The sequence below is a fragment of the Chiloscyllium plagiosum genome, unplaced genomic scaffold (genome assembly GCF_037043375.1).
Source record: "Chiloscyllium plagiosum isolate Xiang-an unplaced genomic scaffold, Cpla_swu_hap1 HiC_scaffold_17, whole genome shotgun sequence".
Lineage (NCBI taxonomy): Eukaryota > Metazoa > Chordata > Chondrichthyes > Orectolobiformes > Hemiscylliidae > Chiloscyllium > Chiloscyllium plagiosum.
The window spans coordinates 73,207,808-73,351,986 of record NW_028270155.1 but is presented as its reverse complement, the minus strand read 5'-3'; the positions used below and the strand labels follow the sequence as shown (position 1 = coordinate 73,351,986).

Genomic DNA, 144,179 nt, shown 5'->3' with positions numbered 1-144,179 from the left:
TTAACATCTCAGCCATACTCCTATCACGATCCTCTTGGTCCCTAAATGGGTACATGCTTCCTGTTATTTTTAATATTTATGTGTCAATAGAAGGCTTTCAGATTTCCTTTTATGCTGGCTGTTTTCACACTCCCTTTTTGCGAATCTGAGTTTTTTTTTGTAATTCCCCTCTGAATCTTCTGCATTGTGGATTCTCCATTTTATTGACGAATGCATCTGTCATAGGCATCTTTTACTGCTTCAGTTTAATCTTTCTCTTTATCAATCAGAGGCATTTAGACTTCTCTTCTCTATCTACCTTCCTGATAGGAACATACCTTAAATATTCACTTTAAAAGCAGCCCACCAATCAGTTACCAAAAATCAAAAGAACTCCAGAAGCTGTAAATCAAAAACAAAAACAGAAGTTGCGGGAAAGGCTCAGCAGGTCTGGCAGCACTGTGCAGAGAAATCAGAGTTAAGGTTTTGAGTCTGGTGATCCTTCCTCAGAGCTCAGAAGAGGTCCTTCAATCCATCAAGTCTGTACCACCTAAGTAAACTACTACATATACTAGTAGAAAATGAGGACTGCAGATGCTGGAGATCAGAGTTGAGAGTGTGGTGCTGGAAAAGCACAGCCGGTCAGGCAGCATCCGAGGAGCAGGAGAATTGACATTTTGGGTATAAGTCCTTCATCAGGATTCCTAATGAAGTGCATATGCCCGAAATATCGATTCTCCTGCTCCTCCATGCTGACTGACCTGCTGTACTTTTCCAGCACCACATACTGTGTACACTCGTCCCACATTCCCTCACTCGGCCCATAGCCTTGAATGTTGACACTTCAAGTGCTTATCTAAATACTTTTTAAAGGTTGTGACATTTCCCGCCTCAATTACCCTCCCAGAGTACATTCCAGTTCACCACCATCCTCTGCATGAAAGAAGTTTTCTTCAAATCCCTTCTAAACTTCCCAATTTTCACTTTAAAATTATGTCCCTTTGTTATTGACCCTTTGACTAATGGGAACAGCTGCTTTATATTTACCTTGTCCATGCCCCTCATAATCTCATGTACCTCAATCAAATCCCCCATCAACTTCTCTGCTCCAAAGAAAATAACCCAGGCATCTCTTCACAGCTCCATCCCAGACAACATCCTTGCTTATGAAATACGCTCTTCAAGAAAAATCTATATACTACAAATACAGTCTACATATGGAGATTGATTAAGCTACATGGAGAGAGATTATAAAAGGAGATTGTGCGGGAGAGAGATCATGGGGAGAGGTCACAGAGTGGAATCACATTATAAGATCATTGAGGAGAAATTGTGAAGGGAGAGATCATGGGAAGATCTCGTGTTTGAGAGATCATGAGGAGTGAATGCAGGAAAAGCATGGAGAAGCATTGTAGGGAGAGATCATAAGGAAGATCGCAGAGAAAATCTAAAAAAATGCCCCCTAATTATAAACACATCTATCAAATGTCTCCTTAACCTTCTCTGCAATAGCTATCCAGTCTCTCCACATTAAGTGAAGTCCCTCACCCGTGGTACCATCTCCTCTGCACTAGTTGACATCCTTTCTAAAATATGGTGGCCAGAATAGGACACAATACATCAGATAAAGCTAAAACTGCATTTCAAAATGATTAAACATAACTTGCTAGCTTTTGTAATCTTTGGAATAGTGAAGACTGAGGGAGTTCTTGATGAACAATGCACGGATTTGATATGGGATAGACACAAATTGAATGCTACCACTATTAGAGTGCCACAACTAAAGGCCAGCAAATTATGGTAGTCACAAATAAATCTAATACAGAGTTCAGGAAAATTGTATTTATCCAGAGAGTGGGGAGAATCTGGAATCCTCTATCATAGGAAAGATTAGAGGCAAGTACTATGATGCATTTAAGAGGAAACTTGATGAACACAAGATAAAAATGAGAGTATTCTGATAAGGCAGGAGACGTCATGTGTTGAAAATAAATATTGACAAAGAGCTGATTGGTCTGTTTCATGCTGGAAATTTTATGGGTATATAAATGATGTGGGTAATGAAGAGAAATTTGGGGAAAAAATGTGACAACGAAAAGATATGAAATTCACAATGTTGAGAAAAAAAGTCTGATTTCCCCTTAAGGTTTCAAAAGCAAGATCAGGATCCAATTTCCATACATCTGCATTTCATTACGAGCTAATCTCGCTTAATTTCTATGAAAGTTGTTATTCCCAGGTAGCAGAGAGAAACTAGATCATACCATTCCTGACTGTAAGTCAGAGCAGATACTTAGCGGTTGCAGCTCGCTGGCATCTACTTTGGGCCTCTGTATCATTCCCCAACATCTCATGGCACACCCGCTGGGCAACAAACAACTTTACCCTTCATCCGTGAAGGATGGCATTGGCAAAGCACCACATCAACATGGGACATCTTGAAGGACCTGATAATACACTTCAGCATGTCAATACTGCATTTTGGAGCTCATTATACTATAATGCTCCTGTCATGTTGCTCTTCCTAGGCTACACACATCCATTCAGCTCAAGGTCTGCATTCTTAGCACTTACTCAGTTTGCATTTACTTGAATGCTCACAGCATTTTTGCCATACCTTTAAGAGCATGTCTGCTTCATTGGAACTTCTAGTCTAGGGAGATTGGGCCATGATCTATCCTGTAGGTCAAGTCCAATCCGTCTGGGGATAACAAACAAGTTAGCCAGGAAGCTGGGCAGGAATCAATCAGGAGGTTGTGTCATCCTGAGTTGGGGTTGTTGTCCAAAGTCTGTCCGGTAGGTATGCCATGGTCAATTCTGGGGTTTGGGTGGTAGACATCAAGGGGGTGTTTGCAGGGTACAGTGCATGCTATGCTGGAGAAAGTGGGAAACCCAACTATGGGGATTGGAACCAATACACAGAAACACACAGGGGACAATGACTTTGAAAGTTATGGGGCAACTCCAGGTATAAGGGTGGGAGCCATTATAGCTTGGGAGGTATTACAGGATGGTATTGTATTGGAAAACATCCTGGTTTTGATTGGGGAACAGTGGATAACCATGTTGAGCATGGATATTAAGTAGGCCTGGACCAGGGGAAAATTGCAGATATTAATAGGTAAAATAAAAGGTTGGTTGGAAACATGGGGTGACTCAAAGCTGTTGGGGTTGATAGCGATGATTATAACAGAATGGAAAATGAAGGTTTCACGGGACACTGAGAATAACAGACAGAGCAAGAAAATTACTCTCAAGTGCATAGTCTGGAAATTTTGATTGTGCAATATAGCTGGCTGTGTGGGTGAGTGGAGAAAGTTTGTTTTGAATTGTCTATGGAGCATGGTCCACATGAGTGCTATGAGCCCCTTCAAGGGTATTCGCATTAATCAGGCAGTCAGATTCAAAATGACACTCATCTGCCACTACATCAATCAGCATGTGCAGTTCATGCATTGTCCAACAATTTATGACAGAATACATAGAGAGTAGATCTGCTGTCACAGCAACAGACAGTCAGCGTATAGAAATCGAGTAGGCACAAAGATGTCAGCAAGCCCAGAACCACTATCATCTAATGGATGCCTCCACATGAAGACGTCACAGCAGAAAGTCCCCTCATCATGTGGAGGAGGTTCAGTTCATCATTCTCAGTGCTAATTTCTGTAGATGATCTGACCTAGTTTTTGCCCCAAACTGAGGATGTCACTGGATTTTGTTACAGAATTGTAGCATCTGCTTGATTAGGATATGTACTGTCAAAGGCCTTCCCAACCCAGTGTCTGTCAAGATGAAAGCAGCACACACTTTTTATGTGACAATTTCCAAGGATCCACTGTGGACAGGTGTGGAATCTCCCAATCCTTAGCCCACAAATGTATCAAGGCTGTTACTGATGCAACTTATGCAAGATCTCACTGCTTCATCTAATTTCCCTATGAGTCAATACCATAATCCAGGCTTCCCTCAAGCACAGGAGCATTGTAGACTGCACATGCATCTCTTGACAGCATCATATCATTACATGCTTCATTTATCCAAGTCATCTGTGATCATTACTGCCACATGTTAGAAGTCTGCATCACTTGAAGTTGTCATGATACCCATGTGCTAGATAACGCTCAGGTTCCTGCTTCATTCCAAGGGCTGGATGCCATATAAAGATGGTTGTTTGGAGACAAGGGCTAACCCCTTCATGATTATTCTGTTACGTAACCCATGACTGAAGCGCACGCTGAGCCCAATCTTACACTATGGCATCATGGAGCTGATGATAGGGCTCCTGAAGAGGCAGTTCAGATCCTTGGATTGATCTAGGGGCGGCCTTGTAGCACCAAGTCTGTCACCTAATCCTTCCATGTTATATTTTTCACAAGTGGAATAGGCAAACAAGGGATGTGATGGGCACTGAATAACTGGGGGAGTGGCAGTGGTCTTCTGAGGAGAACGATAAGGACACTGAGCAGAAGGCATATCATCTTACCCATGATAGTCGTGCAGCATCAGATGTAACAGGATTTCTGAATCCCACCTCCAAGAGATCTTGGGTGAATTTCATTAACTGTAAATTTGCAGCTTGTCTAAAGACAAACAGATCCAGTTTATTTCCAAAAGAAAATGCAGTCTTTTTTTCAAAATTTGTCCTTTCCTTAGTTTTCTGTCATTTAATAAAAGTTAATGTTACCAACTGCTTGAAGGGTGCAAACATATGATGCTTTCACATTCAAGACTGACATAATATTATGTTCAGATAGATGTTAGGGAAAGAGTAGTATTATTTCAGTCTAGATTAGAGTGGTGCTGGAAAATCACAGCTGGTCAGGCAACATCCGAGGAGCAAGGAAAATCAACGTTTCGGGCAAAAGCCCTTCATCAGGACTCCTGATGAAGGGCTTTTGCCCGAAACGTTGATTTTCCCTGCTCCTCGGATGCTGCCTGACTGGCTGTGCTTTTCCAGCACCACTCTAATCTAGACTTTGATTTCCAGCATCTGCAGTCCTCACTTTTGCCTAGTAGTATTATTTCAGACAGGGTTCTAACATCATATGGTACAAAGGAAGGATAGCTTCTGTCACTTAATTCTTGGTCTATAGCTAAAATGACAGTCGATACAATAGGTGATGATTAGAGAATGAGGTGATGATTGAGAGGGTTTTAAACTAGAGGAGGTGGGTGGGTTCAAAGACAGCTGATATTTAGGCTTACAAAGCAAAAGTATATGGCAGGGCAGCTATTTGGATAATGGATCCCACAGTGGGACAGAGCACAGAAACATAAAAAAATCCAGAAAATAGTGTCAAAGGGAAAAAAAGGATAAAAAGCCCACATTAATGATTCTTAAATACAGGCAGTATTAAGACCAAAACAAATGAATTAATAATATGTATATAAGTTAGAACAAAGAAAATTGTAGCACAGGAATAGACCCTTCAGCCCTCCAAGCCTGTGCCGATGCAGATCCTCTATCTAAATCTGCCGCCTATTTTCTAAAGATTTGTAACCCTCTGCTCCCTGCACATTCATGTATCTGTCTAGATACATCTTAAATGACGCTATCATTCCCGCCCCACAACCTCCGCTGGCAACGCGTTCCAGGTGCCCACCACCCTCTGCTATAGAACTTACAATGTATATCTCCCCTAAACCTTTCATCTCTCACTGTGAACTCATGACCCCTAGTAATTGAGTTCCGCACTCTGGGAAAAAGCTTCTTGCTATCCATCCTATCTATACCTCTCATGATTTTGTAGACTTCAATCAGGTGCCCCCTCAACCTCCATCTCTCTTCATAGCTAGTGCCCTCCATACCAGGCAACATCCTGGTGAACCTCCTCTGCACCCTCTCCAAAGCATCCACATCCTTTTGATAATATGGTGACCAGAACTGTACGCAGTATTCCAAACGTGGCCAAACCAAAGTCCTATACAACCGTAACATGACTGGCAAGCTCTTGTACTCAACACCCCGTTAAATGAAAGAAAGCATGCCATATGTTTTCTTGACCAATTAACTGATCTGCATTGCCACCTTCAGGGAACAATGGACCTGAACATCCAGATCTCTCTGTATGTCGATTTTCCCCAGGACTTGTCCACTTACTGTACAGTTTGCTGTAGAATTGGATCTTCCAAAATGCATCACCTCACATTTGTCTGGATTGAACTCCATCTGCCATTTCTCTGCCCATCCCTCCAAGCTATCTATATTCTGCTGTATTTTCTGACAGTCCCCTTCACTATCTGCTACTCCACCAATCTTGGTGTCATCTGCAAACTTGCTAATCAGGCAACCGACATCTTCCTCCAAATCATTTTATATATATCACAGACCAATGGTGGTTCCAGTACGGATCCCTGTGGAACACCATCGGTCACAGGTCTCTATTTTGAGAAACTCACTTCCTCTACTACTCTCTGTTTCCTGTTGCCCAGCCAGTTCTCTATTATTCTAGCTAGAACACCCTGGATGCCATGCGACTTCATCTTCTTTATCAGTTTACTATGGGGAACTTTATTAAACGCCTTACTAAAGTCCATGTATATGACATCTACAGCTCTTGCCCCCCCCATCAATCAAGTTTGTCACCTCCTCAAATAATTCTATTAGTTTTGTAAGACATAACCTTCTCTGCACAAAACCATGCTGCCCATTACTGATAAGACCATTTTCTTCCAAATGGGAATAGATCTTATCCCTCAGTATCTTCTCCAGCAGCTTCCCTACCACTGATGTCAGGCTCACTGGCCTATAATTTCTTGGTGCATCCCTGCTACCCTTCTTAAACAAAGGGACAACATTAGCAATTCTCCAGTCCTCCAGGATCTTACCCGTGTTCAAGGATGCTGCAACGATATCTGTTAAAGCCCCAGCTATTACCTCCCTTGCTTCCCTCCGTAACCAGAGGTAGATCCCATCCAGACCAGAGGACCTGTCTATCTTAATGCCTTTTAGAATACCCAAAACCTTCTCCCTCCTTATGCGACTTGATCTAGGATATTCAAAGATCTATCCCTAACCTCAACTTCTGTCATGTCCCTTTCCTCGGTGAATACCGATGCAAAGTACTCGTTAAAAATCTCACCCATCTTCTCTGACTACATGCATAACTTTCCTCCTTTCTCCTTGAGAGGACCAACCTTTTCTCTAGTTACCCTCTTGCTCTTTATGTATGAAAAAAAGAGTTTGGGATTTTCCTTAACCATGTCTGCTAAAGATATCACATGACCCCTTTTAGCCCTTTTAATTCCTCCTTTCAGATTGGTCCTACATTCCCAATATTCTTCCAAAGCTTTGTCTGTCTTCAGTTGCCTAGGCCTTATGTGCGCATCCTTTTTCCTCTTAGCTAGTCTCATAATTTCACCTGTCATCCATGGTCCCCTAGCCTTGTCATTTCGATCCCTCATTTTCACAGGAACATACCTCTCCTGCACTCTAATCAATCTCTCTTTAAAAGCCTTCCACATATCGAATGTGGATTTATCTTCGAACAGCTGCTCCCAATCTATATTCCCCAGCTCCTGCTGAATTTTGCTATAGATGGCCTTCCCCCAATTTAGCACTCTTCCTTTAGGACCACTCTCGTCTTTGTCCATGAGTATTCTGAAACTTATGGAATTGTGATCACTATTCCCAAAGTAAACCCCTGCTGAAACATCAACCACCTGGCCGGGCTCATTTCCCAACACCAGGTCCAATATGGCCCTTCCGAGTTGGACTATTTACTACTGCTCTAGAAAACCCTCTTGGATGCTCCTTACAAATTCTGCTCTATCTAGGCCTCTAACACTAAGTGAATCCCTGTCAATGTTGGGAAAATTAAAATCCCCTGCCACCACCACCTACATCTTTCCATATATTTACATATTTGTACCTCTATCTCATGCTCTCTGTTGGGAAGCCTGTAGTACAGGCCCAATATTATTGCTACCCTTCCTACTTCTGAGCTCTGCCCATATTGCCTCACTGCTCTAGTCATCCATAGTGCCCTCCTTCAGCACAGCTGTGATATTTTCTTTGACCAGTAATGCAACCCCTTTTACCTCCCTCTTTATCCCGCCTGATGCATCAATATCCTGGGATGTTTAGCTGCCAATCATGCCCTTCCCTCAACTTAGTCTCAGTAATAGCAATAACATCATACTCTCAGGTACTAATCCAAGCTCTAAGTTCATCTGCTTTACCTACTACACTTCTTGCATTTAAACAAATGCACCTCAGACCACCAGACCCTTTGCGTTCATCATCTGTTCCCTGCCTACTCTTCCCTTTAGTTATGCTGACTTCATTATCTAGTTCCCTATAGGGTTTAGTTACTGCTTCCTTACTGTCCTCTAACCTCATTTGGTTCCCAACTCCCTGCCACATTAGTTTAAATCCTCCCCAACAGCATGAGCAAAAGCGTCCCTAAGGACGTTAGTTCCAGCCCGGCCCAGATGGAAACCGTCCAATTTGTAATAGTTCCATCTCCCCAGAACCGGTCCCAATGTCCCAAAAATCTGAACCCCTCCTTCCTGCACCATCTCTCAAGCCATGCATTCACCCTACTTATTCTAACATTCCTACACTGACTAGTGCGTGGCACTGGTAGCAATCCTGAGATTACTACCTCGGAGGTCCTACTTTTTAACTTGGCTCCTAACTCCCTCAATTCTGCTTGTAGGATCTCATCCCAGTTAATCAGTATGATCTTGTAACCATTACAGAAATGTAGTTACAAGGAGATCAAAGTTGGGGACTAAATATTCGGGGATATGTGCCTTTTCAAAAAGACAGGCAGGAAAGAAAGGATGATGGTGGGGTAGCTTTGTTAATGCCAAATAGAATAAATACTGTAGCAGGAAATGACCTTGCTTCAGAAAATGTAAAATCCATATAGATGGAGGTAAGAAATAAGAAAGGGAAAACTGAATTGCCTACTTCTGCTTCTATGCCTTATGGTATTATTAAAATAGCATATGCATTTACAGATGTGATGTTTTAGTCCAGTGAAGTGACACTATGCCACAATGGTTCATTTAGATGTCTTTTTTTCCCCAATGCCCTCCCACCACATTTAGGTTTAGTCCTGGAATCCAAAGGCAGAGTGGAAGGAGCCAGCCCTCTGGTGGACCTGTTGAACTTTAGGGTGGATAACTCTGAATGTCCTGAGAGGAGACCTCTGGTGGTGGGGGGGGGGGGAGGGGGGGTGCGGGATGGGGGCAGTGTCTGATAACATATAGGTTCCCACTTGTCCCTCCATTTACATCAAAGTTGAGGTAAAACAGATTACATATTGATTGCACTAGCCTGACTGGATCAACAAGATTTTTTTAAACCTCTTTAAAAAATGACTCAATTTAAGTGGAATTTCCTTCTGCTTCTTTTCATTGGTATGTTTAGACATCCCTGGCACATGACCACCCAAATTCATCTGAAAAACTTTAATTATTTAGTAACTCCTTAAGCTCCTCTGGAAAAGGATTAATAATTAAACTCAAAGCTGTGGGAATCAGGGCAAAAGAATCAACAGGTACTCAGGCATAACAACAAGAGGAAACAATTCAGCTTTCAACTCTACCCTATCTTTCAATTAGCTGTCAGTTGATCTGTATCTTAACTCCGCCTTTTAATCTTGGTTTCATGACTTTTTATATGCATGCTGAAGAAAAATCTGAGTTACAAAAGCTTCAGTTGAATTCTTGCTTCAACAGATTTTTGGGGTCAGAGTTACAGATCTTCACAACACTTTGTGTTGAGAAACATTTTCTGACTTAATGACTCAGTTCGAACTTTTGTGTTATGTCCTTCTGGCCTCCACCAGAGGAAATATTTTATCTCCATTGATTTGAATAAGAAACTGGATAAAGATAGAATTTTTTGTACTGACTGGTAGGCTGCTGTTAATATGAGGTGTAGGGTGGCAAGGGGTACTTAGTCTAAAGTCCAAGTCTCATTTGGAGTTGGAGAAATTTATCAATTTTGAATCCAATATTCATGCTGCTCTCACCATCACTTGGTCCTTCTCAGACTCCCCTATCCCTTTGTCTACATCTCGTTTTCCATTTCTGGAGATAGGGTGGCCACTGATATCCACTGAAACCCACCGACTCCCAGTTACCTGGACTATACATCCTCACACCCTGTTTCCTGTAGGGACTCCATTACATTCTCCCTGTTCCTCTGTGTCAATTGCATTTGTTCATTCCTTTCGTTTATGGAACTTTGATCCTCTAAGAGTCAACATTGAGTTCAATAACTTTAAAGTCTGACTACACCATTCCATGTTTATGGAACAGAGCATTGAGTATAGGAGTTGGGAGGTCATGTTGCAGCTGTACAGGACACTGGTTAGGCCACTTTTGCAATATCGCGTGCAATTCTGGTCTCCTTCCTATCGAAAGGATGTTGTGAAACTTGAAAGGGTTCAGAAAAGATTTACAAGGATGTGGCCAGGGTTGGAGGTTTTGAGCTACAGGGAGATGCTGAATAGGCTGGGGCTATTTTCCCTGGAGCATAAGAGACTGAGGGGTGACCTTATAGAGGTTTATAAAATCATGAGGGGCATGGATAGGGTAAATAGACAAGATCTTTTCTCTGGGGTGGGGGAGTCCAGAACTATAGAGGGCATAGGTTTAGGGTGAGGGGGGGGAAGATATTAAAGGGACCTAAAGGGCAACATTTTCACATAAAGGGTGGTGCGTGTATGTAATGAGCTGTCAGAGGAAGTGATGGAGGTTGGTACAATTACAATATTTAAAAGGCATCTGGATAGGTATATGAATAGGAAGAGTTTAGAGGGATAAGGACCAAGTGCTGGCAAATGGGACTAGATTAGGTTAGGATATCTGGTCAGCATAGACGAGTTGGACTGAACGGTCTGTTTCCGTGCTATACATCTCTATGACTCTAGCTCACCACCACACCCATAACATGGGCTGTTTTCAGCACAGCCTACCCATTCTCTCCTAATTTCAGCTCTAATTATCAATTATTCAGCTTCTCTTCTGTCCTGGTTTGCTATCAATGATCCTTTTGTCTGCCTATCCTTTCATATCTCTCGCTCAGGGCTCCATCTCCTCCCATCACCCCAATCATGTCTTCAGCACAAATACCACTTTTTCTGCACACAAGTGCTGTGTGAATCTCTGGTCCCTGTTAATTAAGGGAAACATTGGGCTGAGTACAGATACAGCCAAGAGCACTGCTTACCTGTGACAGATTTCTGACTGTTCTGAGATAAAGCACAGTAGATATGAACTTTCTACTACCTTGGAGAGGAAATTCTCCTTGCTTAGTTGAACACTGGTGCTGCCAACTTTCTCTTAATGGGTATCCATTGGTAAATTTCCCTCTGCAGTCTCACAAGTCCAGACTCAAGATCCAAGTTGATCATGGCTATCGGGCACAAGGCATTACTGGTAAAATCCAGTTATTTTGCCAGTCCTGAATGTAGTGGTTTTTCTGGCATTTCAGTCATGCCACATCATTGAATTCTCCTTTAGTGTCAACTCTTTGGCAGACGGCAATGGTTGAAGGTCTTGCATGATCTGGAAGGAGAGATCAATTCCAGAGTGAGACACAATCTGAGTGAGTATATATTTCTGGGATTTTGAAGCAGCATGGGAATTCAGAACATAGAACATTACAGCACAGTACAGGCCCTTCAGCCCTCGATGTTGTGCCGACCTGTGAAACCAATCTGAAGTCCATCTAACCTACACTATTCCATTATCATCCATATGTTTATCCAATAACCATTTAAATGCTCTTAAGGTTGGCGAGTTTACTACTGTTGCAGGCAGGGAATTCCACACCCTTACTACCTCTGACATTTGTCCTATACCTATCACCCCTCAATTTAAAATCATGTCCCCTCATGCTAGCCATCACCATCTGAGGAAAAAAGCTCTCACTGTCCACCCTATCCAATCCTCTGATTATCTTGTATGTCTCTATTAAGTCACCTCTCAACCTTCTTTTCTTTAATGAAAACAGCCTCAAGTCCATCAGCCTTTCCTCGTAAGTCCTTCTCTTCATGCCAGGCAACATCCTAGTAAATCTCCTCCGAACCCTTTCGAAAGCTTCCACATCCTTCTTGTAATGCAGCGACTAGAACTGTACACAATACTCCAAATGTGGCCACACCAGAGTTTTGTATAGCTGCAACATGACCTCATGGCTCCAAAACTCAATTCCTCTACCAATAAAAGCTAACACACCATAGGGCACTTAACAGCCCTATCAACCTGGGTGGCAACTTTCAGGGATCTATGTACATGGACACTGAAATATCTCTGCTTATCCACACTACCAGAGCCAGGAGTGTTCCTGTTACTCCTTCCAAAATGAATCACCTCACACTTTTCCACATTAAACTCAATTTGCCACCTCACAGCTTATCTACATCCAATCTGTAACCCGCAACATCCATGGCACTGTCCACAATTCCACCAACCTTAGTGTCATCTGCAAAATTACTAACCCATCCTTCTACGTCCTCATGCAGGTCATTTGTAAAAATGACAAACAGCAGTGGTCCCAAAATACATTCTTGTGATACACCACTAGTAACTGAACTCCAGGATGAATATTCCCCATCAACCACCACCCTCTGTCTTCTTTCAGCTAGCCAATTACTGATCCAAACCATTAAGTCACCCTCAACCCCATGCATCCGTATTTTGTGCAATAGCCTACCATGGGGAACCTTATCAAATGCCTTACTGAAATCTTTATACACCACATTGACTGCTTTGCCCTCATCCACCTGTTTGGTCTGTTACGACACAGGGTAAACCCTCCTGCTTAATTTAAACCAGCAACACAGAAAAGATTTATCCTATGGAGTAATCTGTGAAAATTTGAGAGACCAAGAATTATCCCAAAGGTCACTATTTAAAGTAAAAATTAACAACTTTATTTCTTAAAGTATAACAGAGAATAATTAACTAACAATTATTTACAACTCCTTTCTCTAACCTGTTTTTTACCTTCCCCTTATACAATACTAGTCCGATAAAATCCCTGATTAAGATTTACCAAAAATTCAAATTTCAAAACCAGCTGGTCGTCGAATCTTCTTTTTATATCTTCCTCTGTAGAGATCCTCTCCAGGTCAGTATTGATGTTTTTCTCTGTGCAAACTCCTTCTCTAGACAGGTACCGCTCAGTGAGTTCTGACCAGTAACCTACATTTGTTGGTCTTTTGGCAGTTCTCTCCCAACAGTTCAATTTTTCACGATCTTCTACCCCCAAAGCATTGGATTGTGTCATTGGCTTTTAATATTGCCAATATACTAAAGTTAAACTTGATTGGAGTTTGGTATTTTTTGGGGGTATCATTTAAACTGATTGGCCTAATTCATATTTGTTTTTGTTTCCAGGCAAACAGCCTGGAACAGCTGTTGGACCACATGTTACATTGTACCTTATTCAGAACACTTGGTACTGTCAGGTGGTTCTACTAGCTTTTAACTCTCTTAAAGGTACAGTACATCGACATCTTCATAACACCTTCCCACTAAGAAAAAATGAACCATCATAAGGAAGAGATGGCTTCATTTTCTTTTTCTATTCTTTAAATACATTACCCTAATATACTGATAACTTTAATCTAAGGTCACCTTTACTTCTTCCCATATAACTGTATAAAACATTAAATAAATACAAATCTCATCTAAATCAGCGATTTAGTTAAATCAGCGATAACGAATCTGCGATTACATTCTTATGACCCGCAACATGTACGATTTTTAAATTACAAGTATATAACATAAAACTCCAATGAAATAATCTCGTATTCTTGTCTTTAAAGATCTCTAAGAGTGTAAGAGGATTGTGATCTCTGTACACAACTGTCTTCGACTCATTGTTTGTGACATTCACATTAAACTGTTGTAAGGCCAGTACCAATCTCTTTTACGATCGTGGAGTATTTCCTCTGGTGGATGTTGAGCTTCTTTGAAAAGTAACCAACTGGCAGTTTAATCCTATCCTCATCTTCCTGTAGGAGTACAGCTCCAACACCTATGTCACTAGCATCGATGGTGACTTTAAAATGTTTTGAAAAGTTTGATGTAGCGAAAGCCGTTTTGGTAGTTAATATTGATTTCAAATGGTCAAATGCCTCCTGGTGTTTTTCTCTCCACCGAAACTTTGTTCTCTTCTTCAGCAAATCAGTTAACAGTGCCACTACGCCGCTGAAGTTTGGAACAAACTTCCGATAGAATATGCTGAGTCCTAAGAATCGAAGTACCTCTTTCTTTGAGGTTGGTCGTGAAAATTCCTCGATGGCCTTCGTCTTTGCATTCCATGGGGTCAACCTTCTATGACTGATGTTATGTCCCAAGAACGTCATCTCTGCTTTCACGAATTCCGATTTATTTAAGTTTATCACAGTTTTGCTTCTCATAGTCATTCAAAGAGCTCTGCCAACTGTACTATGGAATCTTGCCAGGACTTACTAAAGATCACTACATCGTCCAAATAGACTGCACAGTTTGTTAACCCAACCACAACTCTGTTCATGAGTTTTTGGAATGTGGCGGTTGTGTTCTTCATTCCAAAGGGCATCACTTTAAACTGATATAGCCCATTTGGGGTAACAAATGCAGAAATTTTTTTCGCTGTCTCTGATAAAGGTATCTGTCAGTAACCACGCACTCAGTCTAACTAGGTCATGCAACTGGCTTGTCTGACCTTCTCGATACAGTTCTCCAGTCTAGGAATTGGATATGAGTCCAACTTTTTAACAGCATTGACCTTCCGATAATCCACGCAGAATCGTTGAGTCCTGTCCGGTTTGGGAACTAAAACAATCGGCAAACTCCACTCGCTCTGGCTTGGTTCAATGATGTCCTCGTCGATTAAGCCAATAGGGGTGTTGTTTTATTGGAGCAGTATTCCCTACGTCTACTTCATGTACAATAGCATTAGTCTTCCCCATCTGATTCTTACATATGTCCTTGTACTGCAGTAACAAATCTTTCAGCTGCGTTCTATGCTCCTCAGACAGATCGCTTACTAACCTGTCCCACTCCTCAAGGACTTCTTCATTTTTTAATCTATTTTGAGGCACATCAAACTCCACATCATCTGGATTTGATTCGTCACTCTGCGGGGCAATAACTAACATCTGTTTCTCCAGTTATTTCTCTCTAGTGATTTCAATATGTTCACATGACATACCTGATACCTTTTTTTTTCTATCTGATATCTTTACGAGATCTGACATCTTTACGATAGTTCACCTGACTCAACTTTTTCTGAATTTGATAGGAACCACTAAACCTGGCTTTGAAGGGATCTCCTATCACTGGTAACAGTATTAATCCATCATCCCCTCAGGAAAACGTTTGAGCCTCAGAATTTTTATCTGCCACCTGCTTCATTCTATACTGTGCCCTCCTTAGGTGCTGTTTAGCTCTCACCTACTCAATTTAATCTCTCCCACCCCTCCGTTACATAATCTAAGTGTTACTGCCAATTTTTCTTTAATTAATTTCAAAGGGCCTCTCACTTGATGCCTGAATATTAACTCGAAGGGAGTGAACTGAGTAGATTAGTTTGGAGCATCTCTGATGGTAAACAATATGAATAGGTTATCTTTATCCCAATCATTTGGATAATCCAACAGTATGCTCAATACATGGTCTTCAAGGTCTGATGCCACCTTGAAGGAACAGGATACTGATTAGGAATGATCAGCCATGATTATATTGAATGGCGGTGCAGGCTCGAAGGGCTGAATGGACTACTCCTGCACCTATTGTCTATTGTCTATTGTCTATTGTCGTCTCAAGCCTTCTGGGATTCAGGATGATAAGCACTGGATTTAGCTGTATACTTAAGCTACCCATAACCTCCTTAAACAGCCTAGCAGTAAAATTTGACCCTAGGCCCGACTGAATTTCTCTGGGTAAAAAAGCTTCTAACACCTCTACCATCTTTTTGCCTTGATACTCTGTAATGGAATTGCCTCAGGAAATCTGGTTATGCACACTCGTTAACAAGTTCTGGTTCCCACTTTGAGACCTCTACAATCAATTATAACACGTGTGAAAGATTCTTCACATGTGGGAATTGGCAACAAAAGTGCTGGTTTTATTACCGCTTGTGGCTCACCTACCATTTGGCATGTATGACATACTCAACAAAAATTAACCATATCCGTGCGCATTCCAGTCCAATTAAAATGTTTTTGTACCTTAGCCTGAGTCCTTTGTACCCCTAGGTGACCTCCTGCATGTAGTTCATGTGCTACCCATAACACCTCCTGTCTGTATGCTACCGGCAACACTATCTGATGCACTTTGGCCCATTTCTTCTCTGCACTAACCTGCCATGGTCTCCATTTCCATTTTAGGATTTTGTCTTTCATATATTCACCTTCAGGAATTCAGGAATATTCACCTTCCTGAATATTCTCTGCCTTCTTTTCAGAGTACGAATTCACATATATATCTTTCATCATCTTATCTTGATATGGCAAGTCCCTTAGCCTTTCAGAACTAAACATTTCTGTCTGACTCTCTGCCAGTTCAGGTTTTTCCTGCACCATTACATCAAACAGGGTATCCGCTAACCGAACTCCAACTCCTTCATTTTTCTCTTTACTTTTTGCTTCGTGCTGCGACTTATGATAGTGGAATATTGTTACCACATGGTCTGGGAAAATACCAGGATATTTCTGTTTTAACTCTTCAGTTTCTTGGTCTTTCTTGGGCTTCTCCACAACAAAGGATGTCAATCCGACCTTAAATCCTGCCAAATCACTCCAAAGAACAAACTGAATATCTGGAACTGATACTCCATCAGTCACTCCCACTGTAACATCCCCAGTCTTGAGTTGGCACTCCAACCTGATCTTACATAGGGGAACACTAAATTTCTGTCCATCTATCTCACAAATTACCACAGTCTTGGGTAATAGATCAGAAGGAGTGCATATTCGCTTATCCCTTATTATCAGCGCCTATATCTCTCAAAATTATGACTTCTCGTCCTTCTCCTCCATTCTTGCTGAATAAACTTTATCCACAGAAGCGAATTCTTTGTAGAGATCAAGTACGAACTCCATACCCAGCCCCTCCCTAGGCTGTGCACTCTCCAGCAGCTCTTCTTGGGGTCTCCTTACCTACCTTCACTAATACCACTGGCTTAGCTTCTTTTACCACATCTTTTCCCACAGTGCCTTTCTTTAACGACCAGCACTGTGACTTTACATGTCCCACTTTACCACAGTGGAAACACGTGAGGCCTTTCACTTCTTTTCCACCCTCTTGGGCTTCCTTTTTATTTTGGGTTTTGTGGTAAATTATTGCCAGTGCTCCCTACTCTTGGTTTCATAGTGTAGGATCTCCCCTTCTCCCAACTTCTATCCCTCACAGAATGAAATTCTGGCCAGAAGATTGTTTTTTGCACCAACATGTATTCATCTGCTAATTCTGCTGCCCTTATCATTTCCTGAGCTTTCTGTTCTTCCAAGTCAATTCTTATCATCTCTCCAAGTGAGATTTTTTTAAAACTCCTCCAGCAGAGTAATTTCTTGTAGAGCCTCAAAGGTCCAATCTATTTTCAAAGCACACACCCATCTATCAAAATGACTAAGTTTAATTCTTTTGAGCTCAACATAAGTCTGACCTGGTGCCTTTTTTGTGTTTCTAAACCTCTGTCTATATGCTTCTGGTACCAATTCATAACCACTTAAAATAGCCTGTTTAACCTCTTCATAATCTCTTGACCCCTCATCTGACAGCACGGCGTATAACTCACCAGCTCTCCCTACTGGTTTACTAGTATTACCATAAATCCTCGGACCACTCCATCTGCCTAGCCAATTTTTCAAATGAAATAAAAAAGGTTTCAACATCTTTCTCATCAAAATGTGGCAGAGCTTTGATATGTTTGTATATATCATTACTTTCTCTTTTTAATCTTCATCCGGTTAACTTGACTTTGCTGACTAAGTCGCAACTTCTCAAGTTCAAATTCTCTCTATCTTTCTCTCTCCCTTTGTTTATCTTCTGACTCCATTTTCCTCAATTGTTTTTCTACCTCTACTGCATTTGTTTGTTTCTCTGACACACCTAAGTGTTTGAGTAATTCCCTTACAATTTCAGCTTTACTTTTTTCCCTGGTTAAACACAAATCTAATTTATTTGCTAAATCTAAAAATACGGCCTTTTTCTTTCCTTCTAAATTTTCTTGGCACATTTGAAAATCATCTTCAAATTCCAGAACCTCTTTAGCAATTTTAACAGCCATTTCTCTCACTTTTAGTTTAATCAACCACAAGTCACCAAAGGTCAACATATTGCCTCACTTAGGTCTTATTTAAAAATCTAGGACACTAATCTGCAGGTATTTACATCTGCTAGTATGTTTCATACCCCCATTTCTACACAAATCTGTCTAAACCAATTCAAATCACAAATCCAAAACCCAAACTGTTCACATCGTGGACAAAACCCTAAACTGTTCAAATCCCAGCAAAGAGCCCCCAAACTGTTACAACACGATTTAAACCCTCCTGGTTAATTTAAACTAGCAACACAGAAAAGATTTATCCTGTGCAGTAATCTGTGAAAATTCGAGAGGCCAAGAACTATCCCAAAGGTCACTATTTAAAGTAAAAATTAACAACTTTATTTCTTAAAGCATAGCAGAGAATAATTAAACTAACAGCTATTTACAACTCCTTTCACTAACCTATCTTTTACCTTCCCCTTATATAATAATAGTACAATAAAATCCCTAAATATGATTTACCAAAAATTCAAATTTCAAAACCAGCCGGTTGTCAAATCTTTTTTTATATATCTTCCTCTGTAGAGATGCTCTCCAGGTCGATGCTGATGCTTTTCTCTGTGCAAACGCCTTCTCTAGACAAGTACCTCTCAGACAGTTCTGACTAGCAATCTACATCTGTAGGTCTTGTGGCAGTTCTCCTCCAAATTGTTCAATATTCCCCAGTCTTATACCCCCAAAGCATTGGATTATGTCATTGGCTTTTAACATTGTCAATCTACTCAATTCAAACTTGATTGGAGTTTGGTATTTTTGGGGGTATAATTTAAACTGATTGGCCTAATTCAAATTTGTTTTTGTCTTCAGGCAACCAGCTACCCTAGCTGCTGGACCACATGTTACATTGTATCTTATTCAGAACACTTGATGCTATGAGGTGGTTCTGCTAGCTTTTAACTCTCTTAAAGGTACAGTACACCCACATGTTCATAACAGGTCACCTTCTCAAAGTAGTCAATAAAGTTTGTGAGACACCCTTCACAAAACCATGTTGACTACCCCTACTCAAATTCTTCCTTTCAAAATGATTATAGATCCTATCTCTTATAATCCTTTCCAACACTTTACCAACAACCGAAGTAAGGCTCACTGGCCTACAGTTACTAGGGTTGTCTCTACTCCGCTTCGTGAGCAAGGGGTCAACACTTACTATCCTCCAGTCTTCAGGCACTATTCCTGTAGACAATGATGACATAAAGATCAAAGCCAAAGGTTTTGCAATCTCCTTCCTAGCTTCCCAGATAATCCTAGGATAAATCCCATCCAGCCCTGGGGACTTATCTATTTTCATACTTTTCAGAATTGTTAACACCTCATCTGTATGAACCTCAGTGTAGAGGGGAAGTGTACTTTTTGCTTTTTTCAGTCTATAGTTTTTGTATGATCTTTTAAACAGGATAAATAGAAGCTAAGATTTGGGGCCTGAGCATAAAACATCCAGAGTTACCACAAGAATACTGCAAATTCATTAATTGATAATAAACTGCTAATTTGACTATTATAAGTTACTTTCAGATTAATAAATAGGAGAAATATTTTACAGATTAAAAACTAAAAGTGCTTTTGGAAATGTAATAAAAAGCTTAAGATCTAAGAAAATAAAATAGAGATGCAGGGTCAGACAATGTATTGTACCTGCATAATATGGAAGCTGATGGACCCCACTGTGGTTCGTAATGACCACATCTGTAGCAAGCATTGATTGCTTGGGACTCCTGCTCTGATGTGATGAGCTGGTGTCTTAGCTTTGTACACTGTGACACATTAGGAAGGGGAAGAGTTACCTGGACACTGTTTCAGGAGGCGGTCACACCCCTTAGATTAACCTAAGTTGAGTCAGTGGTTGGAGACAGGAGAGTGCAACTATGCGTGAAGTCAGTAAAGGGATCCAGGAGGTAGTGCTGAAGTAGCCTTAGCTCTTGAGCATGTCTAACGGGTTCGAGATTCTTCCTTTTTGTGTGGACAAGAGCAGGGGTTTTAGGGAGGATAAGTAAACTGACGGTATTACAGGGAGCCATTCAAAAGTGGTGAAAAAAGAGAAATTTAGTTGTAATTGGGGATCGTAAAGTCAGGGGAATAGATAGTGTTCTTTTGCCTGAAACGTTGATTTTACTGCTCCTCGGATGCTGCCTGAACTGCTGTGCTCTTCCAACACCACTAATCCAGAATCCCGTTTCCAGCATCTGCAGTCATTGTTTTTACCCAGTGTTCTTTGTAACCAGGATCAAGAGTTCTGAAAGCTGTGTTATCTGTAGGTCAGAGAGGATGTGGCAAGCACTGATGTCAACGTTGCATGTAACTAATATCTCACAGTATGAATAAATAAGCTGTACCTTATTGGGAAAGGTTAGAGTGTCCCAGAGATCCCTCCCACCCTGTGTGGTAAGGAACTCAGAATAAAGATTGATTTGTGCTACTAAACATGGGACTCAGACTCTGCTTTAAAATCCCTCTCCGACATATTTCAAGACTGAGAAACCTGAGCCGGGAACAACAGTGTTTAACATAAATAAAGGGAATTACAATAAAATGAGGATAGAGCTAGCTAAAGTAAACTGGGTAGATAATTAGCAGGAATGGCAGTAAGCAAGCAGTGCCAGATGTTTAAGGAAGTAATTCCTAAGTGTTAACAAAAATTCATCCAGTAAGGAGTTATCGTTCTCAGAGAGGGATGAACCAATCATAGCTACACAAGAAAGTTAAGAAGGGCATTAATTTGAGAGAAAAAGCAAAAAATGAGGCAATTGGCAATGAAATCCAGGAAGATTTGGGATGGGTGGAGGGGATAAATTCAGAACCCAGCAAAGGAGAAATAAGAAGATAATAAAGAGAGAGAAAATAAACGATGAATGATTCCACATGGATCACTGCTGGGACTGCAACTCTTTACAATATGTATGGATAACTTGGAGAAAGGAAGTGGAAGTGAATGTATTGCAGCCAAATTTGCAGACACAAAAATAGGTGCAAAGGCAGGTTGCGAAAGGGAGAAAAACAGTTTACTGAGAAATTTTATAGATTAAATAAGTGGGCAATAAGTTGGTAAATAGATTATGGAGTAATGTGGAAAAATGTGAAGTTGTTCATTTTGGAAGGGAGAGCAAAATATTATTTAAACTGAGAAAAATTTCAGAAAGCTGCAACACAAAGGGACTTGGGGTACATGTACACAAAACACAGAGGGCTAGCACACAGGAACAACAGATAATCTGGAATGTTAATGGAATGTTGGTCCTTATTTCAAGTTGGTTGGAGTATTAGAGTGGGGAAGTCTTCCTGCAACTGTAGAAGGTGCTGGTGAGATCACATTTGGAGTACTGTGATCGGTTTTGGTCCCTTTATTTGACAAAACATACGATTTCATTGGATGCAGTTCAGAGGAGCTTCACTCTGGTTTGTTTGTTCACTCATGGGACTTGGGCATAGCTGGGTAGGTCAGCATTTATTTCCTGTACCTAGCTGCCCTTGAGAAGGTGGTGATGAGCTGCCTTCTTGAACTGCTTCAGTCCATGTGCTGTAGGTAGCTCCACAATGCTGTTAGGGAGGGAATCCCAGGATTTTGACTCAACAACACTGAAGTAATAACGATATATTTCCAAGTTACGATGGTGAGTGGCTTGGAAGGGAACTTGCAGACTTCGGTATTCCTGTGTATCTGCTGCTCTTAGCCTTCCAAATGGAAGTGGTAATGAGTTTAAAAGGTGCTGTCTAAGGTTCTTCGGTGAATTTTTGCAGTACATCTTGTAGATAGTACACACCTGCTGAACATCAGTGGTGGAGGGAGCAGCTGCTTGTGGATATGGCACCAATCAAGTAGTTTACTTTGTCCTGAATGGTATCAAGCTTCTTGAGTGTTGTTGGAGCTGCACCCATCTAGGCAAGTAGGTAGCATTCCACCACTCTCTTGACTTGTGCCTTGTAGATCATGGATAGGCTTTGGAGAGTCAGGAGGTGAGTTACTCACAGTAACATTCCCAGCCTCTGACCTGCTCTTGTAGTCACTATTGATATAGTAAGTCCAACTGTGTTTCTGGTCAACCTCTCCAGGATGTTGATAGTGGGAAAACTCAGTGAAGGTAACATCATTAAATGTTAGGGGTGGTAGTTACATTGCCTCATATTGAAGATGGTCATTGCCTGACTGGGATTATCTTATGAGGAAAGGTTAAACAGGTTAGGACTCTACTTATTGTAATTTAGAAGAATGAGAGTGATCTCATTGAAACAAACAGGATTCTTAAAGGGTTTGTCAGGGTAAATGCTAAGAGGATGTTTCCTTCATGGGAGAGTCTAGAACCAGTGGGCATAGTCTCAGAACTAAGTGGTATCAATTTAAGACTGAGACAAGGAGGAATTTCTTTTCTCAGAGATTTGAGAGCCTTTGGAACTCCTTACCACAGAGAGCTATGGGGGCAGATCATGTGTATAGTTAAGGTTGAGATAGATTCTTGATCATAGGGGAAATCAAGGGTTGGGGGAAAGAGCTGAAGTGTGGATGTGAGGAGTGTTGGATCAACCAAGATCCTACTGAGTGGCGGAACAGGCCCAAGAGGTCAAATGGCCTACTTCTTTTTCAATTTCTTAAGTCTTATGGATCCCATCAGGACATGGAAATCTGGCTTATTTGTTGGAGCATTAGACCAACTATTCAGATCTATTGTGGCTCTCCACGTACTACCCATCCCCAAGATCAGGCAACTCAGTACAGACTGGGGACTTTACAAGTGACATTTTTCCCTGGCACATACTAGGCAGAAAATTATCCTATTGGACCATTAAAGAGAACAGACAACTGTAAATCAAATCATTTTAACAGCTACTTGGTTGTTATTAGTTACCTACTGTTGGAACAAGTGGATGTTTATAGTGAAAGGCAAAGGAAAATTACCCAGTGCATTGAGAAATGCAGTCTGTGACCGAATCTGATGATTCATAATAAGTTTAAACATAGTGTTTAATTTCTTGGAACTGAAAAGCCTGCAGGTGTTTAAAGCCTCAGATTATAGGTGAATAATGTGACAGTGTTTTCTAAAGTTGCATTGCCCATGAAGTAATATTAACTCTCAAAGGATTTATGATCAAAATTGCCTCCAGGGCTGTGACAGAGCAGATAAATTGAGGCATTGTGGTGATAGATGATGTTACAGAGCTTGAGGTTAAGTGGTATGGTAAATATCTGGACAGAATTAGCTCAAATTGGTCATGTTGCATGCCAAAATTACAACTGGCCTGGATGAGCCTCAAGCACTGATCAGAAAGCCAAACTTATTTTTAACTTCTTCATGGAATGTGAGCATTGTTGGCAAGACCAGCACTTACGGCACAGCCCTTTGAAAAAGTGATACTTTCTTGAGCTGCCACAGTCCATGTGATGTTGGTAAACCCATAGTGCTTTTAGGGGATAGTTCCAGGACTTTGCATAGTTCCAAGTCAGAATGGTGCCTGTTTTGGAACGGAACTTGCAGGTAATGGTGCTCCTATGTGTCTAATCTCATCACTAATTGTCCTTGAGAAGGTAATGGTGGGTGGCACAGTGGCTAGCACTGCTGCCTCACAGCACCAGGGACCCAGGTTCAACTCCCACCTTGGGAGACTGTCTCTGTGGAGTTCGAATATTGTCCGTGTGGGCTTTCTTTGGGTGCTCCAGTTTCCTCCCACAATCCAAAGATGTGCAGGTCAGGTACGTTGGCCATGCTAAATTTCCCATAGGGATAAGTGCATTAGTCAGGGGTAAAATGTTGGGGAATGGGATTGGGTGGGTTACTTTTTGGAGGGTTGATGTGGACTTGTTGGGCTGAAGGGCCTGTTTCCATACTGTAGGGAAACTCCTTGTCCTTTTAGGTGGTAAAGGTCCCAAGTTTAAAGAGTGTTACTGAAGCAACTTTCGCGAGTCACTGCAGTGCATCTTGTAGATGGTACACACTGTAAGTCGATGGTACAGAGAGTGCTAGGGTGGGTGCCAAGCTAAATGAAGTTTGAACTACTTGAGTGTAGTTGGAGTTGCATCCAGTATTCCAGCACATTCAATTGTGAATTGGAACTATTCCTTCACTAACGCTATGTTAAAATCCTGGACATTGCTTCTCAACACAACTGTGGGTGCACCTGAATCATCACTATTACCTTCTCAATGACAATTAGCAATGAGAAAACAAAACTGGCCTTGCCAGTGGAGTCCACATTCCAAGAAGGAATAAAGTAAACTCCATTAATCACAGCTTGCCAGCTTGGAAATGCCCCTTTTATTTCTACTCTCTGTTTATCTGTTAACCAATCCTAATACATGCCAAAAACTAACCCCAATTCAGTGAGCCCTAATCATGTATAACAATCTTTTATATCACACCTTATAAAATGCCTTTTAGAAATCTGAATATACCACATCTTTTAGCTCCCCTTTTATCTATCATGTTAGTTACATCGTCAAAAACTTCAAATAAATTTGTGAAAGATGTTTTCTCTTCAATAAAACCAAGTCAATGTTTTGTGTTCATACCTTGCTTTTCCACAAACCTTGTTAACAGCTTCTTAGTAATAGATTCTAGCATATTCCCAATGACTGATGTCAGTCTGCCTAGCATCTGATTCTCTATTTCCTCTCATCTTTGTTGAGTACAGATGTCATATTTGCGAATCTATAATGACCCTTCTGAAATTTAGAAAATTGTTGGTAACTCACAATTAATACATTTACTACCTCTGTGGCTATCTCTTTTTGAATCCTAACCTATAAGCCATCGTGTCGTGGAGATATTTTAGTTTTTAGTTTCTCAAGGACATTCCCTTTTACTGATACAAACTATTTGAGATTCCTCACTCTTAGTAGCCCCTTGGGTTTCCACTAATCATTTTCTGAGAGCGGGGGAGTCCAAAATTACAGGGCTTAGGTTTAAGGTGAGTGGGGAAAGATTTAAAAAGGACCTGAGGAGTGACTTTTTCACATAGATGGTGCTGCATGGAGCATGTATGGAGCCAGTTTTTGGAAGAGGTGGTGGAGGCTGGTACAATTACAACATTTAAAAGACATCTGGATGGGTATATGAATAGGAAGGGCTCAGAAGGGTATGGGAAAAATGCTGAAAAACAGGACTAGGTTAGATTGGGATGTCTGATCGGCATGTATGTGTTGGACTGAAGGGTCTGTTTCCGTGTTATGTGACTCCTTTTCTGGTGTCTCCTAGTTTATTTATTATGCCATGTCCTTATCCATGATTATAATTTTCTTCATCCGTGCCTCCAAGGGATCATCATTTGCTTTTGCCATTCTTTGTACATACTTGTAGAAATTCATAATGACTTTTAATTGCTTTTTCATACTCAGGAACAGGAGCAGACCATTTAGCCCATTGAGCCTGCTTTACCATTTAATACTATATGGCTGATTAAACACTACAATGCCTTTTACCCTCACTCTCCCCATAAACCTTTATGCCATTCATTTCAAAGGTCAAAACCTAAAATACCATAATCACAGCCTGGTGTTTGTAATCAGGTCTGCCAGGTGGACCTCAAAGAATATGAGTTCCCTGACTGGGGCTGTTGATCTGGTCTAATCAGTGAACCCTGGCTGACAGCTAGAAACAGGAGTGTCAGAGGTTCTGTTCACTCTGAGAGCCGGCTCTGAGGAAGCTGGATCAGTGTTAAGGACTCACCAGGTGTAAATAAAGAGTGACTTGGTGACAAGATACCAGGATCTGTGGAGTGATTTCAGTGACAACAAGAGAAAAGCACATTCTTGAAGAAATTCACTCACAATTGTCATCTTTGAGTTGGGGGCAAGCACTTCTGGCATCATGTCCTTATTTGGGGAGTTTGACTCAATCAATCTTGCCATTGAAGACTGGGCCCAGTATGTGGAAGGAATGCATTGTTTTTTTTCTGGGCAAATGACACTGAGGCAGATGAAAAGCAACGAGTAATTCTCCTGACAGCTTGTGAATCCACAGATTTATCAGTTATTAGGAGCTTAACTTTCCCTAAGGCATCAGATACGAAACCTTTCCAAATGTTGATGAATTTAGTTAAGGAATACTATGATAGCAAGCCTCCTTTAATTCTGAGATGCAATCAGCAACTTGAGAACTGAGGAATCCATGTACAGACATTTGACTAGGTTAAGATGACTGGCAGAAGGATGTTACTTTGGCAAGTTGGCGGTGGAGTTTGCCTTCTGAGCTAGAGTTCATCTGCTCCATTTGTTTCTTTTTATTTCCTCACCCTTTTTGTGTTTTTCTTTTTACCTTCTGTCTTTGGGCAGCATCGGCAATGTCCAGAGTGTAAGAAAGTGTGAAATCCCGTCCGCAGTGTGGACTTGACTCCTGGCACATCCGGTCTGGAGCAATTGTTATTCTGAACTCTTATTTCTCTAGTTTTATAATTTATTGCTAGACTTATTATTTCTTTATTTTTCTATTTTTTTTCCCTTAAGACTTTGTACTTAAGAATCTGTACCAAGGTATGTTGGTACCTAAGATGGCACCATTAGTGGCAACTTGGAAACTTTTCACTGTACCCAGCTGGACTTCACACAGGCATAACAAATGGCTTTATCATTGGAAAATGTGGCAAATGGAACATATGAGTTGTAGGGTGTTCTGATGTAAGTGGACACCCTCGCCAGTCCAAATGAGCTTGAGAAACAACACTTGAGTAAAGGCAATTGCATAGCCTCACTCAGGATATATCTTGAAAAAAGGGACTCTAGTCAGCCTACAGCAAAATAACCAAAACAAAGCCAAGCCTCAACCTGGATCCAGACCAGAAAGACAATGTAGTTGCTGCTAGCAGACCTGAGACAGCAAAGGAGTCCTACTAGACCTAAACTGAGTAAGAGAACTCATAAGCCCTCATTCAGCAGAGTGCACACCCTGGAAGCTGGTTTGGAACAGTTATATTGCTTAGCAACATCCTGATCAGAATCTTTACAGATTAAGGGTACAACTTTGGTTCCAGCCAGAAGCAGCTGGTTCAGTTACCACTGATTGTAGTAAAAGACTCAGGCCCAAGTTTGATGTGGCCAAATTGGTCCAGAAAGATTCGCCTACATTGACTCAACATTTTCTCGATTAGAAAATGGCTGCCTGAGTGAAGTCCTAATTAAATACCCGAAAGGTTTTCAGGAAGGTCTAGGGACTGCCAAAGGAGTCAGGGCCAACTTGCATACTGACCAGGAAGTAATTTCACCATTCTGCAAGGCCCACCCTGTGCCATTTACCTTGCAGGTAGTGGTAGAAGCAGAAATCAGAAGGCTGGGAAGCAAAGGAATCATCAAACAAATCCAGGTAACAGAATGGGCAGTACAGTCATACAGATTGTGAAGATTGACAGTTTGGTTTGCCTTTGTGTGGATTTTAAACAAACGTAAACTGTTTTTCGGAGGGGGATAAATACCCAATCTCTCACTTAGAGATTATACACTAAACTGGCGAGGTGGGGGGGCTGTCCTTCACAAAGCTGGACATGAGCTATGATACTCGCAATTGCAGAGGATTCTCAGAAATATGCTTCAATCAATACCCATATGTATTTGTACCAATATATGAGACTGCCATTCGAGGTCTGGCCAACCTGTGCAATTTTTCAGTGGACAATGGAAAATATTTTACAAGGTCTTCCGCAGGTCACCACTTATCAAGATGACATGCTAACAACAGGGAAGACCAATAAGGAACACTTAGAGAACTTGGACACAGTCCTTAGATGTTTCTCCCAGGTGGACATACACCTAAGAAGGGGAAACCGTGTCCTAGGCACTCCAAGTGATTGACTTGGTTTACAGAGTCGACAAGACTGGGGTTACACATGTTGAAAGATAAAGTGAGGGTGATCAAAGGTGCCCCAGCTTCCAGGTCTGTATTGGAGCTTAAGTGTTTCCTTGGGCAGGTAAAGTTTTACAGAAATTCATACATCACCAGGAGTCCATTCTAGCACCGTTGCATTAACTTTTAAAAAAAGGTCAGCGTTGGGGAGGGCCATGAAGCCAAACCATCCCTTTCATGGAAGTGAAGAAACAGCTATCATCCTCTATGGTGTTGGCACATCTGATCCCAGGCGAGATCTGGTATTGACATGCAATGCCTCCCCATACAGCATCAGGATGCTATTAGTTTATAGGTGGCCCAATGCAGAGGAACGCCTAATAGTGTATGCATCCAGGACTTTGGCTAAGGCAGACTGTAAATGTTCCCAGATAGAGAAGAAAGGTTTGGTGGTCACATTTGAAGTCAGGAAGTTCCATCAAAACTTTTGCAGATGTAAATTTGTAATAATAACGGACCACAAATCCTTGCTGGATCGACTTAAAGTGGACAAGGCAGTGCCGCCCATAGCTTTGGGCCAAATTCTGGGTTCTAATATTGTGTTTAACTACAAGTTGGAACACTGTTTGAGAGGCCAATTAGCAAATGCATTGAGCTGCCTCCGACTGGCAGATACACCACCAGTGACACCACCACTGGAAGAGTCCCTAAAGGTTTTAAATTTTCTGGACACACTTCCAGTCACTGCTGACAATATCAGACTTTGGATGCAAAATGGTCTGGTTCTGGCAAAACTGAAACAGCTGGTAGCGAGGGATATCAAAGGGCTGTTATAACCAGAATTAGATCAGGAGAGGCCTGATCACAGTAGAAGATTGCATATTAATACGGGGAGAAAGAGTGATTGTCCCGAGCAAAGGTCACTGCCAGATACTAGGTGAACTCCAACAGGGTCATCTAGGTGTTTCCAAAATGACAATATTGGTGAGAAGTTAAGTCTGGTGGTAGAACTGGATGCAGACATAGGTGCGTGGGTGGGACAGTGCTCAGAGTGTCAAGAAGGACAAAAATTACCATCAGGCGCTCCCCTACACTCACGGGAATAGCTGGGTAAACCCTGGACTCCGTTACACATCAAAAATGCAGGTCCTTTCATGGGCTTAATGTTTAGTCATTATTGAAGCCCACTCAAAGTGGTTGGACATACGTAGAGTTCATTCATCAAACACGGGGATGATAATGGAAAAACTGTGCACATCTTTTGCAATGCACAGACACCTGGAAGTGTTGGTCACAGATAACAGGTCATCATTTACCAGCAGGGAATTTGAGTGTTTCCTAAAGCCGAATGGTATTTATCAGAAAAGGGTAGCTCCAAACCATCCATCACCCAACGGTCTGGCAGAAAGACCAGTCCAAACTTTGAAGGTAGGTTTAAATAAACAACCTACAGCTTCACGAGATACCTCCCCTAGTTCCTATTGGATTCTAGGACCATTCCCCATGCAACAAAAATAAAATCTCCAACAGTGTTGCTAATGGGTAGAAGACTCCACACCAGGTTAAATCTGATTCCCTGGACCTAGAGGGTGAAACTGCATTAGGAATGCCAATTCTGGACAAAAGACTCCCCTAAGCGAGAAAGACAGTTTACTCCAGGGGACGAGGTTTGGCATAGGAACAACAGGAATGGCCCTTCATTGGTAAGAGGCATGGTCAATACAAGGACAGGTCCAATGATGTAAAAGGTTGGGTAGGTGCAACGGTCCTAAACAAGCACATAGACTATATGAAAGCTGCAAACTCGCAAACAGTGCGGAAGCAAAATGTGACCGGCTCTTTGACTGCCTTTCTGACTGCTCTGGAATCCATGGGTTCTTCCTCTCCATAAAGCATTCAAGATACCTCAGACTCTGAGATGGTCACGGTGGATGTTGCCACCTCTGACACCTGAAGAGGAGAATGAATTTCTTCCAAGATGCTTCAAGTGCAAGAGGCAAGCTGCTGTGCATTATTTAGGCAAAAGTGAGGCCTGCAGATGCTGGAAACCAGAATTTAGATCAGAGTGGTGCTGAAAAAACACAGCAGGTCAGGCAGCATCCGAGGAACAGGAAAATCGACATTTCGGGCAAAAGCCCTTCATCAGGAATGAAGCCCTTCCTGATGAAGGGCTTTTGCCCGAAATGTCGATTTTCCTGCTCCTCAGATGCTGCCTGACCTGCTGTGTTTTTCCAGCACCACTCTGATCTAAACTGTTGTGCATTACTTGCCGCCCGTATTAGAGGCAGAGTTGGAGGAACCTGACCCAGTGCGAAAACATTTCAGGAGGAGTTACGACAAAACACCGGGCTATGTCTTTGGATTCAGCGATGTGGGGGGGATGTCATGATTGTAACGAGGTCAGCCAGGTGGACCTCATAGAATATGAGTTCTCTGATTGGGGCTGTTAATCTGGTCCAATCAGGGAAGCTGGATCAAAGTCAAGGACTCTACACCTGTCAATAAAAGGTGACTTGGTAATGCAATACTGGCCTCTGTGCAGTTATTTCGCACTGGTTGATTCCACATCATATTGTTCCAGAAAGTTGCATTTCATAAACCCATTCTCCAAAGTACGCTTGCCAATTCGATTTGTCAAATCTGTATAAGGATTGAAGTCTCACTCATCGTATTTGTAATATTTTTGTTATAAGACCATCTATTTCTTCATTAGTTCTCTGTGCAACCACATAGCCAATGTTTTAAGGGAGCTTTAAACTATTCACAGTAGTATTTTCAGCCCTTTGTACCTTATTAGCACCCGTACTCAGTCAATTTTCTAATTTTCTGAGTTACCAACAATGGTGCTTTCAACTGTCAAGGTCCTAAGTTTGGAATTTCCTATCCAAATCTCTTTGCCTTTCTTTCCTCTTTTTAAGCTCATTAAAATTGTTTGACTAAGCTTGGTCATCTGCCCTGTAATCATATAAAGATTCTTGGGTGCTTTAAACAGACAAGGACGGAAACCATACTGCGTTAAACTAATAAACATTTATTAATAATCTGAGCAGCACATTCCATCTATTGAGCAGAGGTCATACTGTAAACTTTTTCACTGTTTTGTATCTTAATTATTAGAAGTGAGTATTTATATTATTTTAGTTTCAGGCATTCTAGTGACTTAAAACAACTCTTTCATAGTGTTAACTATTAAAAGTGTGCGTTTTCAGTGCTTTGTTTTAACTGGCACCTTATAAACCAGCGTACTCGACAAACCGACAAAATGTATCTACCTTAAATACTAGATGTTTACTGTATTTTCACAATTATTGTGATGTCCGAGTAGTCAGTTGAAGTTGTGAGTGAGAAGGCTCTCTGCCATTAAATTTTATTTAAGGCTATATTGTGTTATTATTTAAGTGATTTATACTGTAAATATTGTACATCAGTGATATATACATCCCCTACATTATCTCTGTTACTTAGTGTGCGTTTTTACATTGATAGTGTGTACCTTTGGATCAACCAGAATATTTGATCAACTGGCACACTCCTGGTTCCATAAGTGCCAGTTCATAAAATGTTTTCTGTATATTATGCAGAATACAGGTATTCTACCTACTAAAATAAATAAAATTGTTTTCTTGGCTTAGAAGTCTGGGAACCTGTTTAGTAGTGACACCATATACACCACCTATAGCATGTGACCTAGAGAGATTTAGTCATTCATTTGTTGTCAGCTTTTCATGCTTGTCTTTTTTGCTGCAACAAAAACAGAAATTGCTGGAGAAACTCAGCAGGTTTGGCAGCCTGTTGAAGGGCTTTGCCTGAAACATTGATTCTCTTTCTCCTCGGATGCTACCTGACCTGCTGTGCTTTTCCAACACCACACAGTCGACTCTAATCTCTAGCATTTGCAGTCCTCACTTTCGCCTAGCAGATAAAATTTGTATATTATACTTTATTACTGCATCTAGATTGATATTTTGTCCAGATGAAATGTATGACTAAATTTGCATCAAGTTGTCCAAGTGATCTATTTTGAATCTGTTTCCCAACTTGCATTTAATCAAGTTCATGAAGCTAAATCCACAGTCACAGTCAGTTTTTGATGCCTGAAACATTACACAAATTTCGAGAGTGGATATTTTTTGATACTGGTCATCCTTTAAGATATAGTCCATCAAATCACTGAGTACCTGCATGGAAGTAGTTTTGACTATTTCCAAAACCATAAATTTGAAGTCAGAGTATTGTTCACATAACCTTGTGGCTATACTCTCATCATAGTTTGGTATAAGAGAGGAATATTTTGACAACAGCCACATAACATTCTCTTTTCCGAATTCAGTTGTCTTGGCGATTTCGGCCTGATCCAATGCAGGGCAGTCCATTAATTCCTCTTCTGGAAATCTGTTTTCGACATGGTCTTGTCAACGAATAATGTTCACAACCACGAGGCCAGTCTGATTTCTCTGCTGTACTTGAAAGCTGAGATCAATGAAGGGGCCCCTATTGTTGCCCATTATGGGATTAACTATCCTGGTGGAGGTTAAACTACAGAGGCCACTGGTCTTCAAGAGTCATTGACGTATTAAGGTAAACATTTGTCAGCACAGCATTCCCTGACTGAAATATCATTTGGGAGATCAGATAGGCAGCTTTCCTCTGTAGATACTGGGGAGACAACTTGCATGGCAACACAATGGATGCAAACAGCCAACATGAATGTATCATCAACATCTTAAATTCTCATCCTTAAATTCTTTCCATGGCCTTATCTCTGCCTATCTGTATAATCTCCTCCAGCCCCACAACCCTCTGAGATTTGCACACATCTAATGCTGCCATCTTCTGCATCCCTAACTGCTCCACCATTGTTTGCTCTCTCTTCAGTTGCTTCATCTTAAAGCTCTGGAATTCCTAATTCTCCACTTTGCTTTCCTTCTTGCAGACAATCCCTAAAATCTACCTCTTTGACCAAACGTTTGGTCAAGTGATTTAATGACCCATATCTTCCACAGTGCAATCATTATCGGATTATTAGAATGCCATTTTACTTGAATAGTTGATAGTTATTACTGATGGTAACGAGAGGAATTAGCTAAACTGATGTGGTTCCATTGCTGTAAAATTACAGTACATGGTCACTGTGGACAGCATGAGTTCTACATTCTAACTTGACTCTGATCAATCCCACATATTGACGCGGTGAATAATATTGTTCAACCCAGCCACACTGACTGAAGTAAGTTGCAAAATCTCAAACTTCAATCGATTTGCTGTTAGCAGCAATGGTAAAAATTTAACAAAGAGGCATTGCCAGAATGAAAGCTCATTCCCATTTTGCTAACCAAATGGAATGTAAAATGTTGGCACAAAGTTTGACCCAATTGTTTACAAGTAACATTGCAGTATCTTCTTTTGAGCACTGTGCCAGACTGGAAACTCCCTTTCCAATTCATGAATGTTGCGTGTCTACTTCTATTTTATATAGTTCACATTTCACATTAATTTGTTTCTCAGTCGGTTTGGTTTGAAAGGGAGTAATCGCTACTTGTTTTATACTGATTCTTGCTTCAGGAAGTCATTATGAAATGAAGAATTCTAAATGTTATTTCTTTTTAAGGCAAACGCCTTGGGTCCAGTTCAAAAGGAAAGTTTGTAGCCTTCTAAAATCTCACCAAAATAGCTATTATTTATCCCTGAGTCTAGGATCACAGTCCAAACCAATCTACAAGAAGCATTAATGTAACAATCTATAGTTCTATTCTATGATTCCCTAAAGGCATATCAATTGAGATGTAGGAATTCCTGGCTGTTTTTCTCCTCTCAATCTCACAGACTCCAACAGACTTCCCTACCTGAGATCAGCTAATTTAAAGCATTGCAAAAATCACCCTTTTCTTTTTTTCACTTTTGTTTATTTTGGATAGTGGACTGAAGTGGGAAAAGGATGCTGCTTTAAACCAAGGAAATTGTGGAAGAAAATACTACTTGAACTCATCGTGTGTTGTATTTACACGGTTGTCTTGTTCAACCAGTGGGAGAGAAACACTGGACTCAGTGGCACCATGGATGTGTATTCAGAACTGTTTTGCCCAGAGACAAATTATTAATTGGTTTCTCAATCAGGACCCATTGTGTGGGTCTGGAGTGCCTAGCATGACAAGTGGTCAGTCGTGTGTGAAAAATAAAGTGGCAGAAAGTCTCCAGACTCTTCAGATGCCAACATCTTCTCCTTGCAGGGAAATAATAAATCATAGAATTATAGACTATAATGGGGGTCCTTTAGCTCATTAAAGCTGAAATGAAGGTACAGTAAATCTTCACCAATGCCATCTTTCAACACTAGGCCCATAGCCTTGATTGTTATGACATTTCAAGTGCTCTTTCAAGTACTATTTAAAGGTTTGAGCTTTCCTAGCTTAACTATCCTCACAGGCAGTGCATTCCAGACCCCTCCCACCCCACACAACCTGGTAAAAAGCATTCCCTCAAATTCTGTCTAAACCTCCTGAATTTCATCTTAAAATCCTTATTATTGACCCTTCATCTAAAGTGTACTTTCTATTCATCTTATTCATGTCACTCAATCTTATTTGCCTCTATTGGGTCCCTCATCAATCTTCTCTGCTCCAAAGAAAACAACCTAAGCTCCTTCAGCCTCTCTTCGTTGCTAAAGTGCTCCAGCCCAGGCAAAATCCTGGTGAATCTCTTCTGCATCCCTCTAGTATAATCACATCCTTCCTATAGTAAGGAGACCAGAACTGCACACAGTACTCTAGTTGTGGCTAAGTTTTGCATAGATCTAACATGGCCTCCCTGCTCTTACAATGTCACAGCTGATGAAGTTAAAAATCACACAACACCAGGTTATAGTCTTATAGGTTTATTTGGAGGTACTAGCTTTCAGAGCACTGCTCCTTCATCAGGTAGCTAGTGGGGCAGGATCATAAGACATAGAATTTATAGCACAAGATCATAGAGTTATGCATTGCACAAACCTAAATTGTTGTTAAGTCTTTCATCTTTTAGAATCTTTAGAATACTTTAATGCATTGTCTGAGCTGAGACGTCACTTTTTAAAAATAAAACCTTAAGTTATCTCGGGAATGTGACTTGAAAGAAGTTCTGAGATTTACATATTAATGAATTGAAATCTGCAACTCATTCTAAAAGATGAAAGACTTAACAACAATCTAGGTTTGTTCAATATATTGTGTCAGTTGCATGACACTGTGATCTTGTGCTATAGATTCTGTGTCTTATGATCCTGCCCCACTAGCTACCTGAAGAAGGAGCAGTGTTCTGAAAGCCAGTACTTCAAAATAAACCTATTGGACTATAACCTGGTGTTGTATGATTCTTAACTTTGTCCACCCCAATCCAATACCGGTGCCTCCTCATCACAACTGATTAAGACAATTGTCTTGAATGTCTTCCTAATTACCATATTAAAAACTGTTCTGCCACCTTCAGGGATTCATGGTCAAGCACCCACAAGATCCCTCTGAGCTTATTAGTGTCTTGCCATTTGCTGTGTACCTCCTTGTCTTGTTATTTCTTCCAAAGTGTACAGTGCAACTGGAGTTCATTGAAAAAATATGGTGAAAGTCTTTTTTTGTTCTAGATACTATAATAAAGAAAAAAAAGTATTTCGAGTAATTTATATTTTTACCCCAAATTTATAGCATGCATAATGGGCGGCACGGTGGCACAGTGGTTAGCACTGCTGCCTCACAGCGCCAGAGACCCGGGTTCAGTTCCTGCCTCAGGCGACTGACTGTGTGGAGTTTGCACATTCTCCCCGTGTCTGCGTGGGTTTCCTCCGGGTGCTCCGGTTTCCTCCCACAATCCAAAAATGTGCAGGTTAGGTGAATTGGCCATGCTAAATTGCCCGTAGTGTTAGATGCAGGGGTAAATGTAGGGGTATGGGTATGGGTGGGTGCGCTTCGGCGGGTCGGTGTGGACTGGTTGGGCCGAAGGGCCTGTTTCCACACTGTAAGTAATCTAATCTAATAATGTTTTGCTTTCAGTGTTAACATGCAGGTACAGCAAGCAATTAAAAAGGGAAAGAGCATGTTGACCTTTATTGCAAGGTTAGTGGGGTACAAGAATAGAGGTTTTGCTACAATTACACAGGACTTTGATGACAACTTATCTAGGATACTGTGTTCAATTTTGTCTCTATATTTAAAGCAGGATATGCTGCATTGGAAACACATCAGTAACAGTTCATTAGATTGGCCCACAGATGAGAAGGCTGTTCTATGATGAGAAGTTCAGTAAATTTGGTCTGCATTCTTGGGAATTGGAAAATGAGAGGTGATATGTTTGAAACACACAAGATGATCATTGTGGCTTGACAGAGTAGACACCGAGAGGTTGTTTCCCTAGCTGGGACTATGACAACGCAGGATGCAGTCTCAGGAGAAGGGATTGATAATTTAGAATTGAAATGAGACATTTCTTCAAATGTTGTGAATCTTTGGAATTCTCTATCCCAGAGGGTTGTGGATGTTCATCACTGAATGGACAGAGTCAAAGTTTTGGTCTCTCAGGGAATCAAGGGATGTGGGAAATGGCCGGAAAGTGAAGCTGAGGTAGAAGATCTGCCACCATCTTATGAAAGGGTATATAGTTTTCTCCTGTTTCACATGTTATAATGACATGAGTTCCCTTGAAAATACTAGAGTACAGCCCTCCCCATAAATGGACACAGTCCTGAAAAAACATTCCACCTTCTTGCTAAATGATGAATTGCTAATTGAACAAGGGACTGGAACGTGATTGGTTCCTATGGAAGAATGCAAGTAATATTCCCATTTCCATTCTCTTGCACAGATCATGGAACAGTGGTGATGGAGAGTGCAGCACCCTTTGCGTACAAGTGGATGGAGAGTCATTGTTTGGATTGTGCATATACTGGAAAATTCTCCATTTTTCACTTGGATTTGTATTGCTCTCCACTTGGATCAAAAAAGAGAAAAAAAAGACTTGCATTTATGTGGCACCTTTCACTACAACAAGCTGCTTTACAACTTTACAAACTGCTTTGAAAATTAACCTCTTTGCAAACATTTGAGGAGGTGGATGAATAAAGAAAAGGAGCCATTCAGCCTTTCTCACCTGGGAGTTTGCCAATGTGGCGTAGTCCATCTGCAATCAAAATAAATTGGGGAACCTTGCCTGGGGTTTAGTGAGCAACAATGTCCTTTTTTTAACTACACATATTTCTTTTTCAAAATTCCTTGACAGCTTTGCCAGTCTTGATGACTTCGAACACTTTTTAAGCGTAAGCATGTCTTTTCACTGAAGTTGTTTTATCTCGTGAAAAGAGTGCCTTGCATCCTCCAAAGGTTTCCCGGAACCATTGAGTTATACAGAACGGAAACAAGTCCTTCGGTCCAACCAGTCCAAGCCGAATATAATCCCAAACTAATCTAGCCCCTCCTGTGTGCTCCTGGCTCATTTTCCTCCGACCCTTTCCTATTCATGAATTTACCCAAATGCCTTTTAAATGTTCTAATTGTACCCACATCCACTAGTTCCTCAGGAAGTTCATTCCACACGTGAAGCACCCTCTGTGTAAACAATTTGTCTCCCCATGTGTTTTTAAATGTCTCTCCTCTCACCTTAACAATATGCCTTCTAGTCTTGAAATCCCCCATCCGAGGGAAAAGACAACCATCATTAACTTTATCTATACCCCTTATTATTTTATAAACTTCTAGAAGGTGGCTTCTCAACCTCCCATGCTCCAGTGAAAAATGTCCCAGCCTATCTAGCCTTTCTTTATAACTCAAACCTTCTGCACATGACAGCCTAACTCCCCCAAAGAATACCTTACTTCTACCAAAAGTACCTCAGAACCAGATCCAAAGGGGTACTTTACCTCTCCTGAGAAAAATAAATCCATCTCTAAGCGCTCATACCTTCACCAACTCCACACATTCCCCCTGCCTCAGCCCATGCTAATCCAGGCAAAATAATCATTTCTACCCATCACCCATAGGCCTTCATAGCCCCATTCCACTCATGTCCCTTTGCCCATCCCCTTGGCACCTCATACCTTTATGTCAACTTAGTGCCTATCTCCTACATTTTACCCATTCACCTACATTGCAAACTCATTGAGTATCCATAAGTACTCATGCACATTGGAGAAAACAATTGCAAGTTCATTCTATCAAGGAAGGACTCTCATTTATAAAAAGACATTCTGAGGCTTCCTGATTGTTCGTGACAATTAGACATTTCCAAGATGTTTTGCACCTTTTCCATATAATCGTTCTCCCTAGTTAACAGTTCCAAAACGCATTTAACCCTCCCCAAAGTATCTCTGACCCCTACCACCAAAGGATACCTGATCCCTGTTACCAAGATGTCCTGGGACTGTATCTACAGGGCTACCTAAGCTCTGGAAAGGTGTAATCTGGCTAATCAAAATAAATTTACTAAGAAAAGTCCTTCTTTGGGATGTCCTGAGGTGTATTATAAATGTACATGCTTCCCTTCATTCCAACTGATTGCTTGTGTGACGCTCAGGGACAAAGATTTCCTCCAACTTTTGATCTTGGCTATCTTGTAGTTAGCTGTAGAAGAGAGGTTGGTAAATATTGCAGGGATTATTTCAATGCAGGATCAAACATTTTATTGCTGGAAAAGGGCATATGTTGTTCAAGCTTTACATCTTGCATGCATCAAGACATATTTGCAAGAAAGGGAAAACCAGCTAGGCATTGCCAAGGAGAATTCACCAGCTAATGGTAACTGACAGTTACCTGCCAAGCTTTCTTTAAATTTAAACCAGGTAAGTTGACTCTGAATAGTCAAGGCACTGCCCTGAGAAATAAACCAATGAATAGCTGCCATATATTTTGGTGTACACATTCTATGTGCAAAGAATACAGCTTTGTATGTCAATATATATAGCTTTGAATGCATGTATATACATCACATTGTAAGTCTGACTGATAATCCTAAATTGATTGCCAGCATGCTTCTGCATATATTCAGGATTATCAAGCAAATGTTGTCCATTTGCAGAATCACATCTAATGTCAGACACTACTTTGAGAGTTTAGCAAGCATGGGCTGGTTGGATATGGTCAGTACCTTGTTTATTGCAAATAGCTATCTCATTGCTTTCTCATATAATCCATTGGTATTTGTGATATATGGCCAACCAATTAGCACTCTCCTCTCGTTCAGTATAAATATTGCTTTCCTCTTTAAATTAGTGCTCTTGTAAATTGTCCCACTGAGTGCAAGATCAAAAGCTTTGACAAATTATATCTTTTTTAACCAATCCTCATGTTCTGTATTACTAAATGACTATTACATTTTTATTTAAACATGATCAACACTAACCATCTACAGGTTAAGACTTCACTTCTGTGATCTTCAAGGGAGCTGTCATCTTGCAGTTATGTGATCGTACATCACTTCACAAAGTTGATGTCAATCAACTTAGTTACATATCACATTAACTCTTTTAAGTACATTGGCAATACTGAAGCTGGCCACAAACAGTTACATACATGTATGCTGATTACAAACCCTTTCTTGTTGCCACATTTGCTTAAGATGAAACCTTAGTATACTGTTGAACATTGAGTCCAGCTTCCTCCCTATATTCAGTCCATCATAAGGACTGCTTCAGAAATGTTTCCATACTCAGCCTCTACCTATCCAGCTGTCAAATCCAAATCTTTGTCTTGCCTACTTTGTGTATGGATTCTTATATATCTCTCCCTGGATTACAGCTGTAACTACACTCCCCCCCACCCCACCCTTTACCTCAATGAGCTACATGGGATCCCTGTTTCACCATGAAGATTCAAGTCCTTATCCTCTTCAGGTCTCTTCACAAATTCAGTGGTGCCTGGCTACGTACTCGCCTGCAGCCCAAGTAGAATCCTGTGCACTGTTTCAACCACCCTGGTTCTTACATCCTGACTCTTCCATTTCCAAATATTAATCCACCTCCATTTGCATAAATACACCTTTACGACTCTTATGTTTGTGCCATCTCCCTCTCCTGGTCTTTTTTCTTTTCTCCTTGTTGTCCATTCACTTTTGTCTGTCCTGTAAACATAAAAAAAAAGGAGCAGATGTAAGCCATATGGCCCACTAGGTCTGTTCTGCCATTCAAGACGATTATGATTGCCCTTGGGCATCCCCAACCTGCCCCCTTCCCCCCCCTCCCACAATGATCCCTGAAACAAAGCACTGATTCAACTTTAAATATATTCAACAATGAAGCATGCACATCCTCTGGGATGGAGAATTCTACAGATTCACAATCCCTTAAGTGAAGAAATGTCCCCTCATCTCAGTTCCTTCTACTGAAACTGCCACTTTATTTTAGATGCCCTAATCAGTGAAAATAATTTCTCAGTATCTACTCTGTCTAGCACCTTCAGATGTCTAAGTTTTCAATAAAGTCCCCTCTTATTCTTCTAGAGAATGCAGGCCCAAATCACTCAGCGTCTCATTTTGGACAACCCCATCATTCCATGAATCAATATACAGAAATTTTGCTGTAACGTCACCAATGCAAGCAGTGCATTTTTTTCTTAAATACAGAGACCAAAACTGCACTCAGTATTCCAAATGCAGTCTCGCAAAACCCTGTGCAGCTTTCTTGGACTGAAAAGTCTTGTTAAAAGCTTCTGTTTTCCTCACTTTGGGAACGTTTATTTGCCACAATAGGCTGTATTTTCCACTTCAGTGCTCAAGAAGTAAACCAGGGGAGCAGTTCAGAACACCATTAAAGCTGAATGTGACAGCTAAGTAATAATGGCTGTGATCTGTAATTTCTCAAAGCTGTTCAAATAAGAAATTCCTCCTGAAATCCCAGCAGGGTTTGCCACTTGAGATAATTCTTCTTTCAATAAGCATTTATAATTGAGTTCAGTGAGACATTGGAGAACTCTGGTTTCCTCCCCAGGATGATATTAAATATTACTTTCCATTCCTCATTGCCTGTGTGAAGCTTATGTGCACACGTGGAGAGTCTTGGGTCCGACAGCTCACAGAATAAAAATAAAGTTTTGAATTTATATAGTGTCTTAAACGATTTTCGAAGAGCATTTGCAGCCAATTAAGTGTATTTGAAATGCAGTTACTATTCTAATGTAGGAAACGTGACAGCCAATTTGTATGCAACAAGTGCCCACAAATAATAATGTGACAACAACCAGATCATTGATTTTACTTGTGTTATCTGATGGAGAAATGTAGTCAAGAAACGGGAGAAAATGCCTCTATTCTGCTTTAAATAGTAAAACAGGATCTTTTATATCCACCTGAGATAGTAGAATGCAGGAGTGTGGGCTGGAATATTGACATCGGAGTATTGTGAATGTGATGTGCTCATTGACTCCAATATACAATGGTTTAAAGCTGTCTTTATATTTTTCTGTTGTTTCTCAGTTACACCAAATAGGATGTTTTCTTGCTTTTTTGTTTGATCTTGGGATATTCTCAATACTGCACAGCAATTTAATGCCCATTCCTTATTGTGCTGAGGATCATGAGAATTAATCTGGGGTAAAGAATGGCACGTTGAGTCTTTGATTCTGTGCCAGGATGAAAAGGCAAGAGATTTTCTGACTGCATTAATCTATGTTGGGAAAACCTTCCTGGAATGGAATGGGGGAGAGTGAAGAAGGAACTGGAGGGATGACTGGCCGTTGCTAGGAGGAGATGGCAGATAAGAGTGAGGTGAGTCATACTGTTGTAGTCATCCAACTGCTTGCAGACAATTCTGCAAGAGATGCCTGAGGTCTGAAGTAACCTTGGGTTAGGGAGAGAGGTGTGTGGCCTCTTTGGCACTGCCAGACCACACTCTGCTACATACGATTGCCTCCAGGCATAATTGTGGTGCCTGGATCAAGCTGTGATGTGGAGGAGCCGGTGTTGGACTGGGATGGACAGGGTTAAAAATCACACTGTACCAGGTTATAGTCCAATAGGTTTATTTGGAAGCACTATCTTTCGGAACACTGCTTCTTCATCAGGTGATTGTGACAACTACCTGATGAAGGAGTAGAGCTCTGAAAGCTAGTGCTTCCAAATAAACCTGCTGGACTATAACCTGGTGTTGTGTGATTTTTAACTCTGTTCATGCAACTCCACCTTCATAATTCTTCACATACCAACTTCTCCTTCTGCTCAGTTAATTAACAGTATCATCCCTCCCACTACCACCACATTCCAAACTTAGACTCCAAGCCTTTAGACACTGCTATGTACAATTCTTTGTCCCTGATAACCAGTTGGGCAGGCACCCAAGTAACTTCCATAACTGTCTCCTCCTATATCACCCATAGTCTTACAGTCCATTTCCTCCTCATTCCCAATTCAGATCATTTCATAGCATTACGGGCTGTCTTGTCTTGAAAATATAACATGAGGGTGAAGGAATGCCTAATTCTCTTGAATATAGTAATACATCACTGTATACATGTATGTCTAATGTATGCACCTGTAATGGCACATAGGATACTTAAGCCTTCATGCTACGGGTGAGGTACATGTCAAGTCTCCCATGACAGCCGCAGCATCCAAATTATCCATCTACCTGTGCCAAGCAGCTCACTTTGTCAGAGAGCATCAGATCATGGAACTTCTTCCTGCACTGTATCCAAGAACCTCCATGGTCCCCTCTTCTGCTTGTGATAGTGACTATCTCTTGCCAAACCCTCTTGGTCTCAGTGGGTAGGTTACACTGGCCAAGGGGGGATAAAATGGAGTGCTGTCTCCAGGTCTCCTTCAGCAAGATCCGGAGTCCTGGTGGCTGACGTATACTGTCTGATTTGTATTCTGGGCAGTCTCAGAAGGTTTGTTATGCTCACAACTGAAAACTATCCTGCTGGTCCATTCCCTCTTGGGCATATTGTTATTCCACGAGGGAGACTATAAGACATAGGAGCATGCGTATTCCAGTCGACCTGTTGAGTCTGCCAAAAAGGAAAACAATCATTCCACATGCTTCAATAAGATCTCCTCTCATTGTTCTAAATTCCAATAAGTACAAGCCCAACCTACTCAAGCTCTGCTCATAACAAAATCACTCTAATTAGAAATCAACCAAGTGAACCTTCTCTGGACTGCCTCCAATGCTAATATATCTTTCCTCAGGTAAGGGGATGAAAACTGTTCACAATATTCCAGCTGTTGTCTAACTATTTCCTTGTAAGTTTTAAAAAGACCTCCCTATTTTTATACTCCATTCCCTTTGAAATAAAGGCCAACAGTCCATTTGCCTTCCAAATACCCACTGAACAGGGATTATAGCTTTTTATGATCCATGCACCAGGACTCCCAAATTCCTGAATGCTGAATACTTGTGGAGCGTTTTTTCCATTTAAATAATATTTAGCTTTTATTCTTCCTGTCAAATTTCATTACCTCACATTTTCCCACATGACATTCCATCTGCTATTTTCTTTCCACTAATCTAACCTATCTACATCCGTTCGTAGACCCTTTGTGTCATCCTCACTACTTGCCTTCCTACTGTTTTTGTGTCATAGTACCTTCATTTCTCTCATCCAAGCCAATAAACATTGTAAATAATTGTGGCCCAGTATATTCCCTATGGCACTCAATTAGAGTCATAGAGTCATAGAGATGTACAGTACGGAAACAGACCCTTCGGTTCAACACTTCCACACCGACCAGATATCCCAACCTAATCTAGTCCCATTTGCCAGCACCCGGTCCATATCCCTCCAAACCCTTCCTATCATACACCCATCCAGATGCCTTTTAAATGCTGCACTTGTACCAACCTCTACAACTTCCTCTGGCAGCTCATTCCATACACACTCCACCCTCTTTGTGAAATATTTGCCCCTTAGGTTCCTTTTATATCTTTCCCCTCTCACCCTAAACCTATGCCGTCTAGTTCTGGACTCCCCCACTCCAGAGAAAAGACTGTCTATTTATCCTATCCAAGCCCCTCATGATTTTATAAACATCTATAAAGTCACCCCTCAATCTCCGACACTCCAGGGAAACCAGCCTCAGGCAATTCAGCCTCTCCCAAAAGTTCAAATCCTCCAACCCGGACAACATCCTTGTAAATCCTTCCTGCATGCTTTCAAGTTTCACAACATCCTTCTGATAGGAAGGAGACCCAGAGTTGCATGCAATATTCCAAAAGTGGCCTAACCAATGTCCTATACAGCCGCAACATGACCTCCCAATTCCTATACTCAGTACTCTGACCAATAAAGGAAAGTATTCTCTCTTCACTATCCTATCTACCTGTGACTCTACTTTCAAGGAACCATGAACCTGCATTCCAAGGTCTCTTTGTTCAGCAACACTCCCTTGGACATTATACATTAAGCATATAAGTCCTGTTGTAGTTTGCTTTTCCAAAATGCAGCACCTCGCATTTATCTAAATTAAACTCCATCTGCCACTCCTCAGCCCATTGGCCCATCTGATCAAGATCCCATTGCACTCTGAGGTAACTTTCTTCGCTGTCCACTACATCTCCAATTTTAGTGTCAACTGCATACATACTAACTATCCCTCCTATGTTCATATCCAAATCATTTATAAAAATGACAACAAGTAATAGACCAGCACCGGTCCTTGTGACACTCCACTGGTCACAGGCCTCCAGTCTGAAAAACAACTCTCCACCACTACCCCCTGTCTTCTACCTTCGAGGCAGTTCTGTATCCATGTGGCTAGTTCTCCCTGCATTTCATGAGATCTAACCTTGCTAACCAGTCTCCCATGGGAACCTGGATTAGTGGTGCTGGAAGAGCACAGCAGTTCAGGCAGCATCCAAGGAGCTTCGAAATCGACGTTTCGGGCAAAAGCCCTTCATCAGGAATAAAGGCAGAGAGCCTGAAGCGTGGAGAGATAAGCTCGAGGAGGGTGGGGGTGGGGAGAAAGTAGCATAGAGTACAATGGGTGAGTGGGGGAGGGGATGAAGGTGATAGGTCAGGGAGGAGAGGGTGGAGTGGATAGGTGGAAAAGGAGATAGGCAGGTAGGACAAGTCCGGACAAGTTATGGGGACAGTGATGAGCTAGAAGTTCAGAACTAGGGTGAGGTGGGGGAAGGGGAAATGAGGAAACTGTTGAAGTCCACATTGATGCCCTGGGGTTGAAGTGTTCCGAGGCGGAAGATGAGGCGTTCTTCCTCCAGGCGTCTGGTGGTGAGGGAGCGGCGGTGAAGGAGGCCCAGGACCTCCATGTCCTAGGCAGAGTGGGAGGGGGAGTTGAAATGTTGGGCCACAGGGCGGTGTGGTTGATTGGTGCGGGTGTCTCGGAGATGTTCCCTAAAGCGCTCTGCTAGGAGGCGCCCAGTCTCCCCAATGTAGAGGAGACCGCATCGGGAGCAACGGATACAATAAATGATATTAGTGGATGTGCAAGTAAAACTTTGATGGATGTGGAAGGCTCCTTTAGGGCCTTGGATAGAGGTGAGGGAGAAGGTGTGTACGCAGGTTTTACAGTTCCTGCGGTGGCAGGGGAAAGTGCCAGGATGGGAAGGTGGGTTGTAGGGGGGGCGTAGACCTGACCAGGTAGTCGCGGAGGGAACGGTCTTTGTGGAAGGCGGAAAGGGGTGGGGAGGGAAATATATCCCTGGTGGTAGGGTCTGTTTGGAGGTGGCGGAAATGTCGGCGGATGATTTGGTTTATGCAAAGGTTGGTAGGGTGGAAGGTGAGCACCAGGGGCGTTCTGTCCTTGTTACGGTTGGAGGGGTGGGGTCTGAGGGCAGAGGTGCGGGATGTAGACGACATGCATTGGAGGGCATCTTTAACTACGTGGGAAGGGAAATTGCGGTCTCTAAAGAAGGAGGCCATCTGGTGTGTTCTGTGGTGGAACTGGTCCTCCTGGGAGCAGATCCGGCGGAGGCGGAGGAATTGGGAATACGGGATGGCATTTTTGCAAGAGGTAGGGTGGGAAGAGGTGTAATCCAGGTAGCTGTGGGAGTCGGTGGGTTTGTAAAAAATGTCAGTGTCAAGTCGGTCGTCATTAATGGAGATGGAGAGGTCCAGGAAGGGGAGGGAGGTGTCAGAGATGGTCCAGGTAAATTTAAGGTCAGGGTGGAATGTGTTGGTGAAGTTGATGAATTGCTCAACCTCCTCGCGGGAGCACGAGGTGGCGCCAAAGCAGTCATCAATGTAGCGGAGGAAGAGGTGGGGAGTGGTGCCGGTGTAATTACGGAAGATCAACTGCTCTACGTAGCCAACAAAGAGACAGGCATAGCTGGGGCCAATACATGTGCCCATGGCTACCCCTTTGGTCTGGAGGAAGTGGGAGGATTTAAAGGAGAAATCGTTAAGGGTGAAGACCAGTTCGGTCAAACAAATGAGAGTGTCGGTGGAAGGGTACTGTTGGGGACGTCTGGAGAGGGAAAAACGGAGGGCTTGGAGGCCCTGGTCATGGTGGATGGAGGTGTAGAGGGATTGGATATCCATGGTGAAGATGAGGCGTTGGAGGCCGGGGAAACGGAAGTCTTGGCAGAGGTGGAGGGCGTGGGTGGTGTCTCGAACGTATGTGGGGAGTTCCTGGACTAGGGGGGATAGGACAGTGTCGAGGTAGGTAGAGATGAGTTCAGTGGGGCAGGAGCATGCTGAGACAATGGGTCGGCCAGGGTGGTCAGGCTTGTGTTTCTTGAGAAGGAGGCAGAACTGGGCAGTGCGGGGTTCCCGGACTATGAGGTTGGAAGCTGTAGGTGGGAGATCTCCTGAGGTGATGAGGTTCTGTATGGTCTGGGAGATGATGGTTTGGTGATGGGGGGTGGGGTCATGGTCGAGGGGGCAGTAGGAAGAGGTTCCTCGAGTTGATGTTTGGCTTCAGCGATGTAGAGGTCAGTGCGCCAGACTACCACTGCGCCCCCTTTATCCGCTGGCTTGATGGTGAGGTTGGGATTCCAGCATCTGCAGTCATTGTTTTTACCTCCCATGGGAACCTTGTCAAACGCCTTACTGAAGTCCATATGGATCACATCCACCACTCTGCCCTCATCAAGCCTCTTTGTTACTTGAGCATGACATTCTTAATCTCAGGATCGTAGGTTTGTGATCCACACTGGGGATGTTATTAGTGAGCCACAAAATGGTTCATTGGTGTATCATAGCGGCATGGACTTGGATCTGATTCAAGCCTTGAGTGGAGTCTGCACTTTCCAAGGATCACCAACTTGTCATCTTCTGCATCCATTGCTCTAGATGTGGTCTCTACATTGGGGAGACAAGATGCCAACTTGCGGAGCAGTTCAAGGAACATCTCTGGGACACATGCACTAAACAACTCCACTGCCCTTTGGCCAATCACTTCAGTTCCCATCACGCTTCCCCAAGGACATGCAAATCTTAGGCCTCTTCCACCGCCAAATCAAAACCACCCACCAACTGGAGGAAAAACACCTCATCTTCCACCTCAGGACCCTACAACCACATGGCATCAAAAGTGACATTACCAATTTCCTCATCTCCCTTCCACCCACCTTCTCCCAGATCCAACCCCCCAACTCGGCACCGTCCTCTTGACCTGTTCTACCTTTCCATCTTCTTTCCCACCTATCCGCTCCACCCTCCCTATTGACCTATCACAATGATCTTCCATCTGTATCCACCTATCACCATCCCACCTATCTTATCCCCCAGTCCCATCCCTACCCTCATATTTATCTCTCAATACATTCTGATGAAGAGCTTATACCCAAAACATTGACTCTCCTGCTCATCGATGCTTCTTGACCTGCTATGCTTTTCCAGCAGCACACCTTTTGACTCTGACTCTCCAGCATCTGTAGTCCTCACTTTCTCCTCTGGGGTCTTGGAATACTCAGGTTACTCAGAGAATGCGACATTGAGAGGTGTTTTCAATCACTCTCTTCCAAGATATCAGATTTCATATTGAATTTATCACAAAGGTGCTTCAGAAACAGGAGACACGAGCTTGTACATATTCAGAGCTGAATTCCACAGGTGAGATGAGTGTGGCAGCCCTTGATATCAAGGCTATATTCAACTGAGTGTGGCATCAAGGAGACCTGGCAAAACTGGAATCAATGGGAATCTAGGGCAAACTCTCCATTAGTTAAAGTCATAGCTGACACATAGGAAGATGGTCGTGGTTGTTGGAAGTCAGTCATCTCATCTCCAGGACAATTCTGCAAGAGTTAATCAGGGAAGTGTCCTGCTTCCAACCATCTTCAGCTGCTTGATCAATGACCCCTCAGAAGTGGGGACGGTTGTCAATGATTGCATAATGTTTAGCATCATTTGAGACTCTCAGATTCTGAAGCACTCCATGTCTAAATGCAACAAGATCTAGACAATATCCAGGCTTGGGCAGGCAAGTGGCAAATAACATTTGTGCCACACAAATACCAGGCAATGGCCATCGTCAATAAGAGACAATTTAACCATGGTTCCTTGACATTTAATGGTGTTAACATCACTGAATCCCGAACTGTCAACATCCTGGGGGTTATCATTGTCCAGAAACTCAACTGGTCTCACCACACAAACACAATGGTTATAAGAGCAAGTCGGAGGCTAGGAATACTACAGTGAGTAATTCACCTCATGACTCTCCAAAGCCTTCCACCGTCTATCACTTCTAGCAACTTAATGCTCCCAACCCTCTCAACCTCATCTCCGTCGATATAGATGGGGGGGCATGTTCTCCTCCCTTCTGTCTGAAGTCAATGGTCAGTTCTTTAGCTTTGCCACATTGAGGGAGAAGTTGTTATCATTGCATTATGTCACCAAGGCCTCTACCTCTGCCTCATCGTTGTTTGATATCTGTCATACCATTGTGGTGCTGTCAGCAAACTTGTAGATGGCACGCATTTGGAATTTGGTAACACAGTTGTGAGTGTACAGGAGTACAGAAGGGGACTGAGAACGCATCCTTGGGGTGCTCCAGTGTTGAGTGTTATCATGGAGGATGTGCAGTTGTCTATTCTCACTGACTGCAGTCAGTGAGTTGGAAAGCTGAGGATCCAGTTGCAGAGGGCAGAGCCCTCCAAGCCACTCACCATCCTGACTTAGAAATATATCACTGTCCTTTCACTGTTACTGGGTCAAAATCCTGGAATTCCTTCCCTGAATGCATTGTGGGTCAACCTACAGCAGGTGGACTGCAGCAGTTCAAGAAGGCAGCTCACCACTGCCTTCTCAAGGCCTACTATGGACAAGCAATAAATACTGGCCCAGGCAGCAATGCCCACATCTCACAAATGAATAAATAATAAAAAAAGGGCTTTCCCACAAATGAATCCCCCCAGTTGAAATTCTAAGCTGGAAATACTATTCAAAAAAGACAGTCATAACCGAGTTACAACACTATCAGATATTTTTGGTGAAGTCAGCTCAAATAACTAATACCAGCAATTATTACAAGTCACATGATTTCTAAGAAACTGTTTTAAAACAGTGTTACAAAGATTTTAATTTACCTTTTAAAAATCAATAATCAAGGCATCTCCACAGTTCTTCAAACGTAAGTCCTCAAATAAATATGAAGTGACTATATAACACTTTGTTAATGTCGCAATTAAGCACACTGGATGTATACACTATATGTTACCACAGTGGTAATATCATTGCAATAGCAGTTCATAGATCCAGTTTAAATACAGGCAGCATGGATTCAAATCCCACCATGATAACTGGTATACGTTAAATCCTATTTGTAAAACTGGAATTTAAAGCTGATCTCAGTAATGTGACCACGATACTATAGTTGTAAAAATCCATCTGGTTCATTAATGTCCTATCCCAGAACTTTGTGGGAAGCTAGGGAAGAGATTTCTGGGTCCTTTACTGAGTTTTTTTTATCATTGACAGTCACAGGTGAGGTGCCAGCAGACTGGAGGGTGGCTAATTATTTAAGCAAAATGGTAGGGAAAGGCCAGAGAAGTATATATGTCTGTATAGAACCTGACATCAGTGGTGGATAAGTTAGCGTCAGCATCATTCAGCACAGAAACAGACTCTTTAGTCCAACTTGTCCATGCCAACCAGACATCCCAAGACTCTAGTGAGGGAAATCTGCCATACTTACCTTGTCTGACCTAGTTGTGACTCTAGTCCTTTCAGCAATGTGGTTGACTCTTAAGGGCTCTCTGAAATTGCCCTGGTAAGCCACTCAGGTGAAGGGCAATTTGGGATGGGCAACTAATGCTGGCCTTGCTAGTGATGCCAACTTTCCATGAGATAATAAAAAAAAGCCAAGATTTGATTTATGCACTGATATTCTCAATGAGAATAAAGAATTTACCAGTGGTGCTGAAGACTACACGGTAAATTCTATTTGACACCTTCAGGAGCAAGGGTCTGTCTATATATGTGAAAGGATTTTTCCTTCTCCCGAACTTCAGATAAACTAATAGCAGACCAAGGGTTGTGGACTGAGCTGCTCCTGGCAGCATTCCTTGTCCATCAGTTATTTTTACGGGCAATCCGAGGATCAGGCTCAATGAGGGCACCAGGCATGAGTGCTATGTGCATATCTGCATGTGACAGTTACACTGACATTTAAGTGGATTTCCTATATGTTAACTGACAGGCAAGCACCAGAATAACATGGTTGTGAGGTTTCACCCTCACACTTGAAGCCTTTATCTTCGAGGAGGTATAGGCCTCAGGGCAGCCAAGGCATACATCAGCATTGCATGTTTCAGATATTACATACTGCCAATACTGGATATTAGTGTGGATGGATAATGTGAGAGCTGTACAAAAATTAGGGCTTTTACGATATGCTGATATCTTCTATACTAATTTCTGATATCAGCCCCCAAAAAAACCACACACTTTCTAAAATTCAATTTTACAATTGACCACGGTGGGAACGGAGTGCAAGACCTTTGGGTACCCTCTTGGCCAACACCAGGAGCATCAAGCACCACATCCAGTTTGGAATACCAATAGAAAATACTGGAAATACTCAGCCAGCAGAAAGTGAGGCAGGAACACGGTTAATATAAAAACATAGCAAACAGGAGCAGGAGCAGGCCATTTAGCTCTTTGAGCCTATTCTACCATTCATTATGATCACGGTTGATCATCCAACTCAATGGCTTGTTCCTACTTTTTCCCACATTTCTTTTGCTCTCTTTAAACCCAAGTGCGAGATCCACACCTATTTGAAATCAATCAATGTTTTGGCCTTGACTGCTTTCTGTGGTAACAAATTCCATGGGCTCACCAGCTCTGGTTGAACAAATGTCTTCTTATCTCAATCCTAAATGGTTTATTCAGCCTCCTTTAGATTGTGAATCCTGGTTTTGGATTCTCTCGCCATCAGAACTTGCTTTTAAACTTTACTAGTTCAGTTAAATTATTATAGATTTCTACAAATCCCCTCATTCTTCTGAACTCCAACAAACAGAATCCTAACCGAAGCAACGTTTCATACTTCAGGCTGATGACCTTGCACCAGAAAGAAAGTTTGGATTTTGTCCCACATTTGAGGTAAGCAAATGTAAAATAATGAGATGGGCCCAATCATACTAAGTAGATCTTCCTGTCTGATTTCCCTCTCGATGTACCTCCCAGAGACAAAGGTGGATACACTTTGGGAAATGTCAGAACAATTCTCCTGTTAGTATTTCTTCTTCCTGCATGGACTTCTGAGTTCTGTCCACAGTATGTGCAAACAGAAGGTGAAATCATACATTGGGAACAGCAGCATTCGTGGGATTGCCCAATGGTTGCATGTCCATGTAATTATGTGCCTAGTCAAATTCAGTTTCTGGTCAATGGTAACCTTAGGATGTTGATAATGTGATTCTTTGATGGTAACATAATTGAATATCAAGAGGTATTGGTCAGACTTGCTCTTATTTGAGATGGTCATTGCCTAGCACTTGTGCGGTATGAATGTTATTTGTCTCTTATCAGCTCAAGCATGAGGCCATCTGAGTCTTCCTGCATTTGGCCCACGCTGCTTTAGCATGATGAATCGTGAATGGTACTGAACATTGTTAAGCATTGGAAAACATCCACATTTCTGTCTTTATGTTGCAGGGAAAGTCACTGATAAAGCAGCTGAAGATGGTTGGGCGAAGGACACTATGCTGGGGAACTCCTTCAATGAAGTCCTGAGATGACTGACTTCCAACAACCCACAGACATTTTCCCTCGTGATAGATATGTTTCTAACCAATTGAGAGATTTCCAATTGTACCATGCTGTGCAATCAGAATGTACTGCAGTTGTGGCCTCAGTACCAAGCTTGGAAATGTTCAACGCAGGACTGCATAGCCTGTGCTAATCATCATCAGGATTAAATTTAAAATCAACAGAGAACTAGGTTATTCTGTCCCTAACGAAGTATAATGTGGGAAAATATGAATTTGTTCACTTTGGCAGGAAAAAGTTTTTAAAATCATCTTTTAAAAAAAAGGACAGAGATTACAGAATTGTGAGGTACAGAGGATCTGGGTATCCTGGTCATGAATTAAAAAGTTAGAATGCAGGTACAGGTGATGATTAGGAAAGCAGATGGAATATTGTTTATTGCAAGAATTTTGGAGAATAAAAGCAAAAAGTATGTTTTCTTAGAATTGTAAAAGCAATGGTGAGGTGACATCTGGAGTACAATGTACAGTTTTGGTCTTAATTAAGACAGGATGTAACTGTTCAGGTTGTAAGTTTGCTCACTGAGCTGGCAGATTTATTTTCAGACGTTTCATCACTACGCTAGGTAATGTCATCAGTGAGCCTCTGGTGAAGCGCTGGTGTTCTGTCCTGCTTTCTATTTATGTGTCTTGGTCTGTTAAGATATCATTTCCAGTTCTTTTTCTCAGAAACTGGTAAATGGGGTCCAAATCGATGTGTTTATTGATGGAGTTCCAGTTTGACTGCCAGGATGTAACTGTGTTCAAAGTAGTTCTGAGATGCTTCATTCTACCATTATCTGGAATGGGGAGGAGGGGTTATCTAATGAGGATCAGTATGTCAGCTGGTCTTGTATCATTAGAAATTAGAAGAATGAGAGATGTTGTTATTGAATCATAAGATACTGAGAAGATTTGGTAGAGTGCAATAATATATTTTCTAAGTGACCACAATTTAAGAAGAATAGGTCGACCATTTAAGATGAGATGAGAAAGGTTCTCTCAGAGGGTTGTGAGCTTTGGAACACTCTTTCCTAGCCAGCGGTGGACCCAGGATCATTAAATAAGCTTAAGGAAGAGATAGGTAGATTCTTGACAAATTAGGGTGTCAAAGCTTCTGTTGATAGCAAAGAATATGGAAGTAAGGCCACAATCAGATCAGCCATGATCTCATTGAATGGTGGAATATGCTAGAGGGGCCAAATGGCCAACTCCCCACCCTAATTCCTACATTCAAACTCATTTTTGCATTATGGTTGATAGGGTCCTCAACCCAGTCTATCTCATTGCTAGCATATCTTTTCTCACCCATTCCCTTCCCTCCGAGTGCTGAAGGGATGCAATTTTTCACTTCATTCTACAGCATCTACATGCAATGGATCATCCTCTATCATTTCTGTCAATTAAGGTATGATGTCACTACAAAACAAATCTTCCCTTCCTCTTCCTTTTAATGAGGCATGAAAGAAGATGCAAGGCCTGAGGCAGATCAGTCATTATTCCTCCATACCACAGGCCCTCACATTTGTTCTTGTACTATTTTCCCCTATTTCACTTGTGTGTAAAAGCTATGACAATTCTAACATTCCAGTTCAGGTTCTGATCGATTTGAAACTTTAACAGTTTCTCTCTCCACACTTACTGCCTCACTTGCTGAGCATTCCTGGGATTTTTTATTTGTATTGCAGATTTTCAGCATGTGCAGTTTCTTGCTTTTGTGTAAACATTAAAGGATATCTTAAATGAGATCAGTAATAGCAAGGAAATCTCAGAAGTTAGGACCTATACAACTGAAAACACAGCCATCAATAGTACAGCAATTAAAGTCAGAATATTCAGGAGGCCAGAATTAAAGCAACAAAGAGATAGATCTGGAGGAGATTACAGAGGTAGTGAAGAACAACACCATGGAGGATTTTGAAAACATGTCTATGAATTTTAAAAGTGACACTATGCTTTGGAAAACTAGGGGTTGACAATTTAACTGTTAGGTAATGAGGAGAGCAGGGAAGATTTTCCATTAGCACATGCTTGGTGCACATCTTGGGAAATTGTAAACTCCTAGTTACATTAATTCTAATGGATCAACAATCCCAGCTGGACCCTTGCTGCTAGGACCACCAATGTGGAAAATCTGTCCTCAAGTTATGCAAAAATTGTTGAAGCAAAAGGCAACCAAGATATAGAACAGGTTACTGAGAAAGGGTATGGAACTAGATGGTATAAATGGATTCATCAGTTAATTTTATGTGTTTCAGACAATGTAGGAATTTGAGAGAAAAGTAAAGGGACAGTGCTTTCACCCTGTCCAGTGGCTGTTTCCCTGTTCCAAGAGCTTCCTTATTTCCCACATGGCTTCATCTCACTTTTCTTATAATGCAATCCATCCTTTCATAGTCTGTGCAAACAACTCTCACGACACATAAGTCGTCAGTGTGTTACAGTTCATCCTATGGGTGTCTTTTCCTGGAACCCTGCCCTTTCCCACACACTAATCTCTCAAGACACTTCAGAATGCTTTCAGTCACCTTTCCCAACTCTTTTGCGACTACTGTTTAAGTTCTATTTTTCAAAATAAACAGATAAATGTTTTTCCACAAGAGTGGGGGTTATTGTTTAACAAGGCTGAAGTTTGTTATGCTTGGTTATTGTCTAAAAAGGCTCACGGTTGTTATGCTTGGCATGATTGGCTCTTAAAAATTCATTGGAGCAGATTCATTTTCTCTAATTTCTTCAAGTGCCTTTCAGTTGTTTATTTTGTAATAAACTCCACTTTGCCTTCTCGTCTAGATATTTTGTAAATTTGGGTCATGATCCATAATTGGCAGATTGTACTTTCATCTTCCACTAAAAATATTAACTGAGTGACAATCAATTTCACAATAAGCATTCTTAATCAGCTGCAATTCAGCATTCCTTCTCTTTAAGAATGAAAAGGAAAGACACGATATATTGAAAAACAGAGATTCATACCTCACAGAAACAGTGTCAGAACATAGGATATAGAAGCTGAAATAGACCATTCAGCACGGCTGTTGAAACAGATCATGGCTGATCATTTACTTCGATGCTATTTCCTGCTCTATCTCAAAACTCCTTAATGTCAATAGCATCCATGAACCTGAATGGCAAAAAATGTTAATGCCAGAAGTCTCGCCACAAGGATTTGTCTGCAGTGCTGGAAGACATTTAATGAAGTTTAGTGAATGTATATTCATGTCACGTCTGCTTAACAGTCACATGCTCTACATCACCCTTATACATCCTCCAATGATGCAAGTCTCACACCCACATCTCACTGTCACTTTTAAAAATTCACTCACAGGATATGTGCATTATTGACTCAATGGGTATTTATCGCCCATCCCTACTTGGTGGTGGTCAGCTGCCTTCTTGATCTGCTGCAGACCATATGCTATAGGTCAACCCACAGTGCCATTAGGGAGGGAGTTCCAGGATTTTTACTCAGTAACACAAAGAAAGATGACAAATTTCCAAGTCTGAATGCTGAGTAGCTTGGAAGGGAAAGTGCAGCTGGTGGTGCTACAACATAGCTGCTACCCTTGTCTTTTTTGAAGGTAGTGGTCATGGATTAGGAAGGAGCCTTATTGAATGCCTGCAGTGTATTTTGTAGATATTACATACTGTTGCTACTGAGAATCACTGGTGGAGGAAGTGAATGACTGTAGATGTGGTGCTGTTCAGGAAGGCTATTTTGTCCTGGATAGTTTGAATTTGAGTGTTGTTGGAGCTGAGATTTTGGGAGTCAAGAGGTGAGTTAATCACTGGCCACAGGAGCAGGTCACAAATTTGGAATCCTCTACGGTATATCTAATGGATAGTCCAGTTCAGTGTCTGGTCATTGGTATTCCCCAGGATGTCGAGAGTAAGGGATTCTGTGATGGGAATGTCATTGAGTGTTCAGAGGTATTTGTTAAATTGTTTCATGATAGAAATGGTTATTGGTTGGTACTTAAGGCATGAGTTATTAGCCACTTGTCAACCCAAACCTGGATATTGTCTAGGTGTTGCTGCATTTGTGGCTGGAGAGCTTTGGTACTAGAGGAGTCATGAATGATGTTGAACATTATTCACTGACGATTGCACATTCCCAGTCTGACCTTATGATGGCGGGAAGGTCATTGATGAAGCAGCTGAAGATGGTTGCGCCAAGGACATTATGCTGAGAAACTCCTACACAGATGTCTGGGGGCTGAGATAATTAACCTCCAACAACTACAACCATTTCCTTTTGCTTGAGATGTGACTCCAACCAGTATAAAGTTTTCCTTGATTTCCACTGAGTCCTGTTTTGGTAGAGCACCTTGATGCCACACTCAATCAAATGTGGCCTTGATGTCAAAGATAGGATGAACCTCACTCAAATGGCGTTCCCCAAGCTCTGTTGGACTGACAAGGGTGTCCGCTTCCATTGCAATACCCTGCAAATTATATGCTCCTTTTGCCGCAATTTCCAATGATAAAGCCAGTTGTAGTGCCTCTCTGAAGTCCAGTTGGGTTCCAGCTAGTAAGCACTTTTGAATGGTTACATCATTATTCCCACATACCAAATGGTCTCTCAGCGTCTCATGAAAGGTGAAACCAAAGTCACACGCCTCTGCCGGTCATCTTAATCTAGTCAAAAATCCCGATAACGGATTCCCCCAGTTCTTGAATTGCTGCGTAAAACTGATAGCATCTCAGAATCAGAGGAGGCTTGGAGTTGTAATATTCCTTAACTAAATCCACCAACTCTTGAAATGTTTTTGTAACTGGTGCCTCAGGGAAAATTAGGCTCCTAATAGCCAAAAACGCTGTGGTTCCACAAGTTCTCAGGAGAATTACTCATTGATTTTCATCTGCCCCAGTGTAATTTTGCCTGGAAAAAAAATGCATCCTTTCTACATAATAGGCCCAGTGTTCAATGGCAGGGCTGAGTAAGTCAACCTTTCCAAATAATGGCATTATTCCAGAAAAGATTACTCCAACACAAAGGCAACTATTGTGAGCAAATATCTTTAGGAGTGTGCTTTTCTCTCATTGCTACTGAAATAACTCAACAGAGGGCAGTATTATGTCACCTAGTCACCCTTTATTTACACACAGAGAGTCCTTGACACTGATCCAGTTCCCTTAGAGCCAGCTCTCAAAGAAAGCAGGATGTCTGACACTCTTTTTCTTATCTGTCAGCCAGGGCTCCCCAATTGGACCAGATTAACAGCCATAATCAGGGATTTCATATTCTATTATATTCATCTGGCTGAGTTTGTTACAATCTCCACAACCATCACCTTTCAGCTCCAAACCAAAAGTGATTAAAAAATAAAAATAAAATATTGAAGGTCTCAACACATATGAGTGATAGTGGCTCCTGTGACCTCAAACCTGCTTTCCTCTCCCAGAATGACAACATTCATGCTGCAATGTACCAGTGGCCCTGTCAGCCAGCTCAGCTTACTGCCATTTGTTCAAAGATGATTCAATTCGGCAGAGAGGCTTCAAGGCCAAAGCTACTTGAGGTTGACCTCTAAGTCCACCTGCAATCTCCCCAGTTTAAGACAGTTACCTTCTACCAGCAATATTGGAATTGCTGGTTATGCAAGATATAGGTTAGATAGGGAATCCCAAAAGATATTCTAAGAGATTGCACAAGGCTGAGTAGTTAATTCTCATTTATATGACTGCATCATGCCTTTAATAAAGGCGTAAATTAGGAGAGTTTAAGTGTTAGATTTCATTGTTTGATGGTAGCCAAGAGGGCATTGTAAAGGAGGCGGGTACAGATGTAACACTGGATCCAGGGGAATTCTGAGCAGTGTATTCCTGAAAACATATCTGAGAATGTGATCTCTATGATTGTTTGTGCAGTGTGTTAAGCTCCTGTTTCCTTCTCCAGAGTGGCTGCATCTTCATAATGGAGATATGTGGACAACACAGACCATGATAAGCTTTGAGACCAGTTAAGTGCATACAGTAAGGTGTCCTGAGTGTTGAAGGCAACATAAACAGCATTTCAGCAAGATGCTTGCCTACTTGCTTTCTTTTAAAATGTGGCTTTTGTTGTGCATGTGTTCTCCTCACATAGTCTGGTAACAAAGAAAGATCACCAGCAGGTTGGTGTTGGATCCATTAAATAGCACTGGTGCTGGATCTCTACTGCGGCTGAATGAAGCTCCTGCATGAATGATAATTGAATATGTCAAAGAGGCTTGTCTGTTTCAATTTCATACACAGAACATCAAATCAGCTTGTAGGATTGAGTAAGATCATGATGGTGTGAATTCAGAGACTTCGAGTGCATATAGAGGCCACCTACTGGGCACCCCTCTTAATATAGGACACTGAGGTAGGTGTACTCTTCCCAGCAGGTCCTTGCAAGCACCCTGCCAAGTGTGGAATACTTGTGTGAGCACACTGTTCAGTTAGACACATTTGTGGGCACTCTGTTCAGTGTGAGTCACATGCATGGGCACACTGCCCAGTATGGGCGGTCTCTCCAGTGTTGGCATGCTGTCTGGTGTGGTACAGCTGGGGTTAGTCCCTCCAGTTTGGTGTGCCCATGTGGGACAATTGGAAGGGCACACTTTCCAGATTTACAAAAGGGAAAGCAGTAATGGTGATGTCAGGTGGCAACAGAGACTGTGGATAAGTCAGAGATATTTGATGACATGATAATATTATTAGGTGGGGACTGAGGCTTAATTGTTTAAATAGGACAACAGTAAGTTTAGATTCCATTCTGCTGGCATTCTTCCTCAAGAAGCTGAGAAACCAATCTTCTCCCAAGACTGCTGGACCCCAACCTTCACCCTCCCCCACTTCAATTATGTTGGAGTCAGACCCATCAATCCTCTGAATTATAGAATGCAGACGTCTGAAAAAACATTCCGCTTTCACAGAATCAGCATCATTGCATTTGGTGAGAAGGATGTGGATGGGAAACATTCCAACTTGCTGGAAGTTCATTCAACTGAGGAATTCCTCAGAAGATTTGAAGATGGGCCAGAGGACTCCCCCTGGAAACCACCAACTGGAAAATGTATTTAATTCACATCCCATGCACTGGACTGGTACTTCAGCATATCATCAGTTTGCACACCATCTGTGTTTGCATTTGAGAAACACAAACTGATGACAACATAGGAACAGAAGAAGCAATTCAGCACCATAAACCAGCTCTGCAATTCAACTAAATCATGGTATCTCAATGCCACTGTAACAGCTAACACTCTCTTTCCACCATCTCCCTTTGCTTCATACTTTGCTGAACAAAAATCTTTATCAATTTTGAAAGCTCCAAATGAGCACCATATCCACAAGCCTTTTCTGGCACTGAATTCGAGAGTTCCACCATCTATTATGTAAAACACATTTCCAGATTCCACTTACATGGCATCGTCCACAAAGTCTGGACATACCAAAGCACTTAACAGTAAATCAAGCATATTTGAAGTGTACACACTTTTATAATGTAGGAAACACAACACCTAACTTGTGCCAATCAAACTGTACTAACTGAAATGTCATGGTGACTGGATGTCTTTTTGTGATGTTAATTGACAGGTAATCATTGGCATGCTCACACTTAATCCACCTACCCCCACATCCAGGGCCCAGGAGAAACAGAGAAAGAGAGAGAGAGAGAGAGACAGAGAGAGAGTGTGTGTGTATATACACACATACCACAACCGCACACACACATCAGAATTATCAAAACATTCCACATTTTCTAGGACCGCCATGTATGTGGGCTGTGTCCTATTGCCTATCTCTTCCTTAAAAGCTGTTTATTATGTAATTTTGTTTTCTAATTGTATGCGTGCGCTGGAAATCTTTGCTCTCGTGCACCTCTCCTGACATCACACTCTGACAATACTCCCTACTTCTTCACCTGATAGCAGCGTCTGTCTATTTTATTACAGAAGTATTGATCACCCTGACAAACATGTACAGCAATATCCCAGCTGCCACCACATTCACAAACCCCCATACATATTCATCCACACACTATGAAGATTATATTTTTAAAAATATAAATTGAGAAATGCAAGTTTGGAAACTATTATATTACAGAAGAATGATGTTTCTTTTACAAATCAGAAGGTCAAATGTAGAATGGTGTTCATTTATTGGTTTCACAAGGTCATGTAGGAAACCCATGAGGACACGGGGAGAATGTGCAAACTCCACACAGACGGTTGTCCAAGGCTGGAATCAAACGCAAATTCCTGGCGCTGTGAGGCAGCAGTGCTAACCACTTAGCCATCGTGCCACCCCGTCTACCAAATTGAGGATTTTCTGCAATAAACAAAAATATACCACCATCGCCAAAATAACCAAAAGAACAGTGAAAAAGTCATCGCATTCTAGCTTGTGGTTTTGCCTTTTGATCCTCAGAGACTATTCCTTTTCACCCATGTTTTCCAACTTTATATCTTTTGCAGAATTGTCTATCTTATTTGAGAATAGATATGTGTAGGGATTTAAAAAGGATATAGCTGAATTCTGCATGTTAACTATTAATAACCCATTTTGCCATTTGTTAAAAGAATATGTTTGTTTAAGAAAAATTTTGTTTTTTTGTTTATTGATTAATTCTAGCATGAGTTTCTCTTTTCTCAGACAGCAGTCAAAGTTAGGCAAATTAACCATCTTCATGATTCATTTGGTCATTTATGTATTTGTGATACATCATGGAAAAGTGGGGTTTGATTTCCAGTGCACCATTCTCATCTGGGTCATGGAAACAGACACACAAACATATGGGCATGTGCCAACCAACATCTGAGGGAAGGGATAAAAGTTGTATACTTGGGAGGACGATGATGTAAGTCACAGGCCTGTGAAATTCTAGCATCATCCTCTCTGATTGCAGATGATAATGGAGAAACGGAAAGGTTAACTATAGCTGAATTCATAATCCTTGAATTGCAAAAGGTGGAATGAACACCCATGAAAGGAGTCATTCAGGGGTTTAATGGTCAACTTGGAAGTATTGACATCCATGAAGGAGGAAGTCCTTGCCATTGAAACAATACCCATAGGACAGGCAGTTGCTGATGGTGAGACTGGTGTACAGCAGAGGATGATTTCTCTCAAGCACTCCCTCCTCCAGTGCAAGTCGATGCACCTCAGTTAGGCCTCAGGCAAGTTTAGAATGGTAGCACAGGGCGAGCATTACTGCACATTTGAGCAGGAATGGGTGATAGAGGTTTTGAAAGCTACATGAGAGGAGATGGGACTATGAGAAAGTTATCTAAAAGCACCTCCCAATTGCCTAATTAATTCCTCTAATTGCCTGCTTGCCAATGGCAAAGTTGTGACCATACCCCCATCTGCCCAAAACCTATGGCTGCTGCCCAAAGCAAAATAGCACAGAGGTGGCTAAAAATTGGGCAATTGGCCCACCATGCTGCAGCCTAAACTGCCAATTCACCCAGCCTCTAACTCACCTCTATCTCTGTGGCAAAATCCAGCCCTCAGACACAAACACATACAGGTACACACAAATGCACATATACGTATGTAGGGAAAAAGTGAGGTCTGCAGATGCTGGAGATCAGAGCTGAAAATGTTTCGGGCATAAGCCCTTCTTCAGGAAACTACATGAAGAAAGGCTTATGCCCGAAACGTCGATTCTCCTGTTCCCTGGATGCTGCCTGACCTGCTGCGCTGTTCCAGCAACACATTTTCAGCATATACGTATGTACACAAACACATGCCAACTTCTGCACATGTATACCCTTAAATAAACTGCTCTGCTGAATTTGAAATCTTCATCCACTGATTGGCTTGTGTAAAAGGAAGTCCTGTCTCTAAGAGCTGTTGGCCAATCAAATGGCCAGTTGCTCTGTGGACCCAGTGACCACTGCTGGGAACATAACGAATCCCTTGAGGAGAGGAGAAGAAGGAGGAGGAGAGGAAGAGGGAGGAAGAGAGAGAGAGAGAGAGAGAGAGAGGAGAAGGAGAGGAAAGGAGAGGAGAGGGGAGTCAGGTTGGCAGATCCTGTTCAGTGTAGGGATACTCAAAATGTTGTTAGGGATAGTTCTAGGATTTTAAAGGAATGGTGGTATATTTCCAAGTCAGGATGGAGAGTGGGTTGGAGGGGATCTTGCAGATTTTGATGCTCCCTTTCTAGATGAAGTGGCTGTGGCTTTGGAAGGTGCTGTCTGAGGAGCCTTAGTGAACTTTTATGGTGCATCTTGTATATATACACACTGCTTATAGTGAATGTTTATGGATAGTAGGGGTGTACCAGGCTCTAACTTTACTGTTCCATAATTCCATAAACTTTACTGTCTAATGCTACTTTGTCTACTCTATTTATTTCTCTGAACATGTTTCTAACATTCACGTAACTGGACTTCAAACTTGTGCCTAGCACTCTGTATTTCTCTCTTCTTTATTAATTTGACCCACACTGTTTATTTATGGCCTGTGAGAGCAACTCTATAACATTATCTCAAGATTGCTCCTCGGTCCACAATGTGGGAACAATGTGGGAAGGTGGTGGAATCCTAGGTGAGATCTCTGATTGACATAGAAATGGAGGAGGCCCTAACGCCATTTCCCCACCACCAGTGGCAGGTTAAATGTTTTGTATTGACCGTTACTGGCATGGGAAAACTCCAAGGCAAAATGAAGGCATTGTATTGGCATCAATCAGCAAAATTGCAATGAAGTGTAGAGGCACATGGATTAGCACTGGGAAGGGCACCTGGCAACAGTACCAAATTTTACAACAAACCCTCCCCATCCCCCGTTGTGGTGGGAAAGGGTATAAAATTTTGGTCAACATACATAAAATGAAATACAATTAATTAATGGATGATTTCAACTCGGATGCACATTGGCCAAGCAAACTATCAAGTGTCAGAATGATAGTGAATTTCTTTGCTTAGTTCAGAGTGCTTTCTGCAAAAACTGGTCCCACTGCCAACACAGGGATGTCACATTAAATAAGTATTTGTTGCTGGAGGATTTGAGCTAATAGGGAGAGGCTGAACAGGCTAGGGTTGTTTTCCCTGGAGTGTCGGAGGTTATAGAGATTTACAAAATTGAGGGGCATGGATAGGGTAAATAGGCAAAGTCTTTTCTCTGGGGTCAGGGAGTCCAGAACTAGAGGGCATAGGTTTAGGGTGAGAGGGGAAAGATATAAAAGAGACCTACGGTGCAACTTTTTCACACAGAGGGTGGTACGTGTATGGAATGAGCTGCCAGAGGAAGTGGTGGAGGCTGGTATAATTGCAACATTTAAGAGGCATTTGGATGGGTATATGAATAGGAAGGGTTTGGAGGGATATGGGCTGGGTGCTGGCAGGTAGGACTAGATTGGGTTGGGATATCTGGTCGGCGTAGATGGGTTGGAGCAAAGAATCTGTTTCAATGCTGAACATCTCTATGATTCTATTGGGTGATTATCCAGATTCAGTAACAGCCAAATAATGAAGGGTCATTTCTCTAATACTGACCAATATGACTGTAAAAAGAACAGCGAATGTTGGAAATCATGTTCCAAACAAGGGTCACTAGATACAAAATGTTAGCTCTGCTTTCTATCCACTGATGCTGCCAGACCTGCTGAGTTTTCCCAGCAATTTCTGTTTTTGTCACCAAAATGATTGTGTTCAAGACAGGCCCCAATTTTCATTCCAGCCCATATGCACAGAATTGGGAGAAATCTCTGCTCCGCAACTTCAACATATAAAAGTGGCCACGCTCTCATTTTTGGTCCACAGGGCAGAATGGCTTGGTAGTGGGACCAGGTGGTTCAGAATGGCTGCTGCATCCCAAGATATGCTGGGCTGAAACCTGCAAAGTACCTCTGGCACTTTATACAAATGTAAATGAGATTAAACCATAACCATTCCTATTGCTCTCACACCCTCATTTTGCATACCCCATTCATGCCAACCCATACCTCTGTACTATACCCAGGACTCCTCCTACACCCTTGCCAATTTACATTGATCTATCGTAACCATATGCTCTTAAACCCCCTTAGGCAGAATAAATTTCACAGCCCTTAATAAACTCTATGCTAGCTCAGTGCCAACTCATACCCACCAACCTTTATCCTTCCCTCTCCAAGGCAACTCATCTATTACTTCAGGAGGAAAACTAATGATGGATTGTGCCATTCCTGGAGAAACACAAAATCATTCAAGCATTACAACACTGAAATATGTTCAACTAGCTCCTGTATAAACAAACTTTTCACTTGAACATTGACAGATGTTAGAATATAGAAATTATGAGTCAATTTTCTCTCCTCTCATATACTTTCAATGCTCAAAATACACAGAGGTGCCAGACAAATTTACCTCCAAAAGTGGCCAAATTGCCCTGGAAAGTTCAATTCCTGGGTGATAACTCTGAGAAAAGTGAAGCCTTTGACTGGATCAGTTAGAATTGCAAAGAGATGCTCATCCAATCACAGTCTAGTTCCCTCCTGTGTTTACTGCAAATAGGTTCACTAAAGAGTCTATCAGCAGTAAATGCAGAGGACAGGTAACTTATGATTGGAGAAGGAGTGAATGACTAAGTGACTAAATCTGTTGAGGTCAGAACAGGGCTAAAGGTAAGAAGGCTTCAGCATGCAGGAACCGAGGAAGCAACAAGGTCAAGTGCGACCACCAAGTCTAGATGTAGTGTGGGCAAATTGCAGGATGTGAAGCTGGTGAGACTGGGAAATGAAGCTGGGATCTGGAAATGAAGTGCATGTACAAACAGAGAGGTGCTACATTGGGGATAGTGCAGTTTTAAACCTTTTAACAAAAGAATAGAGTATAGCATGACTGCTACTACTGAGGCGAAATTTCTTCAAACAGAGAATGATGAGCTTCTGGAATTCTCTGAATGGTTGAGGCCAAAACATTGACTGTTTTCAAGAAGGAGTTGAGATATAGTTCCTGGATCTAAAAGGATCAAAGCATATATGGATAAGCATATGAACTCAGCTGGATGATCAGCAGTGCTCATGTTGAATGGGTGAGAAGATGTGAAGGACCAAGTGGCCTACGCTTCTTCCTTGTTTCTTTGTCATAAAATAAGAATTGTTCCAGGAATTAGCGACTTAGAGTCATAGATATGTACAGCATGGAAACAGACCCTTCGGTCCAATCCTTCCATGCTGACCAGATATCCAAACCCAATCTAGTCCCACCTGCCAGCACCCAGCCCATATCCCTCCAAACCCTTCCTATTCATATACCCATCCAAATGCCTCTTAAATGTTGCAATTGTACCAGCCTCCACCAATTCCTCTGGCAGCTCATTCCATACATGTACCACATCTGTGTGAAAACGTTGCCCCTTAGGTCTCTTTTATATCTTTCCCCTCGCACCCTAAATCTATGCCCTCTAGTTCATGTCTCCCAAACCACAGAGAAAAGACTTTGCCTATTTACCCTATCCATGCCCCTCATAATTATGTAAACCTCTATAAGGTCATCCCTCAGTCTCTGATGCTCCAGGGAAAACAGCCCCAGCCTGTTCAGCCTCTGGCAACATCCTTGTAAATCTTTTCTGAACCCTTTCAAGTTTCACAACATCTTTCCGATAGGAAGGAGACCAGAATTGCATGCAATATTGGAGAAGTCAGGAATATTCACTTTAGAGAAAAGGAGGTTGAGAGAAAGGTTTTAATAGAGATGTTCAAAATCATGTAGGATCTTAACAGATTAAATGATAAGAAATTCTTCCCATTAGGAGAAGAGCCAAGAACCAGAGGATGCTAGTTAAAGGTGACTGGCAAACGAACCAAAATTGACATGCGGGATGTTTTTTTAAACTCAGCAAATGGTAGCATCTGTTGTGCCCTTCCTGAGTTATGATGGTTCAAATGGGATTTGGTCAGATGTCCAAAGAGGAAAGAGGAACAATTTGTGACTACAAGAAAGGGCAATGGAGTGGAACTAGTTGAATTACTGTTTCAGAGAATCAATATAAACATGACAGATTCAGTGACCCTTTGTTTGCCCTTTAGCCATTCTATGATAGTATTATACACCGGCATAGTTCTGAAGAAGTGCTATCCTACCAGAGGTATTAAATGTCTACAAATTACTTCCAAATATTGACTGGGAATACTATAGTTCAAGTTCTTCAGATGGGTCAGTTTTTGTCCAACGTGTGCAGGAGGGTTTCCTGACACGGTATGTAGACAGGCTGACAAGGGGCGAGGCCACATTAGATCTGGTACAGAGTAATGAACCAGATGTTAGATTTGGAGGTACTTTGGTGATAATGACCACAATTCAGTTATGTTTACTTTAGTGATGGAAAGGGATAGGTATATACTGCGGGGCAAAAGTTATAGTTGGGGGGGAAAGGCAATTACGATGCAATTAGGCAAGATTTAGGATGCCTAGGATGGGGAAGGAAACTGCAGGGGATGGGCACAATTGAAAGTGGAGCTTATCCGAGGAACAGATACTGTTGATCCTTGATGAGTATGTATCTGTCAGGCAGGGAGGAGGTTGTCAAGCATGGGAGCCATAAGGAAATTGAATCTCGTGTGAAGGGGAAGAAGAAGGCTTATGTTAGGATGAGATGTGATGGCTCAGGAAAGGTACTTGAGAGTTACAAGTTAGCCAGGAAAGACCTAGGAAGAGCCAGGAGGGGACATGAGAAGTAGTTGGCAGATAGGATCAAGGAAAACCTTAAGGCTTTCTATAGGTATATTAGGAATAAAATAAACTAGAGTAAGATTAAGGCCAATCAAGCATAGTAGTGGGAAGTTGTGTGTGGAGTCAGAGGAGATGGGGAAGTACTAAATGAATACTTTTTGTCAGTATTCACACTAGAAAAAGACAATGTTATGGAGAAGAATACTGAGATACAAGATACTAGACTAGATGGGATTGAGGTGCATAAGGAAAAGGTGTTAGAAATTCTGGAAAGTGTGAAAATAGATAAGTCCCTTGGGCCAGATGGGATTTATCCTAGGATACTCTGGGAAGCCAGGGAGGAGATTGCAGAGCCTTTAGCTTTGATCTTTATGTCGTCATTGTCTACAGGAATAGTGCCAGAAGACTGGAGGATAGCAAATGTTGTCCCCTTGTTCAAGAAGAGGAGCAGAGAAATTATACACGTGTTAGCCCTACTTCGGTTGTGGGGGTAAAGTGTTGGAAAGGATTATAAGAGATAGGATTTATAATCATCTAGAAATGAATAGGTTGATTAGGGATAGTCAACATGATTTTGCGTCATGAACCTTAATGAGTTCTTTGAGGAGGTGACCAATCAGGTGGATGAGGATAAAGCAGTTGCTGTGGTGTCTATGGATTTCAGTAAGGTGTTTAATAAGGTTCCTCATACTGGGCTATTGCACAAGATACGGAGGCATTTGATTGAGGGTGATTTAGCGATTTGGATCAGAAATTGGCTAGCCAAAAGAAGACAGAGGGTGGTGGTTGATGGGAAATATTCATCCTGGAATTCAGTTACTAGTGGGGTACTAATTTTAGGTCCACTGTTATTTGTCATTTTTATAAATGACCTGGATGAGGGCATAGAAGGATGGGTTAGTAAATTTGCGGATGACACTAAGTTTGGGTAGAGTTGTGGATAGTGACAAAGGATGTTGTTGGTTACAAAGAGACATAGATAAACCGCAGAGCTGGGCTGAGAGGTGGCAAATGGAGTCTAATGTGGAAAAATGTTAGGTGATTCACTTTGGAAGGAGTAACAGGAATGTAAAGTACTGGGCGAACGGTAAGATTCTTGGTAGTGTAGATGAGCAGACAGATCTCGGTGTCCAGGTACACAGATCCTTGAAAGTTGCCATCCAAGTTGATAGGGTTGTTAAGAAGGCATACAGTGTGTTAGCTTTTATTAGTTGAGGGATTGAGTTTCGGAACCATGAGATCATGCTGCAGCTGTAAAAAACTCTGGCGTGGTCACTTTTGGAGTATTGCATACAGTTTTGGTCACCATTATAGGAAGGATGTGGAAGCTTTGGAAAGGGTTCAGAGGAGATTTATTAGGATGTTGCCTGGTATGAGGGATGGTCTTACGAGGAAAGGCTGATGGACTTGAGGCTGTTTTCATTAGAGAGAAGGTTGAAAGGTGATTTAATTGAGACATATAAGATAATCAGAGAGTTAGATAAGGTGGACAGTGACAGCCCTTTTCCTCAGATGATGATGGCTAGCATGAATGGAAAAGGCTTTCAATTGATGGTTGATAGATATAGGACAGATGTCAGAGGTAGTTCCTTTATTCAGAGAGTAGTAGGGGCATGGAACACATTGCCTGCAACAGTAGTAGACTCACCGACTTTAAGGGTATTTAAATGGTCATTGGATAGGCACATGGACGAGAATGGAATAGTGCAGATTCGATGGGCTTCAGATTGGTTCCGTAGGTCAACACAACAGTGAGGAGTGAAGGGCTTGTACTGCGCTGTAATGTTCTATGTTCTATAAACTGAGGGCCCTTGAGGAAGTTAAAAGATCCCGTGGCACTATCTGAAGAAAAGCAAGGAACTTCTCCCTGATGTCCTGGTCAACTCAACCATCAGAAAAAGAATATATTATCTGTCATTACCTCATTGCTGTTGATGGGAGCTTGCTGTACACAGACTGACTCTTACAACAATGGCAAGAATTCAAAAGTACCTCATTAGTCAGCATACCACTTTGGAAGATCCTAAGGTCGTGAAAGTTTCTTTTACAGAGACACATGCTTAATTTTTGGAATGAGGGAGAAGGATAACCTGAGGAAGAAGCAGACCTGACAAGCCCGGCTCCCAAATCTTATTCCCACATGGACGACATTGGCCAGAAGGGGGACAACTCAACGCAAGGACAGTGAGCTCTCGGGGCTCTGGACTACAATTCCCGGCGTCCCGTGCGGCAGCGCATGCCCAGTAGCCCCGGGGATGGTATTAGTGGGATGCACGTGACCAGGAGAGCAGTGAGCGCTGTAACCTGCAACTCCAGCAGAGCAGACCAGATAAAAAGTGACGGCCCCAGGAGCAAGAGCGCTGTCCAGTAATCTCTGCAGCTTAAAACAGCTTGCAAAGTGATGCAGGCACGCTGTGCACCGGAGTTGCAAAACTGAAGTCTGATAAACATTCTTTTTCAAAGTCAACAAGTTATTTGAACGAAAGAATAAGGACAGCATCGTTGGATGGAGCACTTTTTTGAAATGGTTCGCAACCTGATTAGGTACAATCGCACAGTACGGCGTGATTCTTTTGTTTTTATTTATGCAGTCGGGACTTCTAAGTTGCATGTCAGAGCAATATCAAACCAGAGGGAAAACAGGGCTTTTTTTTCCCAGTGGGGCAGGATAACTTGAAAAAATGTACTTTCGTCTCCTATCCGTTTATTATGGGAGTCTGTGCAGTTTAAAAAGACACCACCTGAAAAACTTTGGAAAATATTGTTCCAAAGAGTTTTGGATTTCCATTTTATCTTTGAAACCTAATTCAACCATCCCGCGTCACTGTTCTTTCCAAATCAGAAATTTCTACTTAAGACGAAACAAAATGCGCTGTTACTTTTTTGCATCAAGTTGGTTCCAGCGAGATAATTAAAAATTCTGGAACATGGAATGACGGAATATGTGAAAGAGAGTCAGTGGTTCCTCAGCAGACTTGGAAAGTTTGATTTATTGTTTCAGGATCATTGTCACTGATTTTTCTCAGCCCTATCCGGTTCTGAGGTGCATGTTTCAAATTACATATTTGTAGTGACTTGGCATCTTAATTCAGAAAGTGATGAGACGGGTTTACCTGCATTAAACTTCCGCAGCGTGGCAGTGTCGTGCCTCAGGCGAGGACAGAGCGGAAAGTGTACAGTACTGTAGCAGCTATCCCCACCTTTAAAGAGCGGGGCAATCAGTTTACTGTACTTAGTTAGCCCTTCCCCAGATGCTGCCAAGCTAGACAAACCACTGCCATTTCACAATCTCCTTATGAATGCCAAAGCTGAGAAATGCCTTTTTTTCAATCTGACTTTGCCTATATATTTTGGATCAATACAATAAATTGACTGTTTACTGCTTGGCGTGTGGTGAGTCTATAACTATATCAAAACACAATATTGAAGACAGAAGATAATCCAAGCATGTTCTAGATTTTTGAAAAATTCCATATTTTAACTTTTATTACAGCAAGGCAACAACATGTTCAGCTTATGATGTATTGAAAATTGATGTTTGTTAAGTAACCTTTTTTCTTCCCCTAAAGCTGGTTTGCTTCATGGTAACTTTGGCTCAGGAGTGGCACTCTTGACAGCTGGGTCAGACAGTTGTGGGTTTTAACCCAACTTTTACAGACAGGAAGCTGCCCAAATTTATCCTTGAATTGAAGCAATTCAGACAGATTGTCCAGTCATTTATTTCTTTGCTGATTGTAGAGTATGGCTGTGTGCAAATTGGCTTTCATGTTTCCTAATAACAAATAGTTAGCATTTCAGTAGTGAATTGGCTAGGACAGGGGAGGCATGGTGGTTCAGTGGTTAGAACTGCTGCCTCACAGTGCCAGGGAGCCAAGTACAATTACACCCTTAGGCAATTATCTGTGTGGGGGTTGTACATTCTCCCCAATCCGGATGTGTTTCCTCTCCGTGCTCTAGTTTTCTCCAATAGTCCAAAGGTGTGCAGATTAGGTGGATTAGCCATGCTAAATTGACCATAGTGACCAGGGATGAGCAGGTTAGGTGGGTTAGCCATGGAATGTGTGGAGTTACAGTGACTGGGTAGGTCTGGGTGGAGTACTATTTGGAGGAGTGGTGTGGTCTTAATGGGCTGGATGGCTTGCTTCAATGGTGTAGGGATTCTATTCTATGCTATAACCTCTAAAAGCTGCTAGAACAGTTCTAACACATTCCATTTATTTCAACAAAAGGGATATTTTCATAATTTAATTCAACTGAGAATTCCTTAAATAGATACTTTTGTAGCAATTGCAAGAGTATTTATAAATGTGATTTGTTCATAATTTCCATGTAATATGCTTAAACAGTCAGCATTCAATAATAAATTTCATTCTTGGATATGCTTTTGAAGTTTAATCCAGAACTAAATTGCAAATGTTGCAATCTTGTTCAAAATTAGTGTGAAGATAAGCCCAGAGATCATAAGGGGTAGCAAATTTAAAACCGAGCTGAGAAGAAACTATTTCTGCCAAAGCTTTGTCAAATCTGTGGAATTTGCTAACCCAAAGTGGATGCTGGGATAGTGAGTAATTTCAAAGAGGAGTTCGACAGATTTTTAATTGGTAATGGGTTGAAGGGATATGGGGAGAAGGCAGGAAAATGAGGGTGAGGAGCATATCAGCCATGATGGAATGGCAGAGCAGACTTGATGGACCGAATGACCTAATTCTGCTCCAATATCTTAAGAACTTGTATTCAATTATAAGCCATTAATTTAACCCTGGTGGTGAGAAGGGACAAATTTAGAGAAATGTAACATGGATTTGTTCAAATTGTGTTTAACCAACTTAACTGAGGTTTTTGAAGAGATAAGGGTTGATGAGGGTCATCTGCTTGATGTGGTGTATATGGACTTCCAAAGGAGTTTGCTAAAGTGCTACATAACCAGCTTGTTTGAAAAATTAAAGTCCCTTAAGTAAATAGCAAACATGGATTATGCAGTTGTCTAAGTAACAGGAATTAGATAGCAGTGGTGACAACTTGTTTTGGGACTGGAGTAAGGTTTATAATGGGGTTCATAGTCAGTACTAAGTCCCCAGATTTAGGATTCTTTCTTGATCTACATTAATGACACAGATTTTTAGTGAATTTGGACATTTGCAAAATTTTACAAACTTGGCAGATTGTGATCAATGCAGAGGATTGACTTCAAGAGACTATCGATAAGGTGGAGGAATGGGCAGACAAATTTTTAGATTAGATTACAGTGTGGAAACAGGCCCTTCGGCCCAACAAGTCCACACTGACCCGCCGAAGTGCAACCCACCCCTACCACAACATTTACCCCTTACCTAACACTACGGGCAATTTAGTATGGCCAATTCACCTGGCCCTGCACATCTTTGGACTGTGGGAGGAAACCGGAGCACCCGGAGGAAACCCACGCAGACACGGGGAGAACGTGCAAACTCCACACAGTCAGTCGCCTGAGGCGGGAAATGAACCCGGGTCTCTGGCGCTGTGAGGCAGCAGTGCTAACCACTATGCCACCGTGCCGCCCTTAATGGCAGATGAAATCTAACACAGTAAATATGAAGTCGTATAAAGATAAGTCACAACATGAAATAACAGGTATAATTTTGAGAGGGCTGTAGAGAATCATTCCCCCCTAGTCGTCCTATGATCTTATACCCCTTACCAATGATAATGTAAAGTAGTCACATTAACCATTTACAATAGTATCTTGGGGTTATGTATGGATGGAAGGGTGCTGGCTTTTGTGATCCAGTGGTAGTGTCTATATCACTTGGCCAGGAGGCTAATATTCAAGTCCCATCCGCTCCAAAGCTGTGTAATAACATCTCTGAAGAGATTAATTATACAATAGCTACAATCTCAACAGGTGCCATCCATTTAAGTTGAACCAGCTTCTGTTTGTAAAAGCTGAATTATGCCTGTTCATAAATTGTGATGAAGTGTTTAACATTTTTTTTTCAACGGTCATCTTTTAATCAAATTAAATCTATTTAATCTAATTTAATTTCCCAATATCCTCTAACAACCTCACCTCTTTGCCAACTTCATACATTCTTAATTAGTTATGTTTGAATTTCAGACTGTAGTTTTGGATTTATATCACTCTTAAACCAAAATCCACAACATTATAATTACTCTTCCTCAGAGAATCCTTTTCTATAAGATTATTAGCAGACCTATCTCATTGCACATGTTCTAAATTGCTGCAGTTGATTCCACAATACATTGCAGCAAACAATCTAAGATGCAAACTATGAACTGGTGCTTCGAGGTTCATTTATCAATTTTTATTTTTGTCCAGACTATAAGAAGGTAAATTTTCTCCACAGTTACTTCAATTTAATACATGTCCCTCTAAATATCTGATGTTAAACTGTCTAATAGTATCAGAGGCAAAAAAAACTTATCTTGAGAGCGTTGGGACCCTCCATTTTTGTTTTAACAGCAGCAATAGTGGGAACAATGACCGGTAGCTGACAGGAAGGTGAGTCATTGCTTTAAAAACTTATCTTGTGAATAGGTGGAGCGCACGCTGAGCAGGAGCGGAGATGGGACTGCTGAGTAGGTGAAGTAATATATTTGGGTAGTTGTTACCTGAAACACTACTTAGGTAGTGTCTCCCATCCATCCTCCTGTAACCAAAAAAAGGTCCTGTGCACTGGATTAATAAGGTAACTAGTTTTTCTTTATTCTTTACTTTTCTGCAGTCTCTTTGGGAATTTATAATAGTGGGAATGGCGGCTAGAGCAGTTGAATGTTCCTCCTGCAGAATGTGGGAAGTGTCCCTGTTGACTGCATCTGTGGGAAATGCATCCAATTCTATTTCCTCAAAAACCACATTAGGGAACGGGAGCTGGAATTGGATGAACTTTGGATTATTCGGGAGGTTGAGGGAGTTATTCAGAGGAGTTACAGGGAGGTAGTCACACCTCAGGTGCAAGAAAAGATGCATTATAGTCAGGCAACGGAAAGGGAACTGGCAGGCAGTGCAGGGAGCCCTGTGGCCATTCTCCTCAATAACAACTATATTATTTTGGATACTGTTGGAGGGGACAACTTACCACGGGTAAGCCATCGGGTAGAGGTTTCTGGCACGGAGTCTGTCCCTGTTGCTCAGAAGGGAAAGGGGAGATGAGCAGAGCATTCGTCATTGGGGACTCCATAGTTAGAGGGACAGAGAGGAGGTTCTGTGGGAACAAGAGATACACTCGGTTGGTGTGTTGCCTCCCAGATGCTAGGGTTCGTCAGGTTTTGGATCGTGTTTTCAGATCCTTGAGGGAGAGGGGGAGTGCAGCTCCAAGTTGTGGTCCACATTGGCACTAACGACATAGGTAGGAAAAGGGATAGGGATTTAAGGCAGAGATTCAGGGAGCTAGGGTGGAAGTTTAGTGCAAAATAAACAGTTGTTATCTCTGGTTTGTTGCCTGTGCCACGTGCTAGTGAGGCGAGGTTTATGTGGCTACAGGGATGGTGCAAGAGGGAGGGTTTCGGATACCTGGATAATTGGGGGCTCATTCTGGATTAGGTTGGACATCTACAACAGGATGCTCTACATCTGAACCAGAGTGGCACCAATATCTTGGGGGGAGAAATTTACTAATGCTCTTTGGGAGGGTTTAAACTAATTCAGCAGGGGGGAGGGAACCTAAATTGTAATTCTAGTGTCCGGGACATTGAGAATAATGAGTTCAGAAATGAGTTTCAAGGTCACAAGATTTCATTGGCAAGCAGGAGATGGTACGAAGTATGTCTACTTCAACGCCAAGAGCATCCGGAATAAGGTGGGTGAACCTGCAGCACGGCTTGGTATCTGGGACTTTGATAATGTGGCCATTTTGGAGACATGGATAGAGCAGGGACAGAAATGTTTGTTGCAGGTTCCAGAATTTAGATGTTGCAGTAAGAACAGAGAGAGATGGTAAAAGAGGGGGAGGTGTGGTATTATTATTAGTAGTAGTAGTAGTGGTAGTAGTGGTAGTAGTGGTAGTAGTGGTAGTAGTGGTAGTAGTAGTGGTAGTAGTAGTGGTAGTAGTAGTAGTAGTATTACAGTGGCAGAAAGGACGTTTGAGGACTTGTCTACTGAGGTAACATGGGCTGAGGTTAGAAACAGGAAAGGCGAGGTCACCCTGTTGAATTTGGTACTGGGTAATGAACTTGGCCAAGTGTAAGATTTGGAAGTAGGTGAGCACTTTGGTGATAGTGACCACAATTTGATTATGTTTACTTTAGTGATGGAAAGGTATATACCTCAGGGCAAGAGTTATAGCTGGGCGAAAGGCAATTATGTGATTAGACAAGATTTAGAATGTATAGAATGCGGAAGGAAACTGCAAGGGCTGTGGAGCTTATTCAAGGAACAGCTACTGTGTCCTTGATAAGTATGTACCTGTCAGGCAGGAAGGAAGTAGTCGAGCGAGGGAGCCGTGGTTTACTAAAGTTTTTAAGGTTGGGTTGTGATATCTGGTCAGCATGGATGAGTTGGACAAGAGGGTCTGTTTCTATGCTGTACATCTCTATGGCTCTAAGTTGAAACTCTCTTCAAGAGTAAGAAGAAAGCCTATGTTAGGATGAGACACGAAGGCTCCGTTAGGACACTTCAGAGTTACAAGTTAGCCAGGAAAGACCTAAAGAGAGACCTAAGAAGAACCAGGAGGGAACATGAGAAGTTGTTGGCAGATAGAATCAAGGAAAATCCTAAATAAATAAACCCTAAAGGTATATTAAAAAAAAATGACTAGAGAAAGATTAGGGCCAATCAAGGATAGTAGTGGGAAGTTGTGTGTGGAGTCCAAGGAGAGAGGGGAAGTGCTAAATGAATATTTTCTGTCAGTAATCACACTAGAAAAAGACAATGTTGTCGAGGGAGAATACTGACATACAGGCTACTAGACGAGATGCAATCGAGGTTCACAAGGAGGAGGTGTTGGCAATTCTGGAAAATGTGAAAATAGATAAGTCCCTGGGCTGGATAGAATTTATCCTAAGATTCTCTGGGAAGCCAGATATAGGACAGCTTAGCGAGTTTTGAGAAGATTTGTAGCTCAGGTTGAGGTTCTGGATGTAGGTTTGCTTGCTGAGCTGGAAGGTTCATTTCCAGATGTTTCGTCACCCTACTAGGTAACATCTTCAGTGGGCCTCTGGGTGAAGCACTGTTGATTCCTGTGTTCTATTTATGTTTTGGGTTTCTTTGGACTGATGTCATTTCCTGTGGTGATGTCATTTCCTGTTCTTTCTCAGGGGATGGTAGATCGGGTCTAACTCGATGTGTTTGTTGATAGAGTTTCGGTTGGAATGCCATGCTTCCAGGAATTCTCGTGTGTGTCTCTGTTTGGCTTGTCCTAGGATGGATGTGCTGTCCTTCCTTATCTGTATGTAAGGATACTAATGAGAGAGGGTCATGTCGTTTTGTGGCTAGTTGATGGTCATGTATCCTGGTTGCTAGTTTTCTGCCTGTTTGTCCAATGTAATGTTTGTTACAGTTCTTGCACAGTACTTTGTAAATTACACTAGTTTTGCTTGTTGTCTGTATAGGGTCTTTCAAGTTCATTAGCTGCTGTTTTAGTGTGTTGGTGGGTTTGTGGGCTATCATGATGCCAAGGGGTCTGAGTAGCTTGGCAGTCATTTCCGAGATGTCTTTGGTGTAGGGGAGAGTGGCTACATTTTATGGATGTGTTTTGTCTGCTTGTTTGGGTTTTGTCTCAGCAACAAACCCAAACAAGCAGACAAAACACATCCATAAAACGAAGCCACTCTCCTCTACATCAAAGATGTCTCTGAAATGACTGCCAGACTACTCAGACCCCTTGGCATCATGGTAGCCCGCAAACCCACCAACACACTAAAACAGCAGCTAATGAACTTGAAAGATCCTATACAGACAACAAGCAAAACTAATGTCATTTACAAAATACCGTGCAAGACCTATAACAAACAGGACAGCTGTCAGAGGTAGTTTCTTTACTCAGTAGTTGGGGCATGGAATGCATTTCCTGTAACAGTAGCAGACTCGTCAACTTCAAGGGCATTTAAACAATCATTGGATAAACATATGGATGAAAATGGAATAGTGTAGGTTAGATGGGCTTCAGATTGGTTCCACAGGTCAGTGCAAGGGCTGAGGGCCTGTACTGCAATGTAATGTTCTATGTTCTAAATATCCCACCCTTTCCAAATTCCGACTACATTAATTCAACATCTGATCTAACATCCCATCTCACTTGAAGTTGTAACCTTCCCTTTTTAACAACAGGCTAGCATACCTTCTTTCCCATTCACTTGTGCAGCCACGAGTGGCACTTAATGCCATGCATAGAGTGTGTGCTGTGAGTTTGGCAGGCAGAGGGGAAAGAATGTGGGGATATATAATGGAGCACAAAGGCAGAGACCCCTGTTGCTTTCCTGACTACCCCTGACAGGATCAAGTATGTGGAGGACAGCAATCTCACCCAGAGGCCAATTATAGCCCTCCAGTGGGGCTATTAGGGTCTTATCCTGCCACTGCTGGTATTCAACTGACTATGGACATGGATCTACAGGTATGCCTGTGGTTTTGTTGGGGGAGTCCCTTTTCCCCTATATTGAGTCCAATAGCGACTTCCACTGGTGTGAAGGAAGCCTCTAGAAATTTCCCTGCATTTGATAATGACCCCCACAATCCCTTCCCCACAGTGGAGGGGCCTCCTTAATTGGCCCTGAGGTCCTGCTCCACTCACCTTCCAAGGGCTGTCTTCAGCCAGGTTCCACTACAGTACCAGCAGTGACTAATGCTCTCAATGCTGCCAGACTTGGGTTAGCCAGCAGCTTTCAGGGGAGTGCAATAACCAGCCTGCACCAATTAACCCAGCTGGGAATTGTCTCCTTAGGAGCCATTAACTCTGTGGGCTGCCTGATCTGTACTTATTCCTGATGGAGCCTTGTGAAAAGGTGGCTGTGAGAGACGGTCACTGGGGCTCCAACTGACAGACAGGCCACTGCCATGACCTTAATTCTACCTCTTCCACCTCCCCCCCCCCCCCCCCCCCTTCATTCTACCCACTGGATCGAATTCTTTCTACTCAATTTGGACCACTCATTCATCTATCTTGCGAGCAGGTACTTCCTGTATTCTGATTAGCACCTTTAACCGATTTAAGAATTCTTCCCTAATGTTGCCTTGATTGATAATGTCTTATAACACTATGAAGTACTCTGTCTCTTCTTGACACAACCTATTTTATTTTATTCCAATCACTATGGCTTTTTGTGTTCAGATTATAGATGTCTTTCTCTGAATTCCCCCCCCCCCTTTCTCTTCAAGTTAATTCCTCCCTGAGTTTATTCCATTTATCAGCCTAGTTTAAATAGTGTCCGTCTTAAATCAATTGCTTATCAATTAAATGCCGAAACGCAAGAGCGCTCTAACCACATGCCTTTAGCCTCTGAGCCAGATTGTTTGCAGGCTCGAGATGACTTATCCAAGAGTTGCTCAACAGCAATTAGAATTGATAGTTCTGTGAGATGCGTCCATACATTTGCAGAAGAATGTCTTGTTGTGCTTTTTGTTTTTACATTAATGCTAATTGATAATAGTTTGTTAGATAAGGGTATGAAACTTTATGGGACCAAGGAAGATAGATGGAGTTGAGATTTGGATCAACCATGACATCATTTGAATGACAGAACAGACTTGAGGGGCTGAATGGTCTACCCCTGATCCCACACTAGCTCTGACGCTTGTGATGAATGGTGTTCCATGGACAACAAATTATTTCCTGAAAGCACAAAAATGGTGGCCTGTTGTAGTGTTGGTGTAAAAAGTGATACCTTTCGACAATGCATTTACAATAATTTGGTGAATAACAGCTGCCCTTTTTGTTTGTACAATTGAGTTGAGGCCATAATCAAACCAAAGAGTCTTACTGAATGGCAGAGCAGGCTTAAGGGGCTCTGCAGCCCACTGCTCAAAGAACAAAGAAAATTACAGCTCCGGAAAAGGTCCTCTGGTCTTCCAAGTCTAAGCCAATCCAAATTATCTATCTAAACCTGTCACCTATTTTACAAGGATCCGTATCCGTCAGCTCCCTGCCCATTCACATATCTGTCTAGGTACATCTGAAGTGATGTTATTGTGCCTGCCTCTATCACCTCCACTGGCAACGTGTTCCAGGCACCCACTACCCTCTGTAAAAGAACTTTCCATGCAAATTTACCTTAAACTTTCCCCTCTCACCTTGAACTCATGAACCCTAGTAATTGAATCCCCCACTCTGGGGGGGGAGAAAGCTTCTTACTATCTCCACCATATCTAGACCTCTCGTGAGTTTGTAAACCTCAATCAGATCCCCTCTCAAACTTTGTCTTTCTAACAAAAATAATCCCAATGTATTCATTTTTTCTTCATAGCTAGTGTCCTCCATACTAGGCAACTTCATCAGTGAACCACCTCTGCACCTCCCTACCCCCACGCCCCCGCCCCCAAAACATCCACATCCTTTTGGTAATATGGTGACCAGAACTGTACACAGTATTCCAAGTGCGGCTGAACCAAAGTCCTATACAACTAAAACATGACTTGCCAACTCTTGTACTTAATACCCCGTCTGATAAGGAAAGCATGCCATATGGCTTCTTGACCACTCTATCAACCTGCGTTGCCACTTTCAGGGTACAATGGACCTGAACACCCAGATCTCTCTGTACATCAATTTTGCCTAGGGCTTTTCCACTTACTGTACAGTTTGCTGTAGAATTGGATCTTCTAAAATACATCACCTCACATTTGCCTGGATTGAACTTCATCTGCCATTTCTCCGCCTAACTTTCCAATCTATCTATATTCTGCTGCATTTTCTGACAGCCCCCTTTACTATCTGCTACTTCACCAATCTTACTGTCATTTGCAAACTTGCAAATCAGACCACCTATACACCCCTCCAGATCATTTGTGTATATCACAAACGACAGTAGTCTTAGCATGGATCCCTGTAGAACATGACTGGTCACAATTCTCCATTTTTGAGAAACTCCCTTCCATTACTACTCTCTAGTCCAGCCAGTTTTCTATCCATCTAGCTAGAACACCCCTGGACCCCATGCGACTTCACTTTCCCCATCAGCCTACCATGGGGAACCTTATGTACATGGACTTCAGTGAAGTGTTTGAAGAGATCTACAGTCCTTCCCTCATCAATCAACTTTGTCGCTTCCTCAGAATTCCAATAAGTTGGTAAGACATGACCTTCCCTGCACAAAACCATGCTGTCAATCACTGATAAGCCCATTTTCTTCCAAATGTAAATAGATTCTATCCCTCAATATCTAAGTAATTTCTTCATAAATTAATTCCTCTGAGCAACCTATACTTGTACAACATCATTACAGAAGACAAGTTGCTAGAGGTCTTAAAACTCATTAAGGTAGATAAATCACTTGGGCCTGATCAAGTGTATCCCAGAACATTGTGGAAGCTAAGGAAGACATTGCAGGGCCCCTTGCAGAGATATTTGTATCATCTATAGCCACAGGTGAGGTGCCAGAAGACTTCAGGGTTGCTAATGTTGCACCATTGTGTAAGAAATACTACAAGGAAAAGTCAAGGAGCTACAGACTGCTGAGTCTGATTAGTGGTGGTCCAGTTGTTGGAGGGGATTCTGAAAGATAGGATTTACATGCATTTGGAAAGGCAAGGACTAGAATGGTTTTGTGCATGGTAAATCTTGTCTCTCAAATTTGATTTGAGTTTTCTGACGGGGTTACCAAGAAGATTGAAAGCAGAGTGGTAGATATTGTCTACATAGACTTTGACAAGGTTCCACATGGTAGACTGGCTAGCAAAGTTAGATCACATGGTATCCAGGAAAAGATAGCCAATTGGATACAAAATTGACTCAATAATTGAAGATACTAGGTGATGGTAAAAGGCTATCATTTGGACTGGCAGCCTATGACCAGCAGCGTGTTGCAAGGATTGGTTCTGGGTCCACTGTTATTTGTCATTAATATCATGATATTCAATGTGAATATAGGAGGTATGGTTAGTAAGTTTGCAGATGACACCAAAATTGGTGATATAGTGGATTGTGAAGACCGTTATCTAAGAGTACAGTGAGATATTGATCAGCTGAGCCAGTGGGCTGAGGAATGCCAGTTTAACTTGGGTAAATGCGAGGTGTTCCATTTTGGAAAGGTTAAACCAGAGTAAGAATTACATCGTTAATGGTAGGGCCGTAGGGAGTGTTGCTGAACTGAGGGACCGAGGGGTTCAGGTCAATAGTCCCTTGAAAGTGGCTTTTCAGATAGTGATGAAGAAGGTGTTTGGTATGCTTGCCTACGTTGGTCATAGCACTGAGTATAGGAGTCGGGACTTCATTTTGCACTATACAAGGCATTGGTGAGGCCACTTTTAGAGTATTGCAAACAATTCTGGTTGCCATGCTATTGGAAGGATGTTATTAAACTAGAATGCATACAGAAAACATTTACAAGGATGTTGCTGGGACTGGACGGTTTGAGGTATAAGGAGAGGCTAGATAAGCTGGGACGTCTTTCCCATAAAGCATCAGAGGCTGAGGGATGACCTTGGAAATATTTATAAAGTCATGAGGGGTATGGATAAGGTGAGGGAGGGGGAGTCCAAAACTAGAAGTCATAGGTTTAAGGTGAGAGGGAAAAGATTTTAAAAGGGACTTTAGGGGCAACAACTTCAGAGGGTGGAAAGGTGGGTGCAATAACAACACTTAAAAATAATTTGGGCAGGTTCTTGAATAGGAAAGGTTTAGAGGGATAGGGGCCAAATGCAGGCAAATGGGACAAGTTCAGTTTAGGATACCCATTTCCATGCTGTATGACTCTACAGCTCATTCTTTTAATTATTTTTTTATTGAAAGCCCTCTTCATAGCCCATGTTATTCAATTTGCCAGAACACTGATCCTAAGCTAATTTAAGTGCAGCAATAGCTCCCTCTTTTCCTAGTAATATTTCCCATGAATTGAAACCCCTTCCTCCCTCATTGAAGCCCATATTGACACCTTATTTATCCAGTGTTATTTGCACATGATTTACTTAGTAATCCAGATATCGTTTGCTGTTCTTATTTTTATCTTGGGCTTTGTTTGCTCAAATGCTTTGCAAAGAACATAATTTTTCAGTTGCTGTATTGACCACGACGACTGAATAACCTTCATCCAACTGCAAGATATTCTCCAAGAGATGGTCTTAGCCTGGGCACAGTCTTTGTCTGGCTGCACAGTACAGGATCCATCTCCCTGACTATACTGTTTCTGAACAGCTGCACTTTCCCTTTCACTCCTCCCATTTGTATGGCCTCTTGGATGGCATTCAGTTTGCTCATTCGGAGGCTGTAAGGTCCTTTAACTGTTGATGTGGACAAAGGCTGATTCTTCTCCAGCATGGAACCTGGGTAATAGACAATAGATAATAGACAATAGGTGCAGAAGTACGCCATTCGGCCCTTCAAGCCAGCATGTCCATTCATTATGATCATGGCTGATCTTCCACAATCTGTATCCTGTTCCTGCCTTAACCGTTGATTCCACAATCTCTAAGAACTCTATTCATCTCTTGAAGGTATCCAGAGACTTGGCCACCACTGCCTTCTGGGGCAGAGCATTCCATGTATCCACCACTCTCTGGGTGAAGATGTTTCTCCTCAACTCTGTTCTAAATTGCCTACCCCTTATTTTTAAACTGTCCTCTGGTTGTGGACTCGCCCATCAGCGGAAACATGCTTCCTGCCTCCAGACTGTCCAATTCATTAATACTCTTATACGTGCAAGGTTTGTAGCTCAGGTTGAGGTTTAGGGTGTAGGTTTGCTCGCTGAGCTGTAGGTTTGACATCCAGACGTTTCATTACCTGGATAGGTAACATCATCAGTGGCGACCTCCAAGTGAAGCGAAGCTGTTGTCTCCTGCTTTCTATTTGTATCTTTCTCCTGGATGGGGTTCCTGGGGTTTGTGGTGATGTCATTTCCTGTTTGGTTTTTTTGAGTCGAAAAAAAGGACAATGGAGAACTACAAACCTGCGTATACAGAAAACTGACAAACCCTGACCAAATACTTAACTACACCAGCAACCATCCCAACACACACAAACAAAGCTGTATCAGAACACTATTCCAATGAGCCACCACACACTGCAGCACAGACAAACTTCAGAAAACAGCAGAGAACCACCTATACAATGTATTCAAGAAGAACGGATACTCAAAAAATACAGTGCACAGATTCCTCAAGAACAAACCACGACAAGCAGACCAAACACAGCCAAAAACCCTAACCATCTTACCTTACATCGAAGAAGTTTCAGAAATGACAGCCAGACTACTAAGACCCCTCGGAATCCTAGTAGCACACAAACCCACCAACGCACTCGAACAAAAACTAACAAACTTAAAAGACCCAGTACAACCCATGGACAAAACCTACGTCATCTACAAAATTCCATGCGAGGACTGCCACAAACACTACGTAGGACAAACAGGAAGAAAGTTAGCCACCAGGATACACGAACACCAGCTAGCCACAAAAAGACACGACCCTCTCTCCCTCGTAGCCCTACACATGGATGAAAAAAAACACCATTTCGACTGGGACAACACATCTATCCTGGGACAGGCTAAGCAAAGACATGCCAGAGAATTCCTAGAGGCCTGGCACTCTAACCACAACGCCATATACAAACACACAGATCTAGATGCCATCTATCAACCCCTCAGAAAACGAACAGGAAATGACATCACCACAAACCCCAGGAACCCCATCCAGGAGAAAGATATAAATAGAAAGCAGGAGACAACAGCTTCGCTTCACTTGGAGGTCGCCACTGATGATGTTACCTAGCCAGGTAGTGAAACGTCTGGATATCAAACCTACAGCTCAGCGAGCAAACCTACACCCTAAACTTTCTTATAAATCTCAATCAGATCCCCTGTCATCCTTCTAAACTCAAGTGTATACAAGCCCAGTGGCTCCAATCTTTCAACATATGATAGTCCTGCCATTCCAGGTTGCACATAACAACAGTCTGACCCTCAGACCATCTTGTCCTGAACATTAGGAAGACTTACTTTCACAATCTCATCCTTTTATGCCTTTTGCAAAAGCTGTAAGGGGCTACGTATTTTTCCTTTTTGGTCTATAAGCTATAATGGAAATCAGTCACTGCCATATAGTTGAAATATCAGAAGAATTTTCCGACTCGGAAAAATCAAATGGTGCTCAAGTTTTTAGTTGAGAAAGACAATATTGTTGGACACATTATTGAGTCAGAGTGGCACCAGATGTCTTTGAGTTAAGAGAATATGTACCTGATGACAGCCCTCAGATTTGTCAAACTGTCATTTACTATAGCCAGCACCATCCAGAGCCCACAAGCAGAAATCATCTCGCTCCCTTCCCCTTCATGTGAGAAAAGATTAAATAAAAACAAAACACTTAAATAAATAATTCTAATAGAAAAGACCTAGACCCATCTGATCCATTACCAAAATGATGAATGACCATCTCTCTATAGACAACAGCATGTCATCATTGCTAGAATCAATAGGAACTGAGACACACGCTCTCACACACACGCTGACCCTCCTTTGTGATTTGGATTTTTGATCTCCGGAATTTTGTTTTCCATATCTATATTCTTCCACCCATAATATTTGTCAAACCATCTCTTTTATCTGTCTTATATGTAAATGAGAATGTATTTGGTCATTTAAACTGATAATTTAAATTGCACCATACCAGATTAGTAATAGGAACATAAACAAGAGTAGACATTCAGCCCTTTGAGCCTGCCCCACCATTCAATGCGATCATGGCTGATCAAACACTTCACACCTTTTACTCACCCATCCCCATAACTTCTGAAGTGATTGGTGATCAGAAATCTATCAATCTCTACCTTAATCACACTCAAAGGCTGAACTTCCACAGTATTCTGTGGTAGACAATTCCAAAAGTTCACAACCCTGAGTTTAAAAAAAATTCTCCTAATGTCAAACTTAAGTGACATCCACCTTATTTTGAAATGATGCCTCCTGCAGACTTCCCAACCAGGGGAAACTTCTTACCTGCTCCTACCCTGTCTAACCATTTATGGAGAATGGTTTCAATGAGTTCACTTCTCATTCTATAAAACTCTAGGGAGTACAGACCCAGTTTGCCAATTTTTTTTCATAGGACTGTCCTAGCATCCAAGACCAAATCTGATAAATTTTTGTTGCATCCCTCTATGGTTATAGTATCCCTCTAAGTAATGGCACCTCTCCTGAGGTAAGGAGACTAGAACTGCATCCCAGTGCAGTCTAACCTCAAGCTCCAATACAATCAAAGCAAGACTTCACAACCTCTCTACTTAAATCCTCTTGTGATTAAGGCTAACATTCCATTAGCTTGCTGCACTTGCATGTTAATCTTCAGTCACTTATCAACAAGGCCACCCCTCTACATTTGGACTTTCTAATCTCATACAATTTAAAAAAATACTTTGCACATCTGTTTCTCCTATCAAAGTGAACGAAATAACATTATGTTTCATCTGCTTATTTCCTCAAATTGTCCAAATCCTCCCGAAGTCACTTAACATCTTGCTCACAATGCATATTTCCACTTAACTTTATCATCTGCAAATTTGAAAATATTACATTTATATCATTGATAACATGTGAACAGCTGGGGCCAAGTACTGATCCTTGCGGTACTCCAAGTCACATTTTCTGTTTTCTGTCTGTAGCCAAACATTGATCCATGCAGTATATTACCTCCTATCATGTGCTATAAATTTTCTAACACTCTCTCTTGTAGGGGACTTTACAAAGTGTCTTCTGAAAATCTAAGAATACTATGTTGAGCAGCTGTTCTTTATCAATTTTGTTTTAACATTATCAAATAAACTCCAAGTTCATTAAATGTAATTTCCCATTCACAAATCAATGCTGACTATGCTTAATCAGATTATGATCAACTAAGTGTCCATTATCCCATCCTTTATATTACATTCTAACATTTTCCCTATTGCTGATGTAAGGCTGATGGGCCTGTAGTTCCATATTTCCTCTGTTGCTGCCTTCTAAAATAGTGGGGTGACATCTGCTACCTTCCAATCTGCAGGAATCATTCCAGAATGTATGGAAATTTGGAAGACCATCTCTATAGCCACCTCCTTTAACACCCTGACTGTCAGGCTGCGGGATTTATCAACTTTCAGCCTCATTAATTACTCTGGTATAAATTTCTTGCTAATGTTGAATTCTTTCAACTCTCATTCCCCTTAGCCACTTGGAACTCTAGTTCTGAGGATTTCTTGTATCTTGCTCAGTGAAAACAGATCAAGGTAATTAATTACCATCTTTTTGCCTCCATTTCTCTATGCCCCATTATAAATTTGCCTGACTCTGCCTATAAAAATCCTGAAATAAAAAGCTGTTGCTAATGGCAAACACATAATCATGACCAATTCACAAAAGCCCGGCTGGTCCACTAACATCCTTTAGGGAAAGAAGCTGTTGTCCTTACCCGGTGTGGCCTACATGTAACTCCAGACCCCCAGCAATGCAGTTAACCCTCAACTGCCCGCTGAGCAATAGTGAAGGGATAACAAATGCTGACCTAGTCAATGATGCCCGAATCCCATGAACAATTAAAATACACTCCTCTGGCTTCTGTATTTTGAACAAATCTAGCCCATTTTAACTTTTACCATTTTTCCCTGATTTCTTATTGATGCAATACAACAATTATACATCTTGACCTTCCCTTTCACTCTCAGCTGAAGTTTTTCCAACATCCTACACTCCTCTGTGGCCTTGAACTTTCCCTTTAGATTTCTAATTCTTCCCTATACTTAAAAATTAACCCCGATCAGTAAACTCTTCCCCTTGACGCTCACCATCTGGCATTTTTATTCAAAGCCTTGTTCAGATCCCTGGTAATTCAATTCACCAGGATAATTTCAGCCTAGTTTAAATGGACCAAGAGCTTCCTCTTTTCACAGGTATTGGACCCCATGAATTGAAACCCCCATCTCCTACACCATTCATTGAACCGCATAATGAAATCTCATTTGTCTGATGCTATTTGCATATGATTTATAGTTGTCATAAAATATCTACTGTGTGAAAGCATCTATTTGGCCCATTGAGTCCTCTGAAGAGCATCCCACTCAGACCCATCCTGCTATCCTATCCCTGTAACTCTGCATTTCTTAATGGCTAATCTACCTAGCCTGCACATTCTTCGATACTATGAGCAATTTAGCACGGCCTACTCGCCTAATTTGCACATCTTTGAAATGTAGGAGAAAATCAGATTCACCTGGGGAGACAAGGGGAGAATATGCAAACTCCACACAGACAGTGACCCGAGGCTGGAAACAAACCCGAGTGCCAGCGTGAACCACGAAACCACTGTATCGCCCCAGATACTTTTGTGGTTCTGATTTTTAACTTGGGCTTTATCTACTCAAATAGAACAGAACTTCATTTCTCAGTCTAGCTATGGACCATGACAACTGAATATCCTCCTCCAACTGCAAAATCTTCTCCAGGAGTGAGATGTTCTTAGCCATGGGTAGTCTTTGTCTGGCTGCACAGTATAGTATCTATCCTACTGACTATACTGTTCCTGAACAGCCCCATTTTCCCTTTCACTCCTCCTATTATATGGCCTCTTATAAATGGATGCCATTGTCAGTTTGCTTATTCACAGAGGCAGAAAGGTCCTTGTAACAGTGGATGTGGGCAAAGGCTGATCCTCCTCCAGCATGGAACCTGGGAACCACTCTGACCCTCAATCACACCATCCTGATCATGAGGAAGACTTGTACCATCTCAACCTGGGCAGTGTTATTGCCTCCAGGATCAGTGTGACTAGGTAACTCCCCCTTTTTTCTGATGGCCCACAATGCTCACACATGAACTCCCAACTGAACAACTGAGTCCTTGACATTCTTAGTTTAGATGTGTTTGTCCAGGATTGGAATAGCTTCCACAGGCTACTGTATGCTGCGTTTGCTGCAGACCAGTCAGATAACTTGGCATAATTAATTAATTAATTAATTATTCTATATATTTAACTACTCAGGACATTGTAGAGGAAGCATTCCTCTGTATCTAATCCTTTAGCAGAAGCTTTATTCTGTGTCTAATCCTGTGCAATTTAAGCAAGTACAGGATGCTTTACTCTCTGCCTATCCCCCTGTTGTACCTTTCCTTGAAGAGTTTAATGGGGGACAGTATTGAGGGACCTTTACTTTCTGCTAAAAGAATAGAGAGAGCTTTATTTACAAATTAAAAGGGTAGAGGGAAGTTGATTCTGTATCTAACGCTATGCAGCTGCTCTGGAAGCTTTACTCCTGAAGAGGAGCTTATGTCCAAAACATCGACTCTCCTGCTCCTCAGATGCTGCCTGACCAGCTGTGCTTTTCCAGCACCACACTCTTCGACTCTGATCTCTCGAATCTGCAGGCCTCACCTTCTCTATATAACCTGCCGGTACATACACTGGGAGTGTGGGACAGTGCATTGCTTTACTATATCTAACTTGTGCTGTATTTACCTTGGCATTCTGAGGTGAATTAATTTTTTTGCATTCTCCAGCTCTAATATCCAACTGTGTTATCAGTGGACACAATGTGAATTGAGTCTGACCTCACTGTTATTTTTGTCTCTGTGCAGATGGAGAAGGTTGGAATGAAAGATTGTCATCACCTCATTCAATGTCGTAACGAACCCTGCCATTGGGAGCTGCACTTACAACACCAAAAATGCTGAGGCACTCCAACAGAGTTATCTGTGAGTGGATATGTTTTAATTCCCATGAGCAAATGGTTTTGACTCAACTTTTAGTAACACATTGTGAAGGATTGTGACCTTAATCAGCACAAGCATTGCGTGCTTACTTTTAAATGCCTTCATAGCTCCCTGTCTGTGATCTCATCCACCAAGCCTGTGATGCTTTGAGATGTGTTCTCTTGATTTTGGTCTCCTAAGCATGCACAGTTTTAATTGCTGCACTGTTGGCTTCCATGTCTTCTATTGCCTACAGCCTAAGCTCTGGAATCCATTCCCTAAACCTGTGCCTCTTTTGTCTGTTGACTGTTGCCACCAACACCTTTCCAAGTACATTTTTTCTCCAGGGCGTGTTTAGTCTACCGTATATGAAGATAGCCACCTTTTGGTCTAACTAGATGTGTATCTTATAGTACACAACAGATGGTTTATTGCATTTCTGTAACTATTTAAATGTTACAATGTACAGTATACATTGTTACAGAGACTGTCAGGAAGAGCTAGGCTTAGGTCTGACTGTTTCAAGATCTTGAGTTACACTCCCATCTGTCCTCGTGGCATTATTACAATGGTGGGGCTTACTGCACACCATCAGTATTAATGCTTTCAGACACACATACAACACCCTCCATGTGGAGCTCCTTAAATTCAGTCTTCCCGATTTAAACGAGAAAACCGAAAGAACTGCAGATGCTGGAAATCTGAAACAAAAGTGGAAATTGCTGGAAAATCTTAACAGGTCTGGAAACATCTGTGGAGAGCAATCAGTGTTAACGTTTCGGGTCTAGTGGCCCTCCTTTGTGATCAAACCCTTTGTTCATCTGACCTAATGTCTCCTTTTAATCCTTGGCAGATTTTGTCTGATAATGTTCTTATTTAACTGCATTAAGGTGCTATATAAATGCAAGCTGTTGGTGTTATAAGCTTTTATTTTGCTATGCAGACATATATCAAGTACACATCCAAAATAACTCTACTGGGGAAGGGTGGAGAGTTATCACCTAAGGTGTGCATTAAGGTTGGTGTTCATTACTGGGTGTTCCAAACCCAAGACCACTTCCATTGAGAAGGACAAGGGCAGCAGGTACGTCACCATCTGCAAGTTCGCCTCCAAGACACTGACCATCCTGACTTGGACACACATTGTTGTTCCTTCACTACCACTGGGTCACAATCCCAGAATTTCCTCCCTAATGATATTATGGGTTTACCTACATCACCTGGACTGCAGCGGTTCAAAAGGCAGCTCGCCACCATCTTCTCAAGGGGACCTAGGGATGGGCAATAAATGCTGGCCCAGCCAGTGACGTCCACATCCCAGGAATGAGTTGTCACCTAAATATACTTCTGATGAAGTACAAGTTCGAAACTCACTTTATCCCCGATTCCAAATTAAAAAAACTTAGCCATGGTCTTTCTGCTCTGATCAGGTAACAAAGTACTGCAATGGAGAACCTAGGTGGCCCCCTTCCTTGTGGCCCTGGTTCTCTGTTTGGGTGCTTCTCCTTATGGCCAATTGCTGCAGAAACATTAGCAGCAACTTCTTTCCAATCTGAGTTAAGAGGAACAAGTTTTCTTTAGCTCTACACCAGCCAGAAATACACGCTTGTCATACATGCTGCTGTGCTGCCCTGCTGGGATGGAGGCATTTAGCCAGCAGCGCTGGTCACACTGGCCACAGCAGTGCTGCAATCATTTAAATAAGACATCAGTCTGATGCTGATCGTGAAAACAAGCATTTTATTTTTCATCCTTTTTGCAATTCTTTGTAATTATTTGGCAATGATGTCAAGGCTCAAACTCAATAAAGAGGAATCAGAATGTTTCTCAATCAGATGAACGCCTAATTTGATTTTGGAGTGCAGGAGAAGATTTAATTAAGGCTTTTCTTTAAAAAAGAAGAATCCCACAATCCATAGCTTTGAGACTTCCCACAACTCAGCTGTGAGGAGCTGGATTTGAAACTCCGTTCCAACTCTTCAGCTGTGCTGCCCCAGACGATCTGGAATTTTCATCCTGTGCAAGGAGACTTTTTTTCTGATAAAAATCATGCCATGTGTTTCAATTGCTGAGGGAGTTCACTGCATTTCAGCACAGTCATCAGAATGAGAAACCACAGCAAGCCGTTTAGAATTGATGCTGTGTTTGAAAACCAACTCGAGGACACCACTGGAGCAGCCTCCAGCACACAGGGGGACAACCAGTGTTGGGCTGCACTCTGAAAATAAGTGCCACATTGTCAGACTGTAAACACTGAGCCAAGCAGTTGTCTTTGTCCAAGAAAGAGTTTTTTTTTCAAATAAAGAAGGCTGCCAGCAAGAATAGTGAAGATTTGGCTTCTTTCCATTAATTATCAGCCAAATAGTTCGAAGTTTAAGTTTACACAATGTCCTGGCACAGACATGATGGGGGTGAATGACCTGCAGCTGCAGTTATGATCTTATGACTTTCCAAGATTGATTTCCTCCGAGAGCTTTATCCTCACCCTTTCCAATACTAGTATGTTTCTTATGAAAGCTGAACACGCTTTAAGGATGGGTTATGGGATACTTCAGAGTCTAGATTAGAGTGGTGCTGGAAAAGCACAGCAAGTCAGGCAGCATCCGAGGAGCAGGAAAATCGACCGATGTTTTGGGCAAAAGCCCCTCATCAGCCCTAATATGCTGCCTGACCTGCTGTGCTTTTCTAGCATAACTCTAATCTAGACTCTGATCTCCAGCATCTGCAGTGCTCTTTTTCACCTATAGGATACTTCAGCATTGTCTGACATGTTTTGTTTGCAGAATGTATGTATGGTAATAATTGGGATAATGAAGAGAGCTCCCAGGTTCAGGCTTGTAAAGGAGAAATGTGGAACAGTTGTCTGAAGAGTGACAACTAGCTTGAGCAAACCGCTCAGCAGGTTAATTGAGCCATTCACAAACTCGTGGAGCAGAAGCTGGCAGGACTGGATAGCTCGAAAGATTGGCTCCTTCCACTTACCCAATCCAATGTGAAATGTTCAGTTAGTTTTCTTGGCTGGGACTTTTAAAAGGGCTGGAAGTTGGTGGGCATGCAACTTGGTATCAGCCTCTGTGCTGTGGGAGGATTCAAAAACGGAGCCAGAACACAAAGTAGATCACTTAAGCTATTCAAGAGCAAAATTACCATTTTTCAATCAGAATCCAGCACTGCAGAACAATCTGTCTGGCAGGTTGCAGATGGTCTCCGACAACTGAATGGCTTATGGGTCTCTCAACGGCCGCGGGTTACCCTGGCTTGCCCACATGTGTCACCACTTTACATATGAAGTGAAAGGAGAGGACAAATAGTATTGTGCAACATCCTGTTACATGATGGGCTTCATTTTTGAATCCTTCCACAGTGCCAGATCACCACCTTGATCTTGAGCGACTGCTAGTAAAGGCAACTTGGGGTTTGACTTGCTACCCAATGCTTCCTAGCGGGCAGCTAGTTGTGGTCAATTATTTTCAATTAATGAACCCCAATAAGATCTGGTTCCTGCATCAATTGCAATTCCCATTTGGCAATATGGGCAGCTCATGTTAGTGGGGACCATGTCATGTCAACGTGTGGGATTATCATCTGTAACAAGCCCCCATCTCTGGTTCCTGCTCCAAGTGTACAATGGGATCTCGATCAGATGGGCCAATAGGCTGAGGGGTGGCAGATGGAGTTTAATTTAGATAAATGCGAGGTGCTGTATTTTGGGAAAGCAAATCTTAGCAGGACTTATACATTTAATGGTAAGGTCCTAGGGAGTGTTGCTGAACAAAGAGACCTTGGAGTGCAGGTTCATAGCTCCTTGAAAGTGGAGTGGCAGGTAGATAGGATAGTGAAGAAGGCGTTTGGTATGCTTTCCTTTATTGGTCAGAGTATTGAGTACAGGAGTTGGGAGGTCATGTTGCAGCTGTACAGGACATTGGTTAGGCCACTTTTGGAATATTCTTATTGGAAGGATGTTTAAAACTTGGAAGGGTTCAGAAAAGATTTACAAGGATGTTACCAGGGCTGGAGGATTTGAGCTATAGGGAGAGGTTGAATAGGCTGGAGCTGTTTTCCCTGGAGCATCAGAGGCTGAGAGGTGACTTTATAGAGGTTTATAAAATCATGAGGCGGATCGATAGGATAAATAGACAAAGTATTTTCCCTGGGGTAGGGGGGGTCAAGAACTTGAGGGCATAGGTTTAGGGGGGAGGGGAAAGTTTGTAAAAGAGACCGAAAGGGGCAACATTTTCAGAGTGCTATGTGTATCGAATGAGCTACCAGAGGAAGTGGTGGAGGCTAGTACAATTGCAACATTTTAAAAGGCATTTGGATGGGTATATGAATAGGAAGGGTTTGGAAGGATATTGGTCAGGTGTTGGCAGGTGGGACTAGATTGGTTGGGACATCTAGTTGGCATGGACAAGTTGGACTGAAGGGTCTGTTTCCATGCTGTACATCTCTATGACTCTAAGTGAAAATGTAACTCCTTATGTTGGTTAAATATATGCAACAGTGACCATCAGGACATTCTGTTGCGATAAATGTCACCCCATAGTGCCATTTTTTCCTCTACCATCCTTCCAGAAAATGGACATAATGTGGGGAAGTTGTAAATGGTTTAAAATTCATTGCTTCATTCATTGAATGACATTGGTGCATCTCTGAAGAAACTAGCAATATCTGCACCCTGAGATGTTGGGGTTGTTCTTTGAGGAGAGATTGAGGGGAATGTTACTTTAGTAGACTTTAGAAGAATGAGAGTTGAAACATGCAGTATCTTTCCAGGGGCTCAGTAGGGCAGATGCACAAAGGATGTTATCCCTTTGCAAAGCAAAAGCTTTGCAATTCCAACCCCAACCCCCACCCCAGAGGGCTGTGAAGGCTCAGTCACCGAGTATGTTTAAGGCAGTCTTCACTAGGTTTCTAGCTATGAAGTGAGAATAATGCAGGAAAATGGCTTTAAAGTAGAAGATCAGCCATGATTGGTACAGCAGGTCAGGGCTGAATGGCCCATTCCAGCTCCTATTTCCTAAACTGTTATGTTCATAAATTGCTGTTAGACTCAGTCTTCAGGCAAACACTCATATTGCAGTTACAAGATCTTATCCTTACAAAACAAAACTGGGAAGTTCTAATTGAGGGATGGACCCAGGAGCTGTCAAGCATCTGAGCCATTCCATTGGACACCTGATAAACACATGTGGAAGTCCGTTTGGGAATAGCCTAACAAATCCAACCACTGGAATCTCCTAGGTAACTCCCACATTCCACAGCTCAGTCCTGGAACTGCGGATGGACTCACTATGGAGCATCCATAAGGCTGGGAATGTCATGGATAGCTCATTTAGTGAGTTGATCTAGTGTTGATCCATACTCTGCTCATAATCAGGATGGATATTCTGAAGCTGTAGGTTTTTATTGAAATATTAATCCAAAATCACATCTGCCTGTTCCACAGGTTCAGGGCAGCTTTGAGAATTAAAGAGAAAATATTCTTTCTCCATGAAGAATTTTTTATTCTTCAAATTCCCACGATATGGCGTGTAGCTGATAAGGGGGAGGGTGGGGCAAAATTTTACTGGCCTCTAAGTTGTGGGTTAGAAGCTAGGAGCTGGAAGTAGGGTGGGTGGGGGGGAAAAGAGGTAAAATCATAGGCAGCCATGGCAGAGACGTCACAAAAGCAAGGCAAAAATCAAAATCAGAAATTTTGTGCAGTTGTGAAAACAAGATTCCTGTAGAATTATCCTTCTACCCCGTGATATGTCTAAACTGTCAACAATGAATGCTTAATTGGTAATATTTATGTTATCACAATAAGTTGTTTGTTTTTTTTTCTCAATGACTCAGTGTTTATTTGCACAGTATCAAGAGGTGTGAACTGCTTAAAACTTCTATTATTGACACTTCAGTCATTTTGTCTGACACATTTACACAATTGCAGCAACTTAAAATTTTTATTCTAAACAATAATGAATGGATGTTCTTTTCTCAGGTGTTGCATTATTACTATAAAAGTGAAGTCACCATAGTCTTACCAGACTCTCATCAGAGAGAGAGAGAGAGAGAGACAACCGATGGTGGTTTAACGTGAAGGTCAGCATATCTCAGGCGAGGGAAGAGGCTTGAAAGGAGAGTCCTTCACAGTAATTTTAACTGGTGTAGGAATTAAACCAACATTGTTGACATCACTCTACATTGCTAACCAATCTCCTATCGGGTTATTGGTTCTGCTCATAATACATACTGGGTGAAAGAGCATGGAATATCAGAGCTGACATGGTTCCTGACTTCTCTGAGGTCCACAAACCACGGCTCGTGGAGGAGTTGGCCTAACTCCATGAAAATTATGAAGTGCCAGGAGATGTGGAGAGTTAGAGTGCAGGCTCACTAACTGCACCCTTATACTGCGCTAACAAAAATTTAGAGAAGATTGAATGTGAATAGGGACAGAAACCCTGGAACATGATGACTATATACAGGAGATGTGTTCAGCTGCAACTCCTGATTTGCTGCATGAAGCACTTGGAAATGTGGATGGACTCACTTTGGAGTCATCCATGAGGTTGGGAATGTTGTGGATAGCATGTTTAGTGAGCTGGTGACACCACCAGTAAGGGCTTCACAAGTTGGGTGACCACCAGGAGGATGAGTAAATGTAGACAGGTAGTGCAGGCCATTCCTGTCTAAGAGGTATACTGTTTTCAATGGTATTGAAGAGGGGATGGGCTATCAGGAGAAAGCAGCAGCAGCCAGATCAGTGGCACTGTTGTGCAGCAGGTTTGGTCGAAGTGTTGGTGAGCAGTGGTGATAGGGCATTCTACTGTCAGGAACACCAGGTAGGCATTTCTGTGGCTGCAAGTGAGACACAGGATAGCATGCTGCCTCCTTGGTGCCAGGGTAAAAGATGTCTCTGAGCAGGCGTGGGATATTCTGAAAGAGGAGGGTGAGCAACCAAGGGTTATGGGCCACTTTTTGGTACCAATGAAAAGGAGAAAGAGAGATGAGGTCTTTCAAAGGGAATTCAGAGTTATGTAAGAAATTAAATGAAAAACAGGACCTCCTAGGGTTGTAATCTCAGGGTTACTCCCTGTATCCAGTGAGGCTAGGACTAGAAAGATAATACAGTTAAATATGTGGCAAAAGAGCTAGTATTGGAAGGAGAGCTTCAGACATTGTGGATCATTAGTATGTCATCCAGAGCAGGTGGGACATTTACAAGAAAGACAGTTTGCAATTAAACTGGAGTGGCACAATATCCTGGCAGGGAGGTTTGATTGTGCCACTGAGGAGAGTTTAAGCTCGTATGGCAAGGGATCAGGAACCAGAGCACTAGGTCAGTAAGTGAAATGACTGAGAGGGAGTCTGAGACTAAGAGGAAGAATAGACAGTGAGAGTTTACTAAGGAAGGTGAGACTGACAGTCTGAAGTGTATATGACAGGTAGGGCAGATGGACTTAGAGCTTGGCTTAATATATATAAAACTATGATGTTGTACCTATCATAGAGACTTGATTGAGGGAGGACAAGACTGGCAGCATAACATTCCAGGATTTAGGTGTTTCAGGTGAGGTAGAGGGGATGTGAAGTATTAGATTACTTAGTGTGGAAATAGGCCCTTCGGCCCAACAAGTCCACACCGACCCACCGAAGCGCACCCACCCAGACCCATTCCCCTACACCTAACACTACAGGCAATTTAACATGGCCAATTCACCTAACCTGCACATTTTTGGACTGTGGGAGGAAACCGGAGCAAACCCACGCAGACGCGGGGAGAATGTGCAAACTCAACACAAGACGGTCACCCAAGGCTGGAATCGAACCTGGCTCCCCAGTGCTGCAAGGCAGCAGTGCTAACCACTTAGCCACAGTGCTGCCCCAAAGGAGTTGTTAGTGATCAGGGATATGAGGTGGGAAGTTTGTTCTGTGTGTCCACGACACTTTTTTGAAGCAATATGTAAATAATTCAACCAGGAAGGAGGCCATACTAGCCCTGGTATTGGGGAATGAGCTTGGCTAGATGATCAAAGTTTAATGGAGGAATAGTGACCATAATTGTGTAAGTTTTAAGTTATTTATGGATAAAGGCAAGAGTAGTCCTCAGGTGAAAGTACTGAACTGGGGGAAGGCTAACTACCACAATGTTAGGCAGGCACTGGGGAATGTAGACTGGAGACAGCTGTTTGTAAATCCACATCTGGCATGTGGGAATCATCCACAGGTCAGTTGTTTAGAGTTCAAGATCAGCATCTTTCTTTGAAAATGAAAGATAAGAATAGCAAGGTTTGGGAACCATGGATGACAAGAGAAATTGACAGCTTAGTAAAAAAGAGAAAGAAGACATACTTAGGAAACTGAAGACAGACAGAGCCCTCAAAAATACAAAGATAGCAGAAAAAACTCAATCAAGGAATTAGGGGAGCTAAAATGGGAATTTATGCATGGAACCAGAGGATGTGGGGAATGAATACTTTACATTATAGAATCCCTACAATACAATTTGAGGCAATTCAGCCCATCTAGTCTGCACCAACCCTATGCAGAGCATCCCACCCTATCCCCATAACCCATATTTAGCCATCTAGCCTGCACATCTCTGAACACTACGTGGCAATTTAGCATGACCAATCCACCTAACCTGCATATCTCAGAACCGTGGGAGGAAACTGGAGCACCGAAGGAAATCCACATAAGACATGAGGAGAACAAGCAAACTCCCAACAGACAGTCACCTAAGACTGAAATCGAATCCAGGTCCCCGGTGAGGCAGAAGTGCGAATCACTGAGTTATTGGACATCAAAACATGTATTCACAATGGAGAGGGACATGGTGGATGATGAGTCTCAGGAGGGATATGTTGATATTCTGGGGCATATCAACATAAAAAGCATGTTTTGAAAAGCACGAAGGTAGACAAGTCCCCAGAACCTGATAGGATTCATCCCAGGATTACGATTGAGGCATGTGAGGAAATTCCTGGGGCCTTGTGTGAAATCTTTGTATCCTCTTTAGTCAATGGAGAGGTCCCAGAGAATTAGAGAATAGCCGATGTTGTTCCTTTGTTTAAGAAAGGCAACAGGGAAAATGCAGGAAATTACATCAGTGAGCCTTACATCAGTAGTAGGGAAATTATTGGAGAAGAATCTTGGGGATAGGATTTACTCACATTTGGAAAAATATGGACTTATTAGCAATAGGCAGCATGGCTTTCTGTGATGAAGATTGTGTCTCACAAACTTGATTGAACTTTTTTAAAGAAATGACAAAGATGATTTCTGAGGATAAGGTGATAAATGTTGTGCATTTGTACTTTTAGCAGGGCCTTTGACAAGGCTGATACAGACAATTAAGTCACATGGAATCTGCAGTGAGCTTAATGTAGAAGACAGAAGCATTGGAAAGGAGATCTAAAGGCAGTGGTATTCCACAGAAATTAGTGCAGGGACCCCTGTTTGTAATATATGAAAGTTTAGTGGTGAATGCAGGTGACATGGTTAGTAATTTTGTGGACAACACAACCTAGGGCAGCTGCAAATAGTGAGGAAGATTGTCAAAGGATAAAGCAGCATATAGAAAAGCAGGAGATCTGCGAGGAGAAATGGCAGGTGGAGTTTAATCTGGACAACTGTGATGTGATGCATTTTGGAAGATCTAATAGAAGAAGGAAATATACAGTATAAAGCAGAACCCTTAGAAGTATCAACTTGCAGAGGGATCAAGACATACATGTCCATAGTTCCTTGAAGTATTGCAACACCAGTAGAAAAGGTGGTCAAGAAGGCATCTAGCATGCTTGCCTTCATTGGTCCAGGTGTAGAATATAAAAATTGGCAAGTCTATATTGCAGCTGTATAGAACCCTAGTTGGGCCATATCTCCTCATCACATTACCAGAAGGATGAGGAGGCTTTGGAGAGGGCACAGAAACAGTTTGCTAGGACGTTACCTGGTTTGGAGGGCATTAACTATGATGAGAGATTGGACAAACTTAGTTTGTTTCCACTTGAACATCAAAGAATGAGGGGTAACCTGACAGAAGTTTACAAAGTTATAAGTAGCAGGGGGAGAATGGATAGTCAGTCTTTTTCCCAGAGTAGAAATGTCAATTATTAAGGCAAATAGTTTAAGATAGACCTTGCTAATTGGATACAAAATTGGCTTGCTGGTAGGAGACAGGGGGTGTTGGTGGATGGTTGTTTTTCAGAATGGAGGCCTGTGACTAGCAATGTTTCAAAGGGATTGGTGTTAGGTCCACTGTTTGTCATTTATATATATGATTTGAATGGAGAATATAGAAAGCATGGTTAATAAGTTTGAAGATGACACCAAAAGTTGGTGGTATAGTAGACAGTGAAGAAGGCTTTCTTAGATTACAAAAGGATCTTGATCCAATGGGCCGAGGAGTGGCAGATGGAGCTTAATTTAATGTTCATTTTTCGCTCATAAGGGCAGGACATACACAATTAATGATAGGGTCCTGGGGAGTATTGTCAAATAGAGAGACCTAAAGGTTCAGGTACATAGTTCCTGGAAAATGGCATCACAGGTAGACAGGGTGGTAAAGAAGGCACTTGACACGCTTGTCTTCATTGCTCAGACCATTGAGTATAGGAGTTGGAATGTCATGTTGTGGTTGTACAGGACGTTGGTGAGTGCGGCTTTTGGGTACGGTGTGCAGTTCTGGTTACCCTGCTATAGGAAGGATTTTACTAAATTGGAGAAGGTGCAGAAAAGATTTACCAGGATGTTACCAGGGCTGGAGGGTTTGAGTTATAAGAGGCTGGAACTTTGTTAACTGGAGTGTGTGAGGTTGAAGGGTGACCCTATGGAGATTTATAAATCATGAGGGCATAGATAAGGTGAATAGCAAAGGTCTTTCCTCCAGAATAGGGGAGTTTAAAATTAGAGAGCATGATTTTAAGGTGACAGGAGAAAGATTTAAAAAGTACCTGAGGGGCAATATTTTCTCACACAGGGTGGAATGAACTGACAGAGGGAGTGATAGATGCGGTACAGTTGCAATGTTTAAAAGACATTAAGACGGGTTCTCAAATAGGAAAGGTTTTGTGGGATATGGGCCAAATGCAGGAAAATAGACTAGTTTAGTTTGGGAAATTTGGTCAGCATGGACAAGTTAGACCGAAGGGTCTGTTTCCATGCTGTATGACTGAGATGTGAGAAGTTTTTACAGAGGGTGGTGAGTGCCTGGAATGCACTGCAAGAGGAGGTAACAATAACATTTGAGGCATCTTAATAGATTCATGAATAGGCAAAGAATAGAAGGATATGGTCCACATAGAGGCACAAGGTTTTTCTTTTAGAAAGGCATGTGTGAGTGCATTCATTGTGGGCTGAAGGGCCTGTTCTTTCTCTGTTTCTTTATATAACATTGGAGGTACGTGGAAAAGTGGAGATAAGGTAGAAGATCAGTCCCAACTGCATTGAAAAGCAGAGCAGGTTCAAGGGACTATCTTGTTCCTATTTCTTAAGTTCCACTTTTCGCTCTGATGTTGGGGTCTTGAAGACAGCAATAAAATTCAGGCTGTTTTCTGAGGTGATGGTGAGGTCACAGCTTAAATTGCTGGCTGTGGTTTGAAGAGGCAAGAGATTTGTCAGGGCAAGTCAGGACAGTTTAAGAGGTAAAAACATGAGCTGATCATTTAGCTCGATACTGTGGATGCCAAATAATTCCCACATTTATTTACCCACATAACCCACAATTACCTCATGTAACCATTGGATGTCAGTCATGATAGGTTTTCTAAGCAATATGGAGAGACTTAAGTTCAGCAGCTTCTTAGCCAGCTGGTAACAGGCTGATGCTACACATGGTCTTAAGCAGAGAGCAGTCTCCTGCCTTCTCTGCACAGAAGGCTACACTGTTATAGATGGAGCACAGGTCCCAGTGTTAGATTACAGCACTCTGGTAGAATTTGCCTTCCTCCTGAATCTAATTTATGAGCAGCCCAGCAAGAATGTGATTTTAAAAAAAACTAGCAAAGAAACAGATGTCAGCTGATGGCTTGCCTGTAGATATTAGGTTAGTTTTTTTTTTAGATTAGTGTGGAGACAGGCCCTTCGGCCCAGCAAGTCCACCCAGACCCATTCCCCTACATTTACCCCTGCACCTAACACTGCGGGCAATTTAGCATGGCCAATTTACCTAATCTGCACATTTTTGGACTGTGGAAGGAAACCAGAGCACCTGGAGGAAACCCACGCAGACACTGGGAGAATGTGCAAACTCCACACAGTCAGTCGCCTGCACCCGGGTCTCTGGCGCTGTGAGGCAGCAGTGCTAACCACTGTGCCACCGTGCCGCCCACTAATCTTCCACATTTGACATTTATCACAGCCAACCTATCTTAGAGGGGCATTAATTTACCTGGACAGAAATCTCTGATGCTGCTTGGAAGGGTAAATTTGTAAAAGCCTGTTATGGTAGGTGGGTCGAAGGAGTTACTTGCTCCTCTTTTGGGGAGGTGTAAATCACTGAGTTAGCATAGAGGCATGTCTGGAGGTTTGGTCACATGATGATCTGTCCACTTGAGGTCTGACCCAGGTTCTAGCTCTTTTCTCAAACACTCTTGACCTTCATTACTGGAAAATGATATTGCCAGGGAAAATGATCATGATCTTACCAAACTGTTTGAGGTGCTGAATGGCCTACTCCTATTCCTGTTCCCTGTGTTCCCTCCTGATTTGTCTCTCACCTGAGCAAAAACCATTTCTACTGCCTTAAGTTGATTTGCACATTGAATGTGCAAATTGATAATGCAACAGATATTTCTCTGGAGGAGTTAGCAGGAGCCTGGGAGATGAATCACCTTCTTTGACAGGCTCCCACTGAAATCAGCAGGTTTGGGAATCCCACTGTCAACTAAACCTCTTGTACTCCTATTATTTTCTGAGCTGAAAATGTGTTGCTGGAAAAGCGCAGCAGGTCAGGCAGCGTCCAAGGAACAGGAGAATCAACGTTTTGGGCATAAGCCCTTCTCCCCTACCTTCTCTCTCAGCCATCAGTGATTGCACAGGGGTTAGGAATGAGGTGGAGGCAGTACTGATCACTGGCTCCCAGATTCGTTTGAGGGGTGACATTGGAGAGTGCTCATTTGTTGAGTAATCTGTTAATCCAAATGGCCAGTATCCAAAGCAACCAATTAGACCATCATGATTGTCTAGAATGGAATAACAATTTATTGTCCCTTATATACATCTCACTGTATTGTCATAAGTATAAGTCTCCACAATTCAGTGCCAACATATTTTTAAAAATTGAGACAGAATCAGGACAAAGTTCAGCTTTTATTCCCTCCACGGCTCCTGGATTAATGGAGTGGCTAAGGACGCTGTCCCCGAAGCCACTCCTGAGGCTGCCAAAGCAAAGGTTTCCGGACCAGATCCATCGGGCCGCCACTGCTGAAGCCAACACAGAAGCAGCTGGCCATATTGCTGCCATAGTAAGGAGGGACAGACTGGACCCACTAAGTTGCTGCAATTGTTATTCAAGCCGTTACTACTTCAGTCACCACCCAAAGCTGCCACATTGCTGCCATAGCTACAAGGAACAAACCAGAACCGTCATGTCTTCACTGCTGAAACTACTGCGTCCTCGCCAGAAGGAATGGACCAGCCTTTGCTACCAATATGGCCATGAGTGGACATGCTGATCCACCATGCTGCTGCCATCTCAGCAGACCCTCTCAATTGCCTTCCTCCACAAAGCCGTAGAAAGGGTGAACTTTGATGCAAAAGAGAAATGAAGAAAAGAAACAAAATGAACAAAGAAGAATGCAGGAGTATACGGGCACAGAGCCCGAGTACTTACTATCCTGCCGCTGCCACCACCATCTTGGAAGTAAGTAGGTAACTCTCCAAGTAACAATGATTGCCTGAGTAAGATGCACCAGATTCCCCAGTGTCTCCTTTCATACACCCAGTGTCAGGAATTATCGGTGATTGTGCTATTGGAGCTTTTTCCACTTCCAGCCTGGGTGGATGCCGCTGGAGCATAAAAGTAAGGTGAAGTGCTTGGTGCTCATCCCTACTTCCAGGAGGCCCTTCCCAATCCACTCCTTCTTGGTGGCGTGATGCGCTGGCACCAAGCCTAGCTCTTCCTACTCCTGATTGGTGTGGTGTGAAAATGAGTGAGAGTATCTGAGTGTTAGCACGTCGATGGGAAGAATGAGAGTGATCCCTGAGACTGTGAGTAAGTCGAAAATTCAGACACACACTGACACTCACGCGCACAGTCACGCACTGTTCAGAATGGGAACACACCCATACGCTGTGACCTTTCTCTTTCCTCTCCAAACAGCCTAGCTACAAAACAAGGCTGAAATTTGAGGAAAGCTAAGGCTGAAAAGCAACCTACTTCAGACCCCTACTTCCAGATGAATTCTACCAAGAACAGCACAGACTGTGCACCATTACAGTAGGTCGTGTAAGTTAATCACAACTCCTTAGCTCTGGCATAGTCCCTTCCCCCATCTCTTATGTCCAGAAGTTACAGCCTAATCTAGCTTTGCTTTTTAAATTAGATAGACAATAGGTGCAGGAGTAGGCCATTCAGCCCTTCGAGCCTGCACCGCCATTCAATATGATCATAGCTGATCATTCCTAATCCGTATCCTCTTCCTGCCTTATCTCCATAACCCTTGATTCCACTATCTTTCAGAGCTCTATCCAACTCTTTCTTAAATGAATCCAGAGACTGGGCCTCCACTGCCCTCTGGGGCAGAGCATTCCACACAGCCGCCACTCTGAGTGAAGAAGTTTCTCCTCATCTCTGTCCTAAATGGTCTACCCCGTATTTTTAAGCTGTGTCCTCTGGTTCGGCACTCGCCCATCAGCGGAAACATGTTTCCTGCTGCCAGAGTGTCCAATCCTTTCGTAATCTTATATGTCTCAATCAGATCCCCAAATGTTCTTTTAATTAGCTCTGTGGCACTTGGGAATCAATTTTTATTTGTTACTTTTTTTTAAAAAAAATCATGAATTGCTTTGTTAGTTTTGCTCAGCGGGTTATTTACATTTTTCATTAACTTGTAATCAGGAGTGTCAGGAATGTTGCACAATACCAGATGAACAGATAGTGGAAATGGAAGGTAGAAATCTAGTGTAATAGATTCATGTAAATCATGATGTTATGACTCTAACATAAGTAACAGAAGACACCATCTAGAATGAACATGTGAAGAGAGAAGTTTTAAAAGCTATGCCAGAAAACTGCCTTCACTTACAGGATCCTTATCCCTCTATTTCCTTCTTATTCATGTATTTGTCCAGGTACTTCTTGAATGCTGCTGTTGTGTCTGATTCCACCACCACCTCTGGCAGTGCATTCCAAGCACTCACCACACTTTTTGTGTGGAAAAACTTGCCTCACACATCTCCTTTAAACATCTCCCCCACCCTGCACCTTGAACCCATGTCCCCTAGTAATTGACCCCTCCACCGTGGGAAAAAGCCTCAGACTTTCCACTCTTCCATGTCATTCACAATCTTGTAAACTTCTATCAGATCGCCCCTCAACTTCCTATGTTCCCGTTTATAGATTAGATTACCTACGGTGTGGAAACGGGCCCTTCGGCCCAACAAGTCCACACCGACCCTCTGAAGAGAAACCCACCCCCCTATATTTACCCCTGACTAATCCACCTAACACTACGGGCAATTTAGCATGTCCAATTCACCTAATCTGCACATCTTTGGACTCTGGGAGGAAACTGGAGCACCCAGAGGAAACCCACATAGACACGGGGAGAATGTGCAAACTTCACACAGACCATTGCCCGAGGCAGGAATTGAACCCGGGTCTCTAGCACTGCGGGCCACCGTGCCACCCAGTACTATGAATAAATATATGTACTTGTCCATGGAGGTAAGGACGACACCATTTCAAAGACCGTGTGTGAATAGAGACCCACAGCTTGAGATACCTGAGACCAACATAGTGTATAGGTAGCACAAAATGAAGCAGAGAGCATGAACGGCAAAAGAGGGATGGATGTATATTCAGATTGACTTTCTGCTGAACTTGTGATGATATTACATTATTTGGTTCCACTTTTGTTGGAATACAGAAGGGAGCATTTTTTAACTCCACTGGTGAGGGAGTTGGACAAGGATCTCACATACACCCTAGCCCATGTGTAATTCTTTCAAATTATAGGTTTGTTTCTTCCCCACACTCCATTCACCCAACACTCACTAACTCAAATTAACATATATTGCAACCAACCATTTTGTTCGAGCATTAGCAACAGGGTATGGTCATTGAAGTATAATTGAAAATTTGCCTGAAACTGCACTTGGATGTTAAGTATCAATGCACAGCTAATATTGGAAAGCTACAGGAAGATTTGTTTAAAAGCATACACTCTCACCTGGATGATTTCCCAAAAGTCCTTTAGATCCAAGCAACTCAAAACTTTTTGCTCAAACCTCAAAAATGGCAATGATAAGGAACTACAACAATTTGCATTTATGTAGCACCTTTATCCTGGTTAAAACATCACAATACTAACCATGCAAATGTAAAACTCTGCACTTGCTGGAACTTTGAACTAAAATACAGAGTACTAGAGTAACTCAGCAGGTCTGGTATATCTGTTGAGTGACAATTGAGTTAATGTTTCAGATGATAACTGACAACTGATCCAAGTTTTTGATCCATCAGTGTTGTCTAACAAAACTTTGTACCAAACCACATAAGGAGGTATTAGAATTAAAAATCAAAAAATGTCAAATAATCAGTTAGGTAGTAGTCACCCAGGAGAGTGTAACAGTTACCATTAGGGGATGATGGCCTGACAACAGAAGATATGAGGACAGATTACTAAAAGCTTGGTCAAATAAGTGGATTTTAAGACATTGTTTAAAGGAGGAAAGAGGAAGAAGTTTAGGAAACACAACCATGTGCTTAGGGCTGTTATGATCTTTGATGCCAAACTTATATTACAATCTGGCTAGAGAACAGTAAGATTGATAGTTTAAAGCAGATAAAGTTTGAAATCATAGATGCCTCCCAAGAAACTAAAAACATGAGATTCCATGTAATGTTTTCAACAAGCTTTGAAAACACAAAATTAATTTTGCCATGCAAGATCAGCAAAGCAAACTATCTATGACAAGTTACATTCTGTCATCCAGAATTAACATGAGGTAAATATTGGTTAACAGGCAATCTGTGGTTCGAACACTCTCAAAGGACATTAAATAAGAGATGTAGTCAAGATATATCACCACAGATTTCTTAGTAACTCACCAACACATTAGTGACACTGAGTAACTAAATCTCATTGAAAGTTTTCTGTTGCACAAAGGATTTCAAGATTTTAAAGATTAAGTCTTTGAATTTTGTCAATAGCTGCTCCAACCTGGACTGCCTCAAAGACTGCTTACCTCCTCAGTATTTGATATCTTTTCCTAGAGAGAAGGAGGGAGAGAGAAAGAGGAAGGGAAAAAACTGGGTGCCTCTGGATTCTCATGGCTGAATTCCAGAAACTGATCATGACACAATTCTAATTCATTTGCAGTCAGCTAGTTTCACTATGTTGGCACTGCCCCCACTGTAGACCCTCCAGCTACATCAAGCCTCAATTCTCAGCAATCAAATAGTTCCTGGAATTTCAATGTGGCCCCAGCACATCAGAGTAATAGTAGTACTTTAGCTGTATGGAGACACCTGGTTTAGTTTTCTCTTTTGACACTAGCTCTGATTGAGACTGACTGACTGTGTGCTGTTCAGGTGAGCCTTAAATTGTTTTCAGTGACTGATACTGTCCCAGAGTGTCCCACTTTTATTATTTTAATTTAACATATTTTCCTAATCAACCTGTTCAGAGGTGTTATTACACTCCACTAGAGCAGGTGGGACTTGAACCCAGGTCTCCTGGACTAGGGGTAAGGACACGACCACTGCTCCACAGCCAGAATCAAATCTAAAGTGGAACATCCTGTGCTCAAATGTTTCAATCTGCTACAATTGTGCTATCAACACAAAGAATAGATTTTTTTTCACAAGGCCTAGGAAATTGAAAGAATGTCTGCTAATAATAGATCAAAGGAAAGTAGGAATACACGAGGTCAAAATTTTTTGTAGGAATGCAGATATCTTGGAGGGTATGATTTAGAAATAGTGAGGGTGTGTGGCTACGGATGAAAATTTACAGAGAAAGGAGTGAATAACAACACAAGTGAAAGCATGGTGGGGCTAATTCCTGGAAAAGATAGGTTTATTTGGCCTCATGAGATTTTCCTGTCCTGCTAAATTCTAATGTGAAAAGCATTACATTTATAATAGCATCTCTCTCAAACTTAGGATGTCACAAAGTGCCTTATAGCTCAAGAAATATTTTTGAAGTGTAGTCACTGTTTAACATAGGAAAGCAGCAATGTGATAATGATCAAATAACCTATTTTTGTGGGTATTTACTGTGGCCAAACGTCTTGTTCTTTGAATGGTGGCATGGGAAATGTTATATCCACTTCAGAAAACAGCATTCCCTCTCTATGCACTGGATGTGTCAGCCTTGATTTTTGAGCTATAGTTTCTGGAATGGGGGAGGAAGGGAGGGGTGAAGAGGTAGGAGTGAGAAGCTGACTGAGGGGATTCAGGGGCAGTCATAGCAAATTGAAGCTTATGGTACTTCATCCAAGGTATTGCAACGTGACAGCTCCAACTCCCAAGGATGAATGCATAGAAGCTGTTGACACAGAGCTGACCCCTAAATTCTGTGAATCATGCAACTGGTTCTGCTGAATATGTTCTCTAGCCTGAATGACGTAGAATGCATAATAACAAAACCTGTTCCTCTGACACCTGATACAGAAAGAGGCATGTTGCAATGTTCAGAGAATACCATTGTTTCTGAGTCATAGACAGATGGGAAGGGCAACAGGGAAAATCTGGGAAATTTCAGGCTGGTGGGCTTTATGTGAAGGGTAGGGAAATTATCGGAGAAGATTCTTCGGGATAGGATTCACTCACATTTGGGGAAATATGGTTTTGTTAGCAAAAGGCAACATGGCTATGTGCAGGGAAATTCATGCCTTATAAACTTGACTGAGGTTTTAAAAGAAGTAATAAAGATTAATGAGGGCAGGGTGGTAGGTTTTGTCTATATGGACTTTAGCAAAGCCTTTAACAAGGTCCCTCATGGCAGACTGATATAAAAGTTGAAGTCACATGGGATCCACAGTGAGCTGGTAAGATGGACAGAGAACTGCCTTAGTCATAGAAAACTGAGAGTAGCAGTGAAAGGTGGTTTTCAGATTGGAGAACTGTGACCATTGGTGTTCAGCAGGGACCTGTGCTGGCATGTAGATGGCCTGATTAGTAAGTTTGCAGATGACAAAATTGGGAGAGCTGCGGATAGTGAGGAGGATTGCCAGAGGATACAACAGGATATAGATAGGCTAGAGACTTGGGCAGAGAAATGGCAGATGGAGTTTAATCCAGACAAAAGCGAGGTAAGGCATTTTGGAGGATCTAATTCAGGAGGGAAGTATACAGTAAATAGCAAAACAATTAGTAGCATCAACATAGAGAAATCTAGGTCCAGGTCCACAGTTCCCTGAAAATGGCAACATTAGTAAATAAGGTTGTCAAGAAGGCCTATAATATGCTTACCTTCATTGGGTCATCATATAACTTGTTATTTACAATAATACCTCTGTTCACTCTGAGGCCCCAATCCTCCTCGACTATTCACCCATCCAACTCTGTATCAGAAAACTACCAGCTCATCACATTATCATACCTGCTTTCGAACCATTTTGGACTACGTTTTAGGCCTCCAACACCACTTTAGAGCTGATGGACATTTAAGACTTGCATGCTTCTTGCTTTCACTCTGAGTGCTGGGATAGCCGTGAATCTCATGCATCTACATAGGATGCTACTGCAGGGACAGGGGCACACACAGATTTCAGCTCTTAGATTGCTCTCTTAATGTTCACTGACTTTAGCATCACATTGCATGCAGCCTGCCTCTGTGGTTTAGCTTGCTGTTCTGTGCAGATGGAGAGTCAGGCAGTTCTGTGCCACACTGGGTAGGGCTGAAAAGTCAATCAGACAGGGGATGGTCATGTTGTTGTGCAGCACTATACCACATTGAAACTGCAGCTGCTCTGATGTTAAACAGTTTATATGGTAAACACACCACGTGCTTCAAGTAAATGACAATCTGTGAAAGTCAAAGAGGAAATGTCTTGTCTTGGTGGGTTGAAGGAGGACTATAGTCAGGCAGGGGATACCAGCACACTCTGTCAAGGGGCTCAAGCAACTGTAGTACAGCAGGTTGACCATCAGTAATCCTGCAGACTGAGTGCAGGGATCACAGGTAGCCTAGTCATGGAGACAGCAAGTCTGGGAGGTTTGGCTAGTTTTTCCTAGGATAGGATTAGATTGGATTGGATCAAATTGAATCAAATCAGGGAGGGATTGAGTATAATGAAAGGGGATGCAAGAGCAGTTAGATACCGTGAACAAGCAGGAAAGGTGATGAGTTGTCTCCATGAGTGAGTAAGAAGTACAAAGGGCATGAAGGGTTAGTAGTTTGGGAGAATGAGGCGAGTGTGAGTTCTTGAGTGTACAAGATGCATGCAGTACAGATAGTTGTAGTCCACGAGCCTTGGTGAGATGCTTGTGTCATGACAGTGTAGACTAAATGGTTAACCTCAATTGTCAGGTAGCAGAGAGATGATGGTGGAACTTACTGTTGTGGAGCATAGAAGATCATTGACCTTCTTGTGACATTCCTGGGCATCCCTTTTCATTCAGGTTGCCTCACTGGCTAGAGGTATGATTTCTATCCAGGCTACTGGGTTGGTTGGTGTACCCTCCATTAGTGGTCAGCATGAAAACTACCACTCTCAACCAGCGTCTCTGGATCACTGTCTTGGAATGGAGAGCTAGCTTGCCTTTCTTCTGTGACATTGTGTTCAGGCACCGCAGATTATGAGGTAGTTCCTTGCAAATGTGTGTTGCTGGACTTTAAAGCACATAGATGTGTAAGCTGGAAGATCCCGCAGTGGCGTACACTTTAGAATCATGGAATCCTACGAGAGTGGGGGCAGGCCATTTGGCCCATTGAGTACACACTGACCCTCGGAAAGGTATCCCACCCAAATTCACCTTCCTATCCTATCTCTGTAGCCCTGCATTTCCCATGGCTTATACTTCTAGCCTGAACATCCCTTGACACTATGCGCAATTTAGCATGGCCTCATTCCTGATGAAGGGCTTTGGGCTGAAATGTCGATTTTATTTTTTTTTCCTGCTCCTCGGATGCTGCCTGACTTGCTGTGCTTTTCCAGCACCACCCTAATGTTGAGCATGGCTAATCCACCCAACCTGCTCATCTTTGAACTGTGTGGGAGAAAACCAGAGCACCTGGAGGGAACCCATGCAGACACGGGGAAAATGTGCAAACTCCACACAGTCGCCCAGTGGAATCAAACCCAGGTCCCTCATGCTGAGGCAGTCGTGCTAACCACATGCTGCCAAATCCTTTTCTTCTGACTTGTGCATCACCTATAGAATCATAGAGATGTACAGTATGGAAACAGACCCTTCGGTTCAACTCATCTATGCTGACCAGATATCCTAATCTAATCTAGTTCCATTTGACAGCACTTGGCCCTTTTCCCTTTAAACACTTCCTATTCACAAATCCATCCAGATGTCTTTTAAATGCTGTAATTGTACCAGCCTCAACCACTTCCTCCAGTATTGCATTCCAAACATGCACCACCCTCTGCATGAAATTTGCCCCTTAGCTCCTTGTTATATCTTTTCCCTCTCACCCTAACCCTATGTCCTGTAGTTCTGGACTCTCCCATCCCAGGGAAAAGACTTTGTCTATTTATCTTTTCAGCTACACAATTTCCTGGGAAATACATGCAACATCTGTTGTATGTTTAATGGCCAGAAAAGCAGAATATTGTGAGAAAATTTGTTCATTGCAGTGATGGACTCGACACCATGAAAATTGCTCCTCATCTTACTTTAAATGCAAATAGGAAAATCCTGGGGTGAATATTTGCTGAACTGAGTTCATGTTAGACTTGGAGATACCTTCAGACTCCAGCCCCTGAGACCCACAGGAAGCAGTTCAGCCAAAACATCAACTTTATTGTTAAGTGATGAATTCCCATACAGGCTTTTTGGAGTCTTCTTACAGATTAGGTCAGCTTTGGGTATGTCTCCATCCAGTCTGCACTTGGGTGTGCTGAATTGGCCAGAATATTTTTATTTTAAAGTCAACCATGCAGCTATCCAAATAATGGTAGGAGTCTTTCAAAACTGTTTTGGCATGCACGAGAACTGTGATTACAGCCAGTGAGTAAAGTCTGCCACTATATGTCTACCAGACCTGTCTCTGAAAGTTTTCTGCCCGCATCAGATTCTGGCCACTTATTTTAGCCATCATAGAATCCCTACACTGTGGAAACAGGCCATTTGGCCCAACAATTCCTCCAAAGAGTAAGCCACCCAGACCCATTTCCTCTACCCTATTACACTATATTTACCCCTGACTAATGCACCTAACCTACACATCCATGAGCACTATGGGCAATTTTGTATAATCAATTCACCTAATCTACACGTCTTTGGGATTCGGGAGGAAACTGGAATGCCCAGACATGGGGAGAATGTGCAAACTCCACACACACAGTCACCCAAGGCTGGAATTGAGCCCCAGGCCCCTGGTGCTGTGAGCCACCGTGCTGCTCACTTCTAATGTTTCTTGTTTGATATGAGCCTGGTGCCAATAACTCAAACTGCAACCACACTCCTCTACCAACATGTTGCATCAAGACTATAAGATTATTAACAATGAATGTTGGGCACTCTGCCAGAGAGGAGATGGTGAGGGGCCAGAATCGTTGAGCATGAATTATATTTAAGACTCTAAGTAGTAACCACAGTGAGAAGGCATTGTAGAAACAGGACTGGAGTTTTTAATCTTGTCAGATTTTAGAAGGCAAAGTGGCTTGTAAAATGCTCCCTGACCTGACTTCCATATTACTGGAATGGGTGCTCGAGGCATTGTGAGTCACCCATTGAGATCCTTAATGGTTATGTAAGTGGTTCATCCCACCTCTGCCACTATTTTACTTAAGGAAAGAGGAGTTGCATGCAAAGTGGAAGCCTGGCATTTTCCACTGGGTTAGCTAGTGTCAGGCAAGGGGGAACTTCCCTTGTAGGCCATCCACGTCATATGGTCCCTTTGACTCTTTGCTCCTCCACTCCCCTTCTTGCCATATCTAACTTGCACCTTCACCCCTCTCACACATCCCATGTTCTGGGGATTGCCAACCAGTGTCCCAGTCTGGGCTCCAGATCAAGTGTCTGTAATCCCAGTAGTGACCACCACCTGAATGTAGCACTGTTGGGACTACACAATCCCCAACCTTGAACGTGAGGGTCTCACCCTTAATTGTTGAGTATCCCACTGAGGGGGACAGTTTCCAGATTGTCCTATTTGTCGGGGTAGGGTGTGATGTTGTCAGGGTGCACCATTCCTAAAATCCAATCCCTGAAAGCAGTGTTTGGGTTCAGCTTCAGCTACAGTTCTTTCACTGCAAACTCTGTCTGGAACCAAAAGTGCTGAGGCAGAGCTTTGTAAGACAAGACCTGACCACATCTGGACACACCAGCTTTTCCAGACAAATCGCAGCTGCCTGCTCTTTATTGTCCAGCAAGGCACTATTTGGAAGGTGAATAAATTCCATGGCACATGCTACTGTGTAAAACCAGGAAAAGCTCCTGAAAATACAACTTAAACATAACTCAGGCCTTCACTATTGTAAAGTCCTTGGGCTGGGTCCAAATTCTTTTCTCCTGTGCGGTACTGGGATTTCTGAGGTGGACTCCTGAACTACGGTGACTGTGTTTTTTAAAAGTATATTATTCTCGGAAACTACACTGGGATGGATAGAGTTTTGATACCTTTTCAAAGCCCATCTGAGGAAAACTTGATAGGCAGTGGACAGATTGAAGCCTCATCGGATGCCCATGAATACAAAGTTTAAACAGTCTGGGGGGTCAGCCAAACTAGACAGAAGGAAAAAGAAAACTCCCATTTCATGACCTCCAGGCATTCCAGTGTGTTTGAACAGCCAACAAATACTTTTTATTTTCCAAGTTTAGTCACTTCCTCAAATGTAAAAATGTGGCAGTAAGTTTTACCTAGCAAGATCCTGGCAGCAGCAATGTGAAAGTGATCTTTCTCTAGCTGGACTTCTGTCAGGTACTGACTATATAATTCAGAGGGTCATATAAATTTACAGCATGGGTGGAGGCTGTTTGATCCATCGTGTTGCACAAACCGAGATATATCCAGTCCAGCCAGCCTAGTCTCACTTTCATTGGAACACAGGAAGAAGGGAAGACCATTTAGTCTGTCTAGCTTGCTCTGTTGATCATCTACCTCAAAAACACTGCCATAAAATCTCTACATCACGTGATATTGTTAGTCTCTGGAAATCCATTGAGTTTTGTCTTGCTCAATAGTTCAATAATAATAAAAAGAAATAATAACAATAAATAATTCCAGCTCTGGGTCAGTAGCCCTGTAGGTTATGGCTCTTCAAGTGCTTTGGAGAAAGTGAGGACTGCAGATGCTGGAGAGGGAGAGTCAAAGTGTGGTGCTGTTGCCTCTTGCCTCCTATTCTAAACAGATTAGGCCTTTATTCATTCGAGTTTAGAGGAGTGAGGAGTGATCTTATTGAAACATAGAAGATTCTGAGGGGCCTCACAGGGTAGATATTGAGGTGCTTCTACTGGTGGGAGAATTTTGAACTTGAGGACATAGTTACAGAATGAGGGAGCACTCTTTTAAAACAGATGCAGAGGAATTTCTTCTCCCAGAGAGTGGTGGAGGCTGGATCACTAAGTATTGAATTGAATTTATTGTCATGTATACCAAGGCACAGTGAAAAGCTTTGTCTTGCGAGCAATACTGACAGATCACAGAGTTAAGTAGCATAGATAAGTAAATAATAGATAAACAGCGGCAAAAACAAAAACACAGGTACAGATAAATGTTAAGAGTTTGAGTCCATTCAGTATTCTAACAGTAGGGTAGAAACTGTTACGAAACCAGCTGGTGCATGTGTTCAGTCTTTTGTACCTTCTCCCCGATGGTAGATGTTGTAGAAAAACATTGCCAGGGTGGGATGGATCTTGGAGAATGCTGGCAGCCTTTCCTTGACAGCGGGCCTGGTGGATGGATTCTATAGATGGGAGGTGGGCCTTTGTGATTGTCTGGGCCGAGTTCACCACTCTCTGTAACCGTCTCCGATCTTGAATGGTAAAGTTGCCAGGTAGTGATACATCCAGACAGAATCCTCTCAATGGTGCACCTATAAAAGTTGGCAAGGGTATTCGCTGTCATGCCAAATTTCCTCAGCTACCTGAGGAAGAAGAGATGTTGTTGGGCCTTTGTAACCAGTGCGTCCACATGAAGAAAGCTTGTTGTGGATGACCGCTCCCAGGAGCTCGTTCCACCTCTGTGCTGTTAATGAGTAGGGGGGCATGTGTAACATCCCGTCGAAAGTCAAAAATGAGTGCCTTGGTTTTGCTGGCATTGAGACCTAGGTTGATCTCAATGTACTTGAAGAGGTGGATAGATTTTTAAAATGTAAGATAACAGCTATGCTGAGTTAACTTTAAATATGAGTTGAGGCCTGGCGCAGATCAACCATGATTTGTTGAGTGTAGAGTAGGCTTAAGGGCCAGGGGATGTACTCCAGCTCCTATTTCTTACATTCTTATATTCCATAGTTCCTGGCTGTGATCAAGGGCAATAAGGGCTTCCTGTCACACAATCTACATCTCTCATGTCAGCTACTCTTCAGCTTCTGTTACTAGTTCACAAGACAATAGTCTGGTTTGTACAGTGATTTTATGAATTGGGTGTAAGATGGTTGTCTGCAGGAGTGCATTTTGCAAATGTCACATCATTACAGCAAGCTGGGAAGCATATTAGTACAATTTCACAATATCACACTCATTGCCACGAAATAAATTTGCATACACTATCATTTATGATGAGAATTACTCAAGTTACCCAGAATGCCAACAACTATTCTATGAATAGCGAATAGTTTTGTTCGTTGTTCTAGGTAGTGTTCTCCTTGTCAGCTTTTCCTCCAATGGCAGGTTGGAATGATGCACTCACTAGTTTTGTTTCCAAATCTTCCCAGCTGATTCTGCTGATTCCCACTATTGCCAGAGAACCTCTTTCCTTTTAGTTGTATCCAGTAAGGCGGTCTTTTCATTTTGAGCTTGGCATAAGTTTCTTTTGTATTCCTGAATTTGGATCCTTTCTACCACACACTGTTTCATTGTGTGTTTGTCAGTCAGTGTGGCCTGTGAAACACTGTATATCTCTTCTAGTACATTTAATGTCTGAGCTGTCAACTTACTTCTGCTGAGATGAGTGGCTTTAACTTTGTGTCTGTGTCATCTTTCAGTTTTGTCATTGTGTTCTACTGTCAGACTAATTTGTCCTTTTGAGGTGAGCATCACATTTTTTAGAGTAGGTCTGTGAAGCTCATAATGTTCCAGGAAGCACCAGTGTCCATCTGGCACTTCATTTTAGTTTGATATATTCTCTTGTCTTCATCACAATATTTACACTATTTCCTCCGTTATATTTGATGTTGCCAACCTGCTGTAAGGTGTAGACTGAATTGGCAGAATCTTTGTCCAGTCTCTCTCTTGGCCACACTTGATTTATCAGAATCATTGCCTGAAATTTCTGTAGCAATAATATAGTTTTTATAGGCTTATTTATTTTCTGCCCAGTGAAACACTTGTATGCAAAATATTTAGCTCCTTGTAGTTAAAACACTGTGTTTACCCTACATTCAACATGTATTAGAGTCATAGCGATGTACAGCATGGAAACAGACCCTTCAGTCCAACCTGTCCATGCCGACCAGATATCCCAACCCAATCTAGTCCCTCCTGCCAGCACCCGGCCCATATCCCTCTAAACCCTTCCTATTCATATATTTTCTTTTGCTTCTGTGGATACTTGTTGCTTTTCTCCACAATGTTGAGCTTGAAACAAATTGCCTGTTTTTCAACACAACGGATTGGTCTGGGTTCCTGATTAAAATAGGGTTAGGGTTAGGATTAAAATAATAATAGGTCTGGGTGCATAGTACACAAGACACATTTTTCCATATATGTGCTATTGGTTTATAAGCTCAGAGATTCTGCACATATTTATAACTAGAGCAGAGTGGTGTTGGAAAAGCACAGCAGGTCAGGCAGCATCCGAGGAGCAGAAAAATCGACCTTCCTGATGAAGGGCTTTTGCCGAAACATCTTTTGTTTTCTGCTCCTCGGATGCTGCCTGACCTGCTGTGCTTTTCCAGCACCGCTCTAATATAGACTCTGATTTCCAGCATCAGCAGTCCTTGCTTTTGCCTACATATTTATAACTACTTTGAGATTCAGTTTTCTTCTCTTGGTCAACATATCACAGTAGGATCTCTTCTGCCACAATAATTCTATTATCAATGAGATTAGCTTTCAAGTGCTCAAATTCAAAGGATTCTGTGAGCTGTATTAATACAGTCACATTTCTATCAATCTGCACTTTTTTCACATTTAGTTCTAATATGGAACACAAACTATTCACGTGTATCAGTCAATTTAGGTTCAAAGTTTGCCTTCAAAGCTTTCAAAATTTCTGCTTTTCTGTTCTTCAGAGACATTTAGGATGGAATATGCTTTGTAACAGTTGGTGTGCTTCTATCCACCTCTTCATCACTCTATCTCAGCTGCATCCTAACATTACACTTTCTTTAAGTTCAACTGTCTGATTTGTGCTATATCTGTCTTAAACTGTATGATTGCTGCCTGCCTCATGCTGAGATCACATGACTATGGCAAGCCAGGGATTACACTAGTACTTTTCCATCCAAATAGTCTCCTTTTGTTCCAAAGAAAATATACCTGGTATACAGCTAATTTTTGAACAGCCAATAACCTTTAGCAATTATTTCCATCATTGACTCCTAAAGAAATTTCTAAAATTACTGTAAAATAAGGTCGAAACCAGCACAAAATTATAATGCCATACATCAGCAAAAAGAAGTTTCAGAATAAAGAACTCATTTAAATCAAATAACTTAATAATCCATGTCACAAAACCACTTCACAAGGAGTGAACAGAGTGTTTTGGCCACAGGCTATTCAGCAAAACCTCTGAACGGGATTAAGTGATTTGGGAAAGATCAAACAAACTTTAAGAGGTTGTAAAATCTTTTGGATTTTCCTTCTGTTCAAAGTACTCTGCTATTGTCACAAAACCACTTTCCCCACTATGGCCATCTTGCACTTTAAAGCCTAATGTTGCGGATATACAACCCACTGCCTCCAGCACACCATCAAATCTTGGTACAGTTCTGTAGAACATAGCAGGGGTGTGATTCACCAGTAACCAGATTCTGAGATTCACCTCAGCCTCAAACATGGATTTACAGACAGAACGGCAGAGGTTGAAAGGTTACCTTTTTGACTAATGTAACATTTTGAGCTAAGCTAAAATAAACTGAATATTACTACAACATAAATGAGAACCAGAGGAAATAGAAGCTAATTAGTGAAGAATAAACTTTGTGTTCAATAATAAATATTTGGATGAATCGGCCAAGCAAAGTAATAGAAATAAGATGAGAAAATGCTGCAGAACTCAGCAGGTCTGCCAGAATCCATAGGAGAAAATCAGTGTTGATGTTTCAAGTCCACTATGACTCTTCTTTGGAACTAATGTGAGGGGCTCTCCGCTGTTGAAAATGCAGAAAGGATCAATGGAACCGGAGGGTGAGAGAGATTAGACACCAAGAGTGTTGTGGAATAAAATAAAACAAAATGGAATAAAAGGTAAATAGAGTGGTAATTTAGTAGGTGAAGTGACCGAACCAAAGTAGGTGCTAGTTGTAGAATAATAGTGAGCTCTTAATGAGGCAAAAAATATGAAAACCTGATGTAGTCGGCAGAAGGGGGAAAAAAAAACAAAATGCAGGATAACCTTTTCATGTGAAGTTATTGAGCTCAGTGTTGCATTCTGGGTGCTGTAAAGTATGCAAAAAGAAAAATGAGATGCTGTCCCTCCAGCTAGCACTGGGCTTCACTGGAACATTGCAGCAGATGTAGGGCAGAAATGTTATCATGGGATCAAGAAGACGTAATGAAATGACAGGGGAGAAACATTGATTGTTCAAACTACAACCAGACATCACAATTGGAGAGTGAGATAAAGGGCTGGGTTCTGTCAGGTTACAACAGTGCCTAGTGTTTCAGTTAATTGAGTTAGTCGTTGTATCAGTTTGATGACTATTATTTCATGCTGAATTTCAACAGAATTTAGGTAATTGTTCAATTTTTCATTTCCTGTAGATTTCAGTCTGCTTGGAGTTCTTGCTGTTGTGTACTCACAGTGTGTCCATTTGTTGGAGTTAAATAGTGAACTACAGTATGGTCTGCGGGTCAGATATTTGGTAAGTGATGCTTTGCAACTTACATACATGGGGTCAAAGCCCCCAATGTTTTAGACTTGAAATCTTTCCGCTGGGGGAATGGTCCCATTCACAGGCCTCCCATAGAATTACATATCCTTTCTCCAAACACCTTCCTGATCTTGTGTCCTGATCCCTTGATGGTGTTTACTGCCAGGGTCATGGTTCTGTCATTTCACAGCCTTCCCAGACCTATCCTCATGTCCACCTTTATCTTGTGCTGGTGGGTCATTTAAAGATGGAGAGGGATATCAGAGCAGAATTTAGTCCTGAACTGCTGTCGCCTGGGTAAGTGGATTTTCCAGCTATGGTGGATTGGTTAGGGGCAAGTGGGAATGCAAGGGTTACTTCATTCCTTATCCAGTCTAACCAGTGAGGGTGAGAGTGAAGGAAGGAGTTTACTGAATCCAAATTCATACATGCCAGCCATCTCACTTCAAAAGCAGGCTTATTTCTTTAGTCCTTCTCACGAAGAGATGAGATGCTCATGAATCCCATCCCCTCGTTCTTTGCACAGAGGCAAGATTTGCATGGATATAAATTGGCTGTTTGAAATTCTATAAATTTGGAATGGGTCTTGAATTCCCTGATCTGTGACAAGGAGCACAGCTCCCAGAACACATGCTCCATGTTGTATGGACATATTTGGATATTGGTCTGAAGCAACCAAGGAGCTTCCTTTTCCAATCAAGTGCCTAGTTGCAGATGGAGGTTGGGCTGAGGTGAAAGATTTAGGTCTTGGGGTATTGGCTGTAGTGTATAGAAAAATCTAGAAACAAAATGAAGCACTTGCATGAAAGTTTTAATGATCAGTTCTGTTTTATTTACAGAAGGATTACTTTCCAGTTAACTATGCTGTGAAAGTTCACTATGAAGATATTTATAGAACAATAAATGTTACACGCATGGTAGGTTTGAATGTATCAAGTTCTTTTTTTCTGTCTTCATTCTTTTCTTTTAGATTTGTTCATGGGATGAGGATGTTGCTGACTAGGCCAGTATTTAATGCTCACCCCACATTAGCCAAAAAACAATTCAAGGTCAATCATGTTCCTGTGGGTCTGGAGTCATATATAGGCCGGACCTCATTATTGAGGTATGATTAGTAAACCAGAGATTTTTGACAATCAACTGTTTCATGGTCACCATTTGACTAGCTTTTTATTGAATTTAAATTTTCCCATCTGTTGTGGTGGTGTTTGAGCCTGGTATTGTGGGTTATGAGTCACGTGACCCTCCAACCACACCACTGCCTCTTCCAAAGCCAGGGTCTCCTTGCTTTGCTGTGTTCCTGAAAAGGTGAATAGTTCCCATTGGTACCCAGTGGTGACACTTCCCATATCTTCCTTTACCAACTAATCACCCCATTCCCGAGTCCAAAATGACATCTTCAATTGTCCTCCACAGATGCTGCCAGACCTGCTGAGTTTCTCCAGCATTCTCTGTGTTTGCTTGAGAGGAGCTTGCCCACTCTGACAGGGGGAGGTTTGAACTTGCACAGAAGTAGAATTGGAAGAATTCATCAATATTTTCAATAGTCATCATGGCTCCATTAAATCTAAAGCTACCTCACAAAGGAAAGTTGTGTGATGCAGGCTAGGCCTATATCCTCTGGAGTTTAGAAGAATTTGAAGTGACTTAATTGAAACATGAGGGGACTGATGTGGGTGGATGTGGAAAGGATGTTTCCTGTTGGAAATTAATTTCCTAGGTACAGTATTTAATTTGTCACCAACAATACATGAAACCTGCTTTGTGGATGGAGAATGTCACATGTAAATGGTTACATGTTTGTCCATAACACAGTTACTGAATCTTGAATAATTCATAACATTCAGGCATGCGATGTGGGCATTGCTGGCTGCACTACATTTATTGCCCAACCTGAGTTTCCTTTGAGAAGGTGCTGATCAACTGTCTTGAACCACTGCAGTTGACCCAGAGTGCTGTTTGAGAAGGAATTCCAAGAATTGGACCGAGAGACACTTGAAAGAGCAGTGTTATATCGTCCTTTCCCAACTAACCACACCTCTACTCCATATACCACTAATCCATTATTTCCAGTGGAGCATTACTGAGGGTGCATTATTCAATGCATTTCTTATTGTGACACAGAATGTGAGGGGACTGTGTGTGATGGTAATGACACTGAACTATAATAATCCAGAGGCCCAGACCAGAGCTCTCGTGGTCAAATCCAGTGGAATTTAAGTTCAATTTTAAAGAAAATCTAGAATTGAAAGCTAGTTTCAATGATGGTGACCAGGAAACTATCATTGATTGCTGTAAAATACCCATCTGGTGTATTCATGTGCTTTAGGGGAGAAAATCTGCTGGTTTACATGTGACTCCCAGCTCTTTGCAAGTCACTCAATTCAAGGGCAATTAAGGATGGGCAACATTTGCTAAGCCTTGCAACCCTCCTATCTTACCTCCAGGTTTGATCATACAAATGCATCCCTAGTTGGCCACCTGAATTCTAATCTCCATAGATTAGTGCTTAACCAGAACTCTGCTGCCAGAGTCCTTTTGTTTTCTTAACTATGGTGACAGTTGCATCTAATGCCATTAATCCATCATCCTTGTGCTCACTAACCTACATAGGCCACTATTTTAAACAAAGTCTCAATCTTAAAAAGTCCATGTTTCCTTTCAAATCCCCCACCCCCATCTCTGTACACTCTCAGTCTTACAACTCTAATTCTGACCTCTAGGGCATCCTCAATCTTGAGGGGTCCACAGAATGGCAAATAGCTCATGTAATTGCTTCATTCAAAAGGGGAGGAGACAGAAAGCATTCATCATAAGGAAATTATTATTAATGATGTTATAACAAAGCACTTTAAGTTCAAAGTTATTAGACCAAGCAAATGTGATTTTGTGAAAGGAAAATCATGTCTAATTGTTTTATTGGATGCCATAATGTGGAGGAGCCAGTGTTGAACTGGAGTGGACAATGTTAAAAATCTCACAACACCAAGTTATAGTCAAACAGGTTTATTCTAAAGCACTAGCTTTCAGAGCACTACTCCTCCATCTGATGATGGAGCAGTGCTCCGAAAGCTAGTGCTTGCAAATAAACCTATTGGACTATAACCTGGTGTTGTCATTTTAACTTTGACTTATCAGAGTTCTTTGAAGAAATATCTTGTGCATAGCTAAAGGGGGATAGTAGCCCACAAACCCACCAACACACTAAAACAGCAGCTAATGAACTTGAAAGACCCTATACAGACAATGAACAAAACTAATGTCATTTACAAAATACCGTGAAAGGATCGTAACAAACACGACATTGGACAAACCAAAAACTAGCCACCAGGATACATGAATACCAACTAACCACAAAAAGACATGACCCACTCTCACGAGTATCCTCACATGTGGATGAGGAAGGACACCACTTTGACTGGGACAATACATCCATCCTAGGGCAAGCCAAACAAAGACATGCACGAGAATTCCTAGAAGCATGGCATTCCAACCGTAACTCTATCAACAAACACAACGAGTTAGACTCCATCTACCACCCCCTGAGAAAAGGAACAGGAAGTGACTTCACCACAAGAAATGACATCACCACAGGAAATGACATCACCAATCTAAAGAAACCTAAACGTATAAATAGAAAGCAGGATTTTTCAGCATTGCTTTGCATGAGGTCCACTGAAGATGTTACCTAGTAAGGTAATTAAATGTTTGGAAATGAACCTTTCAGCTCAGCGAGCAAACCTACATTCAAAACCTCAACCTGAGCTACAAATCTTCTCAAAACCCGTTGGGATAGTGGAAGTACTGAACTTAGATTTCCAGAAGGCATTTGATAGATACCATGCCAAAGGGTATTGTGGAAAATAAAAGCTTATAGTGTAGGGACAACATATGGCAGGAATAGGAGATTGGCTGGTTAACAGGAAGCAGAGAATAGGAATAAGTGAGTCTTTTTTAGTTTGGTAGAATGTCATGAGGTGATGTGTCAAAGGGTTAGTGCTGGGGCTGCAACCTTTTTACAATTGATTATAAATGATTGGAATGAAGGGACTAAAGGTACAGAAGCTTAATTTGCTGATGACAGAAAAATAGGCAGGAAAGTGAGTTGTAAAGAGGACCTAAGGAAGCTACAAAAGAATTTAGATAGGTGAGTGGGCAAAGATTGAACAAATGGACTATAAAGTGTGAAAATGTGAAATTATCTATTTTCGCAGAAAGAATAAAAAAGCATATTATCAAAATTGAGAGGGATACAGAGAGATCTGGGTGTCCTAGTGCATGAATCATAGAAGGTTAGCAAACAGGCACACAAGTCATCAAGAAGGCCAATAGAATGTTATGTTTTATCACAGGGGGAACTGAATGTAAGAGTAGGGAGGTTATGCTGCAGTTATACAGAGTATTGTTGAGACTGCATCTGGAGTATTATGTACAATACTGGTCACTGTACTTATGAAAAGATGTCATAGATGTTCTCTAAACCTCCCAGTTTAGAGAAGGTTTACTAGACTAATTCCTGGAATGAGCAGACTGCCTTCTGAGGAAAGGCTAGACATGCTAGGCTTATATTCTCTGGAGTTCAGACGAATTAGAGGTGATTTATTTGAAAATGAGGGGAATGACATAGGTGGCTGTGGAAAGGATGTTTCCTGTTGTAGGAGAATCTAGAACTGAGAGTTATTGCTTAATATGAAAGGATCACCCGTTTAAGCAAGAGGTGAGGAAATATTTCTTTGTCTGAGAGTTTTGAGTCTTTGGAATTCCTTTCCTCAAAAAGCAAGGGATGCAGAATCATTAAATATTTTTAAGGCAGAGGTAGATTAATTCTTGATGACCAATGGGATGAAAGATTATCAGGGATATGCAGGAATGCAGAGTTGAGGTTAAAATCAGATCAGCCATGAACATATTGAAAAGTGCAGCAGGCTCAAAAGGCCAAATGGCCTACTTCTGTTCACTGACCCTATGACCCATCAACCTTCTCACTGACTGACCCCCTGCTGGCAACCTCTCCTGTTCACCAACCTCCTGCTGGCTGACCTTCCCAATCACCATCTCTCTTTCTTTCACCACTTCCATCTTCCTTTTCCTTGATGTAAGCCAGGGTGAGGCGCACCCAATGGCAAGAGGCAGAAAGCAGCTGAAAGAATTCAAGCAGTTTCAAGTTGCAGGATTTCAGGGTAAAGCCACGAGCTAGAGAGGCAGCAAGCAGAGGATTAGGGGGGAGGCTAGTTTGGGAGGGTCCACAAGCAGGAGGGTCAGAAACTGGGATAGTTAACGAATGGAAGAAGTGCCAACTGGGTCATAGAACCGTCCATCACAGCCAGCTTTTCTCCCTCTGTGCCGATTGTGTCTTTTTCTCCCAGTTTGTGTTTCTCTCACTCTGTCCCAGGTTGTATGTTTCTCTGAGTTTTCAGTAGGTCTGAATTGGCCATGATGTTGTTCTCACCCTTGACACTTACTAGGGAACCATTGGGGATCAGGCAATGTGGTTTGGGGACCAGTCACAATAGCTGCTTTACTCTATGTGAACTAAGGGACTGTTTCTCCTCAGCTGCCTGTGGAAATGCTCACGTGTACAAGCTGTTCATTACTACGGGGAAGGTGTTGAGGGGAGGTTTGGGGACTGTTCCCATCAACCTCTCCCAAAACTCTTTCAGTCAATAACAATTTGCTGCATGTAAAATAATTCTCATCTCCATGTTTGGCAATGAATTTGTTAAATGGGAGGGGAGCTGGATGGGTGACAGCAAATAATGACAAGTGAATCTGTCAAAATAAAAGAAAATTTATGGAGAAGAAAATTAGTTTTGAATTTGCAAATTTAATACCAAAGAATGCACCCAGTGCTGGACACAGGGTGACATTTTATATTGAAGAGGTCAGCAAAGTGACACCGAGACAGTTCACGTATGTATTATGGTTTGGTTTTCATATTCTCTCTGTTCCTGTTTAAAAGTATTTCTTTTTTAAATAAAGCCTTAACTACAAATTCTTCTGCACACTTGTGTGTAGTGACATTATAAATCAGTAGGATATTACTGGACAAGAAATTTAGAGGCCTGGATTAATGTTCCAGTCATGAAATCAAATTCCACTGGCAGCTGGAGGATTTTAAATTCAGTCGGGATTAATAAGCTGGCATCAGTAATAATGATCATGAAAATACAGGGTTATTGTAAAAGCCCATCTCGTTCCCTGATGTTTTTTAAGGAGGGAAATCTACCACCTTTATCCAGTTGGGCCAGTGACAAACATGTGGTTTACTCTTAACTGTCCTCTGAAATGCTGAACAAGCCACTCAGTTGCATCAAACCACTAAAGGGAAAGTATGTTGGTGAGGTGCTTTCTTAAGTATTTATTTTTGTCTTTATTCATTCATGTGATGTGGATGTCTTTGGCTAGGCCAGCATTTATTGATCATCCCTAATTGCTCAGAAGGCAGTTAAAAGTCAATCACCAATACGCCAGACCAGGTAAAGATGGCAGATTTCCTTCCCTAAAGAACATTTATGAACCAGATATGTTTTTATGACAATTGACATGGTTGCAATTAGGCCAATTTTATTTTTAAAATGATAGACTTTTATTGAATTCACATTTTCCCCACCTGAAATTTGATTTGAAACCATTGTGTCCAGAACATTAATCTGAGCTTCTTGATTACTTATCCAGTGACATTAGGAGAGGTGGTGGTGTAATGCTAATGTCCTTTAGGGAAGGAAATTTGCCTTCTTCACCTGATTCCAGACCCATAGCAGTGTAGGTCACTTTGTACTGTTCTCTGAAATGGCCTAGCAAGCCCCTCATTTGTATGAACTGCTACAAAGTTTCAACAAACAAACCAGACAGACCACCTGGCATCAACCTAGGCACTGGATAAGACAACGGCAGAAACGGCCCTGGTGCCCCTGCAAAGTCGTCCTCACTAATATGTGGGTGCTAATGCCAAAATCAGGAGAGTTGTCTCACAGACTAGTCAACCAACAGCCTGACATAGTCATACTCATGGAATTTGGAGAAAGTGAGGACTGCAGATGCTGGAGATCAGAGTCAAAAAGTGTGGTGCTGGAAAAGCGCAGCCAGTCAGGCAGCATCCGAGCAGCAGGAGAGTCAACCTTTCGAGCATAAGCTCTTTATCAAGAATGTTGATTCTGACACTCATGGAATATACCTGACAGACAATGCCCCAGACACCAGCATCACTATCCATGAATTTGTCCTCTCCCACTGGCAGGACAGACCCAGCAGAGGGGGCAGAACAGTGGTTTACTGTTGGGAGGGAGTTGCCCTGGGAGTCCTCAACATTGACTGCAGACCCCATGAAGTCTCAATACAGCCTTCTTGATTGGTACCACATTCACAAACATCTAATCCCTCCTCCATCAATGCTCAGTGCCAGCAGTGTGTACTATCTACAAGATGCACTGCAGTAATTCACCAAAGATCCTTAGACAGCATCTTCTTAAACCCACAACCACTTCCATTTAGAAGAACAAGGGCAGACTAAGTTCCCCACCAAGCCACTCACCATCCTGACTTAGAAATATATTGTCATTCCTTCAGTGTTAATATTACAGAGCTTCCTCTCTAAAGGCATTGTGGGTCGACATACAGCACGTGGACTGTGGTGGTTCAAGAAGACAGCTCACCAGCACCTTCTCATGGGCAACTAGGGATGGGCAAGAAATGCAGTGCAGCCAGTGATGCCCATGACTATTTTAAAAAAAAAAATTGTCAATAAATTCTAGTCTCGTTAATGACGTCTATATGCTGAAAATGAATATTATCCAAGAGTGTTTGGATTGTTCATTTAGATGTCCAATTAATTTATTTGCGATTGCTATATGTTTAAATCATAATGGTCACCAGGGCCTGGGGGTAGTGACTTCATAGCTTAACACTCACCCTGTTTTGGTCTCATACTCCAGATACTTTGGTATCACTTGAAGATGCAGTCAGGGTGGGAACATCAGTGAATCTGTCCTTAGCAAACTTTGGAATTTGAACTGATTTCAGTGGCTCGTCCCATTCACAACCCTGCACACTGACTCTGCAACCTTAATTGCCCATCTCAGTTCCACCCAAATAACTTCCCTGGATGTATTTCTGGGAATATCCTCCCTCAGTACAGCTGTAATGCTATCCCTTATCAAAAATACCACTCCCCCTCCTCTCTTGCCTCCCTTTCTATCCTTCCTGTAGGATTTGTATCCTGGAACATTAAGCTGCCAGTCCTGCCCAATCCTGGCCCATGTTTCTGTAATTGCTATGATATCCCAGTCCCATATTCCTAACCATGCCCTGAGTTCATCTGCATTCCCTGTTAGGCCCCTTGCATTGAAATAAATGCAGTTTAATTTATTAGTCCTACCTTGTTCCTGCCTGCCCTGACTGTTTGACTCACTTCTGTTCACAGCTGTACCTATCTCAGATCAATCTCTACCTTCAATATCTCCCTTGGTTCCACCCCCTCACCTTACTAGTTTAAATCCTCCCAAGCAGTTCTAGCAAATTTCCCTGCCAGTATATTAGTCCCCTTCCAATTTAGGTGCAATCCGTCCTCCTTGTACAGGTCACTTCTACCCCAAAAGAGATTCCAATGATCCAAAAATGTGAATCCTTCTCCCATACACCAACTCCTCAACCATGCATTCATCTGCTTTATCCTCCTATTCCTGCCCTCACTAGCTCGTAGCACTGGGTACTACCAGATATTACTACCCTTGAGGACCTCCTTTTTAAATTTCTGCCTAACTCTCTGTAATCTCCCTTCAGAATCTCAACCTTTTCCCTTCCAATGTCGTTGGTTCCAATGTGGACAATGACCTCCTGCTGGCCCCTCTCCCCCGTGAGAACATTCTGCACCCTCTCTGAGATATCCTTGATCCTGGCACCAGGAAACAACACACCATTCTTCTTTTTCTCTGATGGCCACAGAACCGTCTGTCTGTACCTCGGACTACAAAATCCCCTAACACAATTGATCTCTTGGAAGCCGACGTACCACTCATTGCATTAGAGCCAATCTCAATACCAGAAACCTGGCTGTTCGTGCTACGTTCCCCTGAGAATCCATCACCCCCTACCTGTTTAAAATGGGTATATCCACAAAAGACTCCTGCACTAGCTTACCCTTCCTGGAGTTAACCCATCTATGTGACTGTATCTGAGGGCTTCCCCCCTTCCTATAACTGCCATCCATCTCGTACTGTTGCTGTTGCAAATTCCTCATTGCTTCTATCTGTCTCTCCAAATGATCCACTCGATCTGATAAGATTCGCATCCAACAGCATTTATGGCAGATATAATCCGCAGTAACCCTTAAACTCTCTTTAAACTCCCTCATCTAATAAGAAGTACATATCACTGCAAAGGCCATTTTTGCTCCTTCACAATCTACAGACCCAGAAAATAACCCCGTCTTATTCCTTTTCAAACACTGCCCCAGGTTAAATTAATAGTTATGGCTTATATTTTAAGTTTAATCAAGAGACTTATCTCCAAAAACATATAATCAAGAAAGAATCCACTATACTCACTACTGTAGCCTTTCTCTTCTTTAGACTGTGGGAAGAAACCAGAGCACCCAGAGGAAACCCACGTAGACAAGGGGGAGAATGTGCAAACTCCACACAGACAGTCGCCTGAGGCTGGAATTGAACCCGGGTCCCTGGCACTGTGAAGCAGTAGTGCTAACCACTGAGCCACCGTGCTACCCCAACCACTAAACCGCTGTGCCTTCTTGGTTGTTGGATCTCTTCATCCTTGAAAATACATGAAATATGATGTTGTTTTGGGGAGGAGCATGGTTGGTTGAACCTATTGGAATTCCTCCAGTTGGGCCCTGAAATATAACACATCAGTGAAATCAAGCTATAGTAGCTTCCTCCTGGCCGTCAGAGCTGATAAACTTAGCATGTAGGCACCACCTCGATTCAGTGCCATTTAACCCTTTAAGCTGGCCACTCTGTGATTCTAAACAGTGCTTCAAATAAAGGGTTGCCCCTTTTTCTATCTTCACACTCATTCTTTTTTTTCTACCTTGGGGACCAGTGGAAGGTTTTTCAATTTGATTACCATCTTTCTGCCTGTGACATGAGAACTCTTGTTGTTAACAAATCCTGGTGCAGGGTCTTGAACCTGGAATTGCTGGTTCAGAGGCAGGGACACCAATACTGAGCCACATTACTTCCCATTTACCCTTGATCCTTGATTTGTATTGTAGAGGCAACAAATGAGGTGTGCATGTTCATCCCATAGCTTGGAATTTTGGTTACAAAATCTTCCTCATTGGACTGAATTTTCCAGCAAGGTTGAAGGTGCTTTCCCAACTTGTAATATGAACATGAGAATTCCCGGCCTTTCTTCCCACCTGACAGTTATTTTCATGAGTAAGAATAGTTGAGCCTTGAGGACAATATTGTATAAAGCATAAAGTATAAAGTTAGGAGCTGAAAGGGTTAACTGACATGATAAGATAAATTCTGCCCATCAAGATATAAAGGACTGTTCCTCGGAGGAGGTAACCAGTGTTCAATCCTGTTTGTTATCAATGCTGTGTAAGAGTGTTTTAGTAGCTGTCATGTGATCTTATTCTTAAGTTCTGCCTGTCTCAAGAGACTATCATGTATCTCAGATGTAATGTAACCACATATTAAGTACTTACTATTAAGTAATTACCATTAAGTAGTATGCAATGAACATGATCTGTTTGAATAAGATCTAGCCTACCTTCTGCCAAAGACATTAGGTGGGCATCCTCCCCCACATGGTATCAGTAGCCTAGATTAATTCCAACAAGGAGATTGGTGTCAGTGAGTCTACCCAAGACATCCCAGGTGTTCCAAACAGAAACCAGAGACAGGAGAACCAGTATCTTTTGCTTTAACCTCCCAGAAGTGTTGGCTTGTCCCAAACCCTGCATTTGATCTGTCAGACACAAAATGTCCCAAGAAACAACACAATGAAGTATGTGTATGTGTGAGATTATTTAGAAATTAGGGTGAATAAGAAGGTCAACACTGATACTATCCATTTATCTCCAACATAATGTCTTTCTTCTTTCACCCGATACAGCAAAAAAGAAGTTTCACTGAAAAGGACCTGAAATTGTTATGGGTTTATATCAATTCTCAAGTCCTAGAGACAGTCCTTGAAGCCCTCCCAAAAAGGCACCCATCCAGAGCTTACGTGGAGGGCATCTCCACTTTGTTTACTTATTTGAGGATGGATATGGATGAAATGGTAAGTCTCACCTAGAAAGTAAAAGAGTTTCCTCTGATAATCTGCACTATGTACTTACACAAAGGGATCAGCATCTCATATCTTCTGTCAAAATGTTTGCTTCACATCTTCCAACTTGCACCAAGTCTAGCTGACCCATTGCCCTTGTGGTCTGGCAATGTCTCAAATTTAATATGTTTATCTGTGTATTTTTCTCTTTCCATTGCTTTGCTGTAATCTTGTCCAGGCCAGCCACAACTCTCTGAAATCTCTGCAATCCTCCAATTCTGGCCTCTCACCTATTCCCAAGTTTAATCACTGCACATTTGGCAGCCATGCCTGAAGATACCCAGGCTGTACACTCTGAGGCTTTCTCTGTAAACTACATCCCTCTCCACCTCCTGTCTCCTTTAAGATGCCTCTTAATCTTGCTTTGATCATCTGACCTAAAATCTCGAAAAGTTGCACAGTGTCCTAGGAATTTTGAGAATGCACCAGTGAAGCATCATGACATGATTTAATATATTAAGGGCTCTAAGTGAGTGCAAGTTGCTGTAAAATGCAGATTAGAAATCAAATGAAAAGAAGGTGAATGCTACCATAATTCCATAGACTGAAAGTCACTTTACCTCCGGTAAGGGACAAATTTGAGGGAATGTGACCTACGTGGTGACCTCAGCTATGCAGGAATTAAACTTGCATTGATGGTGTCACTCATCACTGCAAACAAACCATCCAGTCAGTTGAGCTAACTGGCAATAAGGAAATCAAGGTTTAAGCGATAAAGGCAAGAGAGTTGTGTTGAGGATTATTAGATCGGCCATAATCTCAAAGAATGGCAGGACAGACTTGAAAGGCCAAATGGCCTACTTCCGCAGGAGAAAGCGAGGACTGCAGATACTGGAGCTCAGAGTCAAGAGTGTAGTGCTGGAAAAGCACAGTAGGTCAGGCAGCATCCGAGGAGCAGAAGAATCAATGTTTCAGGCATTAACCCCTCATCATTCACTCCTGATGAAGGCCTTATGCCCAAAATGTCAATTATCCCGCTTCTTGGATGCTCCCTGACCTGCTGTGCTTTTCCAGCACTCCCCTCTCTGCCTACTTCTACATCCATATTTAAATGGGCTCTTGAGAATGGCAGGATATTTCATGGGAGGGTGTTTTAATTGGAAAATCTATAAGGTGGTGTGTGAGTTAATGGAAATCTTGGAGGTCACGAGGGGATAATATTAAGAAAGGAAATTCATGCATGTGTGAAAACTCTCAACAAGGTTGAATATGGTAGATTAAACTTAACAGAATGGTAACTTGAAGTTGAAGCTCTTCTTCAGGGCTAGGATGGAAGAAAAAGAACACCAATTTATACAGCATATTAAAATGATGAGTATTTAGGCCATGGGTTGGCATGGGGCTGCTGCAAGAACAGTCAATCTTAGCTCTCAGACTAGGCAGGCAGGGATTGGCACTGTTAGCAACCCCTTTATTCCCCAAATATTAAGGCACAATGTATACATGACTTCCTTTTGTCTATATAAAACAAACTCTTATTGTTCATGAATGTAGCTTTATGTGTAAAGACTGAAATTGTATATTTATACATTATACATAAATATCGATATCTCTGTCAATGCAGACATTGTCCAATACACCTTGTCACAAAAAAATACTGCTCCAAATCTGTTGCCTTTCAGATTTGGGCACCCATTTTATATCAGTGGATGCATGACTGAAGACTATACTGATGGAAATTTCTGGCGTGAGCAATTAATTTTCAGAATATAGATGTTGCGAGTGAGCCCTTTATTGTCCATTCCTAATTGCCCTTGAGAAGATAGTGGTGACCATTTTCTTGAATTGTTGCAGTTTTGGTACACCTTTGGGGTTTTGAAGGAGTTGAATTCCAGGATTTTGACTTGGTCATGATAAAGCTCCAAGTCAAGATGATGCATGACTGGCAATTGTTGATCCCTTGTTGTTTTTGATGGTCGGCATTGTCAGTTTTGTACATGCCACACAAGAAGCCTTAGCATGTTAATATACTGTGTTTCATAGGCCACTCACACTGCAACCACGGTATGCTGATGATGAAGGGAGTGGATGTTTAAGCTAATGGGTGGGGTGGCAACATCATAAGCCAGCAATAGGGATGTTGCTTAGGATTGCACAATGTTCAGAACTATTGGCAATAACTTAGATATTGAAGCAATCCATATCCATATGCAGCAAGACGTGGACAACACCTAGGTTTGGGTGGAAAATTGCTAAGGAATACTTGTGCCATCCAATGCCATGCAATGAACATGTTGAACAGTACAGAACCTAACCATCAACTGTTGACATTTAGTAGGGCGGCACAGTGGTTAGCACTGCTGCCTCACAGCGCTAGAGACCCGGGTTCAATTCCCACCTCGGGCAACTGTCTGTGTGGAGTTTGCACATTTTCCCCGTGTCTGCGTGGGTTTGCTCCGGTTTCCTCCCACAGTCCAAAGATGTGCAGGTTAGGTGAATTGGCCATGCTTAATTGCCCATAGTGTTAGGTGTAGGGGAATGAATCTGGGTGGATTGCTCTTTGGAGGGTTGGTGTGGACTTGTTGGGCCGAAGGGCCTGTTTCCACACTGTAAGTAATCTAATCTAGTGTTACTATTGCTGAAGTTCCCCACTATTAACATCATGGGAGGTTACCATTGACCAGAAATTACATTAATCAGCCACATAAATACTGTGGTAAGGAGGGCAGGTCTGGGAATTCTGCAGCAAGTAACTTACTTTCTAGCTCCCCAGTGCCCGTTCATCATCATCTACAAGACACAAGGTTAGGAGGGCAATGGAATATGTCGCACTTGTCTGGACGGGTGCAGCTCCAAAAACACTCAAAAAGCTTGACACCATCCAGGACAAAGCAATCTGATTGATATTCCAACCATCACTTTCAACATCCACTACTGACACACAGTGGCAACAGTGTGTACCAACTACGGTTCTGTTCTCATAGCTGTTTGCAAGTCAAATTGTACACAAGTCAGAACACAATGAAAAGGAGCTGCTCGTAAGTATAAGGAATGCTCATATGATGGGTCTTTAAAACCACAACTATGAGATTGCATTCATAACTACAAGCATTCGTAAGTTGGACATTTAGGGATCCCCTTCACTGCACCAACTCACCAATGCACCTTCAATAGCACTTTCCAAATCTGCAATCTGAACCATCCAAAAGGAGAAAGGCAAAGATGTTTCAGAACACTACTACCTGCAAGTTCACCTCCAAGTCATGCATTATCCTGACTTTAAATATATTGCCTTTCTTCACTACAACTGGATTATAATCCAGGAACTCCCTTCCTAACAGCACTGTGGGTGCCCATGAAACTCAAAGATTGTAGCGGTTCAAGAAGGTGGCTCACCAATGGTTTGTCTTGTGTTTTAAGCCAGTACTGGTGTGAGACTGACTATATCTGAAAATAAACTGACTCTAAGGCTGTTTTCTCCTTACCTGTTAATAAGACCTTTCAATCCCTTATGCATTGTAATGCTGCTTTAATTACATCTGTACGTGGTAAGTTGTCAAATACAGCTCTTTAGTGTCTAAGGCCTCTGACTTCACATACTCATTCTAGACTGATGTCATTTCTGATGTTTGAGTCATGTCATCAGTTACGTCATCATAATTTACATAAATCTAATTTCTACCACAATAAGCATCTTCCCAAGGGCAGTTATGGATGAGTTACAAATACAGGCCTTACCAGCACTATCTACATTTGATGATTAAAAAAGAAGTATTTAAAAATCCATGATAGTCTCAAGAATCTTGAGCACCAGAGAAAATGGAGAGCATTCCAACAATTTCCTGGCTTGAAGGTGGGAGAATGGTTTGAGAAGTGTGAGGGTGATCCATTCATCATAGGCCACAGTGTGTTTTAGTAGTCACTGCATTTACATGACCAAGTCACGTTAAGGTCCTGGTCCATAAGGCAACAAGATCATAAGACATAAGAGCAGACTTAGGCAATTCGGCCCATCTCTGCTCTGTCATTCGATCATAGTTGATATACTTCACAAACCATTTTCCTGCCTTCTTCCTTGATCTCCTCTACTAATCAAAAACCTGCCTATCTCTGACTTAAATATGTTCAATGACTTGGCCTTCAAAGCCCTCTGTGGCAATGACTTCCACAGATTAACCATCCTCTGGCTGAAGAAATTCCTTCTCATCTAAGTTCTAAAGGGTCATCCTTTCACTCTGAGGCTGTGCTCTCGGGTCCTAGTCTTTCCTACTATTGGAAACTTCTTCTCCATACTCACTCTATCCAGGCTTCTCAGTGTTCTGGAAATTTCAATGAGATTTCCCCCCCCATATCTTTCTAAACTCCATCAAGTACAGACCCAGAGTCCTCAACAACTCTTTATATGTCAAGCTCTTCAACCTAGAATCATTCTTATAAACTTCCCCTGGGCCCCCTCCAATGCCAACACATTTTTTCTGCGATACAGGGCCCAAAACTGCTCTCAATATCCCAAATGCAGTCTGAAGAGTGCCTTACCCAACCTCAACAGTACATTTCTGCACTTGTATTCTAGCCCATTTGAAACGAAAACTAACATTGCATTTGTCTTCCTATTTGCCAGCTGAACCTGCATGTTAACCTTAAGAGAATTCTGAACCAGGACTCCCAAGTCCATTTCTGCTTCACCTTTCCAAAGGCTTTTCCTGTTTAGAAAATAGTCCACCCCTCTATCCTTCTTACCAAAGTACATAACCTCACATGTTTCCGTGTTGTATTCCACCTACAACTTCTTTACCCACTCACCTAGCCTGTCCAGAGCCTTTTGCCACTTCCTCATTACTACCTCTCCTCCACCTATCTTTGTGTCATCTGATAACTTAACAGTGCCCACAATGCCTTCATCCAGATCGTTAATCAACAAAGTGACTAGTTGTGATCCCGTCACAGATTCCTGTCAAACTCCAAAAGTCACTAGCTGCCATCCTGAAAAAGTCTCCTTTATTCACACTCTTTGCCAGCACTTTGCCCCGAACACCATGGGCTCTTATTTAGCAACCTCTTGCATGGCACTTTGTCAAAGGCTTTCTGGAAGTCAAAATAAGTCACGAGCATTGGCTCGCTTTTGTTTAACTTGCTTGTTATCTCCTCAAAGAATTCTAATAGATTTCTCAGACATGGCCTCCCCTTGACAAAACCCGAGTCAGCATTATTTTACCATGCCCTTCCAAGTACTTACAATCACATCCACAATAATGGATTTTCAACGTTATCAACAACAAAGGTCAAACTATCTGGCCTACAATTTCCTGTCTTCTGTCTCTCTCTCTCTCCCTTCTTAAATAGGAATTATACATTAGCCATTTTCCAGTCTTCCACAACCCTCCCTGACTACAGTAATTCCTGAAAGATCACCATCAATGCCTCCACAATCTCCTCAGCTATCTCCTTCAGAAATCTGAGGTGTAGTCTATCTGGTCTGGGTGATTTAATCACCTTCAGACCTATCGGTTTCCCTAGCACTTTCTCCTCCATCAAGGCCACTACACTCACCTCTGCCCTTTGACGCTCTCAAAGTTCTGGTATGCTTCTGGTGTCTTCCACTGTGAGGAATTCCAGAATGTTGATGGTGTGTGACTCTGCAAAGATAAGAGAACTGGGTGTTTACATTAATATTGTCCAATACATTAGCCACAAGCTACATCTGGAGTCCAGATGTAGATAATTACATTTCTGGTTAGTAAATAAAAGTTAATAATAAACTGCAACATTGAGCTTGAGAACTTAATGCTAACACACACATGGTGTTTGCATATAAATTTTAATCTTACTTTGTAAGTTTGCTGGTAAGTTAATTACCACTAAGGCTGGACTGTCAATCTAGTCCCACTACTCCGTGGGTCACATCATTAGGGCCTGATGTTAGGGAGTTGCTGCTGGTGCCAGTGTGAAATCCAATTGCACATTGAAAGAGGTGCTAATTTGTCTGAAATCTGATTGTTATGTGTCATCACCTGGTAAAAGTGATGAAGAGTAAATTTGATTGGAAAACCAACGAGAGAGAAAAAAACAAAATTAAAACACTGCTTAAATGTGGTTTAAATATTGTTCAATTTCACTGCTGCTGTTTGGTGAATCTTTCCTTGTCTTTTCTATTGAATGTTGAGATTGATGATATTGAAGATGAGCGAGTGGAGGAAATACTATACCGTATAAGTGACATGGATGAGCAAAGTAAGAACAAGTCCATTAGGCCCAAGGCTTTATTTGATAACTGTTATCGGGTCATGAAGCAACTCTTCCACTGTAAGTAGTGACGGAATTATCCTCAATCCAACATTTTAACTTGTGAAAATTATTGTTCAAAAGACTGAAAATGGAGACCAAGTGTTTAAAATTGAAAACCCACACAGGTTGTTGTTTAACCACACTTGGAATTCAGTATCCAGTTCTGGTCTTCCTGCTAATAAACTGACACTGAAAAAGAATTCTCAAGGATGAAAGCAGAACTGAGAGATAATACCTACCAGAAAGGTTGAACAGGCTGGTGCTCCCTTCTCAATAAATGAAAAAGCTAAGAGGCTGCTTGATAGAGGTCTTTATTATTAGAAGGGGTTTAATAGAATAAACATGGAGAAGATGCTTTCATATGTGGGGTGGACCAAAACTAAGAGGGTCAAAAATATATGGTAGTTGCCAATAAATTCAATAGAGAATTCAGGATAATCTGCTTTACCCAGAAAGTATTGAATGTGGAACTTGCCAACTCATTGAATAGTTGTGTCAAATTTCATAAACACCTTTTTAAGCTAGCTAAGTGCACAAGAGAGTGAAGAATAGGATATGCAAATCAGATCAGGTGAACTACAGAGCAGGTTCAGGGATTAGTAGGAGATGTCTGGTTTGCAAAATACACATAAGCATGGAGTCTTTTGGGTCAAAATGCCTGTTTCTGGCTGTAAGTTCCATGTAATAGCGGGGGAGTAAGGGACTTTAATAAGATAACTCCATGTTAGATTAATTTCTGGCAATAGGATCATGCACGAGGACATGGTCCTTGGAGCATTTTTTGTGACATTTCAGAATTACAGAATTGTTACGGTGCAGAAGGAAGCATTTGAACCATGATGCGTACCAGCAGACTTGCAAAGACGATAGATTAGATTAGATTCCCTACAGTGTGGAAACAGGCCCTTCGGCCCAACCAGTCCACACCGACCCTCTGAAGAGTAACCCACCAAGACGCATTTCCCACTGACTGATGCACCTAACACTATGAGCAATTTAGCATGGCCAATTCACCTGACCTGCACATGTTTAGATGTGTAGCAAACTTCCAAAGCCAAGTACTCAGAAACTCGAAGTGTGGGAGTGGGGTGCATCCTGTGGTATTGTGCACCTTGGGAAATCCAAGTCATGAACGACTGGAAGATATGAAGGTGCTCAACTGTGGGGAGCTTCGTGGTCAAACCTATTCCTTCCTTATTGAAATAGATCCATACAAATTCACACTCTCTCAGGAACTGGAATTTTTTTTACATTTTAATACAATAAATCCTGTTGGGTCCATTAATCCATTGCCCAAATTCCCAGTAGACTGGAGATGCTACTGATGTGCCTGAAGTCCATATAAGTCATGATCAGCAGATGATATTCCATAAGAAATAAACATAGAAATTGCTGGGAAAATTCAGTTCTGAAGAAGAGTGACTGGACCTTAAACATTAACTCTGCTTTCTCTCCATAGATGCTGCAAGAGTTTCCCAGCAATTTCTGTTTTTGTTTCTGATTTCCAACATTTGCAGTTGTTTGGAATTTTATTTATATTCCATAAGAAGCAGGTGTGGGAATGTTAGCTAGTTTTTCATTCACCCTCCACCAACCTCAATGCAAATCCAGGATATTGACACCAAACTGGGAACAGAAACCTGAAGTCAAATACATTGTTAAAAAGCACAATTGCATTTATAAAGCAATTTTTATGATCTCAGGATAACCACCTTTCTTTACCCTTCAAATATAGTCTCCATTTTTATGAAGGAACCAAACCAGCCAACTGTGCACAGCAAGCGCCCACAAACAGCCTTATGATAAACACCTGATCATTTCAAAGAATAGAATCCCAATAGCGTGGAAACAGGCCACTTGGCCCAACAAGTCCACACCAGCCCTCTAAAGAGTATCCCAGCCAGACACATTCCCCTACCCTATTACTCTACATTTCCAATAACTAATGCACCTTGCCTGTACATCCCTGAACACAATGGGCAATTTAGCTAGCCAATTCACCTAACCTACACATCTTTGGACTGTGGGAGGAAACTGGAGCACCCAGAGGAAACCCACGCAGCAATGTTGGGTGAGGGAATAATAATAACCAGGACACCAGTATTACTTGCCTTATCTTCTTCAAAATAGTACCATGAGATCGTTTACATTCTTTGAGAGGTCAGGCATTCTCATCTGAAAGTTGACATCCACTCACAGTGCAGCACTTCCTCAGTACTCCACTGGTATATCAGCCCAGTTGCAGTGTTTGAGTGTCTGGAGTGGTGCTCTGAGGTGGAAGCACTACCAAATAAACCACTGCTGGCAATGAATCAACAAAGAGACGGTGCAGCTTGCAGCCATATTGTGTGTAACAAAACTACACTTTTCACAAGGTTATGCTATCCTTGGCTTCTTTTTCAGAGCGGTTGTAAAAGACACAGCCTCCGAAAAGTCTGGAGGTGAAGTGTTTTTGGGCCAAGTTGATAGTAGCTAACAGAGACTGCCTCAGGCAGAAGGCTTTCAAGTTAAAAAAAACTTGTACAGCGAAAGGATTTGGCCAGATCTACCAGCTCAGCTTTTCTCTGGTTTGGATGTTTTTAGCAATAGTGCTAAAAAAAAGGCTGCTGGACCCAAAGAAGCAGGTTCAGGCTGGTACTCTCTCTCTCTCTGACTTCTATCCTGTAAGAACTTATATTTGATTTTTCCTTTTGTGCCAAGGGGTGTTTATGGGGATTGTTGCAAGAATTTGGAACAGCACCATTAAGTTGGGATGATCTGTTGGGTTTTCAGAGAGGTTAAGCTATTCAGTCTTCTGTTTTCTGTTTGTGTTTCATTCAGTAATCTTTTGAACAAAACAGAATTTATTTATAATCAAGTGATTTGACCAGCTGATCTCTCCTGGAATAGTCACATTACACCTGCTTAAAAGAACTAGCAAAGTTAAGGCCTGAGCTACCTTCTTGAAATGTTTTGAGGGGTCTGGCCTTGTTCATAAAATGTGGATTCGAGGGTTTTTCTGTTTAGTAGATTTTGTTGACATTTTGAAAGCACTGGGACCTTGATACTGTCTGTGATTTGAATTGAATTCTTGCTGCTTGCTGATCAGGTTGTCTTTGCTGTGGTCCATTGTTACAGGTAACTGGAGAACTTGATCACCGGTGTACTCATGGTGAATGGTTTCATCATCATCGCCTGTCGCTAACAACAATACCCACTTCTCCACGTGCATGCACCTCCCTCCTTGTGACTGGAAGCATCTGGAACAGTATCACCCATTCTCATCCAGCTCCTCTGCGTTGAGATGTAGAATGCACTTGCCACTGGCTGGAGGATTAGAATGGACCTCATTGAAGCATACCTGCAGACAAAGGCCACCGGCTTGCTATTTATTCACTTCTCTCTGACATGACTGTGCGTGTTGTAATTGACTTCAGTGAAGCCTTTTCTCCTGTTTTGCCCCCACCCCATTCTGTTTACTCCCATTCCTGCACCCATTTACTGGCTTTCCATTTGACTGAGAGTTCAATCTGGGTAGTGTCCATGCTAATGTCTTTCCATAACCCAGGAACATTGAGCTGGAAATCTTCAACTCTCAACTCTGCACCATAACCATCCCCCTGCGCGCACCCCCCCCCCCCCACACCATACCCAAACCCAACCAAATATCCATTATTAACTAGAACAAAAAAAAATCTGGCTGCATATTGTGGCTGAAATCTTTACAGTGCACAATGCAAGGAAGAAAGCAATGAGGATGTGAAATGCATCTGTCTCCAAGAGGGGATAATGTTGAAAATTTGGATCAGACAAGTGCAAGACAACCATATATGTGCTAGAAGCAGCTCTTATTTAAAAAGGACCCTCCTGCCCAATCATTTATTGGGAGAGAAGCTACAACATGGAGGAAACAGTCAATCACTTGAAGTAACTATCTCTAAGGAATAGGTACAAAAACAAATCAGACAATGCATTGAAGTTATTTTTATTATTCATTCTTCAGCACTGATCTCTATTATGCCTCCACCCCTCCCAACTGCCTCCAACAAGTTTAAACACATAACCAGGAAATTCCATGGAAATAGTTTAATCTTATGGTGATAAGGATATCAAATTTGTATCACTCCTCTCTCATTACCACTTCTACCATAAAGGTTTTGCCTTGGGCATCAGAGACCAGGAAATAATGTGTGCATGTTTAACTGACGTAAAAAGATTTCATTAATTATTCTTCTTCCTACTTGTATAGGGTGATCAGGCAAAACACTCAATAATAAATGTTTGAATACTTTTGGTCTATTCCATTCTCTATTAAACTTTGTAGCTGTAACTTCAATCTGAGGTGCAGAACAAGAGGAAAAATTATGACTAGATACTACCTCAAGGAAACACTTGTCCATGCAGTACCGAGTTAGACACACTCTAATAGCATACTCTGCTGACTCCTGTGAAATGGCTGGATGGACGTTTACGCATAGGGTCTATCAATGAACCTGTCCCATAGGATGACTGGATGGTCACTAGCGCTGAGGTTTACTGGAGATAACTAGCCGTAGGGTTACCTATGACCATACGAAATAGAAGCAAGTGTGTAGGTCATTTGGCCCCTTGAGCCTGCATTACCAGTCAGTAAGAATATGGTTGATCCAATTGTAGCTTTAACTCCTCTTTCCTGCCTGGCCCCATAAACTTTGTCTATCTAACTTAATTACAGATTAAGTTTGTAACTTAATCTTGAATATATTCAATGGGATAGCCCATACTGCTCACTCCAAACGGACCCAACCACCAAAGATATATTCCCTCCCCACCCCTATCAGTGTTCCAGACAGACCATTCCATCCGTGACTCCCTCGTCAGATCCACACACCCCTCCCCACCAGTACACACCCCACTCCTGCACCTTTCCCTGCCACTGCAGGAAGTGCAAAATCTGCGCCCACTCCAGACACCTCACCTCCGTCTGAAGCCCCAATGGATCCTTCCATCTTCATCATAAATTTACCTGTAACTCTACCAATGTCCTCTACTGTATCGTTGTACCCGATGTGGTCTCCTCTACATTGGGGAGACAGGACACCTTCTTGTGGATCGTTTCAGAGAACATCTCTGGGACACCCGCACCTACCAATCCCACTGCCCCATAGCTGAACACTTCAAATCCCCTCCCACTCCGTCAAGGACAAGCAGGACCTGGGCCACCTCCACTGCCAAACTGTTATCACCCGACGCCTGAAGGAAGAATGCCTCATATTGGGCCTTGAGACCCTGCAACTACACAGGATAAATGTGGATTTCAACAGCTTCCGCATTTCCCCTCCCCCACTTTATCCCAGTCCCAAGCCTCCAACTCGGCACCAGTCTTCTGACCTGTCCACCAGTCTCCCCTCTGACCTATCACCTTCTCCCTCACCTTCATCCACCTATCACTTTCTCAGCTACATTCCCCTCCCAACCCCCCAACCTCACCTCCCTCCCATTTATTTCGCAGCCCCCGGCCCACAAGCCTCATTTCTGATGAAGGGCTAGTGCCTGAAACGTCAATTCTCCTGCTCCTCGGATGCTGCCTGATCTGCTGTGCTTTCCCAGCAACACGCTCTTGACTCTGATCTCCAACATCTGCAGTCCTTATGTTCTCCTGCTCACTGGGGTAAAAACTTTCAAAGACTAAAGACTCTTTCTGAGAGAAGAAATTCCTTGTCATCTTGTCTTAAGTGGGAGACACTTACTTTGAAACAGTCCCCTCTTAGTTCTGATTCCCCAAGAGGGGAAACAAGCTTGCAGCATCTACCCTGTCAATACCTCTCAGAATCTAATATATCCATTAGGAAATCCTCTCATTCTCCTAGACTCCAACCTGATCAAACTTTTCTTTTAAAAAAACCTTCATCCCACGAATCAACCCAATAAACCTTCTCTGAACTGCTTCCAATCAGTGCAAGTATATCAACTTGCACTCCAGGTGTGGCCTCCCCAAAGCACAGTATAATTGCAGCATGAATTCCTTGCTTTTATATGCCACCTACCAGTGAATAGAGGTCAACATTCCATTTGTCTTCCATCATCTTCCTGAATGGACATGTTAACATTTTGAGATTCATTTATTAGGACACCCAAATCCCTCTGAACTGCAGTATTCTGCAATGTCTCCAGTTAAATAGTATTTTGCTTTTCTAATTTTTCTGCCAATCTGGTCGACCTCATATTTTTCAAGTTATGCACACACAAGTAAAGCAGCAGGAAATCACTTTATATGCTTGTTCTCTGGTCAAATATGGTCAGTGCAAACAATTCTTATAAGACAACAGAGTGACTGTAGTTAGCATAATTTGTGCAACATCTCCCTCAGTACAGTCCATGAACTGGAAGTTCAACCCCAAGCTAATTCACTGTTGCTAGATTGCAAAATTTGGCAGATCATGGTCACCTACACCACACGATGTGGCATTTAGACAATAATGACAATTCTCCACCTGCCAAATTTGTCAACATAGGTCTGAGAAATGCCAGCCCTCAGTCCCCTGCTTCAACAGTCATTCATTGAGGATCATATTTGAGTTGACATTGTGGTTGAGGAGAGAAGTTGAGGGTGAATTTTTCAGCAGAGAATTTTTGGAATGTAGAATATTTCACAACAGTGTGTGGTGATGCAGATAATTTTAAATTTTTAAAGATAAAATTGCATAAATAACTGAAGCATTGGAAGATAAAGGGTTAAGGGGAGAGAAATGGGCCAGCAGAGTGCTCTAGCAAACAGCTAGCCCACTGGCATGAGCCAAAGAACCTCCTCCCATACTGCATGGAGTTTCTGTACAGAAGGAACTGTTGAAGTGAAGGCATCAAATGGTGCCATTGATAAAAATTGTTTTCCAGAAACTCAGGGAGTGAATCCAGAATTATAAATGCTAGCGATTTTATTCAGCACTGTTAGTTGAGGTGACTTCAGTCTATCTCTGCCCCACCCCCACACACTGCCACCTCACAAAGCCCAGGATACAAAGACTGCAGACTAGTCATTCAAAAGACAAATAACCACCGACATAATCGTTCTTTAATTGTCGGTGCAGCATCTTCCAATTTTCAAAGTTATTGAAACCAAATGGGTTGATTTTGCATGATGAATCCCTGATGTGCAGATTAACTCGATTAATGTCTCCCAGCAGAAACTCCACATTTTTAACACAATCGTTTTAACATGCGGTCTGAATAACGAACCCTGCTCTTTAACCCTTATGGTGGTTGAAACATTCGCTCCCTCAGTTGCTGAAGTGGAGGGTTCAGGTTCGGACACATCTAACTCAGCAACAAAAGTAATAGTTTGTAATGTTGCTAAACACTGAAAAGTGGAATCACCCAAACACTAGTACAAACCATAGACAGAAACACAAAGATCTGTAGTTAAAAGCTTGTTTAAAGAGAGATGCTTTAAGAAGTGACTGAACAGAAGAAAGGGAAGCAGTGAGGGGATTCAGAAGTTTAGGAGTGAGAAAACATGGGCACCATGGGGAATCACAAGCTGCAAGAGTTCGATGTAAACTGGTATCTCGTACAGTTGTAGTACTGGTGGAGGCTACAGAGTAAAGAACGATTGATGCTACGAGGGATTGAATGTAATGAGAGGAGTTTTAAAAATGCTGGTTAGTGAGCTGGAACCATGGAAAATCCACTCTTCAAGTACAAACTAAAATAATAAGTATTGGTTGTAAATGGGCCATGCGCATACTCAATATCAATTATGCCATGGAGACTTGGAGGACATTAGAAGCAGGAACATGAACTGACTCTTCACAGGTTCAATTCCTGCATCGGCTGAAATCACCAGGGAGGCCCTGTCTTTTCTACCTTGCCCTTGCCTGAAGTGTGGTGAACCACAAGTTAAACTCACCAATGGTTGATTCTCATAGAGATGTACAGCATGGGAACAGACCCTTTGGTCCAATTTGTCCATGCCGACCAGATATCATAAATAAATCAATTCCCATTTGCCAGCATTTGCCCATATCCCTCTAAACGCTTCCTATTCCTATACCCATCCAGATACATTTTAAATGTTGTAATTGTACCAGCCTCCATCACTTCCTCTGGCAGCTAGCTCCATACATGCATCATGCTCTGCATGAAAAAGTTGCCCCTTAGGTCCCTTTTAAATTCATCCCCTCTCATCTTAACTCTATGTTCTCTAATTTTTGATTCCCCATTCCAGGGGATTCATGGTTTTATAAAGCTCCATAAGGTCACTCCTCAGCCTCTGACACTTCTGGGAAAATAGTCTCAGTCTATTCAGTCTCTCCCTATAACTCACACCTTCCAATCCTGGCAATATCCTTGTAAATCTTTTCTGAACACTTTCATGTTTCACAACATCCTTCCTATAGGAGGGAAACCAGAATTGCATGCAGCATTCCAATAGATGCCTAACCAATGTCCTTTATAGCCACAACATGACCTCCCAATTCCTATACTCAATCCTCTGACCAATAAAGGAAAGCATACTAAATGCCTTCTTCACTATCCTATCTATGTGAGATCCTACTTTCAAGGAACTATGAATCTGCACTCCAAGTCTCTTTGTTCAACAATACTCCCTGAGACTGAACCATTAA

At 42.0% G+C, this 144,179-nt stretch overlaps 1 protein-coding gene across 1 annotated transcript; it reads left to right on the top strand.

The window, feature by feature from the left end:
• Window positions 1-73,522: 73,522 nt before the first annotated feature.
• Window positions 73,523-139,196, top strand: il34 (interleukin 34). Its single transcript, XM_087995620.1, has 9 exons — window positions 73,523-73,834; window positions 88,457-88,551; window positions 93,995-94,045; window positions 106,621-106,625; window positions 117,968-118,068; window positions 118,917-118,994; window positions 129,157-129,324; window positions 135,477-135,615; window positions 138,715-139,196. The coding sequence occupies exons 1-9, from the start codon at window positions 73,523-73,525 to the stop codon at window positions 138,729-138,731; spliced, it is 966 nt and encodes a 321-aa protein (XP_087851746.1). The 3' UTR covers window positions 138,732-139,196.
• Window positions 139,197-144,179: the final 4,983 nt, after the last annotated feature.

Excerpts from the sequence above, each read along its gene's own strand:
- il34 (XM_087995620.1), top strand. The coding sequence starts at position 73,523 with ATGTTCCTCCTGCAGAATGTGGGAAGTGTCCCTGTTGACTGCATCTGT. Across the intron at positions 118,069-118,916 it reads GTCTGCGGGTCAGATATTTG|AAGGATTACTTTCCAGTTAA; the intron begins GTAAGTGATGCT and ends TTTTATTTACAG. Across the intron at positions 118,995-129,156 it reads CAATAAATGTTACACGCATG|CAAAAAAGAAGTTTCACTGA; the intron begins GTAGGTTTGAAT and ends CACCCGATACAG.